This window comes from Centroberyx gerrardi, chromosome 14 (genome assembly GCF_048128805.1).
Source record: "Centroberyx gerrardi isolate f3 chromosome 14, fCenGer3.hap1.cur.20231027, whole genome shotgun sequence".
Classification (NCBI taxonomy): Eukaryota; Metazoa; Chordata; class Actinopteri; order Beryciformes; family Berycidae; genus Centroberyx; species Centroberyx gerrardi.
Genome location: NC_136010.1, coordinates 27,218,085 through 27,354,156, shown reverse-complemented (window position 1 = coordinate 27,354,156; position 136,072 = coordinate 27,218,085). Strand labels below are relative to the sequence as shown.

Below are 136,072 nucleotides of genomic sequence, written 5' to 3'. Positions count from 1 at the left end.
ATCTTTCTTTTTTAATTTGCATTGAATAATAATTTAACCTTGAATAATAATAATAATTTAAATTTGAAAGGAAAAAAAAGTTACAAAATGCAAGTTTGAGAAAGTAACTAATAACTAATTACATAAATTGAAAAACTAATGCTTTAACTTACTCCTTACCACAAAAAAGTAATCTGAGTACTCTAAATGCGTTACTCCCAACACGTTCCACCTTTCACTCGGTCAAGTCACCAAGTGACCGATGCCAATTCATTTTCTATGACACGGGAGCAGTTCGCAGTGCAGTGCATGCTTGGATAGCTTGCGGTGCAAACCAAGCACACAAGGTAGGGAAAGGGGTGGGACAAAAGTTGAGCACAAGTCAACTTTATGTAAATGAGCGTAGCGTTCGCTAGGCGAGAACCAATCCATTTGGCCAGTGAAGACGACGTTGACCGGCCTCTACTGGCTTTCATCCTCTTTTGCATTATCAGAGAGTATCGTTAGCTGTCCAGCATGTTTTTTGAGGACAAATTGATTATAGCGGTGTCAGGATTTCCCAAATTGTATCCCCTCTCTCCCTACCTACCGGGACACTGATAGAAGAAATGCTGCCTGGAGGAAGGAGGCAGATATTGTCGGTGGCCCAGCAATCATTAGCAATAGTTTTTCCTCAATCAATTTGGTTTGGTTGAAACTTATTTCTCCAACTCCATGTCCTGTTATTAAAAGTTTACACTTTTAAACTCTTTGAATATCAAAATATTTGGGTCGGACAAAGTCGATTGGCTCCCACTTTATACCACGACATGCCCAGATGCGACCACGGCTCTACATAAATGAATGGCCTACAGTGGGGCTTGCCGGTATGCGCTCTTATAGTGGCACACAGCCCCAAGAGCCCTGCTTAAGGGAAATACAGTGTGCAGTCATACACCAGGTAGAAGTCACAAGCATGGACAGGGACCTCGCTGCAGCCTGCAGACATTCACATACTGTACCAGCAAGTAGCTCTGTGATTTTCTAAGTCACTGCATGAATTCAATATTTTGTTCAGCAATTCTCTTAGTTCCAACAACACTGTGCTACCACAGCACTTTGGTGTTAACAGGTGAAGTCAACGTAATTTCATCATGCATACACCCCCTGAGCACTAGCTCTCTACTAGCAAGTCAGCCCCATATAGCGGCAAACCAGTATATCGGTCTAACCCTAGCACTCATCAAAACTTTAACATATCACATTTTCTGAAAGGGCGTCTCGGTATTATAAGTGCCTAAGCTTTATCCCTGAGACTGTCTGACAGGCTGGTGGGGAGGATTACTATTTTTTTCTTCCTAGACATTGACAGTCTGGTGGCACAGACTTGCTGCCTCTCCCCCCTGCTGAAGCCTTTTCTCTTTTGGGTCTCATGTATTTTTTTTTTACCTTGCCCTGGTTTACAAAGAGAGAACTCTCTTACAGAGGGCACCAGGCAGCCAGGGTGCCCTCTGTAAGACAGAGGGAAAGGAGATGACGAGAGGAAAGACATACAGAATTCAGAAAGGAAGCACTTCTATTTTCTGAGAATCCCATGACGAAAAGTGCCCTTTTTTCCCCTAATGCCTCTGTCTAATTGACAGGGTTTCGCTGAAAAGTCATGTTAATATTTGAAGAGCTTGGGTTACAAAAAAAAGATATCCGCCACCTTGCAAACCAATGGCTGGCATGCAGTGTTGGGTTTGTTTTAATAATTTCTCGTTACTCAAGTAATGTTATTACTTTACTCAACGGCATGTACAGACTCTGAAAGGGGCAGGAGCGAAATTCTCTAAAAAGGGCAACTTTCTGGACTGTCCTGTGGCATCTTGGGTTCAAATTCGGCTTGGAACTTTTGTTGCTTGTTACATCCCCTCTCTCCCATCTTTTCCATCTCTTTTCACTGTCTAATAAAGCAGAAATGCTATAAAAATAATCTTTAAAAGGGCAATTCCCCAGAAATACTAGCAGCGTCAGGGGGCATGCTTCCTCAGGGACACATTTTTGAAAATCTGCTCTTAAAAACTCATTTCTGGTGACTTTTGCATTTTCACCCTTTCGAGAAAATGCAATGTAAGTGCATTTCTGACCTCTCACTGAGATTAATATGTAATCCAATCAAATGATTACAGGTATACAATTAAATGCAATATGGAATTGAACAACTTTGAAATATCAAACAGGTCCATACCAAAATTTTCATACAAGATAGGAAAGCACTAAGGCATGTTTGCCAGGTTTGAATAACATTAATGGAAATATTGTGGTATAAATGCCCTTCAGACTGGTTATATGCCCCTTTTAGCTTATAACTCCTCAGTGTAAGCCAATGCCCCTTTAGAAACTCTGTCTCAATGTTTCAATCTGAAAAAGGCACCTAGGGCAAAAGAGCAGGGGCAAGGGACTTCAACCCAGAGAAAGTTAACTATTCTACCATTTCTCATCAAAGTAGTGGGAATACTTCCACCCATTGAAACTCGCTTGTTTACTGCCATTTCTTATCTAAACTAGCTCAGTGTGAGAGGATGACGGCTGATTATGAAGAAAACGAACCAGAGGATTGAGGTGGGATATGACGACAGAGAAACTGAAATAGTGATTCATTGCACTACTCGTCTCTGTGAAAACAAATAACACACCTGTGCATTACAACTGAACACTGCTGGTATCAAAGTCAAACTTCTTACAAAATTGCAATACTAAAAAAAAAGCATTCGTAAGGATGGAATGTGAAATTCTAGTTTTTTTAAAAAGGTATATGCAGAATTGTATGCATGTGTTGTGAGTGCACATATGGGAGAAACACAAGGGGAGGGAGACAGAGGGAGTAAAAAGCTTTCTCCCTCTTCCTCCTCTCTCTCTCTCCATCCAGACAGAAGTAACCATTGTTTCTGGTGGCGACCCGGAGAGGGAGTACAGCGAGGTTGTGTAGCCAGGGCCAAGGTACACAGTGCCTGGCTAAATAGCAGTCGGGCCGGGCCAGGATCGGACCGGCGGCAGCACAAAGACCAGCCTGTTCAGACCGAGCGAGACCGAGGCCTGCGGCTTCACCTCGTCCCCACGCCTGACGACTCCACATCGCGGCAAATTGACTTTTTGACCCATCTGGATGAATAATTTACTGTTTCTGCTGCTCTGGAGACTGACTTTCTCCTCTCTCTCCCCTTTTGCTTGTTTATGTGAAGTAGCAGCATGGGGCAATATGCAATTGAGAATTTGCAAACTTTGCATGTGGGAGCTTGCTCGCTCTAGTGTTGTCACAATACCACGATCATTTTGACTTCAATACTAAGTTCTAATCTAAAAATCTGATGCTACTATGAATCCACGGCAAACAAGAAAAAACATCAAGCAAAGTTACCACACTGACTTTGTAGCAACTTTTTCACAGGGGTTTTGGTGTCTGTTAGGTGTTCGTCTTTGTCGGTTCTGTCAACAAAATAGTTCCATATTTGGCTCCCGGCACCACTCTGTCAACCAGTTTAGGTGGACTGGGATCTAGTTCAAGACGTGGTGGACTGTTTGACACTGCTGCCATGTTTTCAGCTGTTTGACTCAACTGCTGCAGTCCACTGCCAAGAGCCAGACTGAAGCGCCAGACTCTGTCTTTACCAATCCTTTTTCCTTTCCTTTAAAGGCAAAATGAGGTTAAAAATGACTTTCACCGTGTTAGCTAATTCTCTATATCATAACGTAAATTTTCTTGTATTTTTATATGAAAATACCCGTACTTTTACCCTGTTTCCTTTTCCTAAGACACCATGGTTGCGTCCTGGTGGCTGGAATATCTATTCAGTTTTGAAGAATCCAGAATGTGACATCTCAAGATTGTGCTCAAAGCATTTCACAGTGGATTGCTTCTCCAACTACACTGAGGATGCAACGGGCTTCACTGTCTTTCTCTCTCCATGTTTGTTCTGGTTCAAACCTGCCCACTTTTGAACACTCCCTCCCTGCATTATGTCCCACCCCCAACATCCTGTTTCAACCAGAAATACCTCGAATTATGAGTGAAATGGAAATTCAGCTTGCAGAGCGGTTTGGTTTTGTGATATTCAATATTGAATTCAGTCTTGCACAATGGTATCGGAATAGTATTGAAATTTTGGTTATTGTGACAACGCTAGCTCACCCTCTGAAAAGATGTAATGTTTAAAGTCAGAAGTAGTTGGACAACAGCAGCCTGAAGGGACTCAAGATGTCACTGCAACTACTTCGCATTTGCTTTCACCTCGAGTCCGAATGCAACCCATTCAAATCCTTGGAGGAAACCGAGTAGCAAGAGGCAGATGGGTCAAAGACGGGATCACACAAACAAAACAGATATGTGAAACAGAATGTCTCAGAATCAGGGGAAGAAAGGATCCTGTCAGAACCTGTTTGCAAATGCAAATGTATTGCAGCAACATCTTGAGGCCGGATGCAAAGTTAGATAAACCAAGTACCTCCCTGATATTTCAAAGTATTTGAGCTACGAATAAACCTCAGGGGTTAGGGAATCCCCTTCACCGACCACATACAGACCTACTGGAGCAGTAGAAGAAACAAAAGGGAGAAATGGAAAAAAACATTGAGGGACAGACAGCGAATGAATGGAATATCAAGTAAGTCCTGTAGTTCGTCCAAATTCCCCTACAGTCGCCCTCTGGTTCCTTCAAGTCAATGTGAGAACAAGCACCAAAAAAAAGGGGGTGGGGGAAACATGTAGGATGTAGAAATGTGGATATTGCCGGAAATGAGAGGCACAAACTGCAGTCGAAAAATGAGCCAGATAATCGTGATCCAGCTGCACCCAAAAGTACTCACTTTCACAACGTGTAGAGAAATGCAAGAAAATGGGAAATTGTGACAGAAATGAGAAATGGCAGGCCGAGAGGAAGAGGTAATATGTTAGTTAGGCCTTATTAAAAAGAGAAGAGGTGAGGTGCAGCCCTTACCCAGCAGGGAACACCAGCAGACACATAGGGCAGCTCCACAGCCCTCCTCCTCCTCCTCCATCTCTTCTGCACACCTCCTCCTCCTCTTTGTCCTCTGCCTCAGCCTTCTCCTCATTTCCACCCTGCTTCTGCAGAGGCGCTCGGCTGTCAGAAATCTTCCCCTGGTTTGCAAGAGGCTGCCCTTTGATCAGTCTGCTCCCCTTCCTCTCCTCCTCTTTCCTTCTCTCACCCCCCCCAGCGCTCCCGGGTCCCAGGAGTGACGCCACCGTGGAGGGCTGGTTCTCCAGGAGGATCGGCGGACGTCTTTCGGTGAGGGCTTGGACCTGCAAACTTTGGGTGTTTGGTATCGGTCTGGTCTGCGCTGGGAGTTCCTGATGGGAGGAGTTGAGACTGAGAGGGTCTGGGCTGGATGGAGGCCTTGGAGCAAGTGGAGAGGGTTCAGGGAAGGGAGCGACATCTTCACTGAGGTTGCACCATTGCTGTTTGCCTAGCTTATGTGTTGTGGGTCTCTGAAATGACATGGAAAGTAAAACAGGATATCTGCAGGTATCAGAAAAATCAAATCGAAGGCTTTTTAAGAACTTTGTAATGCTACCTGGAATTTAAATTAAGACCTATTTGGGAACCAAAATAAAGGAACACATCTGGAAAAAAACAGCCTATTTCCTATTGATTAAAGTTCAGAAGGTATAATTGCGTTTAGTAAAGCAGATATGATGGATATTACCCTAAAAGTACACCGTGAAAAAAATAAGACCTCTAATAACTGGATTTAAGACACTGGATTTCTTTTTTAGGCTTTAAATTCAGATAATTCATTTTTAGACTTTTTCATACTTTTTGAGGCCCCACAGATAGCCTGTCAAAGAAAAGGTGTTCGGACACTGGAGAAGAGAAAGACAAGTTGGTAAGAATGAAGAATATGGATTAGAGTTTATATTTGGATTGTGTATATCTACAAGTTCTCCAACAAGACTGGAATCAAGGTCAAGTGCAAGCTGAAATTGTATTCTGGTAAATTTGGGTGAAATTATTCACCCAAATATTGTATGCTAGCCAATGTCCTGCTAAGGAAAAAAAGATTGGGAATCAAATGATTCTAAACAGTTAAGTGTGTGTTAGGCTTGGGCGATATCCAAAATGTAATATCGTGATGCTGTCCCGCAAAAATATTCGCTACTGTGGAAAATATTGTGATATTTGCAAAATATCACGATATTCAATATTATCAAGTATCGGCCCAAGTTTAGTGTGTGTTAAAAAATATATATCAATGATTCATGGCTATTATAGTTATGAAAAAATAATAAAAAAATAATTTCAAAGATGTCTGTTCATTCAGTGTAGCTAATAATGAGAACTAATAATGAGCAATCAGGATCAGTGTACATTTTGAGAAAGCAACTTATTTACAGTGATAATATATGCACAGTATGTCAGGTAAACTGGCTTTATTTGGACTATAGGGCCTAGTTGGTCATCATGGTAGCCAACATATTTTCTGCAGACCTATCACACCTGTGCATCACATGTTGACTTAAATCCTCATGAATAGTTTCTGCAACTCCCCAAAGTTATTTATATGGTATTTGTGTAGAAAATGTTTCTACATGTTGGATATTTCTAAATTTGCAGTTCAATAGACCTGTCAATATTGCAGCACCATTGACCATGGATTACAGGAATTTCAGGAAGAACAGAGGGTCTTATAGTTGATAAGGCATATTTTGTCTCATATTTTGTCATTTTATTTCATATGTACCACAGTAGAAACACACTGAATACGTAATAATGAGTTTTTTATAAATATGAAGGGACATAATGATGGGAAAGTGGGACTTCTCTCTGATACCCAAATTGCTGAGATATGGAGTTTCGAGGGTCCAGAGCATGGAAGCTTTATCAACAGCTGATGGTAAAAGTGATGTATTATATTAATTTATATTTTATTGTTTGGCATTCTATGTAAATAATTAGTATATTTGTATATTTCTATTGTTACCCTTTGATTTCCTTTTAGTTGCCATGCATACGCAACACCTTTTGGCTAATAAATGAATTAAACCAATCAATTGCATGCATGATACACATTTTCTTCTCTTCTTTGTGCCGCTGGATTTATACTATAAAACAACAGCCACCAATTACTATTGTTGTTACAGGGTCATCATTTCCAAATCATATTTACAACTTCCAAACTGAGAAGTAGGAGCTTATGAGGAGACATTGAAGGCAGCATCAGCATCCAACCCACAATTTTCCTTTGAATATAAAGTGCCACAGGACAAAAAAGTTGTGTTTTTGGATTTAATGGCAAGCATTTATAATGGAAAATAAGCAGCAAGGGGAAAATGCAATCGAAGCTCTTGGATCATCAAATTTGTTAGATGGTAGGGAGAGATAATGAGAGTATCAGTTCAGGCAATATCCTCATGACTTCTGAAAGAATAGGCTTGAAGCAAGTAAGTACTTTGTGGTGGGATGTTCAAAAAAGAGAAAGAGAGAGAATCACTGGATCTGTGTGTATCTCGGTTGATGTGAGTCTCTCTGATGTGAGTCTTTTTTCTGAGTTTCATCATATGCACTACAGGATCCAACGCTGTAACAACAGACCTGCACTTGATGGTAACTTACCACTGTAGATGGATTTGGAAGATCAGGAATAGGGTCCCACTGATGGGTGTCCAAGTGTGGCAGAGCAGACCTCAGTATCAAGACCCACAGGCTTTCCAATGCAGGCAGCTCCTCTCTGTTCCACCATGCTACTGTAGGAACCAATGACCTGAAAACCATAGCAGAATACAGTGTCTGTGTATGTGATATTGCATAGTCTATTATTAGACTACCGTATGTATGACATTACGTGATTCTGTTTCCTTCTCTGTTGGAACTCCTATATGTATGTATTAAAATTTAACTAATCTAATTCAAATATTAACGATGAAAATGACATAATATTGACACATCAAAGCAGGGTGCAATGAACAGGCAATGCGTTCTATCTGTTTCCGTAATTCATTTTCTTTCTTTTTCAATACATCTCTTCAGCTACATTCGAGAAACAGAACATAGAATAAGTTATGTGGTAATAACGAGACAAGATGTCATTATAAAGGGAAGATATCTTGTTTTAACGAGAAAAGGATCCCGTTACAACAAGAAAAGTTTTTTTTTTTCTTTTCATATTTCAGTATCTAACCCACAGACTCCACTTACCCCGTTCTCCCTCTCTCATGGCACCTAGTTCCATTCGAAAATATGTCAGTTTAATGTTGCCTTGCTTATTGGCAAACGGGCACACTTATATACACATATACATTTTCCGAAACAATTCGGCATGCACACAAATCCACAAAGCAGCTCTTAATTCAATAAAATCTCAGGTTTTAGAATCGCCTGCCATTCCCACCATATCCTTCCTCCGAAATATACAGCGGAGGGCGGTAGCGAACAATGTGAACCAATTCTAAAAGTTGATATTTTATTCAAACAGGTGCGGCTTGGTGGATCACTTGTATGCCGAATTTTCCAGTGGCACCTAATGATTCGTAAAATGTCTTAAATCATGTTCTACCACACGTGCACCTTTGCTGATAATTAAAACTGCCAGATTTTTAAAGGCGTCACGTTTTCGTTTCGTTTGGCGTCACGTTCTCTCCATGTAAGGGCTATATACAAGTAATATAAGTCACTAGAACGGGACTGTACCACTAATACTGATCTATGAAAAATGCATTATCTGTGTTTGGACCGGTTTGGATGAGAAGTCTCCATTAATAAAGTGAAAACTAATACGGTAACCAAAACAAAACCCACCCCTCCGTCGCTGCTGTAATGTCACTGGAGCTTAACGTTATACGACTCTTGTGCAACGTTTTCCTGTAAGATATTTCCACTTGGTGCTCTTCAACAGCAGACTTCTTTCTTTTAAGTTTTGACTTGAAATAGTTTTCAGCCATATCGTTTAACTTCAGGAAAACTTCGAAGTTTCGCGGCACAGTGAGGTACGGACACTTCCTGGTTTGCGTCATGACATTATGGAATTACATCCAATCAGAAACTGGCTCGTTCGTGCAAAAAAAGAAAAAACTGAACAAATCATGCGACACGGAAACAAACTTTGCAGTCTTGTTTAGATTTTATAAACAAAGGAATCCGATCTTTACATTTATTTTAAACCTCTTTCGTCCGACTTCTCAAGAATCCCTGATGTATGGAGGGCAGAATCGGCCATAATTAGAAATAAATTAATAAATAGGCTACAAAAATAATCAATAAATGTGTGAAATAATGTCCAGAGAAATTTGTCATTAAAGGGGTGAAAAAATAAAAGTGATCATAATTCAATAAATGAGTAAAACAATGCAGAATCAAAAAAAAAAAATCCTTATTCGTTTATTTCCCTAGCCTATTTATTTATTACAGTAGGCTCTTCATGTATTTATGTCTGTATCTCCTGCTCCTGAATCTCTTACATTTCTGGATATCACAGCATTCATCATCACAGCAGTTGGCCTGGCCAGTCTTTTGGCAGTGGCCAACTAATAGTCTAATTCTTTTTGGCAGTGGCCACCTTGTAGCCTGATTGTGAAGTTATGTCGACAATGTGGTGGGATTTGAAGTTTGTTACAAAGTTGTTTCGTTGTCAGCCAAGTAAGGCAAATCCAACTGAGCGCTGCACCACAACAAGGACCGACCAATAGTGTGTTAAACACCACTCACAAAGTGATACAGCCTTAAAGTAGGGAGAAATACAGAAATATACTGGGAAATATGTAGATGACCATATAGATATTTGTTATATAATGCATTGTCTTACTCATTTATTAATTCATTTATGTTCACTGTTATGCATGTATTTATGTATTTCTATGCATTATTTGCATTCATATATTTTTGTATGTATTAATATATTTATTCATATATTTCTAACTATGGTGAAGATTTATAATACTTACCATGATGAACTACACATCCCCATGATGGCAAGGCCACTGTTTTTGACACATGGGTCAAATGCAATTCATACAGTTGATTTGACCATGGACTCGTCTTTTTTTATTACTGAGAATATTTTGTGGCCATTTTCTTCTGATTCACCACTGCCACAGACTTTCAGTGTATCTAAAAACACCATTAATACCAGAAAATGTTGAGAACCATGTTACATTCATTGAAGACCCTGCCTAACTTGAAAGAATTGCTTTTTTCTGGAAAGTTGCTCCCTTAGCTAACACCTCCCCTCCTCTTTAAAGATGGGAAACCTTTAATAGTCCATGTTTCAAGGGTGTCACAGCAGTCTTATCTTCAACTCTACCTTTTAATCAACAAATATGTCTCACTCTTTCACCAAGTTCTCCTTTTTGTTCAGTGCGCACTACATTTTTTTGAAGGTTACGTCATACAAGAATGCTAACTGTAATGATAATACTTTATTCCCTCCGTTAGGACACACAATAAGTGGAAAGTTGAAGTCATAGTAATGGTGGGACTTTCTAAGCCTTTTAAGCTTTTGGCCAGAGGAGAGGGGGACCAACAGAGAGCGGCTACAATTATGCAATGGAAAAAGACAAGGGAAAACTGGACCGAACGGAAGGAAAAGAAAAGAAAGGAAAGAGGGCAGCGGGATAAAAAAAAAAGAAAAAAGAAAAACAGCACTATGGGAAAACCTGCCACTTTGAAATAAGGTGAAGCCAGTTTTTTGGAAATGGTGCCCCATAAGATGACTATTCCAGAAGGACTGCTGCTGGATTGCTGACATGAGTAAATCTTTTTTTTTTACCTCTACCACAGAAGGGCAGAAACACAAAAGCAGAGCAGTGGGCCAGGGCTGCGGCTAGGTAATGCTACTCTGGGAAAAAGCGACCCGGCGCCTGGAAAGAAACGTTATGTCATCGATCCCATGTGATCCTGTGTTGTGCACCGCTGCCATGGTGATCGGGAAGACGATGAGGAGAATAAAAGTGAAGTAACAGCTGGCTTAACCATTTCAGTTAAAGGAATACACCATGTTTTTGGAAGATTGTCCCACGGGTCAACTTGCTGTTAAGTGATGAAAACATAAACACCAAAATCATCCATGTGTTCTGGGTTTTTCCGGCTCCAGTGCTGCATGCTAACACTTTAGCATACACTGTGTTCAGTGATAGTAGGCCATTAGCATTATCTCAAAGTAAGAAGACTAATCTTTTAGTAGTAAAAAGTTGTTGGTGGCCTGTAGATTTATACATTTTAAAAATGAAATATAATAAACTCAATATAATGTAGCCAGGATGTAGCCAGTGTATGTAGCCAGGTTTATTTTTGGAGCTATTTTATGGGAACAATCACATATTCATCCCCTGTGGTGATTTTTACCTGTAGCCTGCACATGCTGCATTCTATTCAAAGTGGGAAGTTGGTAGGTTGTAATTATATCTATGCATTTCATTGGTCCAGCAAACAGGGAAGAAAAACACAAGACATCCTTGAGATTTAAATTTGCCCAATGTTAAAATACCATTCCCCTTGCAACAGTTAACTGTTGCAACTTTAGCTAGCAAGTTAGCATAGAATCTTAGCAACTGTAAGTGCAACTTAACATGTCAAATTCATGTGAACCTTTTACCACAATGGTAAAAATGTATTTGTGAAAACTTGTGTGAAAATTGTATTCTATTTTTAGGATTATACACATGCTAAAAGTGATGCTGTGTAGTGTTTACAGTGTGCTGCCATTTCTTACCATTTAGCTTTAGCTGCTACAAATTCTAATTTTCTCACTTTTGAGATAATGCTAGCGTACTGTCACTCATAGATAGAAAAATGGCATACTGCTCTGAACTACCAGGGATTACTTTCCCTGTTTCCATAGGAAGGGGACTGTGTACAACTAAAAATCACTACATAGTGGATGAATACATGGTGGTTCACCCGAAATAGTTCCAAAAATAAATCTGGCTACATCAGGTTTATTTTTGGAACTATTTCGGGTGAACCACCACATATTCATGTAATTAACTTAGTATAGATCTATACTAAGTTAATTACATGTAATTTTTACAGGCCATATAATAAAACCACTAACAACCTTTTGTTACTATAAGGTCATTCAGTAGTTTACTATCATCATCATAGTGTATGCTAAAGTGTTAACATGGAGCCTACTATCACTCAACATAATGTATGCTAACGTGTTAGCTAGCCAATGTGCCAATCTCCCAAAAACTTGGTGTATTTCTTTAAGGAAAGGTTCGCAAAATCTATCTTACCCAAAGAGATAAGTGGAGGGGAGAACAAAATATGGTGTGTGTGTATGTGTGTATGTGTACTTTATATTAGTAAGAGAGAAGTAAGCTGAAGGGTGAATGAGATGGAAGGGAAACAAATAAAAAGAACGCAAGTAACCAATGTAGGACAGACAGACGAGCACATGGAAGGAAAAAGAGGGGGGAGAGGACAAGTGCTGCATCCTGGCAACATTATGAATCATTGAAGAGAAAAAGGGAGAGAGAGAGAGAGAGAGAGAGAAGGAGAGAGAGGGAGAGAGAGGGAGACTTGGCACTCCTTCCCCACTGTCTAGCAGCCTTGGCCTTGATAGAATGAGAAGCCTGAAGGAAGCACACAGCTTTGCATCTCACTCGTATCCATTACCATTTAGTATACACACACACACACACACACACACACACACACAATGATACAATATGCCAGTGTAATACTTTAGGCCAACATCCAGCCTGTAGCTGCCAGACCTCAGTGCTGGCTGGTGGTATGGCCTCATGCCAGACTGATAAAGCCCAGCGGAGGCTCTCTTCTCCTTCAGAAAAGGTCACTTATCTGCCAGCTGAATGGGATGGAGCCCATGCAGCTTCATGGCTCCGGCACTGGAACCATCACTGACCACATTATGCTACTGCCTTGGGTGTGTTTCTGCTCTGTACACTTTAAGGTTCGACTGATGTTGGCGTTTTATTAAAAATCAAATCTGGTCCAGTCAGTGTCATCGACCTTTACTGTGATGGATATGATGCATTTTGATTGATTACATATAATTAATACTACACTGGTTGTCTATGGAAAACCCTGAATTTAACCTGAAAAATGTAACCTGATTTTAATGAGACATTTGATCAGATTCACTCAAATATGATAAATACTAGTAATAGTTTTATTATTATCATCCTGGTTTTTAATGGAGAGTTTAAGTGTCCCATTGTCTAAATGAGGCTTTTCCACCCTGACAAGAAACACTGAATAGGCTACTTGCAATTTTTCTTTTTCTTTTTTTTTTTTTGCCATTTTTTGGCATGAAAATGATCAAAAGTAAAGATATTGAATATTTGCACAGAATATCAGCTATCAGCAGCTTCAACCCAGATTAAAGTTTGTTTTGTTTTCAAAGGCTTTATAATATCGTTGGACCCATATATTGTGCTGATATTTTATTAAATATTGGATATCGGCCAGTCAGTGTTGTCCAATGCACATATGATGGAGGTTCCTACCTGACCACAGCTACATAAAAACAATCTGTAAAGCCTATTTCCTTACACATTTCATTTTTTCATTTAACTGTTTCTTTTCTTTAAATTAATAACAGTAATGTATCCCAGAGTTTAGGTTTATGTAACCCTGCATTACAGGGCTGCTAACCCTAAAAGAATTTCATTTGTATGGCTTTCAGTGGAGAATTTTAGTGCCCCATCATCATCTTAACGTTGTTCCAGAGGCTTTACCACCCTGACAAGAATAAAATTCTGGGGGGAAACTCTGAATATGTGACATATTTTGGCATGAAAATGGTCACATTTAAAGATATTCAATATCAGCACACAATATCAGCAATCAGCAGCTTCAAAACATACATATTGGTATCAGTATCGGCCTTCAAGAGCTTATATAGGTCGAACTCTATAACGCGGGTCTTTGTTTGATGTACACATACACATTTACACAGACAGGAGTATATAGTACCTTGATATGAATGATGCGTATCTTTATTCACTCTCATTTTGCTTCATCTGCTGCGCTACAGTGGAGGATCTTCTCAGGTCTTGTAAATGGGGGAAAGTCTCTCCAGTCTTGCCCCCTGCCATTATGTTGCAGTTACCTCAGTGTATGGCTAGGGGACGCCACAGGAACAGCAAACAACTGCCTCCTCTGCACTTGTGTTGAACTTGCTCTGGCCACATGACCTCCTCAGAACATCACCTCTGTGACTGCTGAGATAACAGGAGGACAACCAGAGCTGAGGTTGACTCATTACAGGTTATGGTTATTGCTCACTGATACTTTTGGTACTTCACTCCCTATATGAGGATATAGAGGAGCAAATCTGTATAGGCTTCTTCTCTAGGTAGGCCAATCTTAGAATAATTCCCTCTGGATACTTCTGAAGTGAGCTGCTACATTTTATACTTTGACATCAAGATCAAGTGTCAGGATTAGAGTGAACTGACCTTTGTCCCAGAAAAGAGAGGCCTCTTACTAAGCCCTGAACAAAATAACTGTTAAATGTTACAGGACTGAAGAAAATGACGCATTATGTTATTAATACGCAACTAATATCCAAAGGTAACAGTACATTTAAAGCTTTAAAACGATACATTTCTTGGAGTAGCCTACAGATGAGGTTGATAACTAGCCTACTGCTAATTCTAGCTAGCTGCTAGCCTCTACTTCACCAGTTTGAAGTATTTAATAAAAACGTGCACAAGTTGGCATTCATGAAACGAAAAAAAGAGAAGCAAAAATGAAAGATTGAGTCAGGATCTTCTCTTTCATTTTTGTTTCTCTTCTTTTCGTTTAAAATGCCAACAGAGCAGGGATGTAGTGGAGGGTAAACCCACCTAAACTCAAACTTTTACCTAGCTTTTCATTTGTGGAATAGAGTTTACTTGTCTTTTTAGACTGATATAAGGAGCTAAATTTGTAGCACACATCATAGTAAGCAGCATGTAAAACAGATGTAAGTTATGTGAGGATAGCTTTTTTTAAAACATGAATTCATGTTGTTCTGAAAATATAATTGATTTTTGTTTGTATAGGTGGTTGTTTGACTGGGTGTCACAGTTTACCCACCTTTATATTTACCACTACCACTATTAGTTAATCGTTATGTCGTCATTTCATTAGCAAAACCAACGTTTCTCAGGTTTGAAGACACAGACTGTGAGACTTGTTTATTTCACACTATTTGCCAAACAATTTTTAACATAGTCAAGCAAAGGGAAAATAAATAAACCGCAGTCAGTCGTTCAATTTGCATTTCCCCTTCCAAAGCTAAATTTGACTTGTCTCGCAAAACTCCACCCATCCTCTTTGGGTTTTTTTTTTTTTTTTTTTTTTTACAGCCGTGAACCAAATGATTCACATAAACCCTCTGTCGTTTCATTTTTTTCTACTTCTTCTTTTGCTGCATTCAGGTCCCATGGGAAAGATGGTAAATGTGAGCTTCCTAGTAGGAAATACCGTTCACCTCCACTTTCAGTTACTTCGGGTTTGGAAATGAACCGCGAATTCTCAAACTCTTTGAATGCTGACGTCACCAACAAGGAAATACCTACAGACAAGTGTGGGGAATGATATATGCATTTCAAATAAAACCAACAAAATGAATAATTTTAGTCACAGATGTCATTTTGTGATGACAAAAGTTAAAATGCCACAGCTACTGGCTAGAATTTTGGTTTGTGGTTGACATTGTTATATTTGGTTCACTGTAAAACATGAACTCATATGTGTCACTCGCTAAAGTTCATGTGTGTTAAATGTTTAAAAAATAATAATAATGATCAGGAGCAACCAAGTCAGAAACCGTCTGAAAGTTGTAGTGAACTGGAGCTATTTTCTAGTAGGAAGCTCGTATCTACCATCTTTCCCATATGCCTTGAACGCAGCATTCGCCTTCTCCTCCTCTCTTCTTTCTTCTTCTTCTCTGCAGGGCAGAGTGTGTGTGTATGTGTGTGTGTGTGTGTGTGTGTGTGTGTGTGTGTGTGTGTGTGTGTGTGGTGGTGGTGGGGGGGGGGTGACGGCTTGTTCCTGGAAGAGCCCAGCCTGCCTGCAGAGTCACTCACATTCCTGGCTGGGATTCAATGACTGAGCCAGACACACAAACACTGAGGGAGAGAGAGAGAGAGAGAGAGAGCGAGAGGGAGGGAGAGCGGGGGGGTGGAGAGAGAGCGAGTGTGTGTGTGTGAGAGAGAGACACACATACACACAGAGAGAGAGAGGGGGGTTGAGAGAGAGAGACTGAGAGAGAGAGACCTAGAGCGTGCGCGTGTGAGAGAGAGACCTAGAGCTAGACGGGGAGAGAGAGAGCAGGCTGGCTCTCAGACTCCTCATCTCCATACCGCCAGAGTGAACTGCGGGGGCAGACGGAGTGGATTGCTGCAGTCCTCGACAGCGAAAAGAGCCTCAAATACGGATTTTTATTGAATTACGCCGACTTCAAGGCCCCACTTTTGTTTTCGGCTACTTTTTTGTGGGACTTGCAGGCGCTACTTTTCGGTTTTTCTGGAGTTTGGAGACCCGTTTTTTTTAGATATGGACAGTCGGCGGTCTGCTGCAGGGAGCGACTGGCCGGTGTTCACCCAGTAGTCCGAGGAATAAACAGTAAAGTCGCTGTCTGGGACTTTTTTACTGGATGTTTCATGAAGCGCCTCGCAATATTGGTTAATTCTGGGACACCTTGGATTTACCAGGAACGGATAGATACTCTTCATTCCCGGCCGACGACGAGAGGGATTTTCGCTTCCAAAGTTGCAGGAAAAACATGGAGACTGTAAGTCGGCAGAGCTTCCAGCCTCATCCGGGACTGCAACAAACTCTGAAGCAGTTTCACCTCAGCTCTATGAGCTCTCTGGGCGGACCGGCGGCTTTCTCTGCCCGGTGGCAACATGACCTCCTCTTCAAGAAGGACGGGAAGGAGCCCGAACCGGTCCTGCAGCATCTGCCGCCGCCGGTGATGCCGGGCCCGCTGTTCATCCCGTCGGACCGCTCCACCGAGAGGTGCGAGACGGTGCTGGAGAGCGAAACCATCTCGTGCTTCGTGGTCGGCGGGGAGAAGCGGCTGTGCCTGCCGCAGATCCTCAACACGGTGCTGCGGGACTTCTCCCTGCAGCAGATCAACTCGGTGTGCGACGAGCTGCACATCTACTGCTCCCGGTGCACGGCGGACCAGCTGGAGATCCTCAAAGTCATGGGGATCCTGCCCTTCTCGGCGCCGTCCTGCGGCCTCATCACCAAGACGGACGCCGAGCGGCTCTGCAACGCCCTGATCTACGGAGGCGCCTACCCGCCGCGCTGCAAGAAGGAGCTGAGCGGAGGCTCGCTGGAGCTGGAGCTCACCGAGCGGAGCTTCAAAGTCTACCACGAGTGTTTCGGCAAGTGCAAGGGGCTTTTCGTGCCGGAGCTGTACAGCAGCCCCAACGCAGCGTGCATCCAGTGCATGGACTGCAGACTCATGTACCCGACGCACAAGTTCGTGGTGCACAGTCACAAGTCGCTGGAGAACAGGACTTGCCACTGGGGCTTCGACTCGGCCAACTGGAGGGCATACATCCTCCTGGGCCAGGATTACACGGGGAAAGAGGAGAAGGCCCGCCTGGAGCAGCTGCTGGACGAGATCAAGGAGAAATTTGACTTCGCCAACAAGTACAAGAGGAAAGCATCATCCAGGGTGAGTTTGTCTGGTCACCTTTTGGATGGTTTTACTTTGATTTTATTTTTTTATTTTTATTTTTTTTACCTTACCTGTAATGTAAGCATGCATTGGGGCTCGTCTTTTTTATGTGTTTATGTGTATTTTACTTCATTTTTCACCTTACCCATAATGCAATCCATTTATTGCAGCTCATTTTTTATTTCTCACTTGTCTTACTTATATGCAATCCACGCGTTGTGTGTGTGCTCCACTCCACTATCTGTCTCCTCACAAAGTTTGCACGGACCTTGTGTTGAAGTTGCCCCGACAATTCAGTTTTATCTGAGCCTGCTTTGAAAAGCACTGATATCCAGCAGTGTTATCACTTGATCCATTTAGTGAGGTAGCTAGTAGTGCTGCGGAGTACAAGTACTACTGGAGGGGTTCTCAAAGTGGGGTCCGGGGGCCCCTTGAGGGGGAGGTCCCCAGCAAAATGAGGAATGGCTTAATTTCACTATAGTTCACTACAAATTGGTTAGAGAATGTTTATGAATGTAATCACAGGTGTCACTCTCATCACTATTATCTCCCCATGTACAGTGTAGACAGTTCAATACTAAATCAACAACAAAAATCCTCCCATATGGGTTGCTAGGACTAAATGTTATCAAATGGGGGTCCTTGGCCTAATGTGTGTCTATCTGGCGGTTGGTGAACTACTGCTGCAGAAGAATCACCCAGTATTTGGTCATCATTGCCATATTGTTACTAATTGGGCCCATCCACCAGTGACAACAAAACGCCTCTGGTGGCAATAAAACCATTATTTGCCTGTGAAACACCTCTTAGGCTGGATTTTATTGGCCTCTACTGTAAATACAATCTCATTTACCAACAAATGGCCCAATAGGAAATGTTAAACAACAGTTAGGACTGTATAGACTCCGCCATGTAATTTCAGGTGTAAGGGGGGAAAATAATGGAATCAATTCACAGTGAAGGGAAGGGAAGGGGGGGGGGGGGGGGGGTGTTCCTACCTAACCACCCAACCACACACATACACACTAAGCACTTTAGGAGACTAGACGCTCTCAATCCACACTTCTGGTTTCCCATTGGGGGTGGATGGGGGTGGGGAGTGGGGGTGTCACTCAGTCAGCAGTGGGTTTTTTATTATTATGGGTAAGATCTGCCAATGTGTTGTGTGCATCTGCTCCGCCTGTGGAGCTCATTGCATTACAGTGCAGACAGATAATGTTTGTCTGCCTTGCGTGTCTGTGGCTTCCTGCGGATTTAATCGTTGCTACTATCCGGCGCTTTGCTAATTTCTCTGGTTGTATTCCGCATCCTGCAATTCTCTCTTTTCTTTTTTTTTCTTTTTTTTTTGACTTCAGAAAGCTGTTAAAAAAAAGTTTGAATTGTTCGAATGAGAACATCCACGGAAGGATTTCTGGTTTTAATTGCGGGCCGCCCCGCGATGTTTCCTGCGGGTCTTTTGGCGTCTGGCGACGAGCCGATTTCCGACTCCATGAAGGGAGTTTATCGGTTTGCTCGGTGTCTGCCATTCCTTAATGGTAATTGGAGGGGGATTAGGAGGAGTTGGGGGGGGGGGGGGGGGGGGGTGCTCCTAACCTCTAACCCTTACTTTTAGGTTTGGTGGCGGTTTACAGCAAAACAGTATTCTGATTGTGAGCCTCTACATGAAGGGATTATAATCTGTGCTCTTGGTGGGCAGGCAGGAGTTTGGAAAGAGGGGTAGGTGGGTGGGAGACTGATAAAAGAACCCCCCCACCCCCCAAAAAAAGGCCAGCGCGGCCATTTGCATGAACTGTTACACATGAATGGAGTTGATGAAGCAGGGTTTAGAAGTATTGTGGTGGAAACATAATATGATCCCAACAAAGGGGGGCATTCAGCAAACATCGGCCCCATCCCCCCCCCCCAACATCCACCTACCACACACACACACACACATCCTCCCACGTCTTACCTACTTATTTTACCCCTATCTGTATAAAAGTAGAGTGGGCTGGGGGGGGCAACAGACTTGTTGGTGGGTCACATGAAACAAATGTAGAAGTGTTTACAAGCGCTTTCCTCCCAAACCTCCACCGTGGCTGCTTTTGCATTCAGTGGAATTCGCTACAAAAAAAAAAGTAGGGGAGGGCGGGGTGAAGAGTGCCAAAGGCCTGCCATGCACCGTGAATACCCACTCTACCCATGTTCATTCAGCCTCGAGTGGGCGCACCTTGAGGACCCCCCCACTTTAAAAGGGGCCCCCGTCTCTTTTTTAGAAGTGCCGACGACTGTTCAGGCGAAGGCTCCCCCCCCCCCCCCCCAGCTTTTTAATTCCGCTCCCCCTTTTCTTTCTTCTCGGTTTAAGTTGCGCTAATGAGGGAGTATTTTCCGGGAGAAGGAATTATGAGGAATATCGCTAAACTCACAGCAACAGAGCGTCGTTTGCACAACAGACCTTTGTCAGCACATTTCAGCGCGTGGAGGCACTTTGAAAATGTTCTTGGAGGATGTAAGGCAAAGTGCTAGACTGCGTCACCTTCTCCACGCGCGAGGAAAATGTCATCTTCCTGCGTGTCGGCGGCGGCGAGGGAACCGGGCGGCATTGTGAATATTAATGGAGGCGTTACACAAGTGTTAGATGCAGCCGTCTCGCAGGCAGGCAGGCAGGCAGACAGACGCAGGAAGTGATATTGCTGCACTTCCTGTCCTTGGAGACACCCCGTTGCGAGGTTCCTTTTTAGACACTCATACACACACATCTGAATCATAGACCAGTTGAGCGAAACCAGGTTTCGTCTTCTTGCAGCATGCCAACATTTGTGAAATACGCTTTTGGTATTTGCTGTAAAAGTGTGTGTGTGTGTGTAAACAATGAGCGAATGCAGCGTGCCATTGAATTGGTTCAGAGTTTATGTGCTGGGTGTGGAGCACCAGTTTTTTTCTGGCACAGCCGACTCTGTCTTCTGGTTTCTGGCTGGTACACATGTGGGTGGCACACATAATCAGTGGCTTTCCGCATCAGGATGTTTAGATAAGGATTGCGGCCGCAGATACATTGCAGACTTTTTTTTGATTTCGCCCTCAAGATGATGTGATTTCTACACAATCCGTCTGTTTCGAGGGAGATAGGAGAAGGAGAATGGGGGGAAGAGATACTCGCCGTTCAGCTCGACTCATGCTTGAATTCAAACTGGCAAGCTGACGTCAGATTTTGTCTTTTTTGTTGTTAAATCTCCCACCATGTATTCAACGACTCCTTCTGTTTTGGAAAAAGGAGTTTCTTATTGCGGAAGTCATGAAATTGGACACAATTTGATGTTTTTTTTCGCAGATGAATGCTCATCCGTTAGAGGCAGACAGGCGGCAAACGGTAGTTAGTCGGTCTGGGGTTACATTCCAGACCTGCCACTCCTTGGGAGAGGTGAGGACACGAACGTCTTACACAACTGCTAGATGAAAACACTCTTGAATGGGCTTGAATGAAACATGTCCCCACACATGTGCGCCATTAAAATCTACCGCCGCTCTGCCTCTGCCTGCCTGCCTTCCGCTCGCTCACTCCTCAGGACAGGAAAATCAAGTTGTTTTTAATTTTTCGTGGTGATTTAAAGAAGCAAGCGTCAGGCCGTTTTTGCTTTCGCTTATGTTATGTGCCGCATATGCTGCTATGTTGCTGTGCTGAGACCCGGTCTTCCCGCAGGCTGTTTCCATGCTTAATCCTGTGGTGACGCTTAAAAATAGCTGAAAGTAAGGCTGGTTGGTTGTACAACACTTGAACCGTTAAACCCTCGAAATGGAGGGAAAAGTGCGAAGTGCGAAATATCTGCCTTTTGCCGATATTTTGTTCCAAAGCGCTGCAACTCAAACGTGTGGCTCCCATCCCTAATGTGCAGGAGCTGAAACTTCCCCTTTTACTTCCACACAGACCCCCCCCCCCCCCCCCCCCCAAAAAAAAAAAAAAAAAAATCCCCCCCCATTGCAGCCTGGGATATCTGGCCTCCAGCTGAAGGGGCCACTTGTTTGAGGAGGGAGGTTGGGGCGGGGGGCTCAGAGGAAGTGAACTCCCTCAGGGGATATAGGCCCATGTCCTGTTTCATATGCAAGGCACAGTGTTGGCTAAGCCTGCTGACAGCCAGCCATGTCCACACGGTGGACAGGACAACAGCTGGTAGCTATGCATATCAATGGCCGCCGAGAGAATATTTCCATTTTCTTTACCCCTGTTCTTCAGAGAAACGCAACAATCGCAACCGTCCTCTCTGCGGAGCTGAATGTTGCGTGAAGAACTTTTTTCTTTGCCAGTTAAATGCTGCGTTTTCTGTTTTCACGGAGCGATCTTATTTGTGCAGGAGCCTGTCAGATAGGGGAGTTATTTTGTTTTGAAAAGGAGGAAGCCGCCGATTACTCATTTACTGACTTCTGTTGCCTGCCCCTTGCTCCATCTTGGCCAGTCTGCCAGCCCGGGTCTTTCATGGTCTTTCAGTCAGTCCGTGCTGTCGGCTATGACTGAGGGTCACGGAGATCAATGCTATATTGATGTTCAAGTGTCTTTATGTCAAGTGTGATTGAAAATTCTATCGCTTCTCAAGCTCTGTTAAACCGGAGTGACGGACGAACACAGATATTCGCTCTTTAGTGGAACTCACTGGCCAGTTGGACGCGAAATAAATAACATATTGGAATATAGCTATAAATTGATGCAGTGTTATTCTGTTACATTTTGGGTTGACACAAAAGCATGAATTGCATACTGATAAAAAGAGGCTCCTTCAACAGAGATAAAGAAGACGAAAACCACCTTTTTAACGATTTGGACTCTAATTGCTTTGTTCATTGAACGGTATGCAAATGAAAGTCAATTAAGAAGAGGGTGTTTAATTAGTAGTTAAGTTTGTGTGCTGAGAGAGTCGCGTTAATTATTTCCCACATATGCTGCCACTTTGCGAAAGCTCTGTCGCTTTTCTACCCTCGCTCTTTACTCCTTGGCAGCAAACCGGTCGAAAAACGATAGTTACGTATTGTAACTTTGCGGAACACAAACTTTGCGGAACAATTGTGTCGCCAAATGAAAAGCCCGCACGGCGGTTCAAGCGCGCCGTCATCTCCGCTGTGTGTCACCACAGCCGACAATACACAGGAAAGCACCGTAACACGCGTGATGAGAGAGAATGGCAGAGCATCACAGGTGACACGGCTTGTGTTGTCTGGAAAATTCTTCAAAAGACTGCCATCAAGGCAGCAGCAGAGAATGAATTAAATGCACTGATTCTTTTCATATCTCCCCCGCCAGCAGCTGGTTAATTCGAAGCCTTTTAAAGTTACTCTCACAAAGGGGATTTTCCCGGTGGCTGCTTGATTGTGCACAGAGAATGAAAGCATCTAGAAGGCAGTATGGGTTAGGTTTTCCTTTCGTAGGTATCATTTTATGAAAAGCCACGGTCAACTGACTGTTTTGAATTTTAGAATAGAAATAGCTTTCAAAATGTCCCTCCATAACTGTTCTCAGACTGAATTTCTGGGCAAACCAATGTTTAAAGATTTTCAAAATCATGCAGGTAAATAGTAGTAATATTTAAATTATATTTGAGACCCCCCAAATCCAGTGGCCTTTGTAGTGTTAAATTCTAATTTTATTTTATTAAAAAATCGGACCAAAAGAATGAAAAAAAAAAAATTGCTACTCTTGGAGGACAAAGCATGCATATTTTTTATTTTATACAATGCTTAATTGACTTAGACTTATATGGCACTTGAATGTCAAACAGGCATTACTTTCACATCAGCTCCCCAAAAAACATAGCATCACCACTATCTTTGACGAATAGCAGAAATCTCATTCAAAAGAAGAGAATGAGTGACGGAAGCAAAAAAAACACAACCCTGTAGAAGTTCAAGCCCTCATTGCCGGCCATTGTCTGCCTTCCCCCCCTCTGCTGTGTTTCCCCCCCCACGCCCCGGCCTAGCTGGCTTCCCCATCTGGCTTCCCCATCCGTCAACGGCGACGGCCGTGTGCTTTATGAAGAGCCCGGGCGGAGAAGACTGAACGGCGCATTAATATACCTGCCTGGGACCGGCAGGCCGCACTCTGTCTTTTCTGCGGAGGAGGGGAGAAGGGAAAATAAGGCGGTCTGGGGTCTAGCGGGCTACCCCTCATCCCCCCCCACCCATCCATTCAAAGAGCAAGGTTCCAGAGAGGTAGTAGTAGGCAGCCATGCATGCAAACCGTCTGGGAAAAGCGGTGCGAGAAGCTGCACGCGAAGCTCCGAGCGACCGCAGGAGCCCGAGATCACGCGTGGAAATAAGCCCCAACGCAAGCATTTGCCCCCTCTGCTCGGTGAAACTCCCCTCAGAATATCCCCCCCCCCCCCGATAAAGCGTGAAACTAACAAGCACACTTAGCCCGCAGTGGCTATTCTGGTATCTCGAGCATGCCTCGTCGGGATTATTGCGAGATTGCACGAACAAACCCGATGACCTCCTCCAGGTGTCGCGTGGGAAGGAACTCCCTCTCGGTCCGACGGCGCAGCTCGAGGAGTGGCTGACCGCCGGGGTTGGGAAACGACAATGTGTCAATTTTTTTGCAGCCATTCATTATTGATGGCAGATTACCGTAGGCGGCGAGGTCCTCCGTGTTTATTTAATGAGAGGGGCTTTGAAATATTCATCGACACACATGGCACTGTAAGCCCAACTATTGCCATAACTACACATCCGCAAACCACCATCCACTAACCTTTCACCTCCTCTAACTTGCCCCACGGCTTCTGCGCTCGGGATGAACCGGTGCATCAATGGAGCTCCAATCTAAGGGCCGACATCGCATTGAATTCGGATTTTCACGTCTGCCAATTGGCAACAAAGCTTCAAGCCGATTTTCGTGTCTGCCAACTGGCAGCGAAGCTTCGAGCCGACACAAAAAGTCTAAGTTACACAGTCAGAACCAAATTCTGACCTGAATTTCTCTTCAGTCGTCACAGTTTACAGTGTGCGTCCGGATGGGCAGCTCCTGTCAAGAGTTTGTGTGTGGATTGCACGCATGATAAACATCCAAGTCAAATCTATGAGTAGTTACACTATCAATTCCCCCCCCCCCCCCTCTCTTTGTTGTGGTATCTGTTTGCTTTGACGTGGCGGCTCATATCGCAGTATCACAGGGCTAAAAAGTGAGACGCCAGACTTTTTCCCACGTCTGTGTATGAGAGTGTTGTGTGTGTGTGTTGATAAAGATACAGTGTCTGACGATGGTGACGCTCGAGCGCCGACGCGTCTGATATGCAGCGCCTTATTTTAGCAGGCACATTTTGCCATGACATTTGCCAAACGTATTGAATATCAGCACAAAATATCTGCTATCAGCGACCTTGAATCCAAAATATCGGTATCAACCTTGAAAATCTCATATCGGTCGAACCCTACTGCTTTGAAACGGCTTGCCTTAAGCTCCGACTGTGAATGGGCTGATTGTTCATAGAGAAGACCAGACAAACATGAAGTCCAAATTAAAGCAGATGCGCCGGAGTGGAAACTGGGTACAGTATAATAATAATAATTCCAGTTACATTTGGAGGTTTGGCGGTGAACGGCACAAATGAATGACGCTGGTTGGTGTGAAGGTTGTCCCATGCTAGTGTGGGTTTTTTACACTGGAACACAATGCTAGGGCAGCTTTCATTGTGAGAGACATGGAAAGAGCAGGGGAGGTTTTAGTGGCTGGTGGGGGTGGAAGGGGGAGAGTTTTCTGCTGTGTCAGCCTAGGAGCCCTCTTTGTATGACGGCTATGTCACCCCACCCCCACCCCCCTACTACCCACCCACCCCCCCTGCACCCACGTGCGCGGAAGAACAGCCAACACCGCGTGACCTTTCCCTCCCCAAATAAAGGGGTGACCCATCTTGCCCTCGCCCCTCTTTCAGCGCAGTCAGCCAATCGCGTGCTGCCGAGCACCTCCCACGGGGCAGATGGCTGTCTGATGAAGGCAGCTAGACACACACACACACACACACACACACACACACACACTAGCATCCAATAAATCAACATTCAATGGCACCTCATAATGAAATTAATATTTGCGTGGTTAAAGGCATGTTCAGTGTGAGGACGCATTGAAATGTGTTTTAATTCTCATCAAGGCATTTCAGGTTTACCTAGCCAAAATACCCATGTGAGACACGGGGGATCATTTGAATAGCAAAGGCCTCCTCTGCTTCATTTGGTGTGTGATTGTGTGTGGGCTGGTCTATGTGTACGATTGCAATTGCGTGTGTGTGCGTGTGTGTGTGTGTGCGCACGCTTGTTTTGTGCCTGGATCAGCTGTAGGAGCTGTAGGAGGAGATTAGTATGAGCTCACTGCCTACTCATTTCCATCCCCATCTGCCTGTCTCCCACAGTGATGCCCCCCCCCCCATCTCCACACACACACACACACACACACACACACACACAAACAACCACACACCACCCGGATCCCACCCCCTCAATGCCTCCAGAGTGTAACGTATAATGAATACTCAGGCAGACGGAAACACATGCAAATGCGCACACACACACACACGCACACACACACACTACGCAGACAGTGTGTAACGCAGCATTCACCAGGCACAGCCAAGAATATCCTCCCATAGTGTCATGTCAAAAGCCGGTCATCCATCTCAGACTTTTGGGGAAACAATTCATGGGTTGACTGGTTTCTCTAAAGGGCATTCTTAATCTTCTCAAAGTTTACGAAGGACATCCCAGCCTGTAGCCAGGTAGAGAACGAGAAGGGAGATACAGGGAGATTTTCAAGCTAATAATAAGCCCGGCTAATCTTATTTCTGATTGAACTGGCACGATTCCTCCTCCGAGGAAGCTGCCAAGTCAACTCCACAGCTTTGTGGCGTCTCTGTTGTGTGGATGGGATGGTAATCGTAGTAAGTGATGTGGATTTATTTCTTTTTAAAGAAGCAGAGCAACGCTGGATTTCTATGCTGCGTTCACATTGTGGCTAAAAGTAATGAAAGCCATATCTGTTGGTGTTGCGGTGTGACGGTCAAACGCAAAAGGCAAACTGCAAAACAAAACTGTAGAAGCCCTTTTTGTTGTCAACCATTCCAGTCGTATTTATGCAATAAAAACTGATAATTTAAATAGTGTTGTGTGACTGCTACATTTTCCGGAACTTCTAAATATGATTCCCACTGTAAATACCACAATTGAACAGAGTTGGGTTGATTATTGAGGCTAAAAAGAACGCTAGAAAAGAGAGGTTAATGTTAGCCAACATTGTTAGCCAGCTTTGTTAGTCAACATGCTACAGTGCTGTTTAGCTAGCTAGTGCAAGTGAGTTTTCACCATCTGGTTTACCTTCACCGCCATGGTAGAAAGCATTAAAACTAAACTTTTGTGGCCAGGTTGCGTCTGCAGCACTGAACGCCAACATTGGCCGAGTTTACCGTCGGTTCCTCGGATGAAAACAACGAACATCTGGTTTGCCTTCGACCGCGTTCCGCCGCGATGTGAGCGCAGCAAGCCATAAGCGAGAGGTTGCAGGTTCATTCCTCGCTACAGCTGGTGTGTGTCCGTCAACAGCTGCGCGTCCTGTCGAAGTGTCCTTGAGCAAGACACTTAGGCCACAGCACTCGCACCCTTTCATCTGAGCACAAACAATGGGGTTTTGGGGTGTACTGAATACTCCGTGGCTCCCAGAACAAACATTTGGCCGGCCGGTCCAAAGGCAGACATTGAAAACAGTCTGAAAAGACTTGAGGTGTATTTTGTTGTGGAGGGAGGCTGGGTCTTGGGGAAATCTTTTGTTGTGCTTTGCTTTTTTTTTTTTTTTGCATTGAATTTTCAAGGGACGGGGGGGTCACGCTAGCTTAGCCGTAGCCATGTGGAAGGGCAGCTCCCAGGAGCACTGGGAGGTATTGTTTTGAGGGGATGGGGAGGCGGGGGGTCTGTCCACTGGCTAGCCATTGTCATCTCTTTTGTGGTGGGTATCAGCTGGGATCTGTGGCGCGGGGACGGATCGAGGTGACAACCCCCTGTTGGGGTTGGGGGTTGGGTGATCAGTCGTCCCAAAGCGCCTGAGTCATGGACCAACACTCATTGTTCGCCTCCCCCTCCTCCATCCTCCGTCCTCCCTCTCGCTTCTGTTTGCTCATCTTTCCTGGAAGCGTCATGGCTGCTGCCGTCCAGTGCAGACAAACAAAGAGGTGAGGCAGAGATGGAGCATAGTGTCTGCCTTCCATTAACTGTTGTCAATCTATCAAAGTAATACTCCGCAACATTTTCATATACATAAATGTCAAATGTGTTTTACTGCTCTACCACCAGTTGACACAATAGTGATTCAACCTATATCCAGTTCATGAAAGCTTTTACATTTGCTGAGAATATATAACAATGACTATTGTAATCATAGGCTTCACTCTCATCACTATTACTTCAGCAGCTTTAATGGTCACATATTGGGGTTCCTGGGATAAAATCTTATCAAATGGGGGTCTGTGGGTGTCTTATCTGGGGGTCCGTGACATGAAAAAGTTTGACTTAAAATAGCATAGTACACCGGCGAGACCTAGGCACAACTGAATACTTTTGGAAAACACAAGAAGGGCTGCAAGCAGTGTGTTGTCTTTTGAAGCCGTTGAAAGGGTTTGACCAGAAAAGATCAAGTTATGAATGTGCCGCTCACTGAAATACTGAAATAGATTCAGAGCCGCCTCGTAGGAATGGGTGGTATCTTCCTGGCAGGGTGTGTGCTGATACGATCTGAAAGCGTCTCTGATCTTTACTTGTGTTTAGTCTACTCTGACTCAGCGCTGTGTCTAGCCCCTCTTAGTTATGTTAAGGCTGGATGGGTTAATCTTAAACCGGATTAATCAGACAGGAGATGGACCTAATTGCCCTATTGATCCAACAAAGCAGTTGCCCTGAACTTTGACTGGCCGTTATAGCCTGCTTCCGTCGTTTATCACAACAATGATTTATAAGAAATGCTATGGGGCAAGCTGACCTGCACCAAAAAAAAAAAACATACATCTGTAGGAGGATTTGGTGTTTGGTGTCTGTAGCGTAGTCAGTGTGACACATGGGGAAGGTTTGGAGGATGAGATCACGGCGTTTGAATTGATACCAGTCATTGAAGGGCAGGTTGAGGCTGGTTCCAGTCAGTGACTGCAGCTGCTTAGACAGGGGGAACGGGGCTGAACCCAGCTGGGCGGCAAAGTTTAGACTGGCAAACGCTGAAGTAGACGGCCTTCATTTAGACTGCAGCCGGAGAGCTGGGCAGGAACGGAAACAAAGTCGGCGAGTGGCGGCCACACCTCGGCTGCAGCTTTTCAGGAGGTCATGGTGGAACGTGTGTGTGTGTGTGTGTGTGCTTACACCAGGGCCTCATGGTACAGGGAGTAAAGGGGTAGGGCCCCTGCAGGCTCAGCTTACTCCTCAGGAATGAAGTGTTGGAAACAATGGCTTATAATGTGGTTAACATCCTTCCTCCAGGCCCGGCCGGCCATTCCTCCCCTCCAAGTCACCGATCTCTTCAATTAATCCATCCCGGCCGCACTCTGGCAAATGAACTGGCCGTGCAGATACTAAATAAAACAATGTGTTGAAAGGGGATCCCTCCTCCTGGTGTGGACGCCTGCTTCTCAGGTTAAGGAAAGCCACCGCCACCAGGCCAGACTCCCTCTCTTTTTTTTTTTTTTTTTACCAGCCCTCCTCTCCTTTAACTCCTTTAACCAGCAACGCCCCTGCCCCTACCCCCACCCCCCGCCGCCCCCCAAGCTGAAGCGAAACCCATTGATTTCACATCCCATGCCCATCCCCCGTCTCCCACTCACTTAATCTCTTATTGTAAAGCACACACACACACAGATATGGAGACACGCACACAATGCCTCACATGGCTAAACCACATCTAAACAAATTTCTGCGCACACACACATAGCTTCTCAGACAGCCTCAGTCTTGTGCTATTTACACACACTCAACCAGGCATGCACACATACACACACACACACACACATGCATACACTCATTCCTCTCCTACAGAGCAGACAATGGCGCTCTTGAAGCCCCTGGCTTATAATTAATGTAATTGTAGATCTCTTCGACAAGGTAATGTGTAGAGTGTGTAACCGCCTCCGACCCGCAGCAAGCACAAAGACATTATTTTCAACCTCTCCCTTCAAAGGGACTGCCAAGGCTATCTTGAGCAGTAGGACATCTGTTTATATAAAGCCCGCTGCCATTTATATACGTCTCCTGTCAGTGTGTGTGTGTATATGTGTGTGTGTGTGTGTGTGTGTGTGTGTGTGGGATGAGCTGATTTATCCCATGTGACCTCTAGCCTTCTCGCCAGGCTCATCTGTCTGCCCTGTTTAATTATCTTCTCATACACACACACACACACACACACACACACACACACAGACACACACACACACACACACACACACACACAGGTCAGGGCTCCGGCTGAACCTTGCCCTCTGGGCCACACAGCTCCATCCAGAGACTGAAAGGAAGCAGGAGGCGATGTCGAAGCCACCCCACCTCCACTTCTCCTCCCCTCCCTTCCTCTCCTCCCCCTCTCCAGGCATGGCTGCTGCCTGTCTGCATGGCTCTGCGGAGGATTAAGCCAGACGTGTGTGTGTGTGTGTGTGTGTGTGTGTGCAATCGTGGTTTACATAGCAGCCACACTTTCCCACCAGTGTTATCTCAAAGACGATGCGCATCTCCCACATAGGCCTAATTTCCAGGACTGCGGCAGTCTTCGTCCCACAGGGTTTTGAACTGTTTGAACCGTCATTTTTGTATCCGATGAAGGTCTATTTAGACCGAAACGTCATGTTTTTTTATATATTAAAGCTTGGACATTTTTTTTCACTGAGAGTGTTGCACCTTGTCTTCCCTCGTCTAACCCTAACCATGTTATTTATTCATTTAAATTATTTTTTTTTTTTGCAGCCTAAATTAATTGAAGGCACAAGTCCCAGAGTTCCCCCTACCATTGAATAGGTGTGGTTGGTCACCCTGCCTTAAAAAGCAGCTAATCCATTTGTATGGGTTTCAATGGAGAGTTTTAGTGTTTCATCATGGTCTAAATGCCGTTTCAGAGGCTTTTCCAACCTGACAACAGTAAAATTATGGGGGCTTTTTGGCATGAAAATGGGCAAATTTAACAATTTTTTTGACAAAATATCATCTAACATTGACTTAAATGTAAAAATATCTGTATTTGCCTTCAAAAACCCATGTCAGGCGAACCCTAGTTTGAACTGTTTGAACTGTTTGAACTGACAGAGAAGGAATAGAGAATTGCTCCTGCCTCTTTTCCCTTTTCCAGTGTGGAAATCCAACCTCAGAGCATTTTGCGTCAGGAATGTTACCTTAGCGAGGTCGGTTTCACTGCAGTTTGAGGGAGAGAGACGGAGACAGAGGAGAGCTCGGAGGTTTTTTGTACATGCTTGATTTTCCACAGAGCGGGGCCGGTGTTTGTTCTGAAGGGAAACCGAGACGGGAGGCAGTGTTTAGTCTTGGCCCAAGGACAGAGTGAGAGGTGTTATGTCTCTCTTTTCTTTTGCGCTGTTTTTCTCCCTCGACCTCTCGTGTTTTCTTGCACTCGTTACTTCCCCCCGGTTCCCCCCCCCCCCCCCCCCAAACGCCAACCCACCCCCACCCCCGTCTGGTGCTGCTTTCACCATTGGTGGCGAAGCCATCCAACTCAGGAAGCACTGTGAAACATCAGATTCCACTTCCTGCAGCAATCAATACATCTCAGGTCCAGCAAACACACACCCACAGCTGAGAACACACACACACACACACACACACTCTCTCTCTCTCTCTCTCTCTCTCTCTCTCTTGCATACACTCGCACACACTCGCACACACACCTGCACTGGTGTGAAACCTTGGATTTTGTAGCTATGGTACAGATGCACACACATGCACATCAGATTGAAACATCCTCAGGAAACAAATCAGAAGAAAGGCTCAGCTAATTGCCTTTGTGTTCAAACTGTGTGAGAGCAAAAGGCTTTATCCCCACAATCATATAAAATCAGTTTGGAAAATGGCCGGGCTAAACAGCGCTGCAAACAGCACAGAATCAAACAGCCGACCCATACCCCCAATTACATCTACAATTCACGTTAGGCATCTAGCTGGTGCTTTTATCCAGAGCGACATGCGATGAGTGCAACAGCAGAATAAGCTCCCAGATCCCAGATTACCAAAAAATATGAACAAGGAACCAAAAATAAGGTGAAAAGACCTTAGTGGGCTGGGCCAGTAGGACTCGATGATGTCAAACCAGTGAGCCACCGTCTTTAAAAACATTGTCCGTTCACATTGTACAACTATGAAAGTAGTCAAAAGTGCTAGTTTGCCTCTTGCTAAGCGATCACCTATAGCAGCGGTTCTCAAAAGGTGGGGTCCAGGGACATGCAGGGGTCCTACAGGGGGTTCCATGTGTCCTAGAGGGGGTTCCAGAACTCCTAGAGGGGGTTCCCGGCGTCCTTGAGGAGGTTCCAGAGAATTGTGAAGGGACTCAAGCGGTCCTTGAGGGAGTTCCAGGATCTCCAGTGAAATGAGGAATAGTTTAATTTAACTATAATTGAATTCAGTAGAAATTACCCCAATTAGAGAATGTATAAGAATGACACTATTGTCTTCCCACATAGAGTGTAGACAGTTATACAATTCAATACTAAATCAACAACTAGAATCTAATATGGGACCCATATGGGACTAAAAATGGGGGCCGGTGGCCCAAATGTGAGTCTCAACCAGCACTACGTTCCCTAACTTAGCCTCACTGCTTCATTTGGACTCTGAGAAGAAGTAGCGGCAGCAGGGAAATGGATAGATGAATGGATTGATGGATGGATAGACGGATAGCTCAGCCCTTCCCCTCCTCCCCGCAGCAGTAATGAAATGATAGATCCCTGATGTGGATGGGAGCAGAAGTGAAGGGATGACCTCACGGGCACCTAATCGCCGCGGAGGGACAAGCTGGCGGCTAATGTGTCCATTAGCCTTCCCTCCCGCCTGAGAAACCAACCCGGCCAGGAGACAGGGAGAGAGAGAGAGAAAGAGAGAGGGATGAAGCAGAGGACAGGAAACAACACACATCCTAGAATAATGCTGCAAGCTCGCCTTGCTTTGACTTGCGCGGAACTTCATTTAGTCCTCATTTGTTCGCTTGCCATTGCTTTTTTGGCGTCTGTGGTCTCATTCACCTACTTTTTGGTGTTAAGCTCACAATCTTTTTTTTATATGGGAGAGGTAGTTAAAACTAGGGTTGGACTGATATTGGTTTTTGAAGGCCAATACCCATTTTTGGGGGATTTTGATGTTCAATATTCTTAAATTTGACCATTTTGATTCCAAAAAAAGACACGTATTCAGTGATTCCCGCAGCTTTTTATTCTTGTCGGGATGGAAAAGCCTCTGCTACAGCATTTAGACTATGGGACACTAAAACTCTCCATTGAAACCCAAGATAATACTAAAACATAGCCATGCATACTTGTGTGGAATCTGATCAAGATGTCTCATTAGCATCAGTTCAGGTTAAGGGCTTTCCATAGACCACCAGAGTAGTATTGATCAATTCTACAATAAATAAGCTGATTAATAAGCTCTCATTTTGCAACTGGACATCTCTGTGGTTGTGTAAATGCTTTCTACGGGTTTGATCCTGTTGGTCCTTGCCTGGCCCGCAGTTCATCACAGGGGGTCAGAGAGGTTGCTGATACCAGAGTTTGCTCCGATGGAAGGTCCCACCCGACCTGACCCCCCCCACCCTGTCCCCAAACACTGGCTTGCCTGTGTAAGGCCTCGTCATGTGACCCGAGTGGGGTGATTGCCGGTGGACAACAGCCAGAGGCACACGGATGGGCCCACATGCACGTGTACACACACACACACACACACACACACACACACACACACACACACTATACTCCCTGGCCGCTCTTGCTCAGCTTAAATATATAACGGTTTGGCCGATCTGCTGCTGGCCAGGATTTCATGTCTTCCAGTGTGGGCGGGGGGGCTCTGCTGTGTTCGTTACTGGATCTGGACACACAACCGAACACACACACGCAGACTCCCACCCTTCACGCTCACCTGCTGAAACGCAATCCCTCCCGTTCCCCTTTTCTTCTCAGAGCGGCCGGGGTGAGCGGCGTGTCGCCTGTCAGCCACAACAAACCCTGCAGACTGCCAGTCTGAACTTCCGCCACAGAGCCGCGGCAGGCAGCAGCTTAGACTTTTGGTTTCGATGCAACACCACACCGGCTTCCTGTGGCGCCCCCGCCCAGCCGTCGGCGGTCGGAGCGTCTTGTTTTGACTCTCCTGAAGCAACACTCCCAAACGGCCGCTTCCTTCTCCCCTGCATTACCTGATCTCCCTTTCAGTCCTGGCTTTTGCATGATTTTACCGCTAGAATGTGAGGACGAATTCGCCTTTCTTCTTCCTCCTTCTCCAGACTGCAGCTAGAGAGATATATGGGGCCGATACCACTGATCGTCTATGTGACAAATGAGATATTTGGATCAGATGCCACACAAGCATGCGTGAATCTGTTTTATTATTCCTATTATCCTGCGTTTCAGTGGAGAGTTTTAGTGTCCCACGATGGTCTAAATGCTGTTTCAGAGGCTTTTCCACCCAACAATTCTGGGTGAAAAACAGAATATTTGTACTTTTTTTGAAATTTTGGCATGAAAATGGTCAAATTGAAAGATATAGAATGTCATCACAAAATATTGTCAGCAGCTTAACTCCAAAAAATATCAGTATCAGCCTTCAAAAACCTGTATCTGTCGAACTATATTCCAGCCCCACTCCCTCACCACTGGAAGCCATGTGATTTTGCTTGAGAGTGAAGTCTCTCTCCACCTCTCTCTCTCTCTCTCTCCCCCCCTATGTTTCTCTTTCTCCCTTTCACTTCGCTCTGCCTCTCCCAGAGTTCAACACTGGAACAAAATGTCCGGGTCCGCGAGTGGAAAGCGCCAGTATGTGCTGGCCAGCCGGCTTGGGTTTTTTGAGGCTTGCACAGCACCCTGCCTGAACCAAAAAAAAGCCCTCTTTGTGCGCTCCCCCCTCACAAAGATACCCCTAGCATGCAAAAAAAAAAAAAAAAACACTTCCAAAACAAAACCAACTGCGGTATCCCGGCCAGGGGGGGCCCGCAGGCCTGCGATTGCGGCGTCCAAGTGTTGGGAGCTGCCAGAATCTGAGGTCACAAATAAAACCCGGTGAATAAGCCTGGAGAAAAACAGAGGAAGGAAGTTTTCCATTTGTGCTGAAAAGGCAGACCCCACGTGGTCGGCTTCCCCCCCCCCTCGTGTAGCGAGGCGTGACGGCCCTGCTTGTGTTCCTTCTTACACTGAACACTGTATTCCCCCTCTCCAAGACGGGACGGCGACGAACGGGGGCCGGCGCACAGCGTTTCCGAATAAATCACAAACTCATGACCGCCAGCGCCTCCGACGGTCATAAATAGATACAATACACTGTTAGGTCTGTGTTAACCGCCGGTTTGACTGCGGTTTATTTGCTCTGTGTGTGTGTGTGTGCCTCCATACAGTAGTGCTAATGAACTTTGAGCCTTGTCTTGAGGCCTTAGCAGTCATCTGCGATAGTTAAAAAAAACGCAATCGGCGGCCCAGATAAATGTTTATTTTGCCCCCTCCGTGACGGGACGGGCGACTTGAGAATTCCGGCCCATAACATTCTCCAGTGAACCTCTCACCTTAACAGCCTCGCTAGATATGACTCACCTGCCACATAACGCGGCGCGGCGGCCTCATTGTTTAAAGGGGGGGGGATTGTTCGTCCCGTACAGGGCGCGCGGTACAAAGTCCCATTCAAAGTGTTAATTTGGCACGACCCGAAGTTCAGTGACCCGCAGTTCATTATAGAAATATCACTGAGGTCCTACAGAGAGAGAGAGAGAGGGAAAGAGAGAGGGGGGGGGGTGTACAGTGGGGGTGGGGGTGGGGGTGGGGGTGGGGTGGGGTGGTCTGGGGTGGGGTTTGGGGGGTGGGTGCCACAGGCAACAGCCAGCACCAGCAGCAGCAGCTACCATGGAAATTTCTATTTCAGTCTATTAGTTTGATGGGGTGCCGCAGACAGTCAGACACCTCTATGGCGGAGAGAGGGAGGGAGAGGGAGGGAGGAAGGGAGGAGGGAGGGAGGGGAAAAGCGATAATGGATTTACTTTAGTGTGTGTGTGTCAAGGTGCCAGACAGTGGCAGTCCTCTCCCTCTCTCTCTCTCTCTCTCTCTCTCTCTCTGTGTCTTTCGGTCTGTCTCTCTGTCAAAGTGGGATGTGGACTAGGCAGCAGCTCAAGCATTAAGGGCAAGGCAGTCTCGTGTGAAAAAAAACCCCTACTCTCTCTCTCTCTCTCTTTCTCTCTCTTCCTTTCATGCTTGGAGAGAGATGCAGCATTAAGGGAGAGAGGCAGTAGACGAGTGTGTGTGTGTGAGACTAATGCACCGCCTCCGCACAACACTTTGGCCCTACATTATCCCAAATGCCGCTGTGATTGGAGCGGTAATGTGGTTGCTAAGCAAATCTCGCCTTCCTGGACTAAATCGGAATGGGCAAGACTGCTTCCTGGCTGGCTGGTGGGCTGGGCTTTGGTGCTGCTGCGTGCTAACATCACACACACACACACACATACTCATGCACACATGCACACACACACACATACCAGATTTGTTTTCTGCACCAGACAAAACCCCCAGGAAGTAGCATCCATCCATCCGGGCCCGTTTTTTTTTTTATTGTCGACGGGATGACGGCAGCAAAATTTTGGAGTTCCTCCACAAAATCGCCGTCGTAATCCTTATGTAACATCACAGCTAATGCCCAAGGCTAGCCCTAATCCATTTTTACCAGTGCTGAGTTGGGAAAAGAGCGATTTAATAACAGTACAAAACCTCTAAAATGAGTGAAATGTAATGTACATACATAAAAAATAATGATACTTTATATTACACACCTTGTAAAATCTGTCACTAAAAAAATCACTTTTGATTTGATCACTTATGCTGAATTTACAGGTGGATCCTTATGATTCTACAAAAGGTTTTGAATGATGTTCTTCGCATGTACACCTTTGTGGATTTAAAAAACAAAAAAACGACAAGCCTCATTGAAGGGGAGCGGCGTAGACGGAGCTTAGCGTGACGTTTTCCCCACACAAGGAGGCATGTCTGGGATCAGGACTTTAAAGCCATAGCCTAGCCGCTAACCGGTCTCTGGTTGCCAGCTCGCCCGCCAGCCGCTGGCTAGGGTTTCCGGTAAGGTGAGACGGCGGCCCGGGGTCAACTCTCCGTCAAGAGAGCGAGACGGAGGTACAAGGCGGGTGGCGAGGGTGGTTGGGGTGGGAGGGGGTGGCGGTTCCTGAAGGCCGTTTTAATTAAAGCGGCGGGGCCGGTTAGGTTAGCGGTCAGCGCGACACATTCTTGTCACTGAGACCCGAGACCGGTCGGCCCGGCAATTAGCCCCGTCCAGAAGTCAAGAGGTGACGCCGTGGAGGGCCCAAAGGTGCACTCCGGGATCCACTTTCAAACGTGGGGTTTGTTTGGGGTAGTAGTACTATCTGTATGTGTGTGTGTGTGTGTGTGTGTGTGTGTGTGTGTGTGTGTGTGTGTGCACGCATGTGTGTGTGTGTGGAAGAGTAGGGTGTCACCTACTTTTAGCTTCACACTCAAAGTGTCATATTTCCTCACCTTACTCCAACCTAGTGTGCTGAATATGTCTTACTTTAACGCTGGGACGACACTCTCTGTGCAGCAGCAACTTAAGAGTAAATGCTAATACTCAATTAGAAGAAGCACACATTTTTTCTCTCTTTTTGTGGTAATTTGTCCTTTCACACACCTACAGTCCCCATGCATACATATATCCACAATGCTATTTTATGGACACTTCACACGATACAAAGATTATCATCAACCTCGTTTTTGTGATGAAGTGCCGTCTGAGCAGGGAGATGCTGCGCAAAACCCTAGCGGACGGATGGGAGTGTGTGTGTGTGTGTGTGTGTGTGTGTGTGTGTGTGTAAGCTAGTGTGTGAACTGTGCATAGCGGCGCTCTCCACTGTTAGAGCCCATTGCACACCCAGAAGAGGGAGGATTCATCAGCGGTTCTTCGGTTAGGCCAGTGGATCTCTACAGAAACACGATGATGCAAAGAACCATGTGAGCGTATTTGGGTTTGACTAATATGTTTTTACTGATGTTTTTGAAGTGAATTCGCCGATAGCAGATGTGCTAATATTTATTATCTTTCAATTTGACCATTTTCATGACAATAAATTCCAAAAAATGACAAGGATTCCCCCGGAATGTTATTCTTGCCAGCCTCTGAAACAGCATTTAGGCCACGGGACACTAAAACTCTCCATTGAAACCCACAATGCACTTTTGTGGAATCTCATCAAAATGTCCTTCAAAAATAGTTCCTTTAACACCGTTGATTAGGGACATGTCATACATTCTTAAAGGGGTTCTTTGCAGCGCCATAAAGGGTTCTGCTGTGGCACAAGCCTAAAGAACCATTTTCTGCTACTGTATAGAACCCTTTTTGTTGAGAGTGTGTTTTGCGAGGGAGGCCTCATGTGGGCCCGGCCTGACCTGATTCCAGCCAAGCATCGCGTGCCTGACCGGAGCGTCTCTCTCTTCTCTTTCTCTTCTCCATCCATCCATCCATCCCTCTCTCTCTCACTTGCTCGCTCTCTATCCATTCCTCCCCCTCCTCTCTCTCTTTCTCTCTCTTTCTCTCCCTTCCGCTCTCATCTTTTCCCCGCATTACAGCGCGCCTCACCGCCCATGCAGCACAGTTCAGTCGAACACAGGAGCAGCTCGCACACACACACACACACACACACACACACACACACTCCCACAGGCACTCCCAGCATGCTCACCTTAGTCGGAACTGAACGGAACAATTTCACAGTAGCTCTACGGCAGACAAAACGGCGGTGGCACTGTTTGCCTAGATGCCGTTCGATGGGACAGGAATAAAAACACACACATCTGGGTCAAAGTTTGCGGGTAAACTGGAAATCGCGCAATGCAAATGCACAAAATAACGAAAGACGCCGAAACGCTCGCCAATAAAACAACTCATCTAGGAAATGAAACGCGCCATGCCAAGTGGTCGCTCTCTAAGCAGCAGCTGACATTTCACTAAATAAAAAATGCGTCCTGTGAAGTGTATGGCTGGATGAACGAGCGCCATCATGGAGGAACGGCAGCGGGACGTCCTGGCCGAGAGCGCGGTTTAACCCGAGGTTCTCCGCCGCTTTGGAAGTAGGCCAGCGTGAGGCAGAGGGCGTGAATAGTTTGTCACGATTTAGGTTTCACTAGGCAGGTGGAAAGCCGGCGTACGCTCTCTCTCTCTCTCTCTCTCTGTGTGTGTGTGTGTGTGTTATGTATCCTGCAGCAGTAGTGGATTTCTGCCGCGCACGCACACACACACACTCACCGGGCCCGCTGGAACGGCATGATGATGAAACCCCGGAGAAGTAAACGATGCCGTTGTTCACTTAGACGCGTACTGGGTTACCACCTCGCTAGCATGTAACCCTAGACACACACACACACACACACACATACACTACCTCCTCTTCCCTAACACTCAAGGCGGCCCCAAATGGCAGCGAGAGGCAACTGTTTGGATTCTGAGGACTTCACTACCCAGAAATCCTGTAGTGTGACTTCTTAAACCGGCATAGGGATTCGGTCAACCCTCACTCACAGTCCCCAAGCCCCTCTCTCTCTCTCTCTCTCTCTCCCTCCCTCTCCTCTCCTTTTCCCCCCTCCCCATCTTTTCGAGGTCCCGTTGTTCAGGAGGGATGATCCACGGCCTGTCATCCCCAATTACCCAGACGCGGGCCTCGGCCTCTATCCCTCCCCTAATCCCTCCTTTCTCTCCCTCGCCGTTCTTTCTATTCTTCTGGCTCGGACACACAAAAAAAAAAAGCGGAGGGGTGGAGGAGTTTTACGTAAGGGGTTATGGCGGCACATACAGTACGTGTGCTACATGGTCTGCATAGGGTTTCGCGGTCAACACCTCATCTGGAAGGGAGTTCCAAGTATCTTTTTTGGGAATTCCGGATTTATCGATTTGGGAGAAGCTGAACGGAAACAGGCAAAGCCCAAGCGCCCAATTGGAGTTTTAAAGATGCTGAATATGGGCACAAAATGTCAATTAAAATATGTCGGTATCCGCCTGGGACGGATGTCCCACCCCGCCTCTCTATCTACACTCCCCTCCTTTCATTGCTTTTCTGCCCCCTTCCCTTCCCTTCCCTTCCCTTCCCTTCCCTTCCCTCTCATTTCGTCTTCTCCTCCCCTGCCTCGCCTCGCTCTCTTTTCCTCGCTCTCCGCGGACTCGGCGGCAGCTAAAGGGAGTCTGGTATCATTTCCAGCCCGGCCCTCGCTCTCTACTCTCTCGGGGGGGGGGGGGGGGGAGAGACGAAGGTCAGCAGCCTCAAAAATAGAGCGACGCTCGCTCTTCCTCCTCTGGGCATGCCCCACGCCGGAGCTCAGACGAGTGATACGGTAGCAGAGCTGCACCGATAGCATCTGCGGGATCTGATAACTTATTCCGAATAAGCAGTTTTCATCTGTTAACATATTCTGAATAAGCTATTTTGGAAAACAATATATTCACATCAATCCCCTCCCCCATCTAAGCCCATCACATAGTGAATGAACGGGATTGGAGTGAGTATCCATCAATAAGCTGATTTACTAGTGTATGGCCACTGCCCCATGTTATGTAGCCTTTCCTATTATTAGTATTATCATTTAGCATTCTTATTTATTGTATATTTGTTAGGATTGATGCACAATGCATAATTTGATTAGAGGAATTAAACACAACTGATGCATTTGTTCCAATATTTTTTTTGTAATAGGTCAATAGTAGGTGCCATGACAGACTGAATTAAACAGTACTTGGATTGGAAGTCGCATTGGCTGACCTACTTCGTAAAACACTATCGGTGCACCTCTATTCGGTCCTCTTTAGCACCTTTGGGTGGCTGGCCCATGCCGGTCAGGGGGAGAGAGGACGGGCTGCCACCGCTGCTGCGTCTTTAAAAACTCTCCAAGCTGCTTTTCAGATTACCAGCGCTGCAAACTAGGTAATCGCCCCTCGGCACGAAAGGGCTTATATACCAACTGCAAAGTACGCACTATTCATTTCCAGTGCCACCTCGCTCCGCTCGAGACTGATTAATCTTAATCTGATTCTTGTTTTTGCCGTTTTTCGTGTTCCCACTGCAGTCGGGGCTGTGCACGAGTGGGTGAAGTTGTTTACCCTCTTGTTCTTGTTTGGGTGCGCAGCGCTCTTGCGCTTATGGCTGCCGTATGCGAGGGTGTGTGTTTGTGTGAGAGTGTGTGTGCCTTCGTGCGATTATCAGTTCAAGCCCGCTCTTAACTGGTGGTGGCAGGTGTTGCATGCAGCAATAGGGTGTTAAGGTGCCGAGAGAAAAAGGAAGATACCAAGAAACATGGAGAAAGAGCAAAACGAGCGACGAGGCATAGGGAAGTGCTGCAGAAGAAGAGATCAGATTCAGTCAAAACAGGGGGAATGGAGTTTTTTCCTCATTAGACCTGTTACATTGGTGGGAAACAGCCTTCATTAGGTCTTGCTCAGCAACAACAACAACAACTATAGCTCAGTTTAGGTGGGATCAGCCTTGACAGAGTTGATCTCTAGTGATTACTGTGTCTTCAGCAGCCTGTCAGTTGTGTAATTCTGATGTGTTACATCGTCTTTACACAGTAGACTAGCAGCAAGCATATACAGGAGAAACTTAGTGGAGGGAAAAAAACATTAACAAATCCAAACTGTTTCTTTGCAATGACTTGGAATAATCCAGATAAATCAGTAAGACACCAGTTTCAGCTTTTGCCTGCAACCCTCATCCTCATCTCTCACACACACCACTTCCTTGGCTGTATCGTTTTCTTCCCACTAAGTCTTTTCCTCCATGGTAGCCATCTTGGCTCCTAGAGAAGGGTGGAGGGTGGTGGTGGTGGGGTGGGGGGGGACAACCAAACAAGGAGAACTGAAGCAGAGAGCTGCAGAGGGGGTTTCTTTTGGCCCAGATCTCAGTGCAGCCATGGAAAGAGTTAGCCAGCAAATGGCAGGCAGGCAGGCAGACAACGCATCGTCCTGTCGGAGCCAAGAAGAGTTTTTCTACCCCCCTCTGCACTGTTTTGCTAAAGGGAGGAGTGCAAAATAACTCTGGTCCAAAGTTCCACACTCGGAGCCAGCAATTCCCTGTTCTCAAAGTGGTTACTTGCTAAATACTGGGCTAGACCAATATATGGGGCCGATATTGGCCTTGGATTGGATTAAAAATCTGATCTAGCCCAGTGTCCTCCACCTCTGATATGATGGATATGATGCAGTTTGATTGATTATTGTAGAATTGATCAATACTATTCTGGTTGTCTATGGGAAGCCCTCAACCTGGATTGATTCTAGTGTGACAGTTTGATCAGATTTCACAAATGTATGCATGAATATGTTTTGGTATTTTGGACTAAAATGGTGAGTTTTAGTATCCTATAGTCCAACACTGAATACTTGTTATTTCTTGGAATTTTTGGCATGAAAATGGTCAACTTCAGTCCGAAAATATCAGTATCTGTATCAGATTTAAAAAAAAAAAAAAAACCCTACTAAAAACAATAGATTTTTCACTTAACCCAGTCTTTCATTCTGAGATCAAGTCGCTTGATTTGAAAACGTGACGAAGAAGCAAATTAAATTTGTAGCCGAGGGAAGCAACAATTGGGTTTGGCAGGTTTTGAGGGTGGGATTGTTTTGCAATCGGCAGGGAAAAGGAATCGGACTTCCATCGATCTTAAAGCAGCAGGGGCTGTGTGTGATAAGGAAAAAGTCTTGGAAAAAGTGAGTTGAGTCGAGTTCTGGCAGATAACTTGTGTGTTCTGGTGACAACCCCCAACTCCCCCCCCCACCCCCCACAATCCAGTGTTCCTTTCTCTACTCATATGCTTCCCATCAGGCAGGGAGATGTACATGACGTCAGTGCTTGTGTGTGTGTGTGTGTGTGTGTGTTGTGTGCGTATGGGGAATGGCAGCGAAAGCGGTCCTGCTTTCCAGATGTGAGAGAGAGAAAAAAGGAGGGAAACGAGGAGAACAGGACGGACAAAAAGCAAATGTAACGACACAAAACATTAACAGACTATCATCGGCATAAAGAGTCATCCCGGTTCCAGTTTCATTGTCTGTTGTGGTCGGTGCCACTTTAAAAATGTTGTCGGGCGTGGGGGGAGGGGCCCCTTTCTGAAGCCAAACCCATGCAGCCACATCACGTCTTACCCAACAGCACGGCCTGACACCAGCCTCCAACCACAGTTTCCTCATCTGCTCACTCTGCAAAGGAAGCCATCTTGTAAACAAAACCATTACTTTCCTTTTCTGCTTTTTTTCTTTTTTTTTGGGGTGTACACTTGGCCTTGAATATTTTGGCCCTCCTCTTCTAGAACAAACACCTCCCCTCAAAAGTCACAAGAGCTTCTTTCTAATGCACCCAAGTTTTAACCTCCTAGGCCGCCACCGGTGTGGGCTGCACTGCCGCTGTTGTTCTGGACGCGACCCAAAGTTTATGTCGCCCTGTTATTCAACCTGACCCCTTCCTGACCTCCCCATGGCCCGGGCTCTCCGGGCCGTTAAATGGAGGACGTAAAGAAGGTGCTGTGACTGCGGTCATTAAAGCACATTTGGTGTAATTAAGCTTTTAAGTGTCCCTCCCTTGATTACTTCTCAAGATAGTGTTTGAAGAGCGGGCCTGCATTTCTAAAGGCCAGACGTAATCGCTCCCCCCTCCCCCAGCACCACCCCCTTCCCTTTTTTTTTTTTTTTTTTTTTTACAGTGGTCCAGACCGTAAACCCAGTCAAGAGGTGGCTTTGGCTGTTTCGGAGGGAGGTCACGAAGGGTCGTGAACCTTCCATGACACCCGGAGATGAGTCCTACGTGGCAAGTCTTGAATACACTCCCTTATCAACCGCCATCATGCGGATTGCTGATAAGGTGTCACTCCAACAATCCTGACAGCACGGTTCCCTTTAATGACATCTGTTATCACGTGATGACGACGCTATTTTACCAGCTGGTAATATCAAAGTATTTCTGCATTGTAGTAGGGCAAGGACGCTCCTAGACGCGAAGCACCGTACACAGTTAAGCAGTGTTGCAGAGAGGAGGCGGGTGAATGATCCTTCAGTGTGTCATCTGGAGATATTGCCATGCCTCCTAACGGCGACTAGGTGCCTTGAGTGAGTGAGTGAATGAATGAATGAATGTGCGTGAGTTCCTTTCTGGATCCATGAGACGCTTCGGATCTAAGAACTTTTAGGGTAACGGTGAAGTCCTCAAGCTTGCGTGCTGTGAAAACATTCAATCCAGCAAAACTCCCCTCCTTGTGCCGGGCCTCTGCACTGTCCTGCCATTTTACCTTCAAGGGACCAACTCCGCAGACAGAACCCGAAATGAAATAGCAGGGGGAGCAAGTTTAAAAGGCGAGCCGGCCTCCTTAGGTGACCGACTGGAGTGACATGTCTCGGCGGTTGGAGCCTTGTTGTCTTAGACACCAGGTTTATATGGCCCCAGGGTCAACTGGTCACTCTTTTACAGGGGTGGAGGCTAGTTCACAGGCAGCCCAGGCCCCTCTTATGCCATCTGGCAGCCATAAAGTCAGCCCAGTAAGCCTGACTTTTGTGCTCTTTAACGGGACTTTCTGGGGGTGAGGTTAGGTGGGAGAAGATGTAGGACTTCTGTGTTGCCCCTCGCTCCTCACCTTTTACCCAAGGGCTACAGTTTCATTCCTCCCCAGAACAGGATAAGGTCAGAAGTTCAGGTTTGGCATCTGTTTGATTTCAGTTTTAGCCCGAGGTTTCCGATAAGTAATATTTTTTTAGGGGGGGGGTTGGTGTTAAGAGTTCTTGAAATTGTGTCACTGGGTTGTCATTGCAAATGAAGTAAGCTCGTCTTCACAGATTTGGAATCCATCAGTAACCAACCGAATGCTGAGCTCCTCCTTCATCATTTATTGATTTCTTGCAATAGAATGCATGCTGAAGGTTATGCGGAGGAGGATGTTGCTGCAATATTCAATACGCATCTAGTTTCTTTTTCTCAGTGCAAAAAAGCTGACAGGAGCGAAGAGCCGCTCTGTGACACTTTAAATAGATAACGTGCAGGAACAGGCTTTCCCTGCACAGTTGCGAGCTCGCATCTTCTGCTTTCTCTGACACCCCGCCCGCCCGCCCCATTCTTCTTCTCCGGTCTTAGCGCCACCACTTTCATAGGCGGCGAGACCCTGCAGACATGACAGATAAGAGAGTGAGAAAGGAAACATGTGAGCATTCTCAGCGCCGCCAGAGCTAGACGAGGCAGAAATAACAGCGGGCCCGGTTGAAAGGTCACAGATAAATGAAACGGTTCCTCAGTCTGACATGTATTCTTAACCTCAAACCTCACGCTGCCACTGAGGCACCTCTTTCCAGAGGAACTCCATGAAAGGGTGGCTTGTGAGAGTGCCAGAAAGTTTGTTGGGGTGGGGGAACTACTGTATTAAGAGGCCAGAGTAGCCGAATCGGAGCATTTTAAACGCCCGCGATGTTTCTGTGGCGTCTCGTTCAGTAAGCAGATCTCTTCAAGTACGTTTTTTTGCCACAACTGGAATTTGAAAGGGCTCCAAGCAGAACAAATTTGACTAGTCAGAATTGATAAGGCGCCTGCAGAGGGGCTGACTGTAGTTAGAAGGCCGCTAGAGAGAGAGGCCCAGGGCGAGGAAAAAAAAAAAAAGCTTGAGGACAGTGCTTTTGTCCCAATTACAGCTAATCCCTTTAGCTGCAGAGAAAGTGGAGGCCCCCTGCTAGTTTGCTCTGAACACATAGAGGAAGCTATGCGGAGGGGAAAGCCAAGCAAATGGGGGGGGGGGGGGGGGGGGAGGGAGAAAAGACCCCGCTACCCCCTAGAGAAGAGAAAGTCAAGAACTATCATCTGTCTTTTGTCTTTGCCATTCATCGGCCCTTTCAGATGAAAACGTGCCACTTTTCAGCCCAGGCCTGAAATATGTTAAGTGGAGAAACATTAGCCAGACCAATCCTGTTATGAGCATCAGCGTAGGGGAAAAAAAGAGGGGGGGGGGGTGAAAAGCCAACGGGGGAGGGTGCAATCTTCTTAAGTGATTAATCAGCATGTGAAAGTGAAACCTACCGAGGGACTTATCCACCTTGGAATTTCGACAAACTTCTTCTCTGCCGTTGGTTTCTCTACATAACATTTTGCAGCAGACCTTTGAAAACGAAGTGTAGTATTTGCTGCACAGGACGTTGAGTTAGTTCCACAGGAAATTGCACTGTCACTTACTACTGTAGTAAGGGATGCGGACCGCATCAGAAAAAAAATCACTCAATACTTCTCCAACTAATCCCCTCAGAACTGTGGAGTTCCACCATAATATTCACTGCCCGTCAAATGTTTGGGGACACCTCGTGAATGTTCTATGTTTTTCATTCTATTAAAGCCATTTTGATCTAAAGGCTTATGTTTAAATGCTTGAAATTTGTTTCTTAGACAAATATTATTAGTGAAGTTGATTCCTATGTATGAATTTCTTTCCAAAGCCTTTGCCTTTCCATCAAGGCAAAGAGCGGCTACTTTAAAGAATCTAAAATATAAGATAGATTTGATTTGTTTAACACTTTTTTGGTCACTGCATAATTCCATTTGTGTTATTTCATAGTTCTGATGTCTTAATTAGTATTCTAAAATGTGGAAAATAGTAAAAATAAAGAAAAATGTGTGTCCAAACTTTCGACGGGCAGTGTATAAAGTTAATATTTTAACTTTTCGCATGCCAGACCTCTGCGTGTACAGAGAACCTTATCTGGCTCGGTACATGACCAACCTCAGTATATTTATTACTGTGTTGACTCCCGCTTTTTATGCCCTTGCTCCTTAGTCATCATTAGCATGAGAAGAGTGGTTTGTCAACTGGCATCATTATGCAAACCGTGGGGTTGCAGGAGCAGGCAATTAGCAGGGCCCGGGTGTGAAAAACAAACACATTTGGTGAAGTTTCACCCTTATTACCTCATTAGGCGGTGCAATGAAGGAGAAGGCATCGCTCTGCCTACAGACCTCTGGCTATGTGAATAGAAAGAGGGCTGTCAGTGGGGAAAGAAGTACAGAAAAAGAGAGAGAGAGAGAGAAGTGGAAGCCATATTGCTTTGGGGGGGTCACAACCTCTCTACAAAGAAGATGAAGTCAAGCCAGATTTACATTACATTGTCGACATGCTGTCTACATTTACATTAGTGTGCATGCATGTGTAGGTATGTACTCGTGTGTGTGGGTAGGTGGGGGGTTAGACCAGTAGGGGTTTTTGAAGGCTGATACCGCTACCAATACTGATATTTTTGGAGTGAAGCTGCCGATAGCTGATATTTTGTGTCCATATTCAATATCTTTAAATTTGACCATTTGCATGCAGAAAAAAAAAAAATTCCAAGTATTCTGTGCTTCCCCAAGAGTTTTATTCTTCTCATGGTGGAAAAGCCTCTGAAACAGCATTTAGACCATGGGACACTAAAACCCTTTGACACTACAGTTTATACTGCATTATTACTAATACTCACAAGAAATTTGTTCATGCATACTTGTGTGGAATCACAATGTTGCATTACATTCAATTCAGGTTAAGGGCTTCCCATAGACAGCCAGTACAGTATTGATCAATTCTACAATAAATATGTAACCAATCAAACTGAATTTTATGGGCAAACTGATATATGGGTCTAACATTGTGGAGGATGGAGGAAAGGTAATATGAGGGATAACTGTCCACATACCCCATCCCATCCCATCCCATCCTCCTCCTCCACCAACACCTCCACAGTTGGGGTCCCCTTGTCCTGCACCCTACAAGACCCCCGTTGCCTTTTTATAGGAGGAGATGGGGCAGCAGGGCCTTTTTCATGGGCCGCTGTTCTCAAAGCAATTACCGGCGTTAATGAGGCTGTCTGGAATTTCACAGGCCCACTTCACTGTGTCACCTAAGCCAAGCGCAGGAAAAATATAAAAACCACTACTGAGAGGCAGCCGGGAGAAGAAAACACCTTTCACGTGTGTGTGTGTGTGTGTGTGTGTGTGTGTTATGTGCGCTGATTAACTGAGCCTTGAATAAAGCACCTCCTACCTTGAATTCACTGTTTTTTTACCCATTCGCCAACCAACAGAGAAAATTGCTCTTGTAAAAGAGTAAACTACGGCATTTTGATTGCGTGACACCAGGCATTCTCAAATATTGTAATGTCACGCACCCCCAAATCTACACACATTAGGGCCCCAGACCCCCATTTAATAAGATTACCCCATAGAGACCCCATATGGCAAGATTTGATCTGTTGATTTAGAATTGAATTGTAAAAGTCTGCACTCCATGTGGGGAGATACTAGTGGTGAGAGTGAAACCAGTGATGAGAATAATCATTTTGAGCTAATTTTATGTACATGAAAGTGAAATTCAACTATTCCTCATTTTGCTCGGGGCCCCCGGAACCCCTTCAAGGTCCTCTGGGAGGTCCCTGGACCACAGCTTCATACTGATATGTCTTTATGATTGTATAACTAACCTTCCTCTCTTTTTTTTTCTCCTTTTCCATGTCTCCTTGATGCGTGTGGCGCCTTTTTCCATCAATAGGTGAGTGTCACCATCTGCAATTCTTCATATCAAGTCATAATATCTAGCTAAGGGCCCTCTTCCCTTTTGTATGCGTAGCTGCAGTCACACTGCATGATGACAGCATTATGTTTCGATACCAAGGTGTGAAGGCTGTAGCGTTTCACACCTTGGTAACAGACTACACATGCCGCAGTTTCAAGAAACATGAGCGCCTTTCACATGATGAGAGGCTACACTGGCTGCATAATTGCAATTTTAAGGCACCTGCGTTCAAATGTCTTGTCTTGTAAACCGAGATTTGCCTGATAATTTGGAGGAACTACGGCGAGGAAGGGGAAGGGAAAGGATGCAGTAGTGAAACCCCCAGCGCAGACCGACTTGGGTTTAACCAAAATGGCCGCCCACCACAGCCTCTGTGAGATGGAACAGGGCTTAACCACATGCTTCAGGTATCTTCCATTGTTTAAGGCCTCTGTGGTGAACGCTGCGACCTAAAAAAGCTGTTGAGTGTGTGACAAGCGCTTTGCTTCGCTCAACCCCGGCACCTTACAACTTTTCATTAGCATGCACACGCTCAACGTTCAGTATGAGTATGAACGCATACCTGCTCCGCAGACCGAAACGCCTCCCAGGCACGATACAGGGCAGCATCGTGAGGCTTTGCAGATGACTAATTTTGCCAGCAATTATGATAATCGTCATATTCTTCTTTATCTTTTGGTGCCTTGCAGCCCGCTATGTCATCCCCATTGATTTCATCCCAGTTACCACTCCCCATCCCCGCTGAACTGAATGCGATCCATCTTTTAAATTGAAACAATCTCACACCACCAAATTTTTTTTTTATAGTGGCAAACAACATTTTTGTTAGGTGTGTTTGACACCGCACCCATAACCACTATAAATAGATGTTAGGACACCATGATCTCATACTGAAACAGCGCTGTTCAAATTCCACATGGGTTGAATACACCTGTCTATATCAGCGCTCAGACAATTGATTACTGACTCGACGGTAATAGAAAACTACTACAAAATGCCCTATAGACACAGTTACAGCATTAAGATACAAACGCAGATGTCCATATTTGCACAGTATAGATGCAAATACTTTATAGGGGAGAAATCGATGTACATTTTCTCCTCTGCTGTGCTGTATTTCCAGTACGTTTTTCTGTAGGAGGAGGTCGCGCATGTCACCTCCTCTGCATGGGAGCAAGGTTCACTTTTATTTTTTGACGGATGCAAGAATGCTCTGCAGACCTACTTTTGAGTTTTAAGGCTCACATCCTCGTCCAGCGCCAGTGAAAGAGGCGGATGTGCTCATCACTTGACTTTATTCTGTTATCCGTCTCCTCGCGGCGTTGTCTGTGGATCTCTGCCTTTTTCCTCAGAACAAAGGGAGCTGCCGGCCCCTGTAGTCCACCTTTGCGGAGTAATGCATCAAGGAGGGGGATGGGGATGGGCGGGGGGGGAGGCCACAGAGGTCAAGGGTCAGAGGTGGTCCTGTGAAGGGGGGGAGGGGTTGGGGGTGGCGTGGCGTGTCCCCTCCTCTCCGTAATGCAAATGAGTCGTCATCGCTTGACCGGCGCACCCTGTGGGCTTTGGTGTGTGTGTGTGTGTGTGTGTGTGTGTGTGTGTGATTGGAGGAGGGGTGTCCCGGGACGGGGATGAGAGGTCATGTCCTTGAGGACAAGCGGCACCTGCTTGGAGAAAGAGATGAGGCGCCATTATGAAATCAGTGAAAACTAGCTTAGCGCTAGTGGCATGCTTGCCAGCTGTGAGCGTCTTAGCTAACAAGTTTTGAAAAGCAACCTAAAAATGTAACAATGAAAAATCAAATCACCAATAACAGCTCATTACTGCAACCTAACCTAACCTTACTGTTAACATACACTTAGCAAGGCCTGCTATGCTAACTGCTAACGTCACATCCTCAACAAAGGAATAAACCCTCTTACAACAAAGAAGTCCAGCAAAAATGCAAAACCTAAATCAAACCATCTAACATTGTAAAAATGACACAACTTACTTTATCAGGAAACCAGAGAACTTGAAATGAATCTTCTGCTAGCTAGCTAAACGCTGCAGTGGAAACTAGCATTAGCAGGAGCAGCAACTTGGTCCATCAGCTACTGCCACAGGCATTTCCCACATGGCATTTCGACAAGGACCTAATGAAAACCCCACAGTCTCTTAGGACACATAGAGAGAAGTGAGAGAAAGAGAGGTAGGTTTGTTGGCTGGAGGGTTGGACGAGCGAAGCCACCGAGCGAAACGGGGACGATTAGAGAAACAGAAAGGAGAATAGAGGGAGAGGTGGGGGGGGGAAGTAGAAAAGGGAAGATGCCTTACCTTTACCTCATATAGGGTGAAAGTAAGCCATTGATCATGGGCGTAGTTTGCCACAGTGGCACTATGGAGGTTGTTCGTGGCTTCAGGGTGGAGTGTAAAGGGAACTCATTGGAGTCTGTAAGCGCTAACGTAAAAGCGGCTGAATTTGCGCACTAATCAAAATCAATCAAATTTAATCAAAATTCTTGGCCAAATCAGACACACTTTGATGTGAGATTTAATATTTAGCATGTCAGATATGTACAATTTCACATCACGCACCTTTCGGCTGGAAATTCCTCAAAAGAATTGCGCTAAAACACCGGAAACGGCATCAAAGGTTGGGTGTTTGCTAGAGTTTGGTCGGACGTCCCGGCCAACGCTCAGACAGAGAGACCGGACTTGAAGAGAGACTGAGGAAGAGAGAGAGAGAACGCAGGAAAAGAGGAGGGAAACGGTGTGTGAGTGCATGCAAAATTGTGTGTGTGTGTGTGGCGGGCGGCACGCCCTTGCAGGTTTCTCTATCACTCAGCTTCCATTAATTTTTAATTGCTTCCTCTGCCTGGCACACAGCTCCACTTTTCACTCAGTGAGCAGAAAGGAGGAAGGACTCCCCCAGCAGAGGAGAGGAGAAGGAGAGATGGGGGGAAGAGGAGGGGACGGAGGTAGAGGGAGGGATGGAATGGAAGGAGGAGAGACAAAGGAAAGAAGGCTACAGGGAGAGAGGATGAAGAGATAGAAGTAAGGAAGAGGGGGGAAACGAGAGGAGACGGTGTTTAAAAAAAAAAAAAAAAAAAAGCCTTACACCGGCCAAATTTGGCTCGACCCTCGACTAGAGCCTCCTCGAAAAAAACCTCATTTCACTTTCCTTCACTTCCTCCTGCTCTTTCTCCCTCCTTCCCCCTCTTCCTTATCCTCTGTATTCTCTCCGTTCTTCCTCCTCCTCGGCTACTGTACTCTCAGCCCGTAGTCCCCCTTTATCACTGTTGGTGAATAAATGAAAAGGAGAGGAAAACCCAAAGCCTTTGATGGGAAAACAGTGGAGTTTCAATAGACTCGACACTTCCATCCCTCCCTCCATCCACCCCCTTTTCAGCCTCTCTGCCTCTCTCTCTCTCTCTCTCTCTCTCTCTCTCTCTCTCTCTCTCTCTAAATTAAACATCAAAGGGAGAGAGCCCTCGAGTAGGTGCTCCCGCTCTCCCGCACCGCCAGCGTTGCCGCGGCGGCTTTCCTTGTTTGAAAGTCGCGGAACGTATTTCACACCCAATCTAACCCTCCTCTACCTCTGTTGCCTACTCCTGCTGGAGTGGTCTCTTGAGTTTTCAAGTGGGGGAGTGGGGGGGTGGGGTGTGTGGGGGGGGCTATAAGGAAAAAGGACCCGAGAAGAGAGAGAGAGAGAGAACACATTAGGGTTCAACTGATATGGGTGTTTTGAACCTGACACCGATATTTTTGGGGATTGAAGCTGTCGATATTTCGTGGCCGATGTTCAATATCTTTAAAGTTGACCAAAAAATGACAGCTATTCATGGTTTACTCCGGAATATTATTGGAAAAGCTTCTGAAGCCGCACTTATACCATATGGACTAAAACTTTCCATTGAAAACCTGGAAAAAAAAAGAAAATTTATGTGTGTGTTTAAATGTGTGGAATCTGATCAAAATATCACAATATTAGTTCCGTTTAAGGGTTTCCCATTGACGACCAGTGCAGTATTAATCCATTATGCAAAAAATATGTAATCAATCAAACTCATATACGGATGTGACGCATAATAAAAGGCTAATATAGGCCCCATATATCAGTCTAACACTAGAACACACACCCCTGTTCCTAGTAAGCCAGTTGCGCTAATTAAACTGGTGTAAGGAGCGGGGGGCTATGTGCCTACCGCTTTAAAAGAGAGAGAGAGAGAGAAAGAGAGGGATGGGTCCCTGCCTGCAGAATACATTAGCGCTGTCAAGCGACCGGAGAGAGAGAGAGAGAGAGAGAGAGAGAGGCAGGCATTGGTGTGTAAGGGGAGGGAGGGAAGGCGGGAGGATGGAACAGCTGCAGTCTGGGCCTCCAGCCTCCTGGCTAGACTGCTAAAAGTTATTATTGAGTTCCTGAGCAGAGACTCCATCCATCCATCCATCTATCTATCCATCCATCCCTCCATCCCTGAGAGAGAGAGAGACAACAAGAGAGTAGGTTTAGACCGATATATGGGTCCGATACTGGCCTTTTATTAGGTATCAGATATGGTCCAGAGAGTATCGTCAACCTCTGATATGATGGATATGATGCAGTTTGATTGATTACATATTTATTATAGAATTGATTAATACTATGCTGGTTGTCTATGGGAAGCCTTTAACCTAACTGAATGGATTGTGACATTTTGATCATATTCTACATAGTATAGATGCTGTTTCAAAAGCTTTTCCATCCTGACGACAAAAATTCTGGGGGAGAAACATGGAATACTTGGAATTTTTGGGGAAATTTTCCGCATGAAAATGGTCAAATATATATATATATTGAATATCGGCATAGAATATCCAGCTTAATTCCCAAAATATCAGTATCAATATCGGCTTTCAAAGACTCATTTTGGCGGAACCCTAGAGGAGAGAGAGAGGTGGAGCGTGGAGGATAAGAGAAAGACATGGGAAGGGAGACGGAAGGAGGGAGGTGGAAGAGAGAGAGAGAGAGAGACTGCTGGCTCCTTGCCATGCCCTCTCGGTGTGACCTTCCTCGTAAATAGCTCCTACCACTTTTTTCCCTCTCTCGTTCCGATGGGAGGAAGACGGAGAAAGCTGAGACGGAGTTCAGCGCCACAACAAGCCCATTTTTATTCCTGCCCAGCCTCTCTCTTTATAACAAGAAAGCCAGGTGGAGAAAACAGATCGCATGTGTACCCGAACATGTTTTTTTTATGCGGAAGATGAAAAGCGCCAAAAACTGATCTGGACACTGCGCGCAAATAATTGATAATCAAACAAAAGCACTTATCAAAAAACTCGCCGCAAAATTAAATCTTCTTTCACAAAGGACGGTGCAGATGTTATCGCTGCTCCACAGCCGCCTCCCAGTTCTGATTAAAATATATGACATTTCTAAGGTCACAAGACCGAGGACATCTTCCAGAGCTCATTTGACTGTTAAATAGAGCAGTGTTGCAATTAACTATTCCATAAATTGGTTTGCCAAATTAAATTGGCAGAGTGTGACATCAAGTCTCTGCGGAGGCTGGGCCCACCGTTTTTACTCTGTGGTGAAAAACAGATTTAGGTTTGTGCGAGTTGAAAGTTAGAGCTTCTCTAGACCAGTGACTCAACCTCTTTCATATCAAGGACCCCTAATTTAGTCCACATTAGGGCCACGGACCCCCATTTGATGAGATTTTGTCTCTCGAACTCAAACCTGAGAATATTTTTCCCAGAATTCAATGACTATCTGTATTGTAGGTAGAGAGATAACAGTGAAACTATGATCAAAATAGTCATAGAAGTTTAACAATTCATCAATTTGCTGGGGACCCCCTGGAACCGCCTCAAGGACCCCTGGTGGTCCCTGGACCCCACGTTGAGAACCACTGCTCTAGACAGAGGTGGGATTGAATCGACATTTTGCGCAGCAAATGTATGGCTACTATTAATACAGCCGCTGCTGGCAAAATATTGCACCAGCACCACGAGTGTGGTTTACTACAGTGGAGGGAGCCAAGTCTGTCATCGCAGTTTCTGTAACAAGAACATAGCGGAGGATGATGGCGAAAATGACTCAATGCCGCAGCAAATGCTCAGACTGCAGTGGGTTTTTCTAACATGGCGGCGGCGTTTCTTCCTCCGTCCCTCTGTTCCTCTTTGTCACCGGGACGGGAGTCACCGCCGGCCCGAGGCAGATGGCACGTGGATCGTGAAAGGGCAGCGCCCACCAACCCCCACCCACCAACCCACCAACACCCACCTGGGTGCCACCTGCTCCTTTCGTCTGTTTGACCCTCATGCCAGCCTGGCGCACACACATACACACACTCACACGTGCGCGCACACACACTCTATACCAAGGACCACACAACTACAAAGTGAGAGGAGAAAGAAGTAGAGCTTCCACTCATTTTCTATTTCCAGGTTCCACCGACATTATCGTGACTGAAATCTTTGTCTCAATGAATCTCAATGACTATCCTCTGTAGCAGATATCTTCAGTTCATTTGGACTGAATTATTAGTCACTATTGCATGTGGCTATACTTTCTGTGAGGTAAAACAGGAGGAGGAGAGCGCATGGAAAGGGTTAAGGCCCACATTTACACTCCCGACGTGGTTCCTGCTTTTACTACTGTGTTGGTTATCTTCTAAACACTGACTGTCTTTGCTACAGCTGTGGTTGCAAGCTCCAGAGATGCACCATGCTGCTATAGGAGACCTAAAGGTTGACCTATATAGCCAGCTATAGATGTGTCTCCTGTCTCTGAGTCACCCACTGTCTCCCTTCAAGGCCTTGTCATACAGCCTGTCCCTATAATGAAAGCTGAGCTCCTTTTATATAGCCAAACGCGGCTATCTGCTTTAGACACAAAGTAGAGCTGCAGGATAGAATTTGGGCGTCTTATGTTAAGTCGGAGAGATCTGAGGAAGCCGAGGTGAATGGTATTTTCTAGTAGTATTTACCATCTGAAAGCAGAGTGAAGTATTTTCTAGTAGTATTTACCATCTAAAGCTGAGTGAACAGTATTTTCTAGTAGTATTTACCATCTGAAAGCAGAGTAAAGTATTTTCTAGTAATATTTACCATCTGGAAGCTGAGTGAACAGTATTTTCTAGTAGTATTTACCATCTGGAAGCTGAGTGAACAGTATTTTCTAGTAGTATTTACCATCTGGAAGCTGAATGAACAGTATTTTCTAGTAGTATTTACCATCTGGAAGCTGAGTGAACGGTATTTTCTAGTAGTATTTACCATCTGAAAGCTTTTCTAGTAGGAAGCTTATATCTACCCTCTGTCCCATGTGATGTGAATACAGCATTAGCCAATCTTAAGTGTGTGTGTGTGAGAGGGCCTACAGTTCCCATCATACACCTCCCCTCCATGTAAACAGGAAGTCATTCATAGTGGCATTCATTAACATTGGCATTTATCTCTCAATTGGTCCTAAGTGTAGGTGAGCTGTACATACTAACCTGGCATACTGGACATATACGCTGCTCATGCCATTGCAGGGCATTGCTTGAATTGAAGGTCCTCTCCAATCCTTTCCCTTTTTTGATTTTTACAAGGGGGGTGTGGATTACCTCAGTGTGGGCCTTGAATAAGACTGCTTGTTCCAAAACAGATGTGGTGTGTTGCACAGTGCTCTAGCAGAGAGAATGAGCTCATTGTTTACAGTTGAACCTGGTGCTAATCTTTTCTGAAACGCTAACAGCTGCCTAACTGCACCCCTAGCCAGCCTTGATATAGGCCCCCCCTGGGCCTGTGTGTGTGTGTGTGTGTGTGTTGGCTCAGCCAGACTCCAAAAAGACCATCCAGGCGCCTGACGACGCCCCCCCCACCCCTTCCCCACTCAAAGCACCATCAACTCCATCCCAGTGCACTCCCCCAAATCTAATCTATGCAATGAAATCGATCGGCGTCACTGCACACTGCAGCCAGTGTGGACTCGCCAGTGTTGGGTTGCCTACTTAAGCCCCCCGCTGCCTAGGAGGGATTGGGTCAAATCACGTTGGGGGGCTTAGTCCCATATTGTAGTGACACACACACACACACACACACACACACACACACACTGCATGTCCAACTGTGGCCGCACAAACCCGGGGTGTGCTGCATGTGGTCGTACGGCGGTTGCGAGGGAAGTGACAAACATCGAGCGATGCTGCTGTGTGATCGCAGCGGTTGATAGGCCTCCCACACAGCCCTTTTCGATACCATCACACACACACACACACACACACACACTTGTTCATTCTTTATCGCCGAAAAAGCCAGTCCTACGCTGCAAGTGTTGGAAGTCATTTTTCATGACTAATCCAGTTGAATAACTTACGAGCTGTTGGCTTTGCAGGGGGAGAGCAGACATAAAACTGGCGGGATGGAGGGATAAAGCGAGCTGAGGGATGATAGTTGTCGTCCTCCTAATTGACCTAAGTGCCCCTATTAGTCTTGGGCTATTAGCACCTCACCTTCCTTCTAATTCACCGCAACTATTAGCAGTCGATAGCCCCTTAACTCTCGCCGTGCACACTCCCGCCCATTATGTTGTACGCTCCGCGCCGGTAAACTTTCAAAGTGTCTCTGGCCGCGCACTCGCTCATGCTCTGTGAAGTTTAAGCCGGTGCTCGGTTTCACCTCGGCGGCGGCGGCGAGACGTGCAAGTTTCCCTTCCTTTAAATGTATTTTTTATAGGCCGTAGAGACGCCGGGGAGAGGCCGGGCCCTTGTTTGTGGTGAGCAGCGAAGCTAGAGACAGTTTGATGTTAATTTCCCTGCACTTAAGCCCACAGGCGGCTTCCTGCCTGCCTCAGCTCTTGATGCATTTTTTATTTTTCTTCCTTTCTCCTTCTTCTCTCTCCCCCCCCCTCCCCTTTCTCTTTTTGTTGTTATATTTTCCGCTTTTTCCCCCTTGTTTTCCTATTTTCTCCTTGCCGGTATGGAACCGTAATCTCCCGCCCATATGACAGGACAAAATATAGGGAATGGGGAAGTGGAGGAAATGGCCTCTTCCTCTTTTCTCTCTCTCTCTACCACGCTAACCCCCTCCCCGATATGAAAAAACAAAAAGAGAGATGGAGAAAGAGAGTCCTCTCAGGGAAGTACAGTCAGTGGAAAATCTCCAGGCCTGCCAGTTCCAGCTGGTACATCCTGGGTTCTGGACACAACACTTTTATTTCCCCCATTCCTCCAAGAGAAAGACAGATGTTTTCTCTTTCTGCTCTCTGACTTAAGCTCTTTCCCCTCTGTCCATGACCTTCAGAGGTATCCCAGAGGCCAAATTAGCCCCCCAAAAATTTGAGTTTTTGGCGCCATAGCTGCAGCTTCCAGGCTTTGTGTCAAGAGGCAGAGCTGAATAGAAGAGGCCCAGGACATCTAGTCAGCCTGCAAATTTACAATTAGGGCTGGGCGATAATTCAATATTATTGTTTATCGTCTTTCAGTGGAATCTTATTGTGATGATATGGTGATTTTGGGATATCGTGACACAATTCTGCAGTCTAAATTAATGATAACAAGCAAATTTTGTTTTAAAACTGACAAAATGCGGTATGGTATGAATATGTATTTGAACATTTCAGTTTTGTTGCATACGAGAGACATATCGTGATATATAAAAAATCCTTATGGTTATTATGCTATTGATTTCAACCCTATTGCCCAGCCCTAGGAGCAATGACTGATGACTGACAAGATATTATTATCTGGTGGTAGATTATTAGTCGTAGGTCACCGAGGGAACATTGGTCTTGAATGCTCTCCTGATGTGATTTTGTTGTAGATAAGGCTTCATAATGATCTTTGCTCTCCATTATAATAATAAAACTATAAGATCAAAGTTGGACTCCCTTGGGCTAAGGTATGGCAAGTGCCACACCTCGCTATACTCAGTTGACCCTCATCTAAATATAGCCACAATTTGGCATTACTTCAGCCATGTTTGATCCGGACCTGTTCCCCAAATACAACTAGTAGTCAGGTTTGTGTTCCCCAAATCCAACTGGTCGTCAGGTGTGTGTTCCCCAAATTCAACTGGTCGTCAAGTGTGTGTTCCCCAAATCCAACTGGTCGTCAGGTGTGTATTCCCCAAATCCAACTGGTCGTCAGGTGTGTGTTCCCCAAATCCAACTGGTCGTCAGGTGTGCGTTCCTTTACAGCAACAAGACACAGAAAAAACCTCCAACTGCCAGTGTTTAAGTGTGTGATGTCCAATCTTTTGTCTTTTAAATCGTACAGCGTGTCCCCAGCATGCATTAATCGCTTTTCTCAAGCATTAGCATTTTGCACCCGTAGGAGAAGGCCAGCAGAGTCCGACGCACTGATAAGGCTTCATGCGGCGCTCCAAAACAATGAGCTCATTGAGGGGAAATCGCGCACAAACACACGCAACAGCCGATACGAAACGGCGCGTATTATCTAATCGATAAAGCGGAGGCTACAGCCGGGGACTTGAGTATCAGGAATTTCTCAGCATTGGAAAGACAGCCCCGCATATTCAGTCGTCTTTCATTCTGGGTGTTTTTTTTTTTTTGTTGTTTTTTTTTCCCTTTGAAGGAACAGACGAAAGTAACTGTGTGTTCCCTAGCACTGTAACAAAACAGATTGTGATAAGTCTGTCTGGGAATCTCGTCTCCTCAGCCTCAGACATAACAGATGAGTGCGATGTGAGATTGGAAGGGAGTTTGGGGAGGGGGGGAGGGAGGGAGGGAGGGAAGGGGGGGCATAGTTTAGCAAATGCAATTATGTAACTGGGTCATGGATGCAGCGGATGGGTAAGTCGGGAGGGTGGGGAGGCGCCTGAGCAAGTGGAAAAAAAAACCTTGTACTTAAGAGGAAGAACTGCCATAGGTGTCATTTGGTTATGGCAAGGTGTGGCACTCTAGATATTTTAATCCCAAGTGAGTCCACATTTGATCTTGTGGTTTTTAGAGAGAAAAGATCAAGCAAAAAATGTCTCCCCCAGAAATTTTGCACACTTTCTCCCCAGAAATTTTGCGAACTTCCTCCCCAGAAATTTTGCACACTTTCTCCCCAGAAATTTTGCAGATATAATCAGGGGTTCCTAACTTTTGGTGGTAAACGATATTAGACGCAGCCGTAGCTTCGGGTTTAGGGAACTGACAAGAACAGAGGGGACAAAGAGACGGCACTTGAGAGATCAAGGTTAAAGGATATGTAAAGAGAGAGAGAGAGAGACAGAGACAGTAACAGACAGCTGACAGAATCCAGAGCCAGCTGATAGAGAGTCTATGACGTCTTCTGGCAGAGTCTGTCTCTCTGGCTCTTGTCTGTGTGTCACGTACACTTTTCCCATAGCCGCCGATGGCGCTCGCCCTCCCTCCCTTTCCCTCTCTCTCTCTCTCTCTCTCTCTCTCTCTCTCTCTCTCTCTCTCTCTCTCTCTCACTGTCTCTCCCTGAGCCCAGATATCCCAGAGGGCTGTGGGGTTGGCTGAGGGCAGCAAGACTGATTGTCCAGAGCGACAGACGGACGGCTGATTGGCCTGGCGCTGGCCAATGTCAGCTGACTCAGTGTGTGTGTGTGTGTGTGTTTGTTTGTTTGTGGCGTATACATAATGTATGTCCTCCCATGTGAATGTAGGTTTTTGCATTCTTTAGCGAATCACTCCACTTGTTTGTGTGCAGGATATTATGTGTTATATGTCAGAGCAAGAAAAGCACACCATTAGGAGACTTTCCCAAGCCACAAATAGTTTGGTTTCACCAGCTTTGTTTCTTTATTTTGATCTTAAATTCAATTGCACGAAGCATTAATAAGGTCTTAAAATGTCTTACAATCGGCTTTTGGAAACTAGTTTTGAATAATATGCACGAATTTGAGCATTTTTCTGGCATTGCTGCATGTGCTTCCCCATAGACGGCAAAGAAGAGAAGCACACTCAAACCACACATAGAGAACCATGACATGTGCAGTCGCCTCCTTTTTATCCGGTGTTGTTTTTCCACCGATTTCGACAGTGTTTTTGTTCGCTCTCTGATATGTGTGGGTTTCATTGAACAATTTGCGTATTAGGAAACGGCTTGGAAATTAGCCCTCCCTCTGCCTCTTTGGCCAGGAAACGCCGAACGTCTGAGATTCGTCATTCGTTCCATCTGGCGGGACCCGGCGGAGAGTTTGGAGGGGCCGGGGGCCTTACGTAACTAAAACAAATATCCGACATTTTGGGGGATTACATCATAAGAATGGGATCAGATGGGAAGGTGTAGCTGCGCCGGTGGCTGGGAAGGCGCAGCGGCGAGGCGTTGAAGCGAATTTGCACGTTGTTCATGCAAGAGAATTGTCCAAAATGAACTTGTAGCAACTGATCATGTAATAAATACTTGTCAAAATGTTATGAAATATCCCTTTACATGAGTCAAACATGTAATAAAGCATCGTCCAATTGCATCATGAGTTGAGAAAATGCAACCCATATAATGTAATAATGTCATACTCACCAGTTAATGTAATGATGCATTGCATTATCATGAAAACAATTACTACAGTGTCAATCTGAAGATGCTATTACATTATCTGGCAACAGTTTTATTATGTTTTTGACTCATTTAGAAGATTTTATTGCGATTTGACAAGTTATTGCAGTGATTACATTATCAGTTTTCAACATGCTTTTTTAAAAAAAAAGAGATTATTCCTGCACGTTGAAATGCTCATTGCACTTCAGCGGGCGGCTCGCCGAATGACGTCTCTGTTCAAAACTTTCGCCGGACCCCCACCCTCCTCGTCCTGCTCCCAAACTCCACTAAAATAAGGCGCGAGTGCCACAGGGAGAGAGCGAGAGAGAGAGAGAGAGAGAGAGAGGGAGAAAGAAAAGGAAAAAAAAAAAAAGACCGACTGAATGATGGATTTTATTTGGTCTCTGTTTGCTGAGCCCGAGCTTGGCTGTGTTGGTCTGTTATGTCGGTTTCTATGGTGAAAAACACGGGCCATGCCAGACTCCGAGGAGTACAAGGAATAAAAAAAAAAAAACGCATGTGTGTGTGTTGGGGGGGTGGGGGGGTGGGGGGGTGGGCTGGGAGAGGGGGGTGGGGTGTTGAGGGAAACTCGATTCCAAGAATTTGCAGGGCGTGGAATCGCAGAGAGCAAGACACGACAGACAGCAAAGTATATGCGCAAGCGGCGGAGAGAGAACACTGGAGCGGAGACGGAGGGAGCAGTAACTGCCTCCTCCGGCGGGCTGACAGGAATAAAATGGCAGCCGAGAAAAGCCCTCGTCTTTCAAGTTGCGCCGTTTTAGAACATGAAGAAAATAATAGGGTTCGATTGACGAGTGCAATAGAGCTGTTTTTGGGCGTGAAGCTGCAGCGAGCGGATATTTTCTGATATTCAGTATCTTAAATTTGACCTTTTTCATGCAGAAAAATTTCCCAAAAATGCCAGAATTTTTGTCTTGTCAGGGTGGAAAAGCATTTAGATCATGGGACACTAAAACTCTCCATTGAAACCCAAGGATAATAATAATAATCGGAAAATATTAATCTATACATGTGTGAAATTTGCTGAAAATGTCACATTAGAATCATTTCGCATTAAAGCCTTCCCATAGACAACCAGTGTAGTATTGATCAATTCTACAACACATATGCAATCAATCAAACTGCATCATATCAGAGGTAGACGACACTGACTTGACCGTATTTTTTAAGAAAACAACAATATAGGCCTTTTATTTGAATCAGTTTCCATAGTATCGACCAATCACATTGCTCCAACCCCGGAAAATGACACATCCGACGTCAGCCAGACGCTTCCCATGAATTGAAATAGTGTGATAATTGCTTCGCGCTCTCGCCCCAAGTCCATTCAGATGCAATATGTGATTCAGTTCAGTTAAGAGTGCTAATCCCACATTTCAGTATGAACAGAGCTGCTGCTTATTCATGCCTTTTCCTCTCTATGAATGAAAGATGAGGTGCATTACCACGCGGCGACATGTGATTGATAGTGTGTGTGTGTGTGTGTGTGTGCGTGTGTGAATGTGAATGAGAGATGAGGTATGTTAGCGCTGTCAGAGCCCGGATTGATGGGGTGCGTTTTATTTAACAGATTGAAGTGAGTGAAAGGTCAGCTGTGAGTGCGAGGCGGCTGCTACTCTGCCATTTCCTTGATTGGTATGTGTGTGTGTGTGTGTGTGTGAGAGAGAGAAAGAGAAAGGGTGCAGGTGTGTAAAAGCGAATGTTTAGACTAAATCAAGGCTCTCTTGTATTTTTGTAAGATGTCAGTCTGGCGTATATGCAGCTGCATCGAGTCTCTTTGTTCATTTCCTGTGTGTGTGTGTGTAGGTGTGTGTGTGTGTGTGTTCTCATGCCCGTACCTGCTTGTCTGTTATCGGCCTATCTATCTGCAGCTTAGCTTGTGGTATGCAGCTCACCTGCAGTAAGGGAACTTGGAACAGAGACTCCCACACACTGTGCCAACACACACACACACTAACGCGCAGAGGGAGGGGGGGGAATCGGAGTGTCCAGAAGTAAGGCAGTCGGCACATATTGGCACATGGATACACACACACGCACGTTGGCACACACACACACACACACACACGCACACACACACTCCTCTTGGCGAGTGCTGACTGTCTGCAAACAGGCGAGGTGAGTCACTCTCAATCTCTTTGTCCTTCTACTCATGCTGTTTGTGTGTGTGCAGTCAGCACTCTCCCACACACACACACACACACACACAAACAGAAAGAGAGAGAGAGAGAGAAAAAAAAATCTGGCCAAATCCACTAGCAAACAGATGTCACTCTGACCGAAAAAACAACAACAGTGTATGGCTTGTTTTTGGCAGGTCACAGTGATCCCTGTCTTTTAGTGTGGGCACTATGTGTGTGTGCGTGTGTGTGTGGGTGCGTGTGTGTGTGCGCATCAGGTCATAGGGGGATCAGTCACACAGGGGTCTGCTTTGACTCTGTATCAACAGTTTAGTCTACACTTCTCCGCAAAAAGCCACGGGTTTACTGGTTGCCACGGCGACGGCTCTGCTTCTCCCGGCCGATTGGCCCGCGCTCCGCCGTTCACCGCCGGCGAGGGAGAAGTGTTTCCTACATCCCAAGAAGGCCGGCTCGACCCCGGCGGCGTTCGAATTCGGCTTTCGACCAATACGGGGAGTCAATATTGGCCTTTTTATTCCACATTTGTATCGTCATCCTCCGTTTCAGTGGAGAGTTTTAGTGTCCCATGATGGTCTAAACGCATTTTCAGAGGCTTTTCCACCCTGAGAAGAATAGAATTTGGGGGTAAATGCTGAATAAATTGAGTTTGTTGGCCTTTTTGGGCATGAAAACAATCAAATGTGCATTAAAACACCCATATTTGGTCGAACCCTGATTGTATCCCTATTAGAGTAAAGTGGTAAATAGCCTACATCCCCTTTTATTTGACTGTTAAAGATGTTATATATCGGCATAAAATATGGGCTATCAGCAGCTTCAGTAAAAAAAAAAAAAAAAAGCCCTAGATGGAATGCTGAAATCTTCCAGGCATATATCGCTCATTAAGCAGGTAGACAGACAGTCAGATAGACAGTCAGTCATGCAGACAGACAGTCAGTCATTCGGTTAGACATACAGTCAGCAAAGCAGGCAGTCAGACAGACGGTCATGTGGTATTTATTTCCAGGCCTTTAGACAACCTGAGGGCTTTTCTAGAACCAATCGGCTGTGACTTCTGAGCTGTCTGCCCGGTCACAGGGGCACAGCTGGCCCAGGTGTGTGTGTGTGTGTGTGTGTGTGTGTGTGTGGAGGGAGGGGGAGGGGGGGTGCTGAGGGGAGGCATGGCGGTTAACACATCCGACCAGACAAACTTTGATTGATGAGACGGCAACTGATCTGACCGTTCCAGACCCTAAGGCAGACGCTGGAGGCGAGCCACACACACACACACACACACACACACACACACACACACACACACACACACACATATATATATACCGGATTTTCCAGTTTGCAATGGCAAAAAACAAATGAACATGAATCGCATCCAGGTCCATTAATGTGTTTTTGCGCTCGACCTGCAAACCGGCTCTTCATTTAACTCTCATCACCTGTTAATAACGCGCTCCACACCCAGGAGAAAGAGGGTTCTCCGAGGGTTCTTAAAATGTTCTTTGAATGCTGCCGGTTTGGAGCGCTTCGTTTCTTCACAGTCCTATGTAGAGAACCATTTCCCAGTTCTATGTGGAACCCGTTTTGTTGAGAGTGTGTGAGGGGAAACCGATAGGAAAAGACTCGACTCCCCCGCACGGCTCGCCTCGTTTCATGAACATGTTTGCAGTGCAGCCATCTCCCCCTCGGGCGCTCGCATAAAAACCAATCCTTTTTAATTAAGACAGATTCCAGAGAGGAAAGAAAAGTGACCCCACCGCACCCCCTTCCCTACATACACACACACACACACACACACAACCGCAACATCCTGTCTGTTTTTTTTCTACTATTCCCATCTCTTTTTCTTTTTTTTATTTTGATGTAGTAGGAGAATAAATGATAGACTGTAAAAAAGGCTGACAAGAATAAAATTTTGAATTTTGGCGTTGATCAAATCAGCACAAAATATTGTCTATCAGCAGCTTCAGTTCCAATATATTGATATTGGCCTATATTGGTCGAACCTTAGTTTTATCCCTAAGTGTACTGGTGTATAAGTAAGACTTGTATTTATTACATCGTATCGTGGTTGTATTGAATCGTAAACCCCGTATCGCGTATCGAATCGTATGGTGAGATAAGCATATCGTCCCATCCCTATAAGGAAGGGCTGAAACAAAGATGGCGGCGGGGCCGACCTGAACCCAAGGAGGACACCGGGGTTCAACCTGAAGCTGCTCTCTGGTTGACCCCAGACTTTAGTGGCCAGTTGGCCTCCCCGTGAGCCACATGGCCTCTTCTTCTTTTTTTTTTAACTCCTCTTTGTTTTTTACGGCGTCCTCGCTTTACTCGTCTCTATCGTGTCTTTGTAGCCCCCAGCGAGTTGTCGGGGCCAGAATGCGGCGGAACAACAAACCCGAATAGTGGCTATAAACTTCAGACTTGTTTACGGCATCGGTCTGCTCGCTCACCTCCCGCTGAACTCCCGCATCAGACACGACCGTCCTGTTGTCGAAGCCCAAAAAACAACGCGACCCCAACTTCACCCTGCCCAACCTGCCCTGTGGAGGACTTCAATAGGACGGCAGTCTTTTTACTCTTATATGGCCCTTCTCTCTACAACAGTGCCATTCAACACTTCCTCCCTGCCCCACTGCCCTCCTCTCCCCCCCTTGTCATTTTACCAGTTCATTTCATTTAAGATAATTAATCTGCCTATTGACTTGACTTGACTTTATTAATTCATGCTTGCAGTAAGGTGTACTGAAAACATCGCAGAATTTTATGTAAAAAACACTAAAACTGTAAATCATGAACACAGAAAGAGCACATTTGTACACGCGAAACAAGACAAAGTACAAAAATATAAAGATGAAAAACAAAATTAAAAGATCAGCAGAATTAAATTTTAAGAAGTATATGTACATACAAGGTTACTAAGAATAAATGTAGCACAGACTAAAGACTAGACGTTTTTTTTTATAAAAATGTTTTTGCAGATATTCAATATCTTTAAATTTGACCAATTTCATGCTAAAAAAATTTGCCCAAAAGTATTCAGTCAGGGCAGAAAAGCCTCTGAAACAGCATTTAGACCAAGGGACACTAAAACTCTCCATCAAAACCCAGGACAATAATGATAATACTACCACATATTCATGTATACTTGTGTAGAATCTGATCAAAATGTCAAAATCCTTCCCATAGACAACCAGTGCAGACACTGATATCTGATTTTTCATAAAAGGCCAATATCTGTCCAGTTCGTATTGGAGGCTGAAAAGTTTTGATTCACAGCTCATGGATGAGCTGGGAGGATCCACTGGTATCGGCCTGTTCTCTGAAACTGCTGCCAAGATGGTGGCGTTTGGCTCTGGGGAGGTTGGCACATCAACTGCGTGTGTGTGTGTGTGTGTGTGTGTTATGGGTGGAAGTAGGGCACTGAGCCTGGCGGTAGAATGGTAGTCAGTGTTTTCGTTTTTTCCCATGCTCCCGCGCTCTCGGTGCATGTTGTCTGTTTTTTGGATGGCATGGCATAGTAGATTCCAAACCGATTTCTTCTGTGGTGCTTCATATGATCACAAGAGGTGTTTTAGGCATCTGTCATGGGTGAGAGTCAGATACCTAGCCTTTAGGGATGGGATGATATATCGAAATTTCAATATATCGCAATACAAAAATGTGACAATAAAAAACGTATCGTGGGGCAGAAAATCAAATTGCATTTTTAAATTGTTGTTTACATTCTAGCAAGCCAGTGCTATTGCTAGAAAGTTTTGTGGCTCAGAAAAAAGCATACCTTGTTGTCAAAGAACTTTTCAGTATTACATCATATCATGGATTTATCGGATTGTGAACTCCGTATTGCGTATCGCGTATCGTGCATCATATATCATGTATCGTGCATCATGTATCGTGTATTGTGTATCGTGCATCATGTATCGTGTATTGTGTATCGTGCATCATATATCATGTATCGTGCATCGTGCATCATGTATCGTGTATTGTGTATCGTGCATCATGTATCGTGTATCGTGCATCATGTATCGTGTATCGTGCATCGTGCATCATGTATCGTGTATCGTGCATCATGTATCGTGTATTGTGTATCGTGCATCATGTATCGTGTATTGTGTATCGTGCATCATATATCATGTATCGTGCATCGTGCATCATGTATCGTGTATTGTGTATCGTGCATCATGTATCGTGTATCGTGCATCATGTATCGTGTATCGTGTATCGTGCATCATGTATCGTGTATTGTGTATCGTGCATCATATATCATGTATCGTGCATCGTGCATCATGTATCGTGTATCGTGCATCGTGCATCATGTATCGTGTATCGTGTATCGTGCATCATGTATCGTGTATTGTGTATCGTGCATCATGTATCGTGTATTGTGTATCGTGCATCATATATCATGTATCGTATTGTATCGTATCGTGACATAAGCGTATCGTCCCATCCCTACTTGCCTTCTGTTATGTTCGTCTGTCAGACTTGGGGTTAGGGTCCTTTATCTGCCCCACATTTCCTTTTCCCCGCCACAATAACATCAGGCCAAAGGAGTGCTCGTCTAAATGAATGTTTACCCTGCCACACGCAATCTGACCAAACAAGCTTATTCCAGCTTATCCTTATTCCGTCTTCTCTCGCTCCTGCATAACACCCATATCTCATCCAATTATGCTGATTCACGAGGTTTGACCTCGGCCCGCGACCCGTGGTTTTAATATCGCTTCCCCCTGCCATTGATTTGAGGGGGGTTTAGGGTGTCTGCGGTTCCTGAAGAGCCAAACAAAATCATCTAAATGTGGAGCCGTTTTTCCCTCTATGTGACTTTTTCTTTCTCCCCTGGCTCCGCTGGAAATGTGCAGTAATTGTCTTAACGCATCTTACTTAAAGCACGTCTGTTTGGGTTGGCGCGAGGTTAGCTGCTGAGATTTTAATCTACTCACCAACCCATCTGCCTCTGTCGCTGGCCTCATATCTCGGGGATTAAATCAGAGGCTCCGCAGCACGTGAGATATATCCCAGCCGTGCGGATACACACCCCTCTCACAGCGCATTCCACCCATCCAGCCACAACAAAACACATTACATGTCCTCTCTAGCAAATGTGACTGCACATGCACACACATGCTCAGTAGAGCAGGAGCAGGGGAATGTGGGCCACTGCCGCTTCCCCCGCGCTCCGATTTGCCAAACGACCCTCCGCCGCCTGTGGCTAAAGGCCCTGATTATCATTTTATTACGCCGTGTCATTATTCTGATGCTATCAATGGAAATGAATTGGCTGGCAATTGATTTACAATAACCCTCCCCTCCGCCGGCCCTCAGGGACTCGCTGGTGCTCATTGATTCGTTCCTCCTGTCCGCTCTATCTGACTGACTCTAACTAGGCTTTCGCCTACCGTAGGCTACCATGCTTAGACTCAGCAAAGATTTAATTTACTGCTGGATTTCAGGAAGAGTAATGCCCATTAGGACAAATCAACAGTCTAGTGCAAACACAATACAGGCATGTGTTAGTCAGAATCCTTGACATTTTCGTACTCTCTATCACCAAAATGATATAACACAATAGTGATTCAACCTATAGCCAGTTATGAAAGCTTTTATATTTGCTGCTCTAAACACTCAGTGTCAAGTAGGTTTCCGTTTCCAGTTTGTTTGGAATAAGTAGAAGAAGAACTGGGCAGCGATAGCCACCTGCTAAGCCAACTGCTTCAACAGAAACTCCAAGGAAAAAGACGTCACAGTACTGGACACACTGTTTGATTGACAGCTGATCTCTGGGAAGGGAAATGCAGAAACACCACAGCAACGATGGAGACAATTTAAAAAGTCATTAGATCAACTTTGGTTCAAATGTTTAAGTAGGGGCACGTTAGACGATTCAACAAAATCTAATAACAGCATAATATCTATGTCTTCATTTTGCAGAATTGCCGTTTTAAACTTGCAGCAGCGAATCCGGATGAGCCGGCATGTTTCTACTGGTTTTTTGCGAGGCTGCCGCATCGGTTAAATTGTTCAACACGCTGATTGGAGAGGGGGGGGGGGGAGAAAAAAAAACCCCTAACTGGCCACAGGACATGCAGAACATCATTAGTGCCAAGTGTCTGAAAGCTGTCGAAAACATTCCCGTCACAGCGCAGCCGGAGTGCTCGCTAACAACCCAAACCATTATGCCCTGCTCTCCCCGAGCGAGCCGGCAGACAGACAGACCCCCGCAGACATGGGAGATGTGACTCGGGCGTGCGCGGGCACATGTGCAGCGGCAGCCATTTTCCTCTCTCACCTAGTCGAGCGTGTCAAGAGTCTCAATGGAGAGGGTTGCGCTTCAGAAAAAAAATGCAAGTGACAGTTGTGGAACTTTGCGTGGACAGTTTTTTTTATTTTTTTTCCCTGCATACCGAAATACCTTCATGGATACAGCAGCGGTTGGAGCTTCCATGCTTATCACCTGCTCCCCTTGGGATACATCTCTAAAGTGAAACTCCACTCTGCTACTTAATGACTTGTAATGGGCACAGTTTCCTGCTGGGAACATGGCGAAAGTCTTTTTTTTTATTTAAAGGTCCCCGAAATGTCCTGTTCAGTCTCAGCAGGACGTGACCTAATGTGTCTTGTTGAAACACTTCACAATCGCTCGCTTCCAGTCTGACAGACTTCCATTGACTTGTTTGTTTGGGCAAGGCCTTGCTTTCTAGTGGTTTGGAAATGAGACACGAGGCGCAGTTAAAGCACCGGTGGCTCTCGCATGCAAATGCACCCAATCCTTCCCATTGCGAGTAGATCTTGCGCCGTAATATGCAAAACAAACCGCCTATCCGCTCATTTCCATGCCGTTCGACTATCTGAGTGTAGGGAAAGCAATGGCTGGCCGCATTGGCGTGCTTTGACTTGACAGGTAAGCTAATTGGAAGAGCTTTTAACTGATAACCACTAATCCTAATGCCACTACTGCCTGCACTACATAATACTGCAGTCTTTACTAGGGATGGGACGATATATTGTGGTGCTTTATATATACTGTGGTGCTTTATATGATCACAAGAGGCATTTTAGGCATCTGTCATGGGTGAGAGTCAGATACCTAGCCTTTAGGCATGGGATGATTAATGTATCGCAATACAAAAATGTGACAATATGTATCGTGGGGCAGAAAAATGAATCGCGATATTAGCTCCGTTTTATTCTGCTGTAGTAATCACAAATGGCTTGCATATCACAATTTCTCTCACTTTGTAATGACATTTTTCAATTGTTGTTGACATTCTAGCGAGCCAATGCCATCGCTAGAAAGATTTGTGTCTCAGAAATATTGAATGGTATCGCAGGCAGGTCGGTGGCCGACTGCTGTGGCAGCTGCTCCGCTATTGACTGTGCCGTGCTCTAAATGTGAAGGCAAGTGGAAAGGCTGGCTGTGCTGGAGCTGGACCAGCAGACCGCTGGACCAGCAGCGCTACGGGGTTTCCATCGGTCCTGGAATATCGGTGAATTTTGAGTGGTGCTTTCCAGGCAGGGAATGTTATGGAATTTGATCAGTTATCAGGGGAATTTTATAAACGGGTCACTTTATAGGAATATAGTTGGATGATAGATAGATAGATAGTTTTCAGTCCAACTGTTGTGGAAACCGTACTGAAAAACAATGTTACATTAATGTTTTTAGGTCATGGAAGCGCTCCGACTTTGTTATGGAAAGTCGTGGAAAAGGCATGCAGGAATTACAGTGTTCACATATTTTCTCCAGCCCTTATAGCTTCATATATGGCTGCCATTTAGGCTCTGTATCACTGTATTTAACACAGCACACTCCATTCATTTCGCCTCCCTCCCCCCTTGTTTTTCCCTGTCTCCCCACATAATAACAGCTGAAGACCGCGGCCTGCGTCTCGGCGGCCCGCGTGTATAAGAGCTTGTTTCTCCCATGTCAGATGATGGGCTCAGCATGGCGCGCGTATTGACCCGCCATGTCTGCAAATGCATTAGCGCGGCCGTGCTCAGCCCACTTAATGCCCAACTACAACAAACACGGCCATCAATAGATACAGCCGCCCTTTTGTGCGGCGCATAGGGAGCCGCTGTCCGCCCTTGTGAGGCCCTCTTGTGTGTTCAGCGGTCGGGTCTGAAAGCCGGCGGGCCCGGGCCGGTCGGCCGAGGCCTTGGTCACCCAGAGCGACGCGGCCAGTCGCGGTTTCTGCACCGGCTTGACAGCTTGACCTTATCCTGCCCCGCAGAGAGGAAGGAAAAGGAGTGTAGCCGTTGGCCATGTGAGCTCCAGCTTCTGAAAGACTTGTTGTTTGGTGTCTGGCAAGGGGGTTAGCAGGCGGACAAGCAGTTGAGGACTTGTTCAGATGCAGCATGGCTGATGGTGAGCTGGTAAGACTGGCTCACATTTCTTACTAACAGTTAAACAAAGGGGGTATTTTTACCAATTTCCTTCCATTTTTGGATTGGAGCTGTCGAGAGTGGATATTTTGTGGTATTCAATATCTTTAAATTTGACTATTTCTATGCCCAAAAAAGTCTGAAACACTCCAAATATTCAGCGTTTGCATTCCCATCCAGGTTGGAAAGTCTCTGAAACAGCATTTAGACCACAGGACACTAAAACTCTCCACTGAAACCCAGGATATCCTAATATTAATAGTGACATCTTCATGCATACTTGTGTGGAATCTGATCAAAACGTTGCATTAGAACTCAGGTTGAAGTGGTGGACGCCTCTGACTGGCCAATATCCGATTTTTTACAAACAGATATCAGTCTAACCCTAGAAACAATTGCTTTTTTCAGTGTCTGTCACACGCGATCATACCCAGAGCTTCCCCATGTTAGCCGAGTTGCCTCGCTAGATTACATGTGTCCGAGGCCTTAACCCCTGCTCGCCCCTCGGCGGAAAAGCGATAACCGCTCGTTTCCTCGCTCATTCGCGGCGGCGTCTCGTCCGCGAGGGAGGATGCCGGTTTTTAATCAAGGGGGATTGAGCAGACGGCAGCTCCGGGACTTAACTATCATCACTGACCTCCCCCGGTGTCAATCCCTCAAACAGCCCTAATCCCGCCGCATCCCGCCCTAACCGCTCGATCCCACGCGTCTCGCCCGATCACGCCAGGAAAAAAAAAAAGTGGAGAAACGGAGCTTTGTCATTCGAAACACCGCCAAAAAAATACATCCAGTGTCGTGATTTTTATAAGGAGGGCAAGGGTGCGCGGCTCCATCTGAGCCTCTCATAATCCTGTGCATGGCTTTGAGTTGCTAGGGGAAAAGGAGAGGAGGGGATTTGGTGGATTTTCTTATGGAAATGAGTGCCGGCTCTTGTCACTTTGACTGTTACTGCAGCAGTCCTGCTGGTGTGTGTGTGTGTGTGTGTGTGTGTGTGTGTGTGTTTCCCCAAAATGACCCCGAAGTACCCCAAAGTATTCAGTGTGTCCCCTAGAATTTGATTCTAGGCAGGGTGGAAAAGCCTCTGAGACAGCATTTAGTCCACGGCTGTATGTGTGTTTATGTGTGTGTGTGTCCGGGGGGTGGGGTGGGGTGGGGGTGGGGGTGGGGGTGCTTGGTACAGGGGCAAGAGTACCACAAATGGGATCCGAGTCCAAAACACACAAACACACACCCATGAGTCCCCTGAGATTGTAATGTTACATGCTGCATACCATCAGAATCCCCTCAATACACACACACACACACAGCTGAAGCTATAGGTTCATCTGATTCACTCTATTTGCAGTTAATATAAACACCGGCACGCAGGCATGAACCTGATAATCACACATAGTCTGGCGCGTGGAAGCGCATGTTTTCTACGCACCTCCCCCATCCACCGCTGTGGCTCGGCGCTCTACCCGGCGCCACTTTGGACGCCGGAGTTGGAGACTCGCACCTCGTTACATTCACACGTTTCATTATCCTCCAAAACATCTTATTAGCCTCGCCGTCTCGAGCGCCGGAAGCTCGCTCGCAGTGTCGGCGCTTCATCAACAGCGACTGAGTCACAGCGGACCACTCCATCTGTGAACTATCATCCCGAGAGCCCTTTTTTATTTAGACTTTGGCGTCGCGTTAGAATTCAGCCGGCGTGAACTGTGACTGAAAACGAGTGGAGATTGTGTCCGGTGCCTCTGCACTATATAGATCAGCTTATTCATGAATGATCAGTTGTATGTGAATGTGATCGGGATGCAAAAAATCTAAATGATGTAAAGTTTCTTCACATTTTGCAGCTTTACTAACCTACTTGCTGCAACCGGCGGCGAATGCCTGTAATGGCGGCAGCCTTCGGTGTCTCCCATGAGGCAGCATCTTTATCAAGGCTGCCCCCCACCCCACCCCACCCCACCCCACCCCACCCCACCCCACCCCACCCCACCCCTCCTCTCTCCCCCCCTCCTCTCCCCCCAGCCATCGGTGTCAGTGTGAGAGAGACGGAGAGAGGGCAAGAGGAGAGGTTAAGACTGTAATTGGTGGTCTGTCCCAGTCCCTGGTAGCGTGGAGGGGCTCCAGGGATGAGGCTTTAGCGGGCATAATGATGCCTGTAAGACGAGAGGGGATTTGACTGTAAATCTGACCCCCCCACCCCACGCCTAAATTCCCCCCCTCATCCTCCCTTTTCTGACAGGAGGATCCATGCACAGCGCACAGACACATGCCACGCTCACATTGTGGCAGCGTACAGCAATGAAAGCGAACGGATTGAAGTGAAGGGGTCAGTAAGGAATACAAATAATTCCATGTGTCAGATTTTGTGACCAGACGTCATTCCATCTCAACGGCGCAGAACCTAAACCTATTCTAATCCCTTCAGATGAGTGAAAACCGGATGAGACGGGGTGCAGGGAGGAGACGGGGAGGGTGTCTGGGAGCACCCGGGCGTCTGTTTTGGTCGGGGGTGTCTATCTTAGTGCAGTTGGGAACAGTCGGGAGTTTGTTTTAGGTGTTCAGATGTGATTTATCATTATGGGATGAGGCCCATCTCCCTGCTGCTCCAACTCCTTTGATGTGTGGGAGTGGGTGTGTTTGCTTTCTTTGGTGTGTAAGTCGCGAGGCTTGTTTGCGCTTGTGTGTGTGTGTGTACGTGTGTGACTTAGAACCAGTGTGCAAACATGCGTGCGTGTGTGTGTGTGTGTGTGTGCATACAGTGCAAGTTTCCACAGCGCTCTTGGCAAGGTTGTCACATGTTAAGGCATGTGCTGCAGTCTGGACCGGGGCACCCAAAATGCCTGCTGGTGTTCCAGTGCCCCGTAAGTAATACTTGGAAATCAAACTGCCGGTTTGTTTGTGTGTGTGTGTGTGTGTGTGTGTGTGTGTGTGTGTGTGTGTGTGTGCACCCTCTCCCTCTACGCCAGCTGGCAACAGCATCCATGCCCGCACACACCCCCCAGTGCTATTTATGTATTTGCTCAGCCATGCGACTTAACCCTTTCACAAGCAACCTCAACCTTAGGGCACGTTACACGCCAAGCAGAAATATGCCCTATGCCCCGCATTCCCCAATCCCAGACCCACACACACACACACACACACACACACACTCCTCTCCTCCCCTCATTACCCATAATTCACGTCTGGCCTCCTTTTAAAACGGGGCTGCCTTTTGCACCGATGCAAGGAAAAGAGCCATCAGCAGATTCCTCCTCACTCGCGGCCGCCTCACAACGCTCTCCCAACCAGAGAGCGACGTTTACGAGGACTGTAAAAGCAGGAATTTTTTCTTCCCTTTTCTGTCATTCCACTCTTCTGACGCCAAAGAAAGTAATGGCACCTCAGCAGACACATCATAGTCCTTGTTAACGACCCCAAATGACAGAAAATGTGTAAATTCAGTCGCAAATTGGGCTTTGGCCGCGCCATTTATTGTAAAGAAATAACGCGATATCATTAAAAGGTTGTCATCTAGTGCTATCAACAAGTAAGCATACAGACGTCTTTGTATGGGATGGGACACACAATCCCATGTGTACGCACACACATACACACACACACACACAGATCAATGGAAATGTCCATTAGTGTATGAGCAGGGATTAGAACAACTTTTAAAACATCGCAAATTGAATTGAATTGAATTGAATTATCCTGCTTTTAGATGGCTATAAAACATTTGTTGTCCAGGATCATAAAGAGGACATTAGATTCTTTTCTTGGCATTATTTGTCCATTTGAAAACGGGCAGCCTTGCTTTTAGAGCGGCATGGCCGGCCGGCGGACACAAGCATCCTACACAGGCAATGGATTAATAGACCGATATATCAGTTTTGCCGATATTGGTCTTTCGTTAAAAAATCAAATATCATCCACCTCTGACATGATGCAGTTTGATTGATTTGCATATTTATTGTAGAATTGTTGAATACTACACTGGTTGTCTATGGGAAGACCTTAACTTAAACTGATTATGTATGTATGTATGAATATGTTGCTTTCAATGGAGAGTTTTAGTGTCCCATGGTCTAAATGCTGTTTCTGAGGTTTTTCCACCCTGACAAGAATACAGTTCTGGGGTGAAAATGGTCAAATTTAAAGATACCGCATATTCAAACCCAGTATCGAAATCAAGTATCAGTATCGGCCTTCGAAAGCGCGTATCGGTCGAACCGTAATACGCAGCGGCGCTGAGGCGTCGTGTGCAACCTCAGCCTACATCTATCTAGCATGTTAGCGTTAGCATCGGATCCCTCTGTAAACAGCGAACCCGAGGAGCGGACGGGCTCGTGTTTTGCCTCGGCGCGGGGGGAAGGGATGGAAAAGGGATGGAAAAGTCCAGCTGTATTTACTTACCCCTCTCCCCCCCTCTGCCCACCCCCCTCCCCCTCTCGTCACCATCTTACGTTTTCGAGCCCTCCCTCCTCCGCGGCGGGGCCGATCCCTGGCTCTCTCCGGCGGAGGAGAGCCGCTCTCTCACCATTCCCACGGAAAGGGTTGCCAAAGCAAATTTGGCGAGAGGAAATGGAGACCCTGCTCCCTTCCCAAACCTCCCATCCCCTTCCCTCCTCTGTTTGTGTGTGTGTGTGTGTGTGTGTGTGTGTGTATGGAAGCTGTTCAGCATGGCCTCGAGGCAGCAGTGGGAAGCCCTGTGGTACAAGAGGAGTCATTAGTTGCCTTCTCTCTCATTATAATCTCTCTCTCCCTCTCTCTCTCTGTCTGTCTGTCTCTCTCGGTATTTACATGCACATCGCTGCTGTCTTGTGAAAACCTGTTTAACTCCAATTTTGGTGATTTTCATGTTTTGAGTTGAAGGAATACACGGGCCTCTGTGGGTTTCTGTGACCCTTGGGTTGATGAACCCTTTTAAAAATATTTCTAATAAACTTAGAAATGTATGGTGGCCTTAGTTCCTCGTGGACATTTTGGATATGTGAGGTTTTCATCCGGCAAATTGTGTGTCCGAGTGTTGCTCTTTGCTGAGATTGGATCCCTTGCCATCGCTGTTTATGCTTCACTCTTGTTTCTCTTCTTTTTTTCCTGTCCCTTGTTCCCTTTTTTCCTCCCCTTTTTTCTTTCTTTCCTTTACCGTCCATCCCTCTGTCATTCTCTGATGTGGTTGTGAATGAGGGGGCCCCCTTTCCTCTTGGGGCCTAATTTAGCCTCTAGTCCACTCCATGTCGTGTTGACGTTAGCCTAGCTTAGCTTAGTTTTGCATAGCCATAGCTTAACATAGCCCCCTGTTGAGTAATGTCGTGATGGTGGGTGGTCGGTGCTAAGCTAACCTAGCAAAGCGTCGCCTTTAGCCTTGTAGGAAGTGATAATGTAAGTGTCAGATGTAATAAGATATTCCTCTAAATGGGCTGAAAATGGAATGAAAATTGTTAATGTAACAAATTGCCAGATAATGTAATCTTCAGACTGAGATGTAATAGTTGCCAGTTAATATAAAGCATTATCAGGAAAGATTCATTAGTAGGCCTACATCAGCTTTTATCACATTTTGACTCATTTAGAGGAACATTTTATCACATTTTGACAACTTCTCTTGTTATCTGGCAGTTATTATTTTATCAGTTGCAGTAAGCCTTTAACCTTTAGCCTAGCAAGTCCCAGCAGTTCAGGGAGGTTTCTGTTATGTCTACTAACCTCTCCGGACTCTTCCTGGAAGTGGAGACCTCAGGAACAACAGCAGAACAACTCTTTCTGGGAAAAAACGGTTGCAAATTTTGAAGCAAAAGAGAACCAAGATGTCGTATCTTCTCCCAAAACTAGCCCCATTGTCCCTCCAGACAAAGGCTGGGTGGGGTGGGGGGGGGGAGCTAGCATGTTTTTTCGAGATCAGCACAGAGAATGACAGGTTGTTTTTGGCTAGGAGAGTGGAAATAAAGTGTCTTTTTTTTTTGTTTTTCTTTCAAGTAGCAGGGGAATGTAGGAGAGGCTTCCCTGTTAATGGGATAAATGATGGGTTATGTGAGGAGAGGTGGTAGAGGCAGGTACTGCTGGGGCCTCCTCTCTATACAGCTACCTGATAGTCTGAACATCTGCCATTTGTCTCCACACACACACACACACACACAGCGCTATGTTTTGCCTGGCAGGTGTCTTCTTCGCCTTCGAGTGCCGCGGATCTTTAAGCACCGTTCCCAAACAAGAACAAAGACATTTTGCTCAACAAGTTAATACTCGCTCTTTATAATTCCAAACTGGAAGCGAATAAACACGCTCACTTAAGTGCTGAGCGCAGGAAAAAGTACTCCCTTACTATATCAAAGTGAATATTCGATGAGGTCATTTCAAGTGTAGTCAGCAAACTAGTTGCTCTCCGCGCACGCAGTCGAATCTGCGTCACAGCGAGACCGAGATCCAGCGTCTTCTGAATAATAAGATAAATTTGATCTTGTGCAGTGCGGTGCTGCAATAGTTTTACTGTAACTATGTAAAGTGTTTTTGCTATTTACTTCATTGAACACAGAAGCCCTATTGTTCTCTATGACTCTTCAGCCAAGGAGACTGTGATGGGATCAACTATTTGCCAAAATTGGAGCTGTGTGCGTGTGTGTGTGTGTAACCCACAAACACACAGTCGAGGAATCTCACTCAAGTGGTATTCTCAGCAGCCCCGGCACTATCTCTGTATTTTTATCCTGCATGTCAGTTCGAGTGTCGAGCGGCTTTCTCCTTCTCTCTCTCTCTCTCTCTCTCACACACACACACACACACACAGAGATATAAGAAGGAGGAGGAGGAGGAATATGAGAAATGTTTTACGAGTCATTTGCTCACAGCGGCATTCCAACTGAGGAATTAGCATAGGCAACCGGTGAAATTCAACTCTCCAGACAAAACAACTCACCTCCCCACCACTGAATATGAATATTCCCCACATCATAACAATTCCTCTTGCAGCAGACAATAAACACAGCAGCTCAAAACCTGAGGGGGGAAACTAAAGCGTTTGCTACAGCTCGCTTGTTAGCACCGAGGCCGACACCTAATGAATTCAGACCTGAACTCGAGGGTCGGGCTTTTTTTGCATACGCAGGAACGACATGTTGTCTCACACCCGTTTGTTTGCCAGCGTGTGTTGGTTTTTGTGGTTGTTGTTGCACGAGGTAAGCTAGTGCTAAGCGTTAACCTAGCCTCCAGGAAGGGCCCCTCCCTTTCCACCGCTGTGGGCCCCTCGGCAAGACATGCAGGGAGGCCAAAGCCAGGCCACATGCAGGGTGGGGCTCTGTTCACCCTCCGAAGTGAAGAAAGAGGAAAGAAAACAGGTTCTTTGCCCTTTCATCTTGGCCTAGCCGGAGGCGATGTTAGCTTTGGGCCCAACACAACCTGTTTAGCACCATACCGCCACGAGGCGTTTGTCTCTGACAGCACCCTGGCGTTGACACTTACATTACATACAGTCTTACGTTTATTTAGTCAAAGTAGCAGGCCTTGCTGCACAAGAGCTCACATGGTCACAATGTCATATTCAAGACTAGCCAGGGTCTATACAACATAAAGTTAAGTATTTTTCTGGGAACTTCAATTGCAATCTCGCTTACAGAATGTATGTATGGAGACAATGTCACGCCAAACTGCATTCAAAATTCGAGCAATTTAATATGGGCTTGGTTACTGGCAAACATAAATACCCAATTAAATATGACTCAAGACCTTTTCTAAACAATCAATTTGTCATAGGCTACATATAATCCACCAACTTTTAGAGTTGGCTTACATGGCTCGCCCATCATGGTGTATTTTTGGTGGAAGAAGAATAGGAATAACAAGTAAACCAATTCTGTAAGTACTTGTTGGCGGTATATGGCAGCCATGTTGTTTTCCAAGCGTGAGATTTGAAGCGATACTGGAGGTTCTTTACCCCCCCGGTTTTGTTTACTTCGGCATGCTGCTAGAAGTTTCTGTCTGGCTCATTTTGCTTGCTTGCTTTTTCTTTGACTGGAATCTTGCTTGTTTGTAGAGGACATCCTGTAATCTATGACACAGGAAACGCAGTCAGACAGATAGACGAACAGAGGGGGAGGACGGCTGCAACGAGGAGGGAGTGGCAGAGAACGAAACAGAGGGGATAGATGAAAATGACAGATTGTGTCAAGAAAGCGACTCTGTTACCTCATGAGAGCCTGTCTGCCACACAAGCAGCTACATTCTAAGCCGGGAGGATTTTGTGGCCTTTTCGTGGAGACGCTCCCGTTTTCAACACCGCAAAAACGTCTTTGTAGTTCTTGCAGCAAAACTTCCCTCAGGAAGTTTCGCCTCAGATCAGCATTCTTTGAGACCAAATTTGCAGAACACAATCTTTCTGGAAGTCTGTGTTTGAAACGCTGTCCACTATTACTGGCCGGACCATAGACTACTTTTTCTCAGACTTTGTTGCTTTCTTGACTCGGTGACCACTTCTAATTAAGTGGAACTTGAAAAAAATGTCAGCCTAATTACGTGGTTCAGAGGCCAAGTTTGGGAGGATTTGGGAACCTCTGTCTCGACATAAATCTATCAACTCACTGTTCCTCCTCTTTCATAATATATTGAGAATTCTACTGACCTGTTTTTGCCTTTTTAGTCCCTCTATTTATTTATTCATTCATGTATTGATTTTTTTTTAATTCTCTTGTCGTTTTGCTTATGTCTTTGGGTGTTTCTGCTGGACATGTGGAATTCTCCATCATACCCCATACTGTATATACTTTCCACATGATTGAGATGTGCTTTTAAAAGTTTGACTTATACTTGTTTTATGCTAAAAATCCCTCAAAGTTTTCAGAAGACAACCTTTCATCTGCTCCTTTCCCCATCTCCTCTGTGGCTCGCTTGGAATTTGATCAGCGGTGCAAAACCTCTTAGCAAACCCTCTCCTGATTGACTTGGTTGCCAGGAGTGACCTTTGGTTGCACAGTGAGCTAGCTGACTCAAACATCCCTCTGATTTGTTAAAATATAAAAAAAAAGATAAATCACAGTGAAGAAAGTGTCGTTCCTAAAAGAAATACTGCTGATTTGGGACATTTCATGCATGCCTAAAGGGTTCTTTATAGCAGTGGTTCCCAAAGTGGGTTTCGGGGACCAGCAGGGGTTCTTTAGAGGGTTCCAGGGGGTTATACGGGGTTCCCAGCGTAATGAGGAACATTTTAATTTCACTACTATTACTTAGCTCAGCACACTGAAAGTGTAAGAAAGACTAGTTTGATCAGAAGTTTCACTCTCCCCACAGTTACCTCCCCAGCTACGGTAAAGACAGTTCTAAAGCAAGTCAGTTCTAAACCATAACCACCACAATAAAAAGCTCCTTAGATGGGGTTCCTTGGGGTAAAATCTCTTCAAATGGGGGTCCTCAGTCTAATTCAGGTCTATTTGAAGGTCCTTGACATGAAAAAGTTTAGAAACCCCTTCTTTACAGCACCATAAATCCCTATGTAGAACCATTTGAGCATGGTGTTATAGGAAACCGTACTAAAGCGGTTCTTTACAGCACCAAAAAGGGGTTCTGCTGAGGTACAAACCTTAAGAACCACTTTCTGGCGCTATATAGAACCATTTTTTGTTGAGATAAGCTATTCATAGCATCTAGTCTGCCTGTGGTAGCGGTGACAAACACTGATGGCTTGCAGACAGAGGAAGTGTTCTGCAACACCGAGGGTTTCAAAAGGCGCAGACAGTCTTCAACGGAGAAGACTGTTACCGCCCCACCCATCCTGTCTCACACACACTCACAGAACACACACACACACACACAGTCATACTGACTAACAGACACATACACTTGCACACGTGCTCACACATAAACTCCTGCATGGGGCCCCCATGGCAGCTGAGACGAGCCTGCCACTCTCACTATTTCCATCCATCCCAGCCCATGACTTGAGGCTTTGTGATTTTCTCATGCCGGGGTTATTCCTAGCCACCATGTATGGAGTTAGAGGGTGTAGATTAGGGTTTGACTGATTTGGGTTTCTGAAGGCCATTTACATCGAGGCTGCCAAGAGTTGAGTTTTGTTAATTTGACCATTATCATGCCAAAAAACTATAAAAAAAAAAACCTATAAAAATATGTTATTCTTGTCAGGGTGGAAAAGCCTCTGAAACAGCATTTAGAACAAGGGACACTAAAACTCTCCATTAAAAATGTCCCATAAGATTCAGTTCAGGTTAAGGGCTTCCCATAGGCAACTAATGTTGTGTATGTATATGTAATCAAACTACGTCATATCAGAGGTGGACGACACTGACTGGACCATATCCCATTTTGAATAAAAGGCCAATATCGTCCCCAGATATGGGTGTAACCCGAGTGTGTAGTTACTATGAGGTGTTAGGTTCTCAGTGTGGGGCGTCAGAGCTGAGTATATAGGCCGACCCGTCTGGGCATGTCTTGCATGCACCTCGGCTAATCAGAAAGCCTTATCTTGGAGGTGTGACATCCTGTCAATGCTGTGTAATCCACACCGGATCATAAAGAAGGCCTTCAACACACACACACACACACACACACTCACACACATTATTTGTGTGTCTTTGAAGTTATCCTTGCTCCATGATTTGCAACAGGCCTGTTGCAATGCAGAGGCTTATCTGGAAAGCGTTATCAAGTTTCCAATAAAAAGTGTCCCATTCCCCCCCTAGTTCAGGGCCTGTGTATGTGTGTGTGTGTGCGTGGCTCATAGTCCTATAGGGCAGGGGTTCTCAAATATTTTCACTGCTTGAATAGTAAAATCTAATTTCCCTCCCCCCGCACAATAATATCGTATATCGCAATATTTTGTCAGGACCGTATCACGATATTAACTTTTGGATATCGCCCAAGCCCGTCTAGCCTCCTTTTTAAAAACAATAAATGAAGGAATTCCCACCCAGTTGTCCGTGCTTATGTCTAGCAGTCCAACTGTTCAGTAATCTAGACATGCAGATTTACACACACACACACACACAACCCAGTGCTGATCCCGCAAACTCAGCTGCCAATTGCTGACCCCGATGCCCCCCCCCTCCGTCCAAGATTACCAGATCTGACCCTGATGGAGAGCCGTGACGTTGGCAGCCGGTAATCCACGAGACGAGGGCCAGCACGTGGCAGGGGGAGACTTCGCCCAGAGACTGTGTGTGTGTGTGTGTGTGTGTGTGAGATCAGCCACTCTCCGGGCTGAATCACAGCCACTAGCCTCTAGCTCGCTTTGCAGCCCAGATATGTAGGACATATCTTCACTGCGAGATAACCCATAAACCTACCGACCGCAGACTCTTCTGATGCGCTGTCGTGTTTGTCTTTTCAGCGGAATAAAAACCAGACAGGATCCATCCTCTCATCCCTTTATTATGACAGGCCCTTTTATCGTTTATTCCCTAAAATGCACTAGTCGCTACAAATTAGCCACTAGCACTTATTTTTCTTATATTCTGCCCATTGTTAGTCGCAGTTGAAAATTGAGACATCTAAGGCACTCAGAAAATCAGTTGAAAAGCCTTTATTCTATTTGGCTAGTCATCATTTTGGCACCATAGCCTTAGTAATGTCCTATGATGAAAAGCCATGGGAATGAAACTGTTACTAGCCAAATAGGATAAAGGTGTTTTACCTGATTTTTGGAGTGTCTTGGATTGCTCTTTTTGACATTTCTTTTTATCCGAAGAGTACACAGTCATTACTAAAGTTTTAGGGCATGGAAGTGTAGTTCTGGAAAGTCATGGAAAAGTCATGGGATTTTTCGATCGGGGCCGCGGTGGGAACCCTGGTGGATTGAGGACAGCCGTCATGCCGGCAGACCTCTGTGGTATTTGCCCGTCTAGCCACGCTACTTTCCTGCAACACCGGCTCTGATTACATGGACATGTGGCACAATGCTGCACACTGCCAACACGGTCGAGAGAGGGAGGGAGGGAGGGAGGGAGAGAGAGGGAGAGAGAGGGAAGGAGGGAGAGAGAGAGAGAGGGGGAAGGTGAGATGTTAACCCCATTATAAATGACCACCTGTTGGCACTACGCTAAAAGTAGGGGGCTGTGTGTGTGTGTGTGTGTGTTTGTGTGTGACGTTGCATGTGTCTGTGTAGTATAAGACTGTCTGCCTGTTTTTGCACTCACTGAACACACACACACACACACACACACTGCAGCAGTTGCCTGGCGTAACACTGTAGATTCCTGAGGGAAATCCTCACATAGACGGAGAAAACGAAAGAGAGAGCGTGAAGAATTGAAACAGAGGGAGACAGAGAGAGAGAGAGAGAGAGAGAGAGGGAGAGAGGGGTTGAACCATACGGGAGAAAACATCCCCTCCAGCGCTGTTGTTCGTTTCACAGTTTACTAAAGCTGGTCCAGATCTGCAGCACAACTCATGGCCTATAGAGAGAGAGAGAGAGAGAGAGAGAGAGAGAGAGAGAGAGAGAGAGAGAGAGAGAGAGAGAGAGAGAGAGAGAGAGAGAGAGAGAGAGAGAGAGAGAGAGAGAGAGAGAGAGAGAGAGAGAGAGAGAGAGAGAAGAGAGAGAGAGAGAGAGAGAGAGAGAGAGAGAGAGAGAGAGAGAGAGAATAAGAAGTCCTCCCTGGGCGTCCGACCTAGAACTGAACACACATGACTGTTTCAGGCAGAAGTTGTGTAAGATTTTAATAATCGTGAAGAATCATGCAGATTAAATACATATATTTCAATGCGCCTGAATGGCATTGAGTTGCTACTAGCATTTTAAAAAGACCTAGTGTAACCAGTGCTTACAAAGTCCTAAATGATCTACATTTAAGGCCTTGGAAAGGTCCAATGTCTTAAATATAGGTATTAAAGGTTTGATTTTTTCACAATGCAGGTTTCTTTGGTGCTGCATGTCCACTCTTGGATTAATACAGAACAGGGATAGTAGTACAACATGCATCGTATCTGCTTTGCTAAACATAATTGGACTTTTTGTACTCATTTATAGTTTAACAACTTTCATTAGCGATGTTCAATGGGAAACAGGCTGGTTTTGGCAGCTTTGTGTCTTTATTTTGGTTTTTAAATTGGTCTCATAAAGTCTTAAATTTGGCTTTCGGAAATCTACAGATACCCTGTTAACATAGAAATCCATTGCAGCTTTCCTCAGTGTGTGTGTGTGTGTGTGTGTGTGTGTGTGTGTGTGGCAGCTAGTGACAGCCACAGCTTGGAGAGGCTGAGGTCATAGCCACAAAGCCAGCCTAGCAGGGAAAGAGAAACAACCCCCTCCTTGTCTGTCTCTATGGGTATATATGTGTGTGTGTGTGATAGACAGACAGACACACACTCACCCACACAAACAAACACACACATACACACACACTGCCCCAGTCACCTCTTGCCTCTTCTCTTGGCTGCCCATGAGCAAACACACCTACCACCTACTGTAGCTATATTGGATTGTGCTTCAGCCAGTGTGTGTGACAATTTGCCATCGCTTGGACGGTGTGTGTGTGTGTGTGTGTGTGTGTAGTGGTAATCTAACTTTGACACCGTGGTAACCCTGAAGCACCTTCCCCAGCCATAGCAAACACACACCTACACACACACACAGTCAACACCACTCCTATATTTAAACACACTCACACTTGCAGTTATCAGACACCTCTGCTGTCACACCTCTGTTCAGGGATACACACACACACGCACACACACACACACACATATAGATTGTCTGTCTGACAAGGGTGCATTTTCAGTTCACTGACATTTTACCCTGCCAAGTGGGCAGTGCGCGGTTCATGCTGCGTTCACGTCACGCGGGAGAAACCGTCTGATCGACTCGGCGGTTCAAAGCGACGACTTGGAAGGGTTCACGTGTTCGAGCTCGTTTGAAATTGTCCAGATGGCATGATGTGAAGTTTTCTGGAGACTTTGGTTGCTCCTGATCAGCTTTTTCACACTTCACACACATGAACTTGGTTGGCAATAGACCAAGTTCATGCTTTGTCAACCTCAAACCAAAAAATCAGCAAGTAGTTGGCATTTTTTATGATCGCATAATGACTTTTGTTATGAAAATCGTTCATTTTTTTTAGGATATATCATTCCCTACACTTAACAACGGGTATTTCCTTGTTGGTGATGTCAGAATTCAAGTTGTATTTCCCAGCTGAAAGTTGTAGTGAATGGTATTTTCTAGCCATCTTTCCATATGACATGACGTATTAGATCAACCTTTTTTCCCTCATTAAAAAACGAATTCTCTCCTTTTATTCCAGGCGTCTGATCCCATCCCAGCCAAGAAGTTGAAACATGAAGACTTGCCGTTGCCGTCCCCGCTGGCCGACAAAGACAAGCAGCACGACTGGCTACGGTCCCTGTCCGCCTCCAATAAGGTTCGTTTTCATGCTTGGAAAGGCGATGATGATGATGATGATGATGATGATGCATGCACAGCTGGTTGAAGGGTATGACATAGAGCAGAGATAGCGCTTAAATTTAGATTCGGCGAGCTGTGCTAACGGGGGTAACTGTAGACGCCCCGAGTCCTATGTATTCACTTACTGAGACGGAGCAAAGTTTGAGGAACCTGTGTAATATAATATAACCACAATATAATGATGGATGCCCCTTGTAATGATCAATATTCCCTAAAAAGTCTCCCATGCGGGTGTGATTACTCTCTGATTTCATAGGCGTGTAATGAGAAGGTGCTGTTATGTGTTTCGGTAGAAAAATTATGATTGAGTAATAATTTTTGTTAATTAATAATCTACAAATTTTCTAACGGCTTAAAGGAAAAATCCACCCTAAAACACTAAACTTCATCACAAAATAACTCCTGGAATGCATTGAACATCACAGATTAATGATATGTAACAGTGTAAGAGTATACTTCTTTATTATGCATATGTTATGTAAAGTATTATTACCACTTTTTTTCAGGGGCTTAACTGCATCCAGCCCAGGCAGAGGCCCTCAGCTTTCAGACCATGGTCCCCCAACCTCTCCGCCGGTGATAAGGAGGCCTCCAGTCGCCCCTTGGCCCTACTGAGAGACAGGTGAGCCGAACACGACGCATGACAATCAGATCCAAAATGGCCGACACGCCCGACACTGGTTCGAGTAGAAATGTATCAGCAATTTTTACGCATCGGAGGTTAAATTGCGACTCATTTATTGAAGAAACGATGAAATATCAAGACTCGAAGAAGAAGCTGGAGTTTTTTTTGGGAGAGAGATGACGGCCATTTTGTTCCGCTGGATCTGATGAGTTCCCAGCATGCTCTCTCAGCTGTCTGGGTGGGCTGGTGTCGCGGGGGTCAAGTCTGACTGTACCACCGCCTCCCACACTCCGCCATTCACACACACGCTCATGCACATTCACACACACACACACATTTGCGCACACTCATACCGTGGGCACCCACTTGGCATGGCCCTGCCAGTGCAGCTTGCACCACATCGCACTTGATCTGGCCCAGTTTCTCACAAAGTGGGAGTGAAAAGCTGAAGGCATTTAATTATACTGTTTCTCTACCCTGGTTGGCCATAGGCTTTCTCATATTGGACTATACAATATGTCACTGGCTATATTTACTTTCACGGAGAATTCTTTTCTTAACCCAGTTACTCATATAGCCTGGATTTGGGTCAGTGCATATAAACATAACATAACTATATCATAATACTCCCATTATGAGAAACCCAGTTAAGATGCCTTTTAAAAGGTTACTTTGGCATGGAAACATCTTACCCTTCACACTGCGAGCAGCTGGGTTGATGGGTCGCTCTATTCTGCCTGATTGTGAAAACTCAATAAAATTGCTTTAGAGTTTACCATCGACCCCAACGTTGGGCGCACCCACTCCAAGCATTCTCTAATCGTTTTTCAGACATGGATTCCCTTTAAGTTTATAGAGGAGTGGGAAGCTTTGAATGGCTATAATCCGCTTCTTGCCCATTTTGCACTTGTCAGGCAAAGCTATTGTCCATGAAACCAAATCACACTGGTAGGAAAACGAGAATGCGCTGAAATATGACCACATACGCACGACGACAAAAAGTTCAGCTGTGGCCAAAGTTTCTCAGCCAACAACCTGGGTGACTGTCCACACATCAGTCAAGTATCCATGGATGGAACTCAAACTCGCACAGCATTATGGGTACATTTTGATCCATAAAAAGAAAGAAATACGTCCTCTTACTGCTCTTCGTCAGACACCTGGCCTACTCTTTCGGATGTGCACACACTTACCTTTCTGCTACATTTTGATGGTAACAAGAAACATGGCGGCAAGCAGTTTCAACGACTGTTGGGGTCTTCATTTCTTTGCCCTGTATTAGCAGTAAGCTACTATTGCTCAGTCAAAGAAGGGGAATATTCTTCTATGGTAACAAGGACACTCAATCACAGGGTATCAAATATTCATGTAAATATATTAACCCGAATAAGACTTTAAGCAGAGGAGCGGGGCTACTTTGGCATGTAAACACAGCCAATAGCTCTTTGCATCATACTGATGACTTGCTTGCTCGCAATGTAAAGACAAATTAAAAGACAAATCCGATTGTTGAACACTAATCCTCTGGCTTCCTCTTAGTTTCTACAACTACAAGAGCATGGAGAACGCTGTGGCCCCTAACGTCGCCCTCACACCCCTGCCCCTGGGTAAGGTGGGTCCCATGTCCCCATCGGTGCCCAGCACCTCCCACCCAAGCGGAGGCGAGCCCCCGGGCGAGGGCGCCAACGGCAGCTCCAGGCCCCGCAAGAGGAGGGCCACCGGAGAGCTCCCGCCCCCGGCGGCAGAGGGCCCCTGCCCTCCGTCCTCCACTGCCAGCAAGCCGCCTCAGGACGACAAAGACTCTGAGGTGGAGATCGAGGTGGAGAGCCGCGAGGAATGTAAGTCTCCATAAAGGACTCGGTACCTGCAGTTAGATATGTGTAGAATGTACAACATTGGCATGAGTTGGGGTGTGGCAAGGTGTGATACCCACCTAGCCTAAATGAGCTAAATCATTGGAATCCACTTTTTCATAAGCACTGCCAGAACATTCCAACCTTTCATGAACCTAACCTCTCCTCTATCTCTGATCTCTACCAACAGTCACTTCGTCCCTGTCCTCCCTCTCTTCGCCCTCCTTCACCTCCTCCAGCTCGGCAAAGGACCTGAGCTCGCCGGGCGCACAGGGGCCCATCTGCACCATCACGTCGGCCGAGGGCGCCATCCCGGCGGCCCCTCCCGCCGTGACCCCCTTGACCCCTCCGGAGTCGGGGCTGGAGTCGGAGCTGGAGACCCTGAGGCAGGCGCTGGACAGCGGGCTCGACTCCAAAGAGTCGAAGGAGAAGTTCCTGCACGAGATCGTCAAGATGAGGGTGAAGCAGGAGGAGAAGCTGGGATCTGCCCTGCAGGCCAAACGCAGCCTCCAGCAGGTAGAGTTTGACCTATATGGGCTTTCAAAGGTTTTGGATTGAAGCTGGCAATAGCTGATATTTTGTGCCATATTCAATATCTTTAAATTTGACCATTTAAATGCCAAAAATGTACAATTTTAAAAGCCTCTGACAAAGCATTTAGACCATGGGACACTAAAACTCTCCATTGAAACCCAGGATAATATTATTATTGTTAATGATAATAATAATAATAATAATAATAATAATAATAACACATATTCATGTATCAGATCAACACATCTCATTAGACTCAATGGAGGTTAAGGACTTCCCATAGAGAACCAGTGTAGTGTCAGTACAGCACTGACTGGATCATATCCCATTTTTAATAAAAGGCCAATAGCAGCAAACCAATGTATCAGTCTAACTCTATATTCAAGATTGAAGATTTGTGATATGTATGTTTGACAAGGAATTGAACAGCACACACACACACACACACACACATTGACTGACGCATTATTCCCAACGTTGCCCATAGCGACAGCCAGATATCACTGGAAAGTCATCAGTATTTAGGTCTACGCTCCCCCGCTGCAACACAGCCCTGGTGATCAAATGTCCCTATTCTCACTCATGTCAATGAATAGGCACTGACAGACATCCTATATTTACATAGCATAAGGTTGCATTTTAGTGAATGCCCCGTGATGCGTATCGCTGTTGACTGAGGGAATCAAATTTCCCCCGGCCCTTCCTGCTCCACAGCACTTCACACAAACCCAAAGCTTTCCCCTACATTCTTTGAACCAGAAGTGTAGCAAGTTACTGAGGAAAGCACTCGGGCTTAGGCAACAAAATGCAGAAGTGGATTAGAACTCATTATCACCAGCCAATAAGCTTACCACGACTTGGCAAGCGATAACAACAAGAGCGGATGTGGCTGCAAAGGGAAAGGCCAGACTTCCATTTTTATTTTTGGTCTTGGATGGAGACCAAGAAAACGCCGACGAGGGGAGTCTGTGTGGGCGAGCGGCGGAAAACGCATCTCGACCAAAGGGAAAAAGATTTCCAGCGCGACGGCATTCCACTTTCACTTTACATCATCTAGAAGAGCTGAACCCCAACAAAACGTACAATCTAAATTCCCCGTGCCTTGATTTTAAAAGAGTCTGTGAACAAAGCGGTCGTTTGAAGTTTGAAGCGACTTGTCAACTTTGTGGCATGTCCAGTTTACTGAAGGTACAGAAAGGGATGTTATGTAAACCCACCATAGAGGAGAGTAAAGGGCGTGAGGGGGATTGTTTCTTTTCACTCTTTTTCTAGGAACCAACAAAGCTTGATGACAGACACGTTTGTCCCGACTGCTAGGTTCCCATGAGAAGGCTATGGGAGTGTTACCACTCTCTCACACACACACACACACACACACACACACACACACTGAAAAATCTGTTAGTCTTTCAGCTTTTCAGAGGAAGGAAACTTCACTTCTGCCGGCCCACACATTGCCCTAACCCTTGCCTTGGTTGAATGTAAACAGTGACATGGAGACACTGTAGCCTACTGTAACATATCGCTGCTGTCGGGTGAAAACCTTGTATCTCCGTTTTGAAAGTGTTTCATAAGCATCAAGTGACACAGAATTTTCTCAACACATAGAGGGCAATGTAATCCTTCAAGCTAAAACATGAAAATCACCACCAAAATTTGTGTACAGAGGTTTTCACATGACAACAGCGATATGCCACGATTATTTTTGCGAGAAATGATGTTTTCCTTCTGATTCCTGGAGTTCTTTTTGAATGAAAACTCAACAGAACTTTGATAAGTGGTTTTTGAGACACCACTTTTTTCCATGTTATTAATTCGTATAAACCCCAATCAGCAAATGAAAATCATTGCCTTTCCAGGCCAACGCTAACCGCCGCACCGTCTTCTGTTTTTTCCCCCAAGGAGCTTGAATTCTTGCGGGTGGCCAAGAAGGAGAAGCTCCGGGAGGCGACCGAGGCCAAGCGCAACCTGCGGAAGGAGATCGAGCGTCTCCGGGCCGAGAGCGAGAAGAAGATGAAGGAGGCGAACGAGTCGCGGATCCGTCTGAAGCGGGAGCTGGAGCAGGCCAGGCAGCTGAGGGTCTGCGACAAAGGCTGCGAGGCCGGACGCCTCCGCGCAAAATACTCAGCACAGGTCAGCCCACGTACATGTGCACACAACTTGTATAAGGTTTATGCTACATTACAAAAAAAATTATCCAACTTTAACAAGTAATTTAGTACGGAAGAGGATTGGGGCCACGTGGAGTTCTGACTTTAATCTCAGAATTTGGACTTTTTTCTCAGAACTCAAGTATATTTTTCACATGTGGCCCTAATCCTCTTAAAATCATATTTTTAAGATAAGATAAACTTAAATAAATGGGTTCCTGCAGCAGCAATAGTAAACAATACAGCAGAGAAGGATAAAAATGGAGCAAATGAGGGTTATTAATCATAACACAACTGCAATTACAACAGTGGAGCATTTTGAGTAGAACTATAAGAATGAAAATGATGAAACATATGAATAACAGAGTGTATTCAATGTGTGCAAATAGCAGCCATTGAACATACTGTGGCATACAAATGAATGAAAAGAAAATGTACGATTTAAAAATATACAGTTTAAGTTTCTAAAAATGGTCTTAAAAAGTTTGTCAAGGATTCTCTTGAACCATGTGGCATTATCTTGATACTAGTGGAGTATGATTATGTCGCTCATTTTCAAGACAAATCTCATAACAGGTAAAACAGCACTGGAAAAAAAGTGAAGTTATTTCACCCCATGTGCAGGTCTTCATATTTTCCTTAAGAAAGATAAGATTTTAAGTCAGAAAACAAGACTAAATGGCTTGTTAAGATGTTTTTTTGTAGTGCCATGCATTTCTGCAGCATAGATGCATATACCCAAAAAAAAGGCTGTGCATGTAGACAGACAGACACACGCACACATATATGTATGCAAACATCATGGTAAAAAGTCTAGACGATTATGTCAACACCCTCAGAGTAATTGCAGTGTTTCTAAGTCTCACTGTCTGAAGCATTCTCAAGGTCAGTAGGCAGGAGAAAGCGAGAAAAAAACCCACATTTCCTCTTCCCCAGTCGAAAATAAATGGGTGTAGCCCAAAGTGCAGACGTACGATAAGTTCTCATCCGAAGAGGAAACAGGAAGAGACGTCGACTTCCCCTTAGGCATCATGGGAAATGCAGATTAGACAAAACAAGAGAGAGGTTACGCTCTCCAGCTGTGGCTCTGCGCCTCTGCGCCTCCCTAAAGAGAGTGCACTCCACTTTGGAAAGCCGTCATTAAGAAAAGACATTTTAGCCTGAGTGAAGATTATGCTGCTGTGTGTGTGTGTGTGTGTGTGTGTGTGTGTATATGAACCATAACAATACACTGCAAAAAGTGACAAGCTTGGAAAGGGATATTATTTTGTATGTTTGTATTTAAGCTTATTTCAGAATAGTTTAAGCTAAAAAAAATTTGCAGAGTTTGTCATTTTTTGCAGTGTATGAACTAAAATAACAGTTCAGTGGACTTACATTACTCAAATGCATTCAAACTCTATACAAGGGAAGAAACTGAATGATAAAAACAGACATCAGGGTTTCACACTGCTCATGGAATTCCTGGAATATCATGGAATTTTGAGAGGTGTATTCCAGATTTGATAAATTATCTGGGGAAGTCAGGGAATTTTCACAAATGGGTCACTTTATAGTAAGTTTGGGCTGATATTCGATAATGTTGAATATTGTGATATTTTGTGAATATCGCGATATTTTCCTCGGTATTGAATATCGTGTATTGAATATTGTGTATTTTGCGTTGTGTTTCCAGATCGAGGACCTCCAGATGAAGCTGCAGCACGCCGAGGCCGACCGCGAGCAGCTCCGAGCCGATCTGCTGCAGGAGCGGGAGGCCAGGGAGCATCTGGAGAGGGTGGTCAAGGAGCTGCAGCAGCAACTGTGGCCCAAAGCCAGCAGCGACAAGGAGGCGGTGCCCATGGACATGTCGGCCAACAACTAACCTAACCACCAGCCCCGTCCTTCCCCTCAAACCCCTTTTGCCCCCCCTAATCAAGCCCACAAACACACCCACACTTCCCCCGGGGTCGGCCGCCTAGCACCGTTGTTCGTCACGCTCGCCCCTCAAAAACCACAAGACACCCAGAACCCTCGCCCCTCATACCAGAGACAGAGAGAAGAAATGCAGATCTGCATGGAGGAGGTCCTCCATCCATGCCCATGAAAAGTCAAGTGAGTGCTTGGGTGGTTTCCTTGGCGAAAGACTGGAAACAGCGAAAAAGTCCCAGGCTGCAAGATGGCCGCCGGACGCACCAAGGAAGTATTTGTTACGAAGACAAGCACTGACTCGCACCTTGGAAACTCGCAGAACTGAAAACTGGATGCCTACAATGAAAAAAAAACAAGGAAAGAAAGATGTATAGCACAAAGTATGGTTGTGCCTGTATTTTCTCTGACAAAGAAAATGGGGTGACATTTTGGATAGACTTCTATGATAATAAATGCTAAAAGATGATCGTATTATATTAGAGTTATACAGCTGTTAAGAGACGTTAAATAGCGGTGTGGCGAGGAGGGACGGGCTCACGTTCACCCACCGTCCCCAAAGGTCTCCGCCCCCTTCCCCACCGTGACGAAGACGGAGGATTTTCAAGACGTTATAAGCTATTTAAGAGACTACATAGCGATATGTAAAGAAAAAAAAAATGTTTTCTTTGTTTCTTTGTGCTATCGGAGCTTGAAAATGACAAAAAAAAAAAGATACAAATGGAAAAAAAAAGATGAACAAAACAACAAGCAAATGAACTTTCCACAGTGCCACCGTGGTTTGTAGGTCTTCGGGAAGCCGCCGCGATCCGCCGAGGGGGAAAAAGCATCGAGTTCGATCCACGTGTCGTTTTTTTTTCTTACCGTCGTCGATTTTGCGAAGTCGTGTTTTTTTTCGTGAAAAGGGGGTAAGAAGGTTCGCATTCGGCTAGATCTTTTCTCTCTCTTCGGATTAAGCCCTGTGTTCGGATTTTTAGAAAAAAAAACGCGCCGTGTTCGAGGCACCTTTCTTTTTTTTAAGTGAGCACTTGCTTCGGATGGTAACAACGATGTCCAACACCGCCCGATCCCCTTCACGATGCCCACACTAAGTCACGCGCAACACCGCACACATATTGGTTGTCATCATGTGTTTTTGTAAGCATTTGGGTCAAAACCCTATCGTCTTATCTTCTGAAGATAAACTCTGTGACGGGTCTGCGTCTGAGGTTAGAAGCCTGGAATCCAGACATTAGTGTGACTTTGTTTCTTCCTATTACATTTGACCAATGAAAGCCGGCATGTTTTTTTCTCCACTTAAGATCCAAAATATCCTCTCTGAATACTATGATTTTAGGGCTGGATGTGGCGCCTTTTAGCAAGAACCACAAAATGTTCATTTTTAATTAAATTAAGGTATGTAAATATAAATATATGTTGTTTTTTTTACTTTACAATAATGAATCGCACTTTGTCATAACAAGATACTGTTATAATGCATTGTATTCCCACTATTGTCTTCAATCTTACTTTGAAAACACCTTTATTCACGACTGCTACAATATAAATCCAGTAAGCATTTTGTTGATTATATGCATCTCGAATAAATACTGTTGTCATGTTTTCCCGAGGCAAAGTATTGTAAATAAAATGAAAGAGAAAAAGGGTCTACCTGTTGCTTGCTGATGCAGTCTGGGATTGTTGGAAAAACTGTACGTTTTTGGCAATACATTCTCCCCTTTTGCTTGTAATATAAATTGACAGAACAGAGAGTGATACATAATGCAAAATTGCTTGAGCGCCCGTTTTTCCTTGGCATTTTGGTTCTATTAACACATGACTAATTTGTTGAAAAGACAAAATTCAAAACTTCATTAACAATACACTTCATTTAGGAATCCGAAGAAACACTCTTCACGTATTTTCAGGAAAAAAAAAAAGATTTTTATTCAAAAGACAAACGTTATGAAGCTCCGATTACACAGTGGGTACAATGCAATCAGAATGTACATTGTGTTAATGCTATTTTCCTTTGGTTGTTGATGTTTTTAATGTGGGGATATTTTATTGCTTGTCTGTTATGTTCACTTTTTTCAATAGAAAACTCATATATTTTCTTTATGCATGAAATTTGAGAAGGTTTGCCATACATATAGTCAATATTGGGCATTGATACTGTACATGTAAGGGTTTTATTGTGTTATGCAATATAAAGCAATTTGTCTTATTTAGAAGAGGAAAAAAAAAATCCTTTTTTTAAAAAAGCAAAAAAAACTACAAACCTTGTTTTACAACATCGTTAATAAGAAAAACTTTACACATGCAAACGCAAAAAAAAAACAAAAAAAAATAAATAATACAACCGAGTTCAAAATGCAATGCTGGACAACCTCAAGTGCCTGGAAGTGGGCGGAAGGTTTCCAGAGTAGGAACACTGATGATGGAACTGTTGTGACGGGGCTGACCGTCGACTCGTTTGCATCAGACGCCGCCGACGCTTTGATCAAATCGAGGACGCTCTCCGGCCTCGTCGGTCCCCGTCGGTCCTCGTCGGTCCCCGTCGGCAGCTTTCCAATGAAAAACCACCTTGCTCAGCAGCTCTTTTTTTGTCAGTATTCCTAAAACCAACCAGTTTACAAAACAGTTCTTAACCTTTTTGGGGGTTTTTTCAAAGCGGAAAACAATTGAACAAATGCTAGACGCTGAAGGCTTTTTTTGAACGAGCGCTTTTTTCTCTTCATTTGAAATCAATGATATGCATGTCGAAACCATTTTTTATAGAAAATCTTGAAAAGCCACTTGTACCATTGCAATATGGTAAATTGTTACTCTTGGTTGTATATAAAGACTTACCATTTATTCACCATTTGGTTGACTTGTCTAAAGGCGGACATGTCAAGGATAATAAAGAGGGCATTACGTTGAAGCCCATTTCTTATCCAACATTACTAAGGGCAATGTTGTTGAGAGAATGACACTGAGTCTGTGACTTTGGCAGACCTAAAATTGGTACATTTTGTAGTTGTTTTTACACTCAAAGGAGTTGATAGCCTATCTGTAGTTTACTTTACTCATGGTTTTCTACAAAAGAAGGGAGAAAATGACGACATTGGCTCTTTGCTCTCCCATACAAAAGAAAAAAGTGGTTTAACAACTTATTGTTTTCTAAAGGAGAATCATTTTGCTAAATAATGGACAATAAAGCAGCAATAACAGTCCATATTAATAGACAAATACTAGCCAGTGTGAAGATTTGAATAAGAATTTACAAATGTAAATATTTTTTTCATTTACAATATTGTATTATATATGTACATGGTGTTTCCTTTTTCAAAAAGAAGTCTTTTCTTACAATAGCTGTCTTGTTTCTTTGTTTTTTGTTTTTTTTTTGAATTTGTGTTTTAACTGAGATGTTTCAAAAACAGTTATTGCAGTGCGTAAGAGAATATTCCCTACATAAACATGATGTTAATCCAATTATTTTCATGTTTTCTTTTTTTTTTTTTTTTTACTGTAGAGTCTTTATATTGAATGACTTTTTTCACCAGTTCATATATATTTTTAACAATATATTCAGTATCAAATAGCAGACCTATGGTAAAAAGAATGGGTCACACAAGACTACGCCACCTTGCAGTTTTTCCCCTTCATCCTCATGTATCTTTTTAGCCCTATGCTGCTGCTAATACTATATAAACCTTACAATTCTAGAAATATTTTTATGTAAGAGGTAAATGTAAGCTTTCCCATTTATTAATGCCACATATACAGTATGAGAAAAAAGCTTGGCTTATTCATCTATCTCCCTCTTTTTCCTCATCTTTTCACGCCTTTTTCCGCATCCCTCCTTCAACAACACCCTTCCCCTTCTCTCACGACACGGACTATATTGTAAAGTAAAGGACTTTATGAGATTATGTTTGAAAATAGCTATGCTTATATACTACAGTGACTGAATGTACAGTGTATAGATGCATTACCAGAAATAAAGTTGTTTGTCCAGATTGAATGACCCAGTTTCTTATGTTCTATTGTGTGCTGCCTGTATGCCATAAACCATAAATAGTAATTATCCCGCAAATATTAAAGACAAAGTGCCGCTTTCTTCTAATTCATACGGAAGAGGATTAGGGCCACATGCAAACATTTTTATTTGAGTTCTGAGAATAGTCAGAATTCTGAGTTTAAAGTCGGAATTCTAAGAATAAAGTCAGAATTCTGAGATTCTGACTTTTTTCTTAGAATTCTGAGATTCTGACTTTTTTCTCAGAATTCTGAGATTCTGACTTTTTTCTCAGAATTCTGAGATTAATCTCAGAACTCAAATGCCCTAATCCTCTTCCATGAATTCACCTCAATGATGAATTCAGTTCAAATAATTCAGTTTACTTTAATTTAGTTCAGTTCAGTACACATCAATAAATTCTGTTAAAATATTTAGTGACAGGAGGCAGGCCCGGACTGGCCATCGGGAGCACCGGGAGTTTTCCCGGTGGCCTGGCCTGCTAAATGGCCCGCAGGCCGCAGATTTAAAAAAATAAAATATATATATACATATATATTTTTTTTTTGCCCGCAGTCAGGCCACTGAACTTAGAAGCAGGCCAGGCCAGGCCAGTGTTTCTACAATAGTTGCGGCGGCGCGATAGCAAAGATGCTCTATACACAAGATGACGCATTACAAGCTGCGCCAATGGTATGAAATGGTATACACTTCCTGTCTCCTAAGTGGGCGCGGTCGCCTCCCCCCCCCCCCACCTCGTTTGGAAGTGTTGTGAACGCTGCATGCTGTGACGAATACCCGCGTGGCCAATAGAAACGAGGCAGCCAGCCAGGCACGGAAGGCTAAAAGCTGTTGTAATTTTGGCTGTACTCAAGCATAACCGGCGCTTGAAGATGGACGGTGGAAAAAAGAGTTGCCCAGTCAGGGCAGTGAGGGTCTGTCTAAGCCCACCTTCACCCAGCAGCTGTCCATCCCTCCTGACTCCTGCAGTACCTCCAGCTAAGCTGTTGTATATATCTTCATTTGTTTTAGTTTTTTTGCATCTCACACACTTACTCTAGTTTGACACCCGTACACTTCATTCAACACCCTGCACCCACCACTGATGAACTGATGCCCACACCTCATTTTCTATTTTGTAAGTACATTAGTTATTTATTTAGTTATTTATTATTTAATAAATATTGGTTAAACGTTAGTCCTTGTGTCGTCTCCCTCCTTAATGATATGTACCTTTGGTTTTATTTGAGGTTCATAACACATTGTACTAAGCAGTTGTTGGCTCATTAGTTTGTGATTCACATGCACTAAAATTCACCAGAATGCAGGAAATGAAGTCTTTGTAACTAAAATTTTCCTGGTGGGGGACCCCCAGACCCCCTGCTTAAAAAGTGGCCTGACTGGGGCTATATTTCGCGCTATATTTCCTGGCCTGAATGATTTTCCCAGTCCGGCCCTGACAGGAGGGGAAATTGTCCTGTTGTCAGGATTTTAAAATTCACACATATGACTAGTTGTGAAAACTTAATTTCACATGCACATGGTTCTATGTGACTTTTTTGTCTCAGTTGGTCAAATAAACCCAAGTAACCTATTCTACCTAGTTTTGAGTCTGTAATTTCTAAAACAAAATGCCCTATCTCCATTTAACTCACTGGATGCTGAAAAGTTTGAAGCTCAATATCTCAAAACTATCCTGAAGGCAGATGGAACCAAAAGTCAAAAATGTCATTTTCACATAGGAAATGTTCAAATATGAAAACCGTGTCCAAAAAGCACATGTGCTTTAAATTCACATGGGGGTTTTCACATGTGACTTTTTTGTAAGGGATGTAGAGGATATTTTTTGTCATCTTTTTTGGCCTTTATTTGATAGACACAGTAGACACTGCGCCACCAGCATGCCCCTGTTGAGGAAGTTTTATCAAATTTTGCAGTTCCATTTAGCTTTTCTAATTCAAAACATCATAATTTACTAACATTATGAGTCTGTTGTTAATATTCTGGTGAAGGCCAGAGCCAAGGCAAAGTAAATACTGCGCAGTTGGCATTCATCACTCTGTTAATGGAGTACTGGAGCTGTACAGTACTTGAATGGATGTGGTATGCCTGCCTCATCATATCATTAGGAAGTCATGCAACAATAAGAGCATTGCTTTTAGAAATGTAGTAATGTCATGTAGTAGAAATGCATGAATGAAAGTATGAAAAAAATTGCAGCAATAAGAGAATAACAGCAAATAGAGCATACTGAAACGACAAAAACAAAAAAAGATGTACAATGTGAGAATATGAGATATATACTATGAAATATATCTGTATCATCCTCTATTGGCAACCACATGAATAGGCCTTTTTCACAAACATGGACATACATTTCTGTTTCTGTTGTCAGACAACTGCAAGACTATAAAAAAGTGATTTGATCGAGGGTCACAAAATGCTAACAGCACAGAAATTACCGTTAACGTGAGAGCAAATCGTATTTAATGCAGCGTTAAGCTAAAAGTTGAGATATTTCAATGTAAAGAAACAGATTGCGCCGACTGCAGTGTGAAGGTTCGTATTCGGCACAACAACACAACAACAAACACTCTGCTGGCTTCATCCTCTCATCCGGTTTATGTACACAGCCATGGTTTTAGGGCAGCTGCCGCGGAACCGACCATAATTACTGTGAAAAACTAAAAAAAGAAAAGAAGAACTGGTAACACTTAACGGGAAAGGAATGTACACTAGGTCTCAAGTTGACGCCCACTCAGCCTGACAGCATTTGATGTAAACATTCATTAGTGTACACACACACACACACACACACACACACACACACACACACACACACACACACACAGCCACGTTACACAGTCTTGTGTGTATAAGCTTGCTGTAGGCTCCTCAGTATCAAATGTAATGGATAAGAAGATAATGGTGCAGAGAGTTTAGTTTCTGATTTGTTTAGCAGGGTATCTGCAAGTTTCTGAAAGCCAAATTTAAGACTTTTCAAGACCTTTTAATGCGACGACAAACAAGCATGCAAAAACAGACTATTTCCTATTGAACATGGCTAATGAATGTTATGAAACTATAAGAAAAAGGACACCACAAAATTATGTTTAGGGACACACAAGTCCAACATGGTTGTCATATTGTACTAACCCTGTCCTGTATTAGGGTTAGGCATGCATGTGGATCGAACTTACTGTGACCAACTGGAAGTGCAAGTAAATGTAATACAAAGTAAGAAAATAAAACCAACCCCACTGCCAGTCCAATTCACATCTGTTGGTGAAACTACACAATGCATGGTATTTGCCTTATTAATTTCTTTACTTTCTAACTAGATATCATCTAATCTGCCAATACCACTATCTGAATGTTAGGTGCATCAAAATGAAACTTAACTGAAAATAAATCTGTATAACATAGTGAAAAAGTAAGATATTTTAATACTTTTAAGGCCTTAAATTTAAATTATTTAACTTTTGTAGACTTTTTAAAGGACTACACAGACTTTTTGGGAGGTTGGTCCATTGGTCACCTTACCCAATATTTGATGAGAAGACTGGCATCGAAATGATCTCTGTATCTACGGTACATGCTAACACTTTAGCATACATTATGTTACGTAATCATAGGCGACTAGCATTATTAAGATAGACCTTTTGGTAATCCAAAATTGTAATTGGTTTTTATTCTATGGCCTGTACATTCACAACTTCTCTAGACAAAATCTCAATCTTCATCTTTAGTGGAATCCATTATGAATAAACGGCACAAAAAACGTTAGCAGGAACAAACCTGGCAGTTTTAGATGCGTCATTAAAATTAACTAACCAACCACAATCACTTTCAGGGAATTGCTAGTCACATATGATTACTGAATATACTGTATGCTAAAGTGTTAGCATGTGCACCAGACAGAGCTATCTGCCGATTTACAGAGATGATTTTGGTGCCAATTTTCTTGTCCCATATTGGGTAACATGACCAATGGGCCAAACTCTGTGTAAAAAAAATTTCAGTGTACTCCAGTGTACTATCAGTGTAACCACAGATACTCGGTTTATCAGTCACTGTGCTATCTTGTATACAGATAGGCTAGTTGCGTGTTAACATTAACATTAGCTGTTCTGCTAAATTAACCTGCTGGCTAGTTAGCTAGCTAACAAAGCCAAAAACCAACTATTTGTTCAGGTTAACTGAGCTGACTCTTCTCAAGCTACAATTCAGTGTTTTGGAGTACAGACTAGGTTAAACCCACAGTTTACTCTACACTAACCTAAATTTGGAAACAAATCTACCTAAATAACTTAATTTTTTTTGTAGGTAGGCCCTATGCCTCTTTTTCTAGCCTGGTTGTTCAGACATTATTTGCGCAATGCCAATTCTTCAATGGACCTCCATGGTGGAATTACTGGGAAATTTTGTGACTCAACTGCAAAACCTCTATATAGCTTGATTACAAAACTGATAACAGAGGATAGAATATAGGATAGAGCACAACAATCAAGGCATATCTGTCAAGTTCAAACATGGCTCGAAATATATGAACTGCAACCACATAATGACTTTAAAGAATCAATTCAGAAACCATTGATCATCATATAATGTACACATCCAATCTCAATGGGTCTTTGAGGCCTCGTGCATTATAGGTCAAGTCATGTGTATGCTTTGTGTTACAGAGAAAATACTTTTTAATTAATTAATTAATTTGCACGGTTCATATTAAGCTGACTCATAAATTTACGAGTACCATTAAATCTTATACTGATATTGTGTCTGCTGTGGGTTCAATTGCACATCCCAAATGCCATGGGTAGAGAGAATATTAAAACATGTTCCTCAAGTAGAAATGCTGTTACTTTGCTGAAATTTTGCTTAGGTAGAAGTAAAATTTTGCTTAGGTAGAAGTAAAATTACTGGTAAAAATCTACTTGGGTAAAAGTTAGTTACCTTTTAACAAAAGAGAATGCTGTTGCATGTGATCTTTGCCATGCAAGGCAAAAGTTTGAATTAGAGTTTGAATTAGATTATTTTAGTTAAAAAAAACATTATAAAATAAAGTACATAAATAAAGTAAAGCCAGATTACTCTCTTCTTCTCTGCCAACTAACCGTTCACTAATTGGCCAATTTACGTTTACGATAGTTTCTGATGCAGTGCTAATGGAGAGCATACAAAATTTGCACTCTGTAACTGTTAAAATGTAGCGAATACTTCTGTCAAAACACATAAAGTAATATTCCACTTAGTTTTAACATGGGGGTTATTCGGCGCTTGACCGCCATGAAAACCAGAATATAAACTAATCACCAAGATCCGATGCAGCTGGACGAGTTTGTAGTGTTTAGATTTTTACTTCCCATTCATTTGAATGAGGCCATGAAAATAGAAAACTGTTAACACGTTGGTGAACAGACTCAACAACAGATCCTGCTACTGTGATTTTCAACTGACTGTTGGTCGAACGTTTTACAATATAATTTCGCCAAATAGCATTTTTATTGATAGAAGAGAACATAGCGGAGGGATACCATTTAGGAGAGATAGTTCCTGTTTGGGATAACCGGATCTACTTTTATTTTTAAATACTAATTTTAGTGTAAACCAAGAGTAGAAATTCAAAATGACGACCGACCAATTACTGCTTTATTGTCTTAAAAGACAATAAAGACAACAAGACAAACATGTTAAATGTCAGTTTTCTGGCTATTTTCGTGGCCTCATTCAAACACTGCAAACGTTACAAACTCATCCAGCTGCATCTGATCTTGGTGATTAGTTTATATTCTGGTTTTCATGGAGGTCAAGTGCCGAATAACCCCCATGTTAAAACTAAGTGGATTATTGCTTTAAAGGAGGGGTATCATTTGCTTTTTCAGCAATTTTATATAATTACCTGGTGTCTATAAAATATATGTTAAGTTTTTTTTCAGTAAAAATTGTTTAGTTATAGCTTTAGCTATTCACTTCCCAGTGTTTGTTTCCCGCCTACAAGAAAATAGGTCGTTTTACATAAGCAGCTTCTTATGCTAATGAGCTACTGCTCTGATTGGCTGGCCATTCTGGAAGACCCACCCTCCTCTTAGCGCTGATTGGTCGATTTCAGACAGTCCAGCGTCTACATAGACACTGGAGCAAATTCTGACTGGCTTGTACAAGGGGGCGTGTTTTATAGTAGGTGACTGTGGGGAAACAGCATTGTAACATGATTCCATTTTTTTTTACTGTGATGACTTCACACCTCCAAGTACCAAAATCACCATAAATATTGGGAATTGCCACATCCTAGGATACCCCCCCCTTTAAGTAAAAGTAAAATGACTGACTTCAAAAAAGTACATGTGCACAAAAAAGCTATATAATACCTAGAGCCAGTGTAATTTGTTACTTCCACCCTGGCCAAATGCAATACTGTTATGGAAATGATTCTCTTCACGTAACTCAGATTTTGCTGTCACACCCGAGCCTCAAACCCCTCCCCCTCTGGCTGAACGTGGCCCCGCCCCAGCTTCCCAGACCCATAATTCAGCAGACAGCTGGCTGGTTGTAAGCGGCTCTCTGGCTGGTGGTGTGGCCCATATTCCTCACTGTGGTGCGGACTAGTCTGTCAGACAGAGCACTTAGCTCCTCTAAACCAGCAGCACCACCACACAAGGCTATTGACTGACCCAATTACACCAGTCACATGGGCGAGGAGAAGGCCCCGCGGTTAGCTCATTAGTCTCTAAAGTCTCGCGCCCGCTCTCTCACTCTTACTCTCCCTCTCTCCACGTCTCCCGCTGTTTTTTAATGTGCAGTCAATTACTAAGTCATGTCCAATTCATTTAATATATTTAGAGGATTTTTTCTTGGGGGGGGGGGGGGGCATTTTTATTGTTGGCATGTTTTTCACATTGCACATGAGCGCTTACACACTTGTTTGGTTGATATGGTTCCTCTATTTTGACTTTTTGGTAAGGTGAACAGCTAGTAATGCACATTTCCACCTACAAAACTATCTATATACATATATATATATATATATATATATCTATATCTGTAAATTCAATATATTTTATAAGGTGAATCATTTTTTTTACAACTCACATCTGAATACCTACTTTCTGTACACATGTATGACTTTCTGTAGACCTGCTAATGGGAATATAAGGCCCATTTTGCACATTCTATACATAAATTCACATATTTATTTTCTTCTTTCTCTTGCTCATTCTTCGGTATATTTTCATATAGTACATATTTTCATTCTTTTTCATTCATCTCAGTATGCTCTACCATTGTTATATTGCACACCCTCATGATGCCGTCACTCGTATTTTTTCATACTTTCATTCACGCATTCCCACTAAACACATTCTTGACACCTTGGAATTGTCAGTTGTGTTATGTTTTTAAAACCCTCATTTGCTCTATTTGTATTAATACTATTTTTCCCTGCTGTGTCTTAGGGTTAGTATATGCTGCTGCAACGACCCAGTTTCGTCTTATCTTATCTTATCTTACCTTATCTTAATACCTCATATCAGTGACAGCTGATATTATCCATTATTCTTATCCTGGGTCTCACTGAAGTTTTAGTGTGGTCTAAATACGGAATACTCTGAATATTCTGAATACGTTTTGGGAACGGCACAAAATATCAGCTATTGGTGACTTCAGTCGAAAAATATTATATGCATATTGATCAAACCCTATTAATTAAATTAACTGTGGGGGAGTAATAGTTTATATTTTTTTATGTGAAGCACATTGAGCTTCCCTGTGTAGGAAATGTGCTGTATAAATAAAGTTTTACTTACTTTTTACGAATGTAACATAAACATAGACTATATATACAGTACTATGGGCTCTGTGAAGCTCAGTGGATGGAGAATGGCACTAAGGCTGCCAGGGTTAGCAGCTCAATTCCCACTTGTGCAGAGAAAACATGTATTCATGGTAATGTAAGCGGTCTCACGGTGAGTTATATCTTACAATATCAGCAAGACAATTCACAGTAATGGCATCCCTGCCAGTTGTAGATCGATAGTTTCAAAAACAGAAGATGGCGCAAATTATAATATAAAATTGAAATTGCAACATTGTATCAGCAGACTTTTTATAGATGCTCTTAGGGTGATGGTATTAATAGCTACATCTTTGATCCATGTGTAAGGAAACACAGTCCTTGGGTGATGCATTGCTTCCTGCCCCATTAATTGTAATGGTGAATGTGTCTGGTTGTTGACATTATAGAGACTGATTAGTTGTAATTGTATGCTGTTAATCAAGACACATTTTTGTCCAATTATTGTACTTATTTAGATTTTGATTCAGATTTGTATTGTATGAGTGCATGAGGGTGTGTGTGTGTGTGTGTGTGGGGGGGGGGGGGGGGGGATCTCTGTATATGTGTGTGTGTTCATGTGACAATACATCTTTTTACATTTTTTACATTTGTGCAGATAGACTGGTGATAGATTGCTGTATGTACAGTATGCTCATGCCTACAAGGAAGACTCGCTTCTAACTTTCACCTAGAAAACAAAACACCAAAGAGGTCTTGACCTTTCTCTCCCCTCTCTCCTTCTCAATGGACGCTTCCCTGCAGCCTAAGAGACCCATCGCTCTCTAACACACACACACACACACACACACACACACACAGACACACACTCTCAGTTTGTCGGAAAAGGCCACAATCAGCCGATGCGCAGGTCATCGCCCCCTAGGCAGGTTCAATATTTATGGGTCGCTGCAGCGTTTTACCATCTCAGCTTGACAAAAATGATCAGCATCTCAGCCACTCCGCCTGTCAATCTAACAGGTCGGCTCGTCAAATCAGCTGCCATCGCCGTCAGCCCTGCCGGATGTCACATTGATGAGCGCCCGGGATGTCAGTGCGAGATGGCCACTGAGCAGGGCTTCCCCAGCCAAGGACTCTGGACAAATCACTCGGTTTCATAACTGAAGCCGTGCCGGACGGACGCCCGACGCAGGGATGGATGGGAGGATATGTAAATGGTCTGAATTCTAATACCGTTTTCGCTTGCTTTGTCTTGAAATCCAGATACTAGCCTGACCAACTATCACGGAGCTTCATCAAAATGAGGTGAGGGACTTTGTTCTCCAGGGGATATGTGGAACTTCTTACAGCCTCAGACTACATGTAAAACCCTTCAGCTATCAAATACTGCAAATCCTTATATTAAAATCACGAAAATCCAAACTTTTTTTGGATTCCAGTATTAGTAGCCAGTATTCAGTAGCTTTAAATTTGACCATTTTCATGCCGAAACACCAGAATTGTATTCTTGTCAGGGTGGAAAAGCCTCTGAAACAGCAATTAGACCATCATGGGACACTAAAACTCTCTCTAATAATAATAATAATAATGCATACTTACGTGTAATCCGATCAAAATATTGTATTAGATTCAATTCAGGTTAAGGACCCATAGACAACCAGTGTAGTATTCATCAATTCTACAAAAAAATAAATCAAACTGAATCATATCCATCATATCAGTGGTGGACAAAAATGATTGGATTATATCTGATTTTAAATAAAACGCCAGTATTAAATATATACTGTATATGTAAAATATATATGATATTTTGGTCTGAATATGCACCACTGCAGGAAAACCCCATTCAAGTGAACAGGGCTTGGGTTCAATACTGGTTCTGAGCTGCCAGTTATCAGCTGAACACAGAGGGAACATTTCTTGCCTGGCTGCTGAACGGTTTGGAGGTCGACGTCTCTGAAAGCACGCTTCGTGAAAATGACTAACAAATGCAGTCATGGGTGATGTTGGCGCAGTGTGCTGACAAGGTCAAAAGAAAAAGGCTTCCCTAATCTGGTGATTCAACGTTAAAGAGAGAAAAAAAAAACAACATTCACCCCCCTTGGTTGTGCAGTAATGTTGCCGCAGAACTGTTCCTTGAATTTTGTCTGGAGGGAACTTTCTGAACTCTGGGAAAAATGGACCAAATATGTTAGTCATGTCCCATCTTCATCTGCAGAAAAAGCAAAAATTGGAGTCTGCTGGCCTAAGTGTTCTCTATTCTTCGGGTGCGATCACACCTAGAGCTTGTTTTCTTTGGTTTAAATCAGAGTGGAAAAGTTGACTTTGTTGCATTCTTGTATTTGGCTCATTTAGGTTCACTGCTCAATTACAAGTGAACCAGGGCTTGTAAGCTAAAGTCACATGGACTCACAAGTAACTAATTTATTGGACAGAGGTTTGGTAACCTGTCATCGTGACAAGTTAGAGCTTTTGGGGGTGGTGGTGGCTGTAAGTTTAGCTAAGGATGGTGTACCTTCTCTGGTGTTCGTACCAGTTTAACACATGAAGAAATAGCTATATATGAGTATCAGTCCAGACTTCATTTTGTTATGCTAGGCTTTCCAAGCATGAGGAACTGCTGGCTGTCAGATATCAACATCCGTCTCCTTTTACCCATAAAACCTTGCATTTATGTGTCAGTCCCTGTAGTAGGTTCAGATTACGTTCTCACCCTTAACAAACCGCACCACAGTTCACTTGGAAGAGGACTGAGACTGGATTCGAATGGTGGCCAAACAAACCAAACTAAAGGAGTAAATGCTCCAGAGTTCAAATACACCAATCCAGAGACGCTTAGTGTGAACGCGCCCTTAGTCCCTGCCTCAGAAATCATTATCACAACAATTCAGCGACTGCCGTCCACGTTAAGGGTATGAACCACACCAAGTGTTTGAAAACTTCTACAACAGATGCGTTGTGGATGTCGGTAGGGGTGTGGCCTTACAGTTTGGTTACCGAACCTCCGAAATGTCTTATTGCGGTAGTTTATTGTACGAACACGTCGGACTTAACATGGACGCTTCTGGAAGTGGGATCGCCGGTGCGGGCATGCTTTAAAGAGTGTGGGCATCCACGGGCGACTCATAGAGGGCTTAAAGATAGTCTAGGACAAACAACCTAACTGCAGGGATGAGAATTATATAGGCCACATTTTCTCACCACGGTTAGTCAACTTACAGGGAAGGAGCAGCCAACTTCACCCCCCCCCCCCCCCCCTTTTTCTTTCTTTTCAACCAGGGTTAGTGTATGTAGGATTTCCCTCGAGACACGGCTGTCGCAGTGATCCAAGTAAACCCCGTAAACGGGAGACTTCAAAAAGAAACAAAAAACCCAGGAATCACCTGGGGGTACAGCGGAGAAAAATACAGAATTGGGGAAGCGGGGGGGGGGGGGTTGTTGAAAAAACAACAAGGAGAAGAAGAGAAAAGATTCAAGGCTTTTTGAGAAGAAAAGCTTCGGCTCAGTTTCAACGCGTAATTCCTAAACAAAGGTTAGAGCATCTCGCAGTCTCCCTTGGGGGGGAGGGGAGGGGGGGGCACTGCCAAGGCAATGTGACTAGACAGCACCCAGCATGGGGGGTGGGGGTGGGGTGGGGTGGGGGTGGGGGTGACTGGCTGTGTTGGACGCCACGTTCCCTCCAGCGGGTGTGGGGTGAGGGGGAAGGGTAGGTGCGGTGGTCAGGGAGGGGGTAATAGACAGTGTTTTTTTGCGGGTGGGGGTGGGGGGGGGGGAGGCTGTGCCGGATGTCAGTGCCATTCCGATAAGGCTGAGCTGGCGTGACGCGCCCGCGGGTGCCAGGCTGCACAGCGGGGGCTGCCGTCACATGCGTCCCATACTGTACTGTGCGTGTGTGCATTTGTTTGTGTGCGCACACAAGCCGGCGCCGAGATCGTGCCGGAAAGAGGCGGCGCACTATCGGCGTAGGCGTTAGAAAAACAGAGGGATGAGAGGAAAGGGGAGGGGGGGGGGGGGGGCGACAAAGGAGAGAGAGGGAGTGGGACATGATGGGCTGGCTGGCTGCCTCCCTCCCTCCTCCCCCTCTCCAGTCTCCAGCTGTCTCAGAGGAGAAGAGGAAGACGAGCACGGGCCGGCGTCTTTCGCTTGAAGCCGCGGCATCGTAGTGATTTCTGCCAATATCTCTGCTGTACACTTGTCATTTACACAGCGCCTCTCCCGCGGCGCGCGAGCTCCGACACACACACACGCGCGCGAACACGACTTTGAGGACCTCGCTATTCAGTTTGAAAATGAACGCATCACACACGGGGCGCGGAGCAACTGGGCGAACATGGCGTACACGTCGGTTGCGAAGCAGTAACAAGGAAGAGGAGGAGGAGGAGGAGGAGGAAGGGGGGTGGGAAATGTATTGACTTAAAAAAAAAAAAAAAAAAAACTTCAATGAGAGGAGGCGAAAAAAAAGATGAGAAAAAAGCAAAAAGAGGGAGAGAAACAGGCGGTGTCGTGCTTGAGCTGCAGGGGCCTATTAAAAAATGAATCAAAGGCGCTGGCGTTCCCATTGAAAAGACATAGAGAGCCGCGCTCGCAGCTCTCCTAGTGAGGTGGAGAGATGTTTCTGGAGCCCTAGTGAGAGCATGTCAGTCACAGGGTCCCACACACACACACACACACACACACACACACGCTCACACTCAAACCACAGAGGTACGAGGCACCCAGACATTCATATGGCTGTACACAGCAACAAGCAAACCCGCACAAGTTCTCACTAATGCACCATAGAGACAACACTAAGGAGCACACACACACACACACACACACACACAGTCTAATTAACCCCTGCCTTCACCACAATCACTGTTTTTTTTCTCTCCGAATCAAAAAATCATTCAGTTTATTTAGAAGATTGCATCCAGGGTGCAGTAGTTTCTCTTAGTATCACGTATCGCATTTCAGTATTTGCCCCAGAATTGTATTCTTGTCAGGGTGGAAAAGTGTCTGAAACAGCATCTAAACTAGTGGTTCTCAACGTGGGGTCCGGGGACCACCAGGGGTCCTCAGGGGGGTTCCAGGGAGTCCCCAGCAAATTGATGAATTGTTAAACTTCATCGTTATTTCATTTACTAGAAGTGAACACAATAAGAGAATGCAGAAGAATGACTGTTCTGATCATAGTTTCTCTGTTATCTCTCTACCTACAATACAGATAGTCATGGAATTCTGGACAAAATCATATCTAACAATACAAATATGCTCAGATTTGGGTGCGAGAGACAAAATCTCATCAAATGGTTCCCCAATGTGGACTAAATTAGGGGTCCTTGATATGAAAAAGGTTGAGAATCACTGATCTAGACCATCATGGGACACTAAAACTCTCCACTGAAACTGATACAATTATTTTAGGTGGGTTAGCACCTATGGATCCACCTCTGGATGAAAGTGATTCAATTTTAAGAGTAAAAGAGGTACTAAACACTGGTATCCAACTTTTTTTCCGTAACATGCTAGCGGATTACCGAACTGAGGAAGCATGTGGTGCAGTGTGGGTATCAGCGTACAGAAAATGGCTGAAAGCAAAGCTCTGCCTGGCTCTCTACAGCACCGTATGAATGATATGTATGTCAAGTTGGCTGTGGAAGATCACCCGCCACAATTTGGCCGGACAGAGCGGTCAATGTAAAGGATGGTATGTAAATGTGGTCTTAAGGTGGCACTGAACCAAAACCTTTATTCGATCAGATGTTACACAGATGCAGGGATTGAGCCGTTATGCCGCATTTTGCATCTGCTGTCCGAACGCACCCCATGGCCCGCGGGTGCTTCAGCTTTCTGAATCGATATTTCAGCGCGCCGAGGCGTCGCTCAGCCTCCATCCACCTGGAGTGCTGCCAACATACAGTTTCAGTACTACCAACAGCCTGCAGTGCATGCCCTCTGCCCACACACACCACCACCACACACACATCCACATGGGCACAAACACTGTCAGATAGACTGATATTACAGCTCTTTGCTTTGTGTTGCCAGGTGGAATCATACATAATAATAACTGATCTGCAAAGTTGCCCAGCAGGTTTGAAAATTTGTTTGAACAGCGTCTGTCAACACATACATTCCTCTAAAAAAGAAAATCACCCTTTCAGCGCTCTGTTGAACAGACATGTTAATTTTGCTGACAAGCAGGCAAGGTAAGTAGTTTAAATATGCATTAAAGATCCAGCCTGGAATATAGGCCATCTAAATGGTGGGTGTATTCACATAATTATGTTCTTGAGCTGGCAAGTTTTTTGACCTTTAGATGGAAAATAAGCCCTGTAGAACTTTCTTAACCCACCAATAACTCCAAATACTTTTGCTTTATTCTTTAGAAACATTACCAACTTACATAAACTTTTTACATACATGTATAACATACATATTGAACTCATATTTAGCTGTCACATACTGTCAGTTTTTGCATTAAAAGCTCAGTCAATTGTAGGGTGAAGAAAATTTTTACTGTATTAGGGTTCTGATATGGGTTTTTGAAAACTGAAAACTGAACTGTTTTTGAAAACTGATACTGATACCAATACCAATACCGATATTTTTGGATTGAAGCCACTGATAGCTGATATTTTTCCGATATTCAATTTCTTTAAGTTTGACCATGTTCATGCAAGTATTCAATGTTTTCTCTATAATTTTGTTCTTGGCAGGATGGAAAAGCCCTTTAAACAGCATTTAGACCACTGGACACTAAAACTCTACATATAAACTCAGGATAATAATAATAACAATAATAATAATAATAATAATAATAATAATAATAACAATAATAAAACATATTCATGCATACTTGTGCAACAGCTGATCAAAATGTGTTAGAATCAATTCAGGTTAAAGGCTTCCCATAGACAACCAATGTAGTATTGATCAATTCGACAATAAATAGGCAATCAATCAGCCTCATATCAACTGCCTCATATCCATCACAGTGAACAGCAATGACTAATATACAATTTTTAATAAAAGGCCAATATCGGCCTGATATTACGAACCAATATATCGGTATATAGTTAAAGCTGCAGTGAGGTGAAAGTGTATCAACTGCAGTGCTTGGAATGACAAGTCAGATCTCTACACAGACGATACCTTGTTTTATCTTAATGTCACAAAATCTGTGTGTTTTCATACAAGCGCCTCGCCCAGTGTGTCTCCACTGTGAAGCTCATAGGAACTCCAGTGTGCCGTAATCCCATTCCGAAGCTTGTCACACTAATCCATCCAGTGAAAAGACTTTGATGTTACTGTCACGGAGTCATTGTGCCCGTGTTTGTGCTTGAGCTTCAGGGAGCAGAGTAAATATTTCTTGGGCATTCATATACTCCCACCCTCCTGCCTTTGTCTACTGTACAGTATGTGTCATTTCACTGAGTACAAATGATTGTGTACAGAAAGATAAATGTACTGCTTGGAGAATTGGGGAGTTTTCACTTGGTGTCAGCTGTTGCAGAGAAATGCTTGAAACAATACATACTGGCACGGAGCGTCAGAATAAAGGCATGGATTCAGTTGTATCTGATATGGTGAAATCAGTTATTTTTTCCTGTCAAACTGCATTGCCACAAACATTTTTTTTTTTTTTTAATCTTTGATTCCTGATGTGAATCCTGATCTACTGATTTCAATTCACCTCACCTACTGTGGATGGACAGCATTCACAAACAGTGCTTCAGTGCTACCTCAGGCAGGATTATGTAAATCAGCTTGCTTTGCTAAGGCTTGAAGACTATTGAACGGCTTATAAACGGACCCTTCTACACATTGTGGATGCCTGCGGTTTCAAACTGACATGGTGAGATCATGATCAATGTTGGAAATTACAGATCCTCTACAAGGACAAATACTGAAGAATGGAGCCTATTAGGGTTCAGCTGATATGGGATTTTGAAGGCCAACACTGATGTTTTTGGATTGCATCTGCCCATAGCTGATCTAAAATTTAAGGAACAGATTTAGGGTGCGAGTATATCTGAATGGTCTGACTTCTAACACCATCTTTGCATTATATTGCAATTTAATTCAACACTGAGAATAGCTGATATCCAAATCAATATGGGATCACTGGCTGTATTGTGTTACAATGGGTTTTTTCACTGTGTTTTTTTCTGGCATACAGACAGCAGTCTGACCAGCCACCATGGTGAGTGAGGGACTTTGTTTTCAAGGGGATAGGAGGATCCTTATTTCTTTTATTTCTGTCAGGGTGGAAAAGCCTCTGAAACAGGCTCTGCTACCACTAATAATAATAACAGCAACAATAAAGCATATTCATGTATCCTTATGTAGAACATAATCAAAATATTGCATTAGAATCAATTCAGGTCAAGGGCTTCCCATAGACAACCAGTGTAGTATTCATCAATAGTACAATAAACATGCAATTAAATGAACTGCATCATATCTATCAAATCAGACGTGGACATTGAATGGCTGTTATATATATTTTAATAAATGGCCAATATCAACCCCATATACGGGCAAACCAATATATCAGTCTAAACCTAATGCCTAACTGTATTTCCTGGTGATGCGCTCATGTTTATCTTCTCCCAGTGCGGTGCTCCAACTGTAAACCCTGGACAGATTGAGAGACCGAGTGAGTAAGTGAGTGAATGGCTGCATAATTCAAGCGACAGGAGAATTCGTCAGATAGTCCCTCACCACTCGTTGTGACAGCAGGCCACTCCAGGCTGCAGTGTGGCCCTGGCCCATCATGGAGCATTTGAAGGACGGGGACCGGCAACCTCTGGGGCAGTGGAGGAGAAATCGATTAATTTATGGTAGGCTAAGTCATTAGCGGTTGCTGTCGTGCCCCGCCATGACAGGCACGTACCTTCAAGGGCCAGGGCCAATGCTAGCCATTACTGCAGTCACTAGCCGTCAGTGCTACAGAAAGTCAAAGGCTCTTAGCCACCACAGATAGCTGTAGAGGCTTTGCAGTTACATCAGAAAACTCAGCAGCCGTGGCTGGTGCAATCATGAACTGGAAAATTGTCTGTGCGCAAACAGTGGGTAAATATATAACAGCCAGGCTAGAAAAAGAGAGATACCAGAAAAACGTAAAATTCTTGAGTGTGAATCCATACAATAGATAAAAGTGAATGGAATGATAAAGAAACTTTTCCAAATGTAGGTTACTGTGACACGGTGAATTGACCTGTCTTTAGCTCTAGTCTCTACTCCAACACATTCTGTGTTGTAGCTTGAGAAGAGACGGCATTATATTGAGGAGACAGGGCACTCTATCACTTTAGAATGGGAAAATGTCTGCCAATGTTTGCCATCAGCAAAACTGACCAATCAACGCAAAAAATGCAAAAGAAAATCCACTTTTTTTTATGACAACTGACATAAGGGGGGATGACAGCGTCCGTACAACTTTGACAGTAATTTGAAATAACATTTTAATAACATGATATTCCCAGATGTTCCCGTCAACTCCCTACTGTGGACTGCGTGTGTGACATGTCTGTTTACAGTCGATGCCATGGCAATGACAAGTGTATGGGACTTTTCTTGAGTGTCGTAAAGTTACCGTTTCGTCCAGCATTGGATGGCGTTGCGTACAAGCTTCGGTAAGTGGAAAAAGGAGGTTTTTCTGTGACAACAGTGTCAAATTTTAACACTCCATGTTAAATACAATTCGTCAGTGTTCCTAAATATGAAATGTAAATGATAACACGCATGTCAGAACTTTATATATATACGACTCCCCATTCAAAGAGATAAGACTCTTGTTTTGTTCGTCATAAACGTTACCAAGATTGCGCACAAGTGAACCGACTCCTCTTAAAGGGACTTTGGCTTGAGAAGTGTCAGCTCAGTTTACCTAAAAGTTGTTTTTTGGCTTTGTTAGCTAGCTAACTAGCAAGCAAAATAACTGGCAAAGCAGCTAGTAATGTTAATGTTGATATGCAACTACTAGCTATGAGCCACGTAACTTACCGAATGTACAGATTAGGTGTGTGAATGTTGAACAGAACAGTTGGTTCCTACATAGCCTACGCTGCCGCTGAAGCTTCTGATTGGCTAACAGCTATGTAGGCTTTCTACAGCCGTTTATTTGTTTTAAATTGTGAACTATGGTGGTTCTGATTTAACAGTCATCAAACAAAATATTAAAACAATAAAATATCTACCAAACTTTTATGAAGTCTCCTACTAAAATTTTCCTTCACATCGCATCGGCTATACTTGCACTTAGGCTACCGTAATAATGCTAATAGACACAAATATATTGATTTTGAGTGACTGTAAGTGAAATGAATCTTCCAGGAGGGCGTTTCATGTCACCCTCTATTAACACTGGCCTTCTTCTTATTTAACCGGATCAGAGAGCCAAGTCGCCAGGGCTAAGGAAACCATAGAAACAGCTTAAGGTGCATCCATCTGATGCTCCTCATTACAAATGTTGTGAGTGATATGAATGAGTTATGCACGTATCCAGCAAACAGCGGCGACATCTTGTTCCTTAAATAATCTGTAGCTATCCGGTCCATTAGAAACATGACAGTTATTCCACTATGCTAATTTTCACACAAGCGTGTTACAAACCATTAAGTAAGTCCTCTTAGGATCAGTAACAGGTCATATGCCTCACTGACTAATTGATTTGATAATTGAGAGATACACAAGCAGTCAGGCCATCTTTTCTCATAATGGGAATTCATGCAAATGGTAGGGAAGTGCACAGCCAAGTCCCAGTCCATTAAGCCGCGATGACCTGAATATGAGAAACAGGAATAGATGGTTCATATTTTCATATTCACATCCTACTTATGTTTGCAGCAATGATTCACTCTGAAATAAATTTTATTAAATTCAATTCACAGATGTGCACCCTCAATCTGCGCACATTAGCTCTAGGACTCCCAATTATGTCCTTTAGTCTCCCTTTTAAAGCAGACAGAATGACACTAATTCAAAGATTGCATTGATTTTGTTTTCTGTTTGAGAAACCACCCTCCTGGAAAGCAGCAGGCTCAATACGCCTGTGTCGCAAAATGGTACTATGTTACCTCTGTAATTATCAGGCCCTGATGCAATATATTGACAGGGCGGTGAATAAGCACCACCAATTGACAGCTGACAGCCATTGTCCTTCTGTACCTGCAGTCTTTGTTAGCAGGGCCATTGATTTCAGTGCCTGCATACAAACTGCAGTGGGAGCTGCCATGTGACAAAATGACTGCAGCATTTGTAGCTTATGTACACATGCATTGTGTACGCTGACGATGATGAAATTCACACTTGCTACAATATTTTTTTTGTTTGTTTCTCTCTTTGCTTCTTTTGAGATGAGATGTTTGTGTGAGCATTTTATTTTATTTTTTATTTTTGAATGCTTCCACAACCTGGAATTTCTTCTCTTCGCTCAGAATTTTAGCATTTCTCTAGGTGCAAACTAACTAACAAATAATCTCTTCCCTTACAAAAAAGTCACATGTGAAAAACCACATTTGAATTCACTGCACATGTGTTTTTTGGACACATTGGTTTTCACATGTGAATGTGGAATTTCCCATTACATTTTTACCTGTGAATTGTCTCTGCATGTAAAATTCAGTTTTCATATGTGAAATATTATCATATGTAATGGCAGGTGAAAATGTGAAAAAAAATGTCACACGTGAAAAATAAACAAAAACACCTTTAACCTATGAATTACATTTTTCACATCTGAAGTAAAAACTGTCATACGGCATGTCAGAGTACAACATGAGAAAAATTGTTCACATGTGAAAACCAACATGTCTTTTCGTGGATTTTCACGTGACTTTTTTGTTAGGGTTAATGAAAAGGGTTCTATACAGTATCAGAAAACGGTTCTTTAGGTGTGTACCATAGCAGAACCCTTTTTGGTGCAGTAAAGAACCCTTTTTGAAAGTTTCTCTTTAGCACCATACTCAAATGGCTCTACACTGATTCTTGCTCTACAAAACCATGTAAGAATATATCAAATGTTCCAAACCAGCAGTGTTAAAATAACTTTTTAAGAACCACACTGTGGTCTTTATTCTGATTTACCAGTTTTTATATTTTAACAAATCACAGGGTTCCTTGAGTCACTCTGCCCTGACCAAAGAACCTTCTTTTTTCTGGGTGTAATAACTGATGATACAGTATGCTAAAAACCTATATAGGGAAGAACTTTTTGACAGCTGAAAATTCTAAATGGCTGGTCGCTCCCAGTAGCAAAATAGCCAAAGAGTTAGAAATGTGGGACAGATAATAAACCAGTTGTTCTTCAGACTGCTAGGTCACTGTATCACACAGTGAGACACATGACTGTCTGCAATACTACACCACACGTATCACTTGTTTTGTTCATTTTTACGACCGACAGTGTTATTTGGAGGGAGAGTCATACTGACAGCCCTGTCTCCTCATTGATAAGCTGCTCACGTGTCTTTGACAACCAAAGTGTTTGTGTGTGTGTGTGTGTGTGTGTGCGCGTGTGTGCACTCTGCAGACTGCATGGAAGTACAAGCTAGGGCACATAAGTAGCGTAAAACATACAGCAAACACATGCTTGCACTCACACACATACACACATGCAAACGCACACATTAGTAAACACACAGACACACACACTGGACTCTGACCTCAGGGTCTGCTATAGGGGCCCCTCTCCCTTTGTTGGTGTGGAGAATTATTAATGTACAGAGTTGTGTGTGTGGTCTCCTAGTCCACTCATTATTAATGTGTGTTGTTGGCCAGAGCCTGTCCTCCATGCTTTCCTCCACTCGTTTTATGCATGATGTGTGTGTGTGTGTGCGAGTGAGTGAGTGAATGTGAAAATTCTACTTTCGGGACATACAGAAATCTGAGTGTGTGTTGTGTGTGAACGCTAAAAATGCTAAAAATATTTGCTGTATGTTAAGGGTGCAGGGTGGATCGTAACGGTGATATGTGTGTCATTTTTTGTGTGTATGTGTGTGTAGGCGATGTTGTATTGCATATCAGTGTTTGAGAGAGCGGGCAGTAAGTAGGCTTGGAGAGTGGCTATGGTAAGTTGACCAGCTATAACAGGAGTGGACACGAGTTGCCTCACCCACTCACCGCTCTTCTGATGCCTTTCAATAGACACTTGATGTGTGAATGGGGAAAGTTAAGGACAGGAATTACAGTCTCACTCCACCACCTACACAGAGAAATGAAGGCTAACACAAGGGCGCTGGAATCAAACGTACGCTGCACTCCCACAGACAATGGAGACACACCAGCCGCACTCGAATCTGTTAAAAGAGACACTGGGTATGCTTAAAGTCATAATCTGTGACATTTTCATATAAATAAATATCTGTTTTGCTAATCTCTGTTACCAACGGATATCGTGCAATAGTGTTTCAACCTATATCCAGTTCATGAAAGCTTTGATTTTTTCTGGGAAAAATCCTCAGGTACACATCAGAGGACGCATCACTTCCAGTTTGTTTGGAATAAATAGAAGAAGTGGGTAGTTAGCATGAGCAGTGATAGCCACCATGGCTGAACAGACAAAGAAAAGAGAAACTCAAACTGCATCAACAGAAAATCCATGGAGAAAAATGTCACATTACTGATCACACTGAACGGTAACAAAATATAAAAATAATATAAAATAAAAATAAAAATAGAAATACAATGAGTTCATTTTTTCATTCATTCATGACCATGGCATTCATGATCTTGGAAGGTCAGTGGGCTAGCTAACAGTAGTAGTAGTAGTAGAGAGCGATACGACTGTTTTCCAGCCCACTTCTCAAGTTCCCCAGTCCTGCAATTTTTTGTCCCATCTTTACTCTTGCACACCTGATCCAATTAAGGGCTACACACTTTCATGCTAGCCCTATTTAGGTAGATCTGTTTCTACTGCGCTACCTATCCCCATTAAGCCCTTAATTGGATCAGGTGTGCAAGAGTAGAGCTGGAACAAAAACTTGCAGGACAGCGGGTACTTGAGGAACGGATTGGGAAACACTGCTTATAGGCTAATATGGCTAGTTTGAACTTGGAAGGTCAGCCAAGTGCTAACTAGCTAACCTAGATAAGTGCTAAGCTTTATAATATTAGCTTCCTCTTCTCTTACCTCTTGCCTTTTTCACTGGGCTTCAGTGTAACTTACTTAGCCAGACAAACTGTGGTTCTTTGGCTCCGCCCATTGAGGTTTAACTCAACCAATGAGATTATTTCTGACTCCAGAGCTCGGCCTCCGAGAAAAGTTTGTAGAACTAATGATGCATTCCATTGGAAGTCGGAAGTCGATAGTTCCGAGTTGGTTACCAACTTCCGATCTAAATACGTTCCAGTGCGTCTGCTTGGGAAAACGTGGACGCAACACCCTTTGCCCACTAACGTTAATGTTAGCTATCTGACAATGCTCTAGTAACGTTAGCAGACTTCTATCTAGTAACGAAGCACAAGTCAACTGAATTACGTTACAAATGGAAAGTACAAAGTTGTTCCAACAGGTTTTCATAACACAAAAAGTACATATCAAGTAAAATCAAGTTTTATTAAGTACACATTAATGTAAAGGGAATTCAGTTTACTTTTCGCCGTGTGCGCCGCCATACTGCTGTGACGTCAGCTGTGTTTATGTCGGAGAACTCTGGCGGAATGGATCTTGCCTGAATTTCCGACTGGGAACTCTGACTTGAACGACCGTTCTGTTGCACTTTTCCGTGTCGGAAGTTGTTTTTCCCTATGTTCCGAATACAATGGAATGCAGCATAAAACTCCAGAGATCTGACAAGTGATCTCTGGGAAATGCAGTGCAAAAACATCACAGTTAGTGCCAAAAGATGTCAACAAAATAAAAAAAAATGTGAATCTTAAAGATTTCCACTTCAATTTACAACCTGTGATTTCCAGACACACAAACACAATGTACCCATAATGTAACTCATAGCAATTCACTTAACCCTTTTCAATCACGTACATGGGAGAGGCTATTGGAAGCTTAACTAAACTTTTTTGGATAAGGTGCTCAACAATAATACAAAATCATTTATTTATTTTCAATATTAAGCTATTATATTTATATTATATTTATTTTCTGGAGTTTCAACACAATGCAGGGTCAGCAAATCCAATGGTGGGGACACATTTAGAGGCTATGCAATTAAATGTTCTTTATCAAATCACAAAAGTTGCAGCCCAAATAACATATTTAATAGCTGGGAGGAACTGTTGGATACCCCTATACCATGGAATAAAGTTTTTAGTTTAATGTATGAAACCACAAAAGACAGACCATTGCAGTTTAAGTTACTTTATACATTTTTACCCTGCAAAAAATGTTAAATATCTGGGGTATTGAACAGAGCTCTATGTGTACATTCTGTGACAAAGACGTGCAAAAATGGATAAAAAAAAGGAGGGAATTTCATTTGGGCTTGATGCAGGTGTTGGTAAATGTTTCATCTCTGGAGCAGTAAATATTGAAGCATTAAAAATAAATAATTTCCTTTTGTTTGTTCATTTTAATAAAATAGAGAGTGTTGTAGCACAGGAGGAGGGAGTGCCTCAAGGAAAAAAAATGTCTGAGGCCTGGGATAAATAAGAAATAAAAGATTAATAAGAGTGAAGATTATCATGGTTATATTTGATTTTTATATATTTTTTTGTTGGATATGATGTGAATAGAACCGCCGTGTTAATAGCTGCGAATTTAGCATTTTTGTTTATGATTTATCATGCTGCGGATGAATTTGTACTGTGCGTTTGTGGTTTAAGGAATGAGGTTTTCGATACTGATAGTTGTGGACTTTACGTTTTATTTTGTATCCATTTTGTATCCTATTGTTGTCATATTTTTAAATGGCGTGTGTGTGTGTACGTTGGGATGATGATGACAGACAGACAAGAACAATTATTGTTTTGTTCTATTTTGTGCTATTATGCCGTCAAGTCATCTGAATCCAAGGAGAAAAGAAACAAAAAAACAAACGTACCCGTACTCTTGCATTGTTTACTGTGTAAATCCCCTATACCTACAGCAGTACAGGTGTGCTGAGCTACTATAGGGAGAAGCAGCTCTGTCTCTGTCTGTTTAGGGGCTGATATTCGGGGGGGAGGGGCGGGGCTATCACATTGCACATGATTAATGCAGGGCCCTTGTCTGCTAGGAGCGCTGGTGAAGGAGACTATATGCCTCGGGGCATCAACAGACCTGCTTCCCAAACTGGGACTTGGCCTCCTCTCTGCATGCTTGACCGAAGGAGGGGTGGGCGGTTTGGTCCCGATGCAAACCTACTGCAGTGGCTCAATGCAGACATGAAACAAGCTGACCTTGAAAAGTTCAAAGTCAGTGTTTCCTTCTACCTCAACCCCCCACCTTCTCTTTTTTTCTTCCGTTTCTTTCCCTGTCAGTCAGCCTCTCCGTATCTTTCACCCTATTCTCTCTGCTTTTTATCCTATATGCTTCTTCTCTCCTATGCTTCGTCTCTTTCGCACTGGCCGACCTTGCGCTTGCTGGAAATGTGACTTGTTCAGTCCTATTCTTTCTGTTGTCGTCTCTGTACGTGTGTTCTTCTCTGTCGTAGTTCAGTTCCAGGTCAACATGCTCAGCGGCAGGAATCTCAAGCGCAGTCACAAGACAGGCCCTTTCCTGCAACATACTACAAGTATGTGGGGAGTTTTCCATGTAAATACAAACGGCATGACATCAGAAGCATGCCACGGTAAAGGCTCGGAGTGCCGGCTGCTGGTCTGAGGTCCTGCTGATTCTCTGGGTTTTGGAAGACGTCGACATGAAAGGGAGAGAAAACACGACTTATCACCTCACCACGCCCATTTTGTTTGGCCATTCCTACTATAGGTACACACCTAGGGTCTACGTCCGTGTCTACGTCCCTTTGTTCGTTTGTTCGTCCGTCAGTCACGCATATCTCTGACACCACTGATCGGATTGTGACGAAACTTGGGGGAATGATGCATCTCACCACTGTGTTCTGGCATTTTCAAAATTACACTGATCAGCCCAAGGAGGGGGTGCTGCAATTACAGGTCTAAATTAAAACCGTTAATAACCAGCAATAATCTCATACACCGCAAGTTTGAATGACATGAAATATAATGCACATATCCAGCTATCCTTGCCCAACAAATTTGCCTCCGTGACCATGAAGGTATGCTATATTGGATTTTCCACCATTTTGAGGTGATTTTCTTGAAAACCAGTTTTCCCCCCTGAGGCTTTTTTATTTATTCACTGATTGGCCCAAGGGATGACTTCATTTGTATAATCAACCAATATATAGAGGCACCAAATGCCAAAGGGAAAAGACAAGCAGACCTAGCAGGCCCTACAAAATGTATTTGCTTTGTTTCATAACAGACTTGAACCTCTGACCTTTTTCTGGCCTAAAGATTGGCCTAAAGGGGGACTGCATCATTTGCGGGGGATGACATGTTTACTGTTGCCTTGTTTTTCTTCCTTTAAATTTGCCACATTTTTGTGTGCTATTGTTGCATTTATTTGGCCCTCATCTCAGATTGAATTGAAGTATGCCTCGGCACAGCAATGTAATTAGATGGAGCGCTGCGGCATATGGAATCGCTGGCTGTCTGGTGATGAGTGCACTCTCCAGCGAATGCTATTCACTTTAATTTCCTTCAAAAAAAAAAAGATTAAGTCAAACATATGGGGTCGGCTAAAAAGAGAAGTTTAATTTGATATTCCCAAATATGATTATTCTGGGGCCTCTTCTCTCCCTTGCTGGCTCGCCCCTCCTCATGCTTTCATTGGTTCACAAATCCTACAGTACCTCTGCGCAACATATTTGTGGATTGGAATAAGATTCTTTACAATGTATGGGTAAGGAACAATCTCCGGCTGCAAAATGAGAGAAGACCAGTAGGCAATTATTGCTCACATAATTCTTAAGTATGCAGTACTTTTCCTATCGTGTTATGTATGCAAGGCTGCCCACCCCTTCCTTCCCTTTGAGAAAACTGACACACTAACATGATTCTGGGCCTGTGTTTGATTGACAAAGGGAAGATGTTCTTGAGCATTGTCCTAAAGCTTTGTCCTAATATGTAGGTCGGATACCTGACACTCCAGACTGCTTGAGGGTCATCTTAGACATAAAGCCTACAGGACGTGTGGATGTGTGACACTATAGGCTTACGGGACATGGAACTGAGGTAGTTGGCGGGGCTTTTGTGTTTAGCTGCCATGTCTGTGGTTCAGGAACAATACCTCTGAGCATGATTCCCAGACAGTCTTCCCAGAGAACCAGGAGATAGGGCCCAACCTAGAGTGTTGTCCTAGTATGTAAGAAGGAGAAAACCCATTCAATACACTCTCCCTGTCAGAGAAAAACCTGAGGTTGTTGTTTTTCTTTTTTTTTTTTTTTTTGAACTTGTGGGAACATGATGTATGTCATGGCCACAACTTACTAACTCGTGGGAACGAGATCTATATGTCGTGGCAAACATGATAGAAAATATGTTCAAAGACCATTTTACTAATCCGACGTCCTGTCTGGAACAACTTCACCTTCGTAGTCGTCAGTGCCGCGAAAGCTTATCGTTTTTTCTACAAGCAGGATTTTTATTCTAGCGCGAGTAATTTGGTGTATCCACTTTCCTTCAGCCTACCTACCATGTTCACGCCCTTCTAGAGAAGGGCGTGAACATGTTTTCAGTCACAGGTGGTCATATGGCCATATAGATATAGCTAGCTAGCCAACTAGTTCATGAACAATGGGACATGTCTATGATTGGGGCCACACCCCTTACTCAAAACACAATATGTCTATGTCTATGCATTGCGTCTGGTCTATTGAGGCTAATGTTGGTGTAGAAATTGGTCTCTCTGCCTCTTCTATGATGGATTTCTCCCTGTATGATTGTTGAACGTCGGTGCAAAATGGCGGCTCTAGAAAGAAGCCCTCACTCTTTGAGGGACTGACACCAAAACCTGAAGTTTACCGTTGATCTTTTAGACAGCTGCAAAATTTTCTGCTATCAAACTCCATTGTGGCTGTGGTGGAAATATCTCAACATGATGTCATGTCATTTGTATTTGGCCCGTTATCAACGGGAATAAGAAAAATACATCACACAACAACATGGGCCCAGAAATGCAAGCTGTTTTTAACGGTGTTGAAGTGTTTTAGGGTGCATTTTCCTAGCAGGATGCAAAGGTGACCCAGCCATGTAAAAGGCTTTGGTCCTGATGTTACTGAGGGTGAAGACTGATCTTATGAACCTTTTCGTGTGAAAGCAACACTGTGAGGTTCGATAGCTTGTCTATAAATGAGTCCCTGACAAGCGATGCGTGTGCATCTCCCAGCTGGCCTTTGGCTAACAGTCCTTGTTGGCCTGCTTACAGCAGAGAGGCGTATGCTGCCCATGGACGTCATTTGGTATGGCAAGATGTGGCACTCTCCATACCTTAGCCTAAGTGAGTCCACATTTAATCTTGTATTTTTTATCACCATAATGGAGAGCAAGGATCAAGCAAAAATTGGCAGAAATTTATTTGGAAACCATATCTAAAAAATCACATAAGGGGAGCATCAAGACAAAGCTGATAGTTTAGTGACCTAATAAAAACAAATAATAATATCTTGTCAGTCATTAGTGATTGCTGCCCTTGATCCCCATAAATGTATTCTATTAATGTATGAAAGTTTAGACGTTTTGGTGGTAAATGATGCAGGAACTTGGCCGTCCTGGGTCTGGCTGCTGGATGATGTGTATGGGGTTGGTCTCAGGTTATCCAGACATGACAGCCAGTGCTGATTCATGGACCTCAGTAACAACCTGGCACCTCCCTTTTACCCTCCTACAACCCTCCCTCCATCCATCCCTCCGTCGGCTACACCCCAGCTGACACCCCAGCACCCAGCCAGACAGGACTCCTTTGGGTGTGGGAGATGTATAAAGTCTCCCTCTCTGTCATTTTGCCTCTTCCTCACTCAAAATCCTTCTTCTGTCTGTGACAAAAAGACCCCACCTCCCGTCCCCTCCTCCATCACCTGTCTATCCACCCCCCTTCTTCCCCTCCACCTTTACCTCCCCACCCCCCCACCCACCAGCCCCAACCCTCCTGTGAGAGCCTGATAGACGCTCTCCAATATCCCGCCGGCATAAATCTTCCCCCAAGTTGGCCACAAATATCTCAGCTATGCTGATTTATAGGGGCTGGCCTCCCCGTCTGTTTCGGAGAGAGGCCGCTGTGGCGTTTGCAGGGCTGCATACGGATGGGATTGATTTCTTACCAGTGAGCCTCTTCAAAATAAGATGGCCTCCTTTGCAATATACTAGTAAAGAGAGAGAGACCATTGAGTGCGTGATTGAGCACCGCTGATGGAGAGCGATAGAAAGTCACCTGTAAAAAAAGGTCAGTGAGGCAGTAAACAGGCAAATGAGCGGGTGATGGGGAGTAGACTGAGACGTTCTAGGCTGTGATGCCGAGTTGAAGAGGTTGACAGATAGGTGAACAGATAGGTGTACCACACAGCCATAGCTACACACTCTCACCGCACCTTGTCTCTTGCACTTTGGTGCATCACGCATGGAAAAATGGGAATTAGCCGTATGATAGAAATCATGTTTTTTTCAAGCCCTGTAAGATAGAACAAACACCTCTTTACTCTCCAAGATCCACAGCGGTGGGGCTTTAAACCAGTTCCTCCTCCCAGTGTACTGTAGAGGTGGACTAGAAATAAAATGAAGCAACAGGGGTGGGTGGCTCATGTACATCTCTCTGGAAACACACATGATGTACAGATACAAACATAAAGCAGGTACAGCAGCCGTCATTTCTGCAATATGATCACAGCTTCTTCAGCTTCTATTGAGCCTTGCATCAGTTTTCTCCTCTGATCACACAGCAAGTAGAGGGCAGCCTGCAGGGCAACTTGTCCTCTCCACGCCACATGGTAAATTGGCCGCAATGTGAAACAAGCTCCTGTGGTGCTGTGGCTTCATCTGTGACACTTGCAGCCATCAGGTGCCGTCTGACTTGTCAAGAAGCCATTTGCAGATAGTGACGAGGACCCATTCTTAAAGGTCTTGGGTGTGGATGATGGAATTTGGCCTTTATTAAAAATCAGATATGGATTTGATATTGTTATGATGTTATGATGATTATTGTTGTTATAATATAATGGCTCAGAGGCTTTTTCACTCTGACAAGAATACAATTCTGGTGGAAACACTTGGAAATTTAGGGCATTTTTTTAGCCTGAAAATGGCCAAATTTAAAGATTTTGAATATCGAAACCCAGCATTGGCATCGGCCTTCAAAAACCCATATTAGTCAAACACTAATGCATGCTGACATTAATGGAGATTCTGTGTGCTACAGTGTGCAGTTTCAGCCTACATCCATCTAGCATGTTAGTGCAAGCGTTTGATCCCTCTATAAACAGCCAACCAAAAATCTGTGAGAAACAGTGAATACTTGTATTTTTTTGTCACGAAGATAGCCAAATTCCTAAATACTGAATATCAGCTATTGGCAGCTTCAGTCCTGCAAACCTTCAAAAGTATTGGTATCGGCCTTCAAAAACCCATATCTGAACCTCACAACAAATATGAGGCCAGGCTCCCAACCCTGCTATTTCAAACTTGACCTTAGATACTGTTCTGAGAAACACCGCTGACAGATACTCGACTCAACAGTCTGTGCGGTTTGTCGTGCTAGACTAGCCGAGTCCTGTGTGTTAACGTTCAAGTGGAGATAAGCATCCCTTTCTCCTTCCTCTGAAATGCCCTGGGCCGGAGCGCAGATAGCGCTCGGGCTGCACTGATAAACATTGAAAAGGCCCCTCGCCGTTATCTGAGCCCGCACAAGGCCGGGCTGGACCGGGGAGTGTCCGTGTTGAGGTAGAGGTAGATAGTGAAACAGAGGGAGTGAAAGAGAGGGACACAAGTAGAGAGGAGGGGACAGGTAGGTAGTAGGGATGTGCGAAGATGTTGCTATTTAGGGGTTCAAGCCCGTAGGGCTGAAACCCTATTGTTTTTGTGCCGGTTTATTATTATTAGTGTTCATCCGCGTTGGCGCAAATTGCCGTGAGTTGGTATATCGCAGACATCAAATTTGGCCCAATGACAGATATTGTGACCCATTACTAGCTCACCAAATATTTAACCAATCGGCTTGAAGGGGGTGCAATAATTAAAGGTTTTACTTTAAAGGCCATAACTTCCACACCGTTTATCCGATTTTCACCAAACTTGGTACACATGTCCAGCTGACCATCCTCTACAACTTTGCTATTAGGACCCTCAAGGTCCGCCTGGAAAGTTTTTGAGATATCTTGAAAGTTTTACATAAAAAAAACACATTTTTAACATCTCCTCCTACACCGTTCGACCGATCACCACCAAAATCGGTCAGTAGCATCTATGGACCAAGCTCTATAAATTGTCTTTTTGGCCTACAAAAAAAACGTCATCTCTCTATTGGCAAGCTTATAGAGGGCCTAAGTCCCTCCCCTTCCGGTGGACCACCATGGGACCTTATTTCGGAAAAAATATGTACGGTAGTCAACAGCGAGAGACAAATAATTGTTTGATCCCGTTTGAATTGTGCCATGAATTACACATATGATGTTTTGTCAATTTAAAAGATAACTTTGCAAGTCGCAGTTTGTCGTAAAACTGTTGAAGTATAAGACTGTGAAAATACATAATTAGAAAGACTACACACCCAAAAGTCGCGTAAGTGATGTTATAACTTTCTCTCTCCACAAGCTACCCAGAGCTGCTGAAGCTAAGTCCCTCTCAGATAGCAGTAGTGTCACGGGGATGCCCGATGCCCTATATTAACATACACCGCCAAACATTACCTGCATTAACTTTCATTTCTTTACCATAGATTACATCTTGGCGCCACAAAGAGATGTTAGTTAAGTGTTACTGTGTTTTGGTTTTGATTGTTAGATTCTCGCATTTTCATTGTAGTCTGTGTCTCACTGCAGTGTTCCAGCCATACTGGGAGGCCTACCGGCATTGGCGTTATTTAACATTCCCGCCTGCATTGTTGACGTAATTCCGCAATCTTTACACATTATATAATTCATTCAAAAGTTAAATAAAGAAGCGGAGACATTTCATTATTTATCATGTTTAATGAAACAGTTTGCAAATTACTCTTACCCCGTGTATTTTTCTTCTCCTGCACTTGGCAGTTCCAGTTTTAGACCCAGAGTGCGAAACTGAGGCGGAGGGGTCCAACCTCATTTGTAGAGAGGGGTGGCAGTGGAATGTGCCAAGTGTGGTTGAGATAGGGGGTGTCCAAATTGATAAAAGTATACATCTATTTTTTTATGCATCAGACTGATGATAGGGTCATTGCAATTTATTATGTTTGTAACGTGGTTATATCAATGTAATAATAATTGTATTGAATCAGACCCTTGATGTATTGTTGCATTAATTGAAGACTAATTATGTTTTGTCTTCATAGGAGGGGCTTAGAGTATATAGGAGGCCAGCACCCATGGGTGCCCGCTCACTCTGCCTTGCTCCAGCCAGGAATTGGGACCAGGACTGCTGGCCTAATAGCATAGGGCCCACATCAGGGGCTTAGCCTATGTTTTGGTTTATAGCTTAGTTCTGCCGTTGTTCTTTTTGTAGTTTCCTTGATTTATTATCTATTTCTTTATTTTTCTTTTCAAAACATTTTGAGTATTTTTCATTTTTGTGTTTTTTTACAACTCATCTTGTAAATACTCCTGGTTTCTCCACAATAAATCCCACGTGGTGATATTGAAGCCTGCCTCGGCCTGTGCCTTCCTCTTCTACCCACTCGCCATCCTAACAAGTAGTATTATACACAACCTGGAAGGTAGACAGTAAGAACGAATTTAAACTGGTTTAGGATAGTTTTAGTACAGTGGGGGCTAACGTTAACGCGATGCCTGTGTGTTTCGTATGTTTCGTTCCATGTTGGTGTTGGTGACGTATATTGTGCGAGACGAGAGATGTAGTTCACTGAGCGGTTTCACACAAAACTAAATGTTACTTTACTGTTTTACGACAAACTGCGACTTTCTTGACTCTCAAAATGATCTTTTAAATTGACAAAACATCATATGTGTAATTCATGGCACAATTCAAACGGGATCAAACAATTATTTGTCTCTCGCCGTTGACTACCGTACATATTTTTTCCGAAATAAGGTCCCATGGGGGACAGCGGAAGGGGAGGGACTTAGGCTCTCTATATCAATCTAACAATAGTTGATTAAATTTCACCAGGTCTGCACTCAGTATGTCTATTGTTTTCCGTTCAGTGAAAGTCTGTTTTTTTACTTAATATTCTGAGGATAGTGCCACAGGATATTTTTTGTTATATTTAGCCCTGTGTCTTACGCCTCTCTCCCCAATTTTATCAGACCTTCTATTTCTCTGGAGAGCCTCTAAATTACCGTGGATCAGTAGTGGTAGTTTTCTCCTAACAACCCATTGAGTTTCACATTCAAGTACACTCTAGAAATCCCTTAAATTAACAGAAGGGTGAAGAATTTGCACATACAGAAAATCTTTTTTCATAAAGACATTTTTTTAATCCCTGAATCACAAATTTGACTTTTTTTTCCAACCAGTGAGATTTTTGCTGTATTCAGGTTACTAGATAAGCCTCCACTCAATATAGCATAGAGTTAATATGACATAGGTTAAAGGACCAATCTGTAATTGCAGGATGGCCCTGTCATCCGACCAATGGCATTGTTTACTTAGTGATTAACTGTCTCTTGCCGTGACTCTAGTTTTCCTTGTGTTTCTCGTTGTTCCCTGCCCCCTGTGTGTCTCCGCCTCCCTGGTCTGTCTTTCTGTGTTGTCTGTGCATGTCGTGTGTGGCGTGGGCGTGGCTCCCTCTCCTTCCCAGCTTCTGGGTTCCTGAGTTGCCGACACACCTGAACCTCATCACTCATCACCTCCTGTATATCAACCCCGGCGTTCCTACCAGTGGTCGCCAGATTGTTCCACCAACTCCGTGGTAGACACACTCTCGGTCGCTCTACACTTTCATGTTTGGACTAACCTTGTGTACCTAGTTCTGCTCATGTTGATCGTGTCTCTCCTGTGCCCAGGATTTCCTCCATGAGTCTCTCCACCTGCCCGCGCCACATCTGCCAGCCACCCAGCTTTCCTGCCTGTCTGCCAGCTCGCTATATACCAACCCGAGCTCCAGCCAGCCGTTTCGCTCGCCGGCTAACCCGCCAGCTCGTCAGCTCGCCGGCCAGCCCAGCCCCGATCATCTTCCCAACTCTGGCTGCCTGCCTTCATCTCTTCACCTCTAAATCCTACCTTCAATAAACCCCTTTACCTTTTACACCTTGTCCGTGTCTGCATTTGGGTCCAAGAAGACAAACCATTCCTAACATTAACTGGATTTAAGATTATTTCTTTGCTTCTTTTCTGAGTTTTTGATGCAGCTTTTGAGGCTGTAACAAATTTGGCAGAGCAGAGCTGTTTGTTTGCCTTCTGTAGCCTTCACACAGACCTTGAGGTCTTAGCGTGTCCTAGGCATGACCTCCTCCTTCACAAACACAGATATAGGTAAAGCAATGGGAGGGAGATAATACATAAGTGTGCGCTGAAAACATGCGCTGAAAACATGAGGCCTTTAAGAGGAAAAAATGACCTTCCCCCTTCTTTTCTATTCCTCTCTCTCATTCTTTCTTTCATGCATACCCTATAGGATCCACCTTTTGATGTGCAGGAATAAAGCTCACCCATCTTTTTATTTGCAGGAATCCACTTTGCCCATCTTTTATTTGCAGGAATAGACTTTATCCACCTTATTTGCAGGAATAGAGTTTGTCCACCTTTTTGTTGGTAGGAATAGAGTTTACCCATCTTGTTATTTGCAGGAATAGTATAGTACCTTTTTATTTTTTGATGATTGATTTTTACGACCTGAATTCATAGTACACATCTTAGTAAGTAGTATCAAACTGATGTAAGCTACATAAAATCTTTTCGTACAAGGGAAAAAGCAGAAATTAATGTTTTCGAAAGTATAATTGATTTTTCTTCATATTGTGGGTTGTTTGACTTTTGACAATCATGGACTGGAGGCCATACTTTGCCCTCCTTTTCATTTAGCGCTACATCACTTTTTTAAAGTGATAGAACCTTGAATGGGAAAGGCCCAAGACATGAAGAAACACAAAGCATATGCTTTCATCAGGCTTTCCCTTCAACTTGTGACAGAATGTAGCCACAAGAGGTAGAAAAGGTGTTGTACTGCCATGGAGAAAGAGTCACTTGCCTCTGAAAGATTTATGGGCTGCAGAGGGATGGAGTGTACAGAGTTCATGCAGCTGTTGACTGCACAACCAGCACAAACAACGACTCCTATAGAGAGAAAAAGAGAACGAGAGCGAGAGGATGCGGATCCCCATGAAGATGGGATTGATTTAATCCAGGCCTCTTCAAAACACCATGACCCCCTTCATGAGCTTCTGGTGAAAAAAAAAATCAGTGAGAGAGAACGAGGAGGAGAGCGACTGAGTGAAAATGAGTGGGAAAAAACGAGGGGGAAATGACAGAAGATAAGAAAAGGATAAGTTTGATGAAAAAGGGAGAGAGAATTTGAAGGTAATTTGAAGCAGAGGAGAAAATTGAGTCAGGTTTGACGAACATGGTTTTTGATATCTAAATCTCAATCAGTAATATTTTACTGGCTTGTTGCACAAAATAACCATAATATATCAGCAGGTGTTCGCAAGTGTTGTTGATCAATGTCAGCCACGCCCGTACTTTCTGTTTTGGTGGAATACATACACAGAACTTGAATGGATAGAACGGTCCTTCCACTGTTTGCTATGGTAATTTGGCTGGTACACCATAAAATGGCGACTATGGCATTTTAAGGGTTAGTTGCTATGGTGACAACGCAAGTCTGGGCTTTCAGGCCGTAAAGTGTGTTGCACTTGCTTGAGAACTCTGCAGATGTGTCTGTTGCACATCAAAACTCAATGGAAAGCTGACGTTAGCGACGAGGTTAACATAGCATTATCAAAGCTTTGTGCTTCACTCACAAGCTCTTCTCATCAAAATCAGCATATTAGCAAACCTAGCTGGTAAGCATCATCTAGTTAAATGATATAAACTAACATAGCTTAGCCTACCTTTAGTGGAGAAGAAAAGTTAGCATTCGCGAACTTCAAACAGCTAACAGACATCAGCTGAAACAAATTAACTCAACTATAACCACTTCTACTAACTGCGCAGATTGACCTACTTAAAAAGACAGTAGCAGCTTGTAAAAGACATGCATGAATGACAACTCCATTCAGCTGCAAAGCCAGTTTTTCACTGCTTTGGTACACAAAAAAATGGCCGCCACTCCGGCCATCCTGGAACCCTGATTTGAATGGGAAAGACCGTTCTATCTATTCAAGTTCTGTGGATCCATACCTCCAGGCATTTCAGGGGTTGTCACTCTGTCCGTGACCACATGTCGCTATTTGTCACTTTGGTCACGAAGGAGGGTGTAACACCGCATTATGTAATAACACAGCATTATGTAATAACTCGACAAAATGTAATAAATTTTCACTTCATTATGTAATAACACCCGCATTTTGTAATAATCTAACGCATTTTGTAATACACAGCCTGAATGCAATATGTAATAAATTTCCCCGCATTTTGTAATAAATTATTACATATTGCGGTGGTTATTACAAAATGCGGGAGTTGCACTTTTTTTATGATGAAAATGTAATAATACAGTGCATTATGTAATAACCAACCAAAATGGATGTCTTCATCTGTACACATGTTATATTTTTAACAATTAAGCTAAATTAAACTTCCCAAATATTAAATTAGACCGGCGTTATAGTTGACTCTGATCTTAGTCTAAATAGCCACATAAAAGCAGTAACAAGATCAGCTTTTTATCATCTTACAAATACAGCCAAACTCAGGGACTTCATGTCAAAAGCCGACCTGGAAAAACTCATTCACGCTTTTATTTCTAGCAGACTACTGCAATGGTCTTTTGACAGAGCTCCCCAAAAAGACCATCAAAAAGCTTCAGCTTATTCAAAATGCAGCTGCTAGAGTTCTTACAGGGACCAAAAGGTCAGACCACATCACCCCGATTCTTAAGTCACTACACTGGCTTCCTGTCAGCCACAGAATTGAATATAAGGCAATGCTGCTTGTTTATAAATCAATACATGGAGTGGCAGTGTTGTGCATGAACGCGCTAAAAGAGCGCGTTCATTGGTGAACGGTGAACTGAACGTATCCGTTTGCAACTAATGAACGTGAACGTGAGCGTCGTTAACTCCCGCGAGAGTTAACGACGCTCACGCACTGTGTCTTACGGCACCCAAGGATTTACGGCACCCGGCATGGCTAACCTCCTTGGGCTAGTGCAACTGGCAATTCAGACGCAGCTACCGGTACTGCTGAAGTACTCTAAATACTCTAAATTGTGTGCTCTGCAGAACTGAAATCATAGCACATCTTTGAGCTAGCGACTGTAATGAAGCCAGTGGTGGAGCCTGTACCAGCTCGCTTGGAAGGATATTAATCTATTTTATGTTTTTGAACTGCTGCATAATTTGGTTCATGCAGGCTAAATAAAATTTCCATTGCATCTACAGTATACCTTTACTGCACCTCTTTTTTTCACTTTCTGTATAATATGACACATTGTTTAAGTGGTAAAACATATACTCACATTGGTTTTTCTTGGCTTTTAAAAGTAATCTCTGTGATTCTATAGTAGTATACAGTAATTCATTTAGTTTGGGAAGTGGGCAGTGGCAATGATTGGGGGCTGGGGATGGATGGGTAGGAGGAGGTTCTATTGAAAAAGAATAGCTCGGAGCAGCTCATCAAAAAAACCCGGAAGAAATGAACGTGAACTAGTTCATTTTTTGGGACTGTGAACTTAGTTCAAAATTCAAAATTGTGAACTATGAACGTGAACTAGTTCATTTTAATCTGTGTGAACTGAACTTTGAGCTAGCTCTTGTGAAGTGTGAACTTGCACAACACTGTGGAGTGGGACCAAATACATTACAGACATGTTTAAGGAGTACACTCCTGCCAGGCCTCTCAGGTCAAGTGGGAGTGGGCTGCTAGTAGTGCCCAGTGCCAGGGCTAAACTTGGTGAAGCAACCTTTAGTCACTACGCTGCGCATCTCTGAAACAGACTCCCTGTCCATCTTAAAAGTAGCCTAATCCTCAAAACTTTTGAATCAAAACTGACAGGATTACATTTCACTGTGATTGTACCTGAATGATTACACGTGACAAATAAAGACTTGATTGATTGATTGATCAGGACTCAAAACCACACTGTTCATGGATGCTTTTAGTTAAGTTGAGTTATTTGAGTTCTTTAAAAAATTTTAAACTTATTTTAAATCTTGTTTTTATCGACACCACTATTTATTTATTCATTGTTCTTATAAATCTTTTAATCTTTGTAAAGCACCTTGAATTTCCACTGTGTATGACAAATAACCACCGCAATATGTAATTATTTATTACAAAATGCGGGGAAATTTATTACATATTGCGTTCAGGCTGTGTATTGCAAAATGCGGCAGATTATTACAAAATGCGGGTGTTATTACATAATGAAGTGAAAATGTATTACATTTTGTCGAGTTATTACATAATGCGTTGTTACAGAGGGTCTTGTTGATAAACATTTGATAAAAAAGCAGCGGCGCTGCTACTGAATGACTATAGAAACACTATAGAAAAGCATGGTGGGTCATGATTTTGCCTGATTTTTGCCATGATTTAGTATAATATAAGGAAAACACTGGTTAGCTCACCACAACTTCGCTGCGCATAAATAAAGCAATATGTTCACAAACATCCTGTTGCTAGTAAGCGACTTGCTAGACCTCTGGGTTAGCCGACAGCATTAGTATCAATTCAGTTTAGGGGCTTCCCTTAGACAACCAGCTTAGTGATCAATTCTACAATAAATATGTAATCATTCAAACTGTATCATATCAGAGGTGGGCAACACTGAATGGATGATATCCGATTTATCAATCTAACTCTATTACTCCTTGTGGGGGTTCCAGGGGTCCTTGAGGGAATTCTATAGTCATAGTTTAATTCTACTATAATTTAATTCACTACAAATTATTCCAATTACACAATGTTTAAGAATGACTATTATAATCATTGTTTTCACTCTCACCATTATCTCCCCATGCAGACACTTCTACAATTCAGTACTAAATCAACAGCAATTAAAACCTTCCCATATGGGTCCCTGGGACTAAATCTTATCAAATGAATATCTGGGGTCCCAATGTAGGTCTATGTGAGGGGTCAGAATCAGACTTTTGATCTGTTGGTTTAGCGTCAGTTATATTGGATGTCAATCACCCAGAGATTTTTTTCAGGGAAGGGTCACATGTCAGATGATCTGAAATCCTAGTTATCCGGTGAAAACAGCACAACCTAATACATAGTAAGTCCAACCTCAATGACATGTAGCTAGTATCTAGCTGTTCTTGATGATTTCAAGATGCATGTAGTCTGTTTCACGCCCACTTCCTTTTATTCTCTTTCTCAAGTGGTTTGTAATAATTGTCAACTAAAGTTCAACTAAAACTAAGATATTACTTGATTAAAATCCTTAGAGCAAAATGGAAATCCATTTATCATTGGTTGCTCTGCAGCAGATAAAGGGAAGAGCAGCGTCTCAGTGTGCATATTTAGAAACCAGCAACCATGCCCTGACAAAGGCCTCAGTGATATTGTTTATAAAAGGTTCTCATGGATGAAATCCTTTTGTGATATGACTAAAATGATTGTGTGTGTGTGTGTGTGTGTGTGTGTGTGTGAGAGGGATAGAATGTGAAAGAGACTGAATGATTAGCATTGTGGGTGTGTATGTGTGCATGCATTTGCCTGTGTGCCAGTGTATGTGTGTGCATATATGTGTGTGTGTATTTAGGCATGCTACCATGTGTTTGTGTATTTATGCACGTGAGTTTACACAGCTGTCACATACTGGGCAAAAGCACTGACATCTATTGTTTGCGCTGCTCTACCTCCCTTTGGCAATAAAAGGCGTTATGCTATCAAACCAGTTCTGCAGTTTGATTACTGCACCAAAAACAGACAAAAAAAAATCTCTTTCATTCAAACATCACATCATCATTATGGAGTCGGGTGCTAATTGAAAATTAATGACTTTTTGAGATGTGGGCGCTGCACTGCAAACGGCCATTGTTGTCTCCTTTGATGAAAAGGACTACAAAACAAAAGGCGTTCACCACAAAACCGTTGTGGTGTAATCACTCCCAGGCCTAATTTTAGATGATATGCCGGGAGTTTTTCTTGAATGAAAAAATTTCTCAGAGGATTTCAGTTGCGCCGCAGACGAAACTTGATGGTCTCGTGAGACATGGCGGATAGGGAGAGGAGGAGATGGGGGGGAAGAAGAAGAAGAAGAAGAAGAG

General features: G+C 44.1%; 1 protein-coding gene and 1 long non-coding RNA gene across 2 annotated transcripts; one reads left to right on the top strand and one right to left on the bottom strand.

Moving 5' to 3' along the window:
* Positions 1-5,192: 5,192 nt before the first annotated feature.
* Positions 5,193-8,907, bottom strand: LOC139909355 (uncharacterized). Its single transcript, XR_011784511.2, has 3 exons — positions 8,751-8,907; positions 7,569-7,716; positions 5,193-5,443 (listed from the first exon to the last, which is right to left on the bottom strand). It is a non-coding gene; the product is annotated as an uncharacterized LOC139909355 (long non-coding RNA).
* Positions 8,908-16,234: 7,327 nt separating this feature from the next.
* On the top strand, positions 16,235-96,812 carry LOC139909352 (ski oncogene). Its single transcript, XM_071896385.2, has 7 exons — positions 16,235-17,595; positions 85,599-85,715; positions 86,266-86,381; positions 87,924-88,222; positions 88,428-88,753; positions 90,674-90,904; positions 92,597-96,812. The coding sequence occupies exons 1-7, from the start codon at positions 16,690-16,692 to the stop codon at positions 92,783-92,785; spliced, it is 2,184 nt and encodes a 727-aa protein (XP_071752486.2). The 5' UTR covers positions 16,235-16,689; the 3' UTR covers positions 92,786-96,812.
* Positions 96,813-136,072: the final 39,260 nt, after the last annotated feature.

Coding starts and splice junctions, on each gene's coding strand:
- LOC139909352 (XM_071896385.2), top strand. CDS start 16,690: ATGGAGACTGTAAGTCGGCAGAGCTTCCAGCCTCATCCGGGACTGCAA. Junction 88,754..90,673: donor CCAAACGCAGCCTCCAGCAG/GTAGAGTTTGAC, acceptor TTTTCCCCCAAG/GAGCTTGAATTCTTGCGGGT. Junction 90,905..92,596: donor GCGCAAAATACTCAGCACAG/GTCAGCCCACGT, acceptor TTGTGTTTCCAG/ATCGAGGACCTCCAGATGAA.